Below are 114,411 nucleotides of genomic sequence, written 5' to 3' on the forward strand. Positions count from 1 at the left end.
GACAGGGAATGAGATGAGGGACGTTTGTACAGCCGGTCAGGAGCCACTTGGCTATATCAGTGCTACCACGTGAAGGCATCCCTCTTGAGCTCTGAACGGGTGATTGAACCTTATATCTGACCCCTTCCGTTCAAAAATTCTGTCCAGTGCTGAATAAAATTACCTGGTGGTACAGGTGGTAAAAGCAAAATGGAACAAAATATCATTAGACCAAAGGGGTTAGTTGTTTCAGGCTTTAGGTAAATAGTTTATCACTTCGAGTTTAAATTATACTTCTGCTAGTTATCTAAACGTTGATGTGGCCTTATATTTTTTGTTAAGTAAAATTACATTAACACTTCAATAGAGCATCATACTGTTTTGTTTGTGCATCCATATTCATCATTTTGACATCATTCTCTGGCAACTCATCAACAGGGTTAATGTTTACATTTACATTTGGAGACATTAGCCATGTTATACTCTTTTCACGATACTTGCCCTAAAATTGCCTTCTCTTATCATGAATGCTGACTTCCCCTGTTGTTGCCCCTAATGATTCCTCAAAGCCTGCCCAGACCTTCCCCAAATTGGTTTAAAAGTGCCAAACATTCATGAGGAGACCTAAGTAAATAATGATAAATAGTGGTTGGTGGGGGCACTCACCATCCACTCACTCGACGTAGTGCTGCTCTCAGGTGCTTGCCCTTTCCTCTCTTCCTGTTTTCCATCCTTCTTCTTCTGTCATTCTGTCCTTCATTCTTTCCTCTTCCATCTGTCTGTAAGTGATTTTTCCCTGAGTGACAAGATAAATGGTTTCCTGTACACCAGGAAACCATTTACTGCACAGGGTGGTAACCATAAAACCAAATTATGGCACCTGGTGGTTTAGTGGACGATTAAGGCACTCCAGTCAGATTGAGCCGATGCAGATTTATATCCAAGGGGTGGTTGGGGTTTATTGCTCATGTAATGCCACTCAGAGAGGAGTGAAGCTGGTCCTTCTCATCTTAACCCCTTGGCTGCAATGTTCCTTTTAAAAGATCTGATCAGCAGGCTGCAACATTCCTATTAAAATTCACGAATCAATTTCAAAAGTTGCGCCGATTATTTTGACACGAGTGCTTTGTGTATTCATCCACCCATGCTTGGGGTTGTCAGTTCGTCCTTTTAGCATCCTCCACACTGCATCACACATTACGTAACCACGTGAGCCCAGTTTGCTTCAAGAAGTCATGGCGTCTTCAGGTGGTCTGTTGCGTTTGCCCCAGCTGTAGCTTTGCTTGATGTTACCAAGAAAAGAGGTGCTAGAGGTCATATTCCAGAGAAAAGGAAGTATGCACTTACTAGTGACAGTGATTCTAGTGTGGAATATCCTGCAAAACCTCTGAAAAAAACAAGCCAGCACACCACGCCCCAAGCGATGCCAACCCACCAGTGTTGCACCACCATGACTTTCACACACTCGTCAACTGCTAGCCCCTCTAGAAATGTGACTGAACAAATGTAAAAAAGTGGTAAAGTGTGACTAAAATATAAGGAAAGTGTCTGGTGTATGCTATGTAAATATCTTTTGTTGAGTTTAGCGTTATCTGCTATTGCTGAGTAGTTTTTCACAGTTAAGAATCACACTGTTTTACTTTGTAGTGTTGTAAAATAATGATTTTGAAGTGCTGAGTGAACCATTCAAAATAATGGAAAGAAAGTGATGTGTATAGTGGTGTGTGATTGGAAATCGAAGTGTGGTGAGCAGTGGTGTGGGTGGTGGTGCCTGACGGACAGCTACAGCAAAAAAAAAAAAAAAAGTTGCTTCCACCTTTCTCTGTGGCATCATAGGAGCATCTAAACATTCACTGATGTGCTCATAGGTAAGAAGAAAGGTTTCACTTTCTTGTGCATGTTATTTTTTTTTTATCTTGTTTATTAATATGAAAATTATTGCATTGAAAATGGGTAACTTTTGTGTGGATTGTTGCAACAGGGGTATCGCTCTTGTCACCTTAACCACAGTCAAGGGGTTCAATGTCAGGGCCAACTTGCCTAGCCCAGGGCTCATATGCTTCTCATGGGGCAACACTGGATTTGATGATGCATGAATGAATGACATGTATAGACACAGTGTACTAGGTAAAGTGTGATGTTAGATGGGCTTGCTGTGAGGGAGTTGGGGATGCTCAGTGGTCCTTTATGCAGTCACATACCTCATGCTGTGCTAACAAGGTCACACAGTGGTTCAAAATGCCATGTATGTGTTATTTTGTGCCCATATTTTGCATTATATAGGTTCTCCCCATGTTATATTAATTTTATGAACCTGACCATCAGCTTGTTGCATAATAGGCAAATTGCATGATGGAACACGGGTATTAGGTGAGCAGACGACACATGTAAAGGTAATTGACTAGACATTATAGTGCACCTGTGCATCATTTTAGAAACACATCATCTCTTAGCTTCTCTGTCACCTTTCAACTGGCCTAGACCATTTTAGTAGCATTTTGAGTTGTCCATCTCTGTTGCCATAACCTTTCCTTGTACTCACCATTGCAGATATTCAGAGATGCTTAGTGCATCATCCCCCCTCCCCCCCCACTCTATTCAACTCTGATGATAAGTAAAAAAGTTTGTTTACTAGGGTCCAGGTGTGCAAATCTTGAACATATTCACAGTTAGCTCCCTTTTGTTACTTTATTGACAGTCAGCTTCTTATAACTTTATTTACAGTCAGGTTCATCCCATAGCTCAGATATTTATTTTCAAGAACAACAACACATGGGAAGTTTCTGCACTGTCTCTTCACTGTCCATGTAGCAAAAACAGGAATTGTCTCATATACTTTCCCTCGTAACTACCTAAAAGCTGGATGCTTAAATCTTACATCATGGTGAAATGCAACCTCCCAATTTGATGATAATTCCTGTAGCTTGTGATGTAGATAGAACATGTCACCTTTTTGTGTCATAACTAACTGCTTTCTGTGATGTGGGATGCACACTGATCATACCTGTTAGCCAGAGGCATTCCAAATATGACCATAAAAAATGGGAACTTGCATTCCACCTTATGATTTAACCTCTCAGTATGGTTATGTATTTTTGTTATTCTTACTACTGTATATCCAGATGATTTTATTGAACTTAGGAAAGGCATCTCATATTCAAGTTGGTAAAGGATACTGTAAAGCTTTCCACTTCAGAAAGCCTGTAAAGCTGAATAAAGTCCTCTGATATTGACAAGACTATAGTAGAAAAAGCATGATCAGATTGTAGGGGTTAAGCCTTAAGTATATAGCCCTTAGATTTGTTTTTGAAGGAAGAATAAGAGACTTGATATTATACATGCAGGTGAATCCCTCCCCAATGCTCAGACCATTTAACAACGGATTCTTTGACATCCATAATTTGCCGCATCTTGAAGGTTCAGAGCTTGGACAATAATTTCACCATGTTCACTTCAGCATTCTTTATTTCTTGTTTCCATTTCCTCATCCTTCCAGTAATCTACATTAGTGACAGTTTCCACTCATGTCAGATGGGATGGGATTTTAACATTTCGCTAACATCAGGTTCCTTTATATGATATTTTACAGGGCCTTTATACATAAATATTTTAAAATCTGGCCATTTCTAACATTGCAGCATATAAGTCTGTAGCTACATTTCACAGATCTCATGTCTAGCTCAGTTATTAGAGATGTGATCTACATTCAGCTTTACATTGTAGTCTATAGTCTACTTATCCTAGACTTGCTAAGCTTTTGATCTTAATATTTTATTTCTGTTAACAGAATGTTCCTATTGTGGTTAAGACCATATAAGTAATTCAACTGTATATGCATAAATCCATGTGGAGAAATAGTTATTTAAGGTCATTTATTTTGTCTTTCTCTTTTGTCCATTACATACGATGATGCATTTTTAATTTTATTCTGAATACCAAACAGACTTTTATGAAGCATAGGAGAGGCCTGTTGTAGAGCAGTTGAAAGATAATGTTTAAACCAGAGTGTGAGAGCTCCTTCCATCATCATTATCCTGACCTATTTTTTTTTTTCCTAATAAAGGTAGGTTGAGGTAGATCCAGAGATGTATTGTGGGTAGCACTGGAGATACTGTAACACAGTTTCCCCAGCAGTTTATTCTATACATTACACCACTTTATCTTGGATGTTACTTTTGCAAACTATGTCAGTTTTAAAATGACACATATAATATAAGGAGAATAAGGTCTGTTTCATTTGTTTGTTTCTAAAGGCTCCAGCATGCTGGTGCATTGGCCTTGGCCACCTAATGGTGGCTGCCCACACTGCATGATCCTTAACAGCCTCTCTGTTCATCTGCAGTGCAAAATTTATTTTTAAGGAAGAGGTGTTGCAAAGCCTCATATCCATCTACAGTATAGCCTAGATGATCATTCAGGTCCCTGAAGTCCAGGTAGGACCTCACAAGTCTTGCTTTCCTGTGGTGTATAAAATATGTCTGAGTGCAGTGAGAAAATGGCAGGGTTGGATGGGATGAGTGAATAGTCTGTGGGTATTAAGAATAAGATAGGTAAGTCATCCTGAAAGTGAAGATTTTAATGAGTTCCTGTAGGAAAAGTGCAACAAGAATCCTCCATTTAGTTACTCTTGCTCAATATGTTCATTCCTCACTATGCTGCCATCTTGTAGCTGGCTTACTTGCACCTGACAAACCTGCTACCTCCTATCAAGTGCTGAGCTGTAATAGATGGGTAGTAAAATATATTGGCAGTTAACATGAAATGTTAAGGAAATGATGTATGGATATAGTATTATCTTATTCTGCTGTTGAATAATAGGTAATCAGCTAAAAGATGCAAATCTGTCAGGCTTGATCAGACTGATAATATATACATTATACTCTGCAGTATCACTCCTAACATTTCAGTACTTCTATCTGTGTGTTTTTTGTACTTATGTTGTACTCACAAGACTGTGATAATTAAGCACGGGATAATTTAACAAGATATGTTGGGTAATATTGCGACAATAGCTTTCTCCGAGTATATATTAATGCTTTAGAAATTGATCATTCTAGTTTTATGCTAGAAAATTACAGTAGGTCATGTATAGTACAGCAGGTTCATTGTTATATTATACAGACCTAAATTTTCACCTTAATCAGCTGAAGCATGTTCTTATGTGTTCATAAAATGTTCCTCATTGTTATGTGCTTGTGAATACATGTATACATTATGAAAATATAAGGAAGCTACCTTACTCATGAGAAACAAAATGTAACCCTGCATTAAATATGAGGTTTACAGTAGCAGTTTTTAAGAAGATTGCATGGGTAATTGTAAATTATCATTATTGTATATAAAGATCAATGAAATGTAGCACTCATGTAAGATAAGAACATTTACAATCTCAGTGGTGGAATGTAAATATCAAAATTGTATTTTTATACATTTTGCTAGTTGTATATTTCAGAAATTTTAGTAAAACACTTCAGTTTCTCATAAGTAGTATTTTCAAAATACAGATTAGATGAAGAGGCTTTAGTATTGTTGAAGTCATGTTCTTGATTTTGGTACTTAATGCTCCAGCAGTTCAGTTTGTAATATATATACCATAGTTACGCATTACTGCATTTTTAATATAGTTTAAAATTTTGCTTTTTAAAATTAATAGATTTTTATGGTACTTGCTGGATGGTTCAGGTTGCCTCAATAGAAAAAATAATCACAAAATTTCCTGTTTTTCTTCCCCCCCCACGTCTTTCGTGATTTTTTTTTTTTTTCCGATTCCTTTGTTCCCAGGTGAGATTCAGACATAGACATGTTAACAATTGATCCCTTCCTTGTAACCTTCATTTTTGCAGGAGACAAGAAGCAAGAGTACAGCCTTTTGCAGTGTACTATCTGGTACTGAGTTGAGCAGGCAACAAAGCCACTGAGTTATGTCTGAGCCATCACAGGACTGTCCTTTCCAGCAATAGAATGCAGGCAAAATGCAAGGGTAGTTTACATGCAGCATCCGTATTGAACTAATAGTGACCCCACTGGCCATTACTTGTGGTGCATGCAGCTGTAATGCTGTGGTAAGTTGGTGGTGGTTCTGATAATTATCTTGAATCTTGTGTTGTACTCAATTGTGTAATTCGTTTTTGCAGTCTCTTAATGACTCACTGATTAATTTTCTAACTAGATGGTAAATACATCCTTCTTTCACCCCTTGTGTAAAGTATTTCCGCAAATTAATACTGTCTGGTGACAGCAAGAACAAGCTGGACTAATGCTGATGTAGTTGTGAGGTTATGATGTACAGTATTTTTAAAATACTTACGCTGTGCTTAATCTTTGCCAGGCTGCAGTCCCCATGTGAGGCACAATGAAAGTCATAGGCCAAGCTGCAAGCTTCACATGAGATAAAGTTTACATTGGTTATTATTCACCAAGGCTGTGTTGATCATCAATCTGAAATATATATATATATATATATATAAAACACAAGGATATAAAAACCAACAAGCTCAACTATTCATTTATTCAGGCTTGTTGAAGACAAATGTTAAGTGGCATCGTCCACAGTACTGGCGATCAAACATGTTCGCCATGAACACACCAGCACCACACTCTTCACTGGGGCACTCACGACGCTGACGAGTGATCTTGCCATTGTCATCAACCTGAAAGGTAGATATGACGTGCGTGTGTGACAAAACGAGGTAGAGGTTGATGAGGCTAGAGAACAAACGGGGTCAAGCTGACTGAAATATTTTATAGTTTATACGGGTCTGGCACCTAGTTTTATCAAGTGACGTGAGTCACATGGCTTCAAAATTTTCCCTTACGTGTATAAAACCATCTGCAGGTTATTTTAAAAAGTCATCAGTCCAAGAATGATGCTGTGATATATGGCTTACAAGGTGTGGGATAGAAAGGAAGACACAGTAGTGGAGAATTTTTCATAGCTATCCCCTCTGGGATTACCCCTCCAGCCTGGGGATGTCCTCCTCATTCTATTCAAATGATGTTATTCAGTTTAGGAAAGACTTTTCTAACTGCAGGACTTTAAAAGTGCATTACCACACCCCTCACCTACTAGAAACAAACTCAAAAGGACATCACCCAAACTGAAGTGGGTAACATACAGCTGTACATATAGGACAGAAGGTACTGTAGCTGGTTTATTTTCATTTAGGGGAACTGAACCACTCTTAAAATGTAATACTAAGCCATGGTTGTGTGAAATTCCACGAGTCCTGGTTATGAGGTAGACAAGTCTCCTTGGTTACTAGCCTACTTCATCATCCAGCCTGACATGTGAAAACTATCTATCTACCTACTTCCAGATGCCTCAATCCCATATGGGGTGGCCACAAACAAATCACCTCCATGTCACCCTGTCCCCCACCATTTCACTGCCCTGCTCCCAGCTTGCATCCCCCTCTCTCATATACCTCTCCACTCCATCCCTACATCTCATCCTTGGTCTCCCTCCCACACATACACTCGCTTCATCAGTCTCACATTCTCCATCATCCATCCATGTGAAAACACCTGACCTAAAACTGAGCAGAAACAGGTTAATGCTTTTGGGGGGATGGGGGGCGACGACTGACTAACACAAACCCACTATCATCCTCACCTTGTAATATTTCAGCACAGCCAGCTTCACCTTCTTATGCTTGTGCTTGATCTTCTTTGGGGTGGTGTAGTTCTTCTTCTTGCGCTTCTTGGCACCACCACGGAGGCGCAGCACCAGGTGAAGGGTGGACTCTGAGGGTGGGTAATCACAAATTACTTTGAGGTAAGAGCACACTTTTCACTATGGTTATGGCCCCTTCTTTCACTAATTAAGGAGGTCCTCAACCACCTCTTCCTTATTACTTTATTTCAGAACAAGACTTGTTCATGTTAATGTAATCTATGTCATCTTAAAAAGCTACAAGAGAATAGTAAGATGTGGTGCAGAAAACACAATAGAACACTTAGGCAGAGCTGCAAGAAATCTGGGCCTAAGAGCTTATGCTAGAAACACCAAGGCAGAGTTGCAAGAAATATTAGCCTAAGAAGCTATACTAAACCTGATGAGGGAACAAAGTTCAAAATTACTGTGCTCAGCAGCCTAAACATGTGTTTAAATTCAGACAACAATCCCTTGATGCACATGTCAAAGCTGGAACTTACAACAAAGTAAATTTCAGTCTTTACATTGCCTGGCAAAGCATCTGTTCATGCTACAGTTTGTAAAGTGAAGACCCTCAGTAGTAAACATGCTAACCCCAAACTGAGCTGACAAGAAAACTTTCATAAATAAAAATACTTACCCTTCTGGATATTATAGTCAGAGAGTGTTCGTCCATCTTCCAACTGCTTTCCAGCAAAAATCAAACGCTGCTGGTCAGGAGGGATACCTGTGGATGAGACACTTGCCAGTAAAGATGTGTGTGCAATACAGTATTTTCTGCAGCAAAGTGGGAAACACCACACATATCTATTACCATACATAACAGTACCAGCACTAAAAACATAGTCTAACCTCCATACATGAGGGCATATTCCAAAGGAAACAAGCACCAACGTTTATAATTATACGTTACCTTCCTTATCCTGGATTTTAGCCTTGACATTTTCGATGGTATCAGAGGGTTCGACCTCAAGGGTGATGGTCTTCCCTGTCAATGTTTTCACAAAGATCTGCATGATGATGACCTGTACAGTAAAACAGACTATTAGGTATTTTATCTTAGCTCTGGCCAGATTTCTGTCCTTTCGCAGCATATACTGTATATATATATATATATATCATCTCGGCATCCTAAATGGTGTTATATGTGAAACTTAACAGCAAGACTAAATACAGGCACTATGAAGTTAAACCTTTACATCCCATGGTGTATTAACTAGATTTTATTCATCAATTGCAAGGAAGAATATTGAGTATCTAACCAAACCCTTCACTTACATCTACAAGCAGAACGAATAAAAAAATACATCATAACTACCCTGGGCAACAATACAGAAAACAATGGTACCCAAAGAACAGTAATTTCCCAATGCAGTACTCTTCAAACACCACTTTTAATAGTGGTCAATTTAAATTCTTCTGTTACACATTCAAACTTGCTCAACTTTCCTCAATTGTCACTCGTTCTACCAGCAGAAACTTAACATACAACTGAAACCTATCATTTCCCCTAAACCCTGGTCAGCTGAGCTGAATTAATCTAAGCAGTTGGGGGGGGAATCCGATTTAAGTACCATAATTCTAGTTTAGGCCAAACCCCAATCATTCTCACTTTCAACTCCATGACTTTCCTATCCATGAACAGTACAGTACTACCGTACTATTCCTTCACTTTTCAGAAGCGAAATGAACTATGTACAAAGACAATAGCCAATCATGGTTATCCATACTTCATCACACAGTTCTTGGGTATACTTACCCAAGTGTTGTTGCATGTGCTGCAACTCTTCCCTCTTACTTGATGCTCTTATATATGTAAGCTGAATATTGAGTGGAAGTGCTTAGTCTGAGTAGATTTACTGTATGAACATTATTATTAAGCCGCCTTCCCTCTGAATAGTGAAGGAACAGTAATTTTAAACCAATATGACCTAACGCAATCATTGAGGAAGCAATAACACATAGGTATTACAAAAATATTTATTGATAAAGTCACACTTCATTAAGATACCTTCCTATAGCTATTTTCTCCAAAGAAGAATGCCTCACAATCTATTACACCAACAGCACAGCATTAATACATCCGTCATTCTCTGGGTTGTTGGTGACCTGTGCATATTTGCCCCACACGACCTTACCGCTCTGTGTCACCAAACCAAGCTCACTGATGTTGACCTCTATCACTGTGCCTTTAGTTATAACACCAAGGGAAGTGTACATGGCTGAGCTGGGATTCTTTTTAACTCCAATAATAGGAAGACAAAATGTAGCCTTCAGCTCGGGGTGTGTGACATGCGCCTTTTTGAACCTCAGTGCCATAGGTCGAATGAATCTTTCGAATTTGGGTGGCTTTCGTGTAAAGTTATCTCCAACAAATGTGACTTTGGTGACCATCCGTTTCCAGGCCTTCTTTTTCCGCTTTCCAGTCTTCAAAACCCTGAACACCTCAGCCTCGCTCTGTGCCCGAACTTGGGGTATTGGGACGTCCCATTTCCCAGCCTTTTCCTTCCGCTTCTGCTTGATCATGTTTGACAGGACCTTCGCACGCAGCTGCCCCTCACGATCGAGCAGATATGAGGGCAGGGCTCCTTCTGGCACAGCGGTGTCATCCTTCTGCTTGGTCAGCTTTTCTTCATGCGCCCTGATAGTTTTCTTCATCTGGATCTTCTCATTGCGGCGTTTCTTGTGGTACAGCTTCGCCTTTAGCCCATGTATTGACTTAGCCTTGGCTGCTCGCTTGTGAGGTTCACGTGCTTCTCTCTTCCGCTTCCGCTCTTCATAATCCAACCGTCGGCCATGCCGCTTTCGGTGGAGTTCCATATGCTCGTTCTGCGGCATGATTGGGCTGTGGTCGCTACGTTCTTATGCTCCAGAATCAGCCACACTTGGGACCTGGGGGAGACAAGGCAGCAAATTATAATCCATTCCAAGTTAGAATTACCCTTCACCACAACTAACACCTTTCAACACCTGCCCATACTTTCACAACATAACCCCATCACCTGTAACTATAGTCCATTCCAAATTAGAAATATAGTTACAGGTGATGGTGTTTGACTGAGGGAGTACAGGCAGGTACTGAAGTGTGCAAGTCATGGCCCCGTGTAATTATCATAAGGAATGGACTATAGTCAGCACTCCAAGTCTCTCCCGCACATTTTTGAACTGACTTGGAGCACATAACAAATCTGGAAGCTGTGTTGGCTAAGATAACTATATACATTATCTAGCCTAACTTGTAAAATGTGGCCATGTACACTTCTGGATGTATGGGATCATTATTCTGCCCATAAATCCAAGCATTAGAATCAATCTGCACTCCACTACTGTGCTCGAATAAACCGTATCAGTAACTTGGCCTATAACGTTAGGCTTGAGATGGAAGTATTGCAAGAAAGTACCGTTTGAGTAAACATATACTTATATCCGAGTCAGTAGAAGCATTTTACCAAATCTATTCTTCTTTTTTCTGATAGTTTTTTTCATATTGTTTCTGGGGTGTTAATAAACGTTTCATGTAAAATATATTTCCCGTTGTTTTTAGCAATGTTCCGCTCCGTCAAACTCGTCTGTTTTGTTAAGCCTAATGGCGGATGGGGTGGAAGGGGTTGTCCGTGTTTAATTAAGCCAAACCTAACCTAGCCTTGCTGTAATATTTTAATTTATTTTAATCTAATCTAACCTAACCTAACCTAGCATCCAGTTGGGAAACGGCTTAAGGAATGTGATAAACACAGTAGAAAAATTTTCAGAAGGATAAGGTAATTTAACACCTTGAAAATGATTAAAAAGAAAAATACAAAACAAACAAGGAATATGAACTGAATTAAACTGGTCCTTCTACTGCCTCAAATAAAGATTATGCTTACCACTGCTAAAATTCATGAAATGCAGTCACAGTAACAGTGAATTAGGGGTGGACGGTGAAATTCCCCCACATAAACCACGTCGTGCCTAGCCTGAGCCAGGTGGTGTCATGGACGGACACCAAAACAATCCAACACCACATGGCTAACTATTCATTTTTCACCTTTCACACAGCCATACACAAACATTCCCACACATGTACCAACCAACACGCTTATAAGATCTTTACATTCCAAATTTACAAACAGTTCACCTCGAACGTGGCCTCTAAGAAGGATAAATACAGTAGAAATACACTCACCACGCGCTGTCCATAGACGGCGCTCCCAGTAAAGGATCGTGCAATAAATTGGTTCGAGTTACGTGGGGTTATTATTTATTATTTTTTATAGTCTCCTTTAGAAATTTATGTTACTAGCTTTATTCTAATAATTTGTTTGTTAATCATTGTTTAATATGGGTTACTATTTTATTACAATTATAAAATTGAACCATCGGCCCATCCATCAGCTGAGTTTACAAACAAATATTTGGGGCGGCTGGGTTGTCAACTCAGACGGAAATTATCACTAACCGTGGTGCTTCATGGATAAATCCATTAATTCCAAGGTTTAGATGGTCTTTACTAATAGCAAGAACTAAGAAATATGGATGTAATGGAGTCTTTGATCAACAAGGCTGATGTAAGTTGTTTCCTGACTAATGAGGAATGTTGTCTTCAATTGTTATGTTAGAAAAATAGAAAAATTAAATTGATGTTGGCTCAACTCACCCTCTTTGATTCACTCTTGTTGATGCTGTAATCTTGAGTATTACAAGGCCTAGTGTTATAGTGGTAATAATTTGGAGATAATTGGGGCGCCACCAAAATTAAAGCTCTCTTTGAGGGGATAAAAATACTTTTTGAGTGCATGCACAGATGATGAATGTATGATGTAATTCAGTTATGAAGCCCAAATTTTGCTAAACAGCTAATACAAAACTTGCCATTACATTATGACCATTGAGTAGCCTGTTGCTTTTACAGGAAGTTAGTGTAGCTTTGATCCTGTTAAACTTGGATTGCATGTTAAACTGAAGTTTCATAGCTTGAAAATAATGTACCACCCAAATTTTCAAAACTCTTTACTTTGATATCTATCACTAGGTTATTTACAAAGTACTAGTAAAATACAAAACTATTATACAAGTATCAGCTGTGGTCTTCATTAGGGATTTGGGGCTGTTCAGCCAGACTGCCTAGGGAACAACTACTACTACTACTATTATACAAGTGAGAGCTGTCCTTGATTTTCATGCTTGAAACTAAAAACTTTTATTTCAGTACTTCATCGAGCAGAGCCATGAGGTGCTGATGCAGGGTGGATGTGAAGTGCTGCAGGGACAACTGCTGTTCAGGAAGCTGGCAGCCGTGTATGCTGAGGAGGCAGCCAAGACACCCAGAGTTAAGGTGGGGTGACTTCATTAATGTATCTGGTTATGCAAATGTCACTCAACTCCTTCCTTCTCCCCTGAAAGGAGGGTAGGCTAGTAGACTGTGCAGGAAGGGCAGCCTCAACCAGAAATCCATATTAGGTTCATATTCAGGGGAGCTTGAGACTGTAACAATAGTTGATGATGATGATGATGATGATGAGGAGGAGGAGGAGGGAAAAAAAAAAATCATGAGGCAAAAACGGTGACAAGGTGATGGTGATGATGATGGTGGTCATGAGAAGGAGGAGAAGGATAGCCAGCATTATTATAATTATTATTATTCTGCCTATGGGTCACCTTACACTCCCTCTTCTGTCTTTCTTTCCTTCATTCTTTCCTCTTCCTTCTGCCTGTGGTTGACTCTACACTGAGTGACATGCCAAGTGATTTCCTGTACACCAGGAAACCATTTACTATGCTGGGTGGTAACCATATAACCAAATTTAGACACCTGATGGTTTAGTGGGTAATTATTGTGCTCCAATCGAGTTGAGCTGGTGAGGGTTTATATCCAAGGAATGGTTGGGGTTGATTGTTCATGTAATGCCCCTCAGGGATGAGTGAGGCTGGTCACTGTCATCTTAAATGTCGGTACCAACAGCTTAGTCCTGGGCTCCCACGCTCCTCATGGGGCAGTGTAGGATTGGATGATGGAGGGATGGATGGATTGTTATTATTATTATTATTATTATTATTATTATTATTATTACATTTAGTATCATTAGCATTAATGTTCTTTATTTATTTTCTTTGTAGAGTATCAGCCTGACCCACAAACTGCTTGAGAAACTGGTGAAGCGTGAGAGTCTAAACTGCTTGGTTGTGAACCTGTATCGTGGCAATGAAGGCTACTCCCTCGCCATCAAAATGTCATCTGGACTTGAAACAGAAACAGTCCGGTTGTCGTATGAGGAGGATGTTTTTCTCACGTATATTGGTAAGTAAAATTGTCTAGTGAGAGACAAGCAAGAGTGACCAAACAGTTTCATATATACTGTGTATATGTACATACAGTATATCTATCTGTCTATTATTGCCAGACGCCTCAATCCCGTTTGGGGTGACCGCAAACAAATTGCTTCCATGTCGCCCTGTACCCCACAATTTCACTGCCCTGCTCCCAACTCACACCCCCCTCTCTCATATACCCCTCCACCCCATCCCTCCATCTCATCCTCGGCCTCCCCCTCCCTCTCCACCTCACTCACATACACTCTCTTCATCAGTCTTTCACCCTCCATCCTCTCCACATGGCCAAACCACCTCAGTGTATTCCTCCTAACTCTTCCTATCACATCCACATCCACACCACAACACTCCTTTATATCCTCATTTGTCAGCCTGTCTATATATATATATATATATATATATATATATATACAGTATATATATATACATTTATCTCATCTCATCTCATCAACCGTTTTGTGTGTCCACCGCAGGACCGGTCTATCCTGACCGAAGTGAGGACAATACAGCCAATGTATCTTTACCAAGTGGCTTAGGCTGTCTAGTAGAGATTGTATGTAGGGTGAGAAGTGCTTGTAAGTGTAATTGTAGTGGCTTTGGATGTGTGTGTAGTCTGTGAACCAAGTGTAATCAGCCCGGGCAAGCCGACTGGGTGCAAGCATATTTTATAGTGGTAGGTGGGGTGCATACCATCCACTCCCTCACTGTAGTGTTGCTCTTGGGTGACTGCCCATTCCTCTCTTCCTTCCTTGTTTCCTTCCTTCCTCCTTTGTTTTTCTTTCCTTCATTCTTTTCTCTTCCTTCTGTCAGTGGGTGACTGTACACTGAGTTACAAGCCAAATGGTTTCCTGTACACCAGGAAACCAATTACTTCACTGGGTGGTAACTATATAACCAGATTATGGCACCTGGTGGTTTAGTGGGTATTTGCGGCGCTTCAGTCGGATTGAGCCGGTGAAGGTTTATATCCAAGGGGTGGTTGGGGTTATTGTTCATGTGATGCCACTCAGGGATGAGTGAGGCTGGTCACTCTCATCTTAAATGGCAGGACCAAGTTGCCTGGCCCCGGGCTCCTACACTCGTCATGGGGCAATGTAGGATTGGAAGATGGATGGATAGAATGGATGAAAGAAAAGTATGTTGTAGCTGTGGTGGTGATGGTGGTGGTGGTAGTCATAATGGTGTTTTTCTATACTCACAGACAATGAGAAACTGCCACCAATGCTACTAGATCTTTTGGATGAATCCAACATTGAAATCTATCATTCTGGCTGTGTCATCGCTGAGGTACGAGACTACAGACGAACCCTAGATTCCTCATATGATACAAGATACATCCTCCTCAGACCAACCAGCCAGGTGAGTCATAACTTTGTGTGCTGTGTACAGGGCAGTCCATACATTACACTCTTCAGTTTTGTGTGTTGTGGGGACAGCTTAGTCTGCGTTGGTATGGAGCAGAGGTGTTTGGGCTGCTTCATCTATCTGTCTGTCTATTGCCAGAAACCTTAATCCTGTTAGGGGTGGCCACAGATAAATCACCTCCACCTTGCCTTGTCCTTTGCCAGTTGTTTGCCTTCCCTCCAACTCACACACCCCTCTCTCGTATATCTCTCCACTCCTTCCCTTTGTCTCATCCTTAGTGTTCCCCTCAACCTCACTCATATACACTCTTCTCAGAAGTCTTTCATTTTCCATCCAATCTACATATGTGGCCAAACTATCTCAGAGTATTTCTCTAAACACTTTCAATCACCCACATCAAAACCACATTGTACCTTTACTTTCTCATTTGGCTGATTCCTGAAATTAGTAATCAACCATAGGCAGTGGATGTGTATAAAAGTAGACATTTTAAGTATGAAAAGAAATATGAGAAGCAGAATTTGCACTTAGTAGACAAAGATGACTGTCAAAGCCACTCCTTCAGTGCATGAGGCTTGAAATGCTTAATATATAGGGCATCCTATATATCTGGAGAGCATGGCATTAAACTCTTCCAACTTTACCTTATATACTGGTATTTATGTATACAGTAAACTCCTGATTATCCGGTGTAATAGAGCCAGAGGCCTGAGGTATACTGTCAAAATGCTGGATTATGCAAAAGTCCCCCCCTAGGGGCCCTAAACACCCCAACCCTGTAGCACTTATCCACTGTGTGTAATCCCTACAGAACGCTTTAAAACATCAAAAAGCAGCTAATAGACATTCCTAAAAATAAAATACTGTAATGTACTGTTAAGTGCACAGTAATTTTATGTACAGAAGCAAATTCATGTTGACAATGGGGATAACATCAAAGTGTCCCCAGTTGGAAGACCCATTTTCTTTCACCCGGCAGATCACTAGATATACTGATCACTAGATGACTATTGATAGTTCTTCTTTCATGCTTTAGCTTTGCATGTTGTATGAAATTTACCTTACCCAGTTCTTAGGTAGGAAAAAGAGGTGGTAATGGAAACGATGATGATATCTGTACATGTTATTTTCTTTACAACAGTCTATAGTGGCCGACGTTGCCTCCCTGACCCGTGATCGTGACTGGAGTGCAGAGGAGCGGCTGCAACTTGAAGCGGAGATCGTCAACCGCACTGCACCCCCATTGAATCTCTCCCCATCCCCCATGGTGGCCATCATCAACAACAAACTCCACCAGCGCAAGTACAAGTTCTCCACTGTGCCTATCAAGAGAGCTGCACGAAGGTTTAGCCAGGTGTGTCCAAGTACAGGGGGTGGTTGAGTGGAGAGGGATGAAGGTTGGGAACTGGGACCGTGTGGTTCTGAGTTCAGTCCGAACTGTTCCATGAGGCAGTTTATGGATTTCAATTTAGTTCAGTATCACCATGTTTACTGCTCTCCCATTTTGCCACTGCCATAAGTACATCCCCATTAATACCATGACACCAAATCTAAATTTGTATATCCCAAGTGTACCACAGTAAAGATGGTGGATATTGGTGCCTGAGTGACAGAATGTTGTGTGACGGTGGCCAACAACCAGCCATCTGTTTGATGTGTTGTTGGTTGAGTATGGGGCTTCAGGAATTGGCATCCTACCCTGTGTTCAGAGTTGGGTCAAAAAAAAAAAAATAAAAGAAGCTGCAGTACCATATATGTTGGTAGTTACACCTTATTACTCCTTAGCATCGAGTCAAAATTGTTCCTGTTCCTTGTTAGAAATATTAATAGACCATCTCTCATTGTCATACAAAGTTAATTGGAAAGTAGATTTGTTCCCCCTAAATTCCATGAGCTTAGCTACACAACTGTTCTTTTCATAATTTCATATAATTGTGTTTGAAGAACTTTGGACACAGTGTAGATTTTACTGAGTTATTTGCACCAGGTAGGTGGGGGCGCTCACCATCCACTTACTCAATGTAGTGCTACTCTCGGGTGTCTGCCCTGTCCTCTCCTCCATCCTTCTTTCCTTCCATCTTCTTCTGTCCTTCTTTCCTTCATTCTTTCCATGTCTTTCTGCATGCGGGTTATTTTACACTCCCTCTTCTGTCTTTCATTCCTTCATTCTTTCCTTTTCCTTCTGCCCTTGGGTGACTCTACACTGAGTGACAAGCCAAATGGTTTCCTGTACACCAGGAAACCATTTACTATGCTGGGTGGTAACCATATAACCAAATTTTGGTGCCTGGTGGTTTAGTGGGTAATTATTGTGCTCCAGTCGTATTGAGCCGGTGAAGGTTTATATCCAAGGGGTGGTTGGGGTTTATTGCTCATGTAATGCCACTCAGGGATGAGTGAGGCTGGTCACTCTCATCTTAAATGTCAAGACCAACTGCCTAGCCCCGGGCTCCTATGCTCCTCATGGGGCAACGTAGGATTGGATGATGGATGGATGGAGGGATGGTACTTAATATCAGAGGTAACGGTCGAACTCCCATCCATAGCCGCATCACAACAATGAAATTTTTATTATTATAATCCTCCTGCTGCTGACCATTGTCAGTCACTTTAGAAGGAATTTTTGAACTAAGGAAGTTAAAACACTAACCCTTTTAAAAGGAAGAATCTTTTCTGTATTCAGAAAAATTGCAAGCATGTATTAAGAATAGACCACAAAAAAGGGGGACATCATTATACTGAAAGGAAATGTTGTAGACTACAAGAGCTCAGCCAGGGACAAATAATTGGACCAAGTTAAGGTAAAAGGAGTATATTACCATTGCTAGCCAACTAATAAATTTGACTATCAATGCTTTCCAGATTTCACAAAACCGACAGAAGGTATTTGAAGAGGCAGCAGCTCCTAAATGTCTGAGACTCCACAATTTCCTGCACAGCAAGAAAGATAAAAGACCTGCTGCCAAAAATATCACAAAACCAGTAAGTAATTCAGACTGTGCATGTGAGGTAGATTCAGGGTTCCAGGGGCTTCAATGGTAAGTAAATGAGTGTTTGATCCTTTTCACTAGGCATGCTATTGATAATTTCACCTACTTGTGTTTTTTCTTTCCTTGCTTTCTGGACTGTACGTAATCCAGTCTTTAGATGAGAAAAAGAGGTCATGGTGATGATGATGATGATAATAATGTTCATGATGACAAAAGAGAAGTGCATGATATTAGTATGTTACAGTACATATTTACCTGCTGTGTTATAGATCAATCCTGGAGGCCTGGACGAGGGGCCGGAACTGCAGGTCCCAGATATAATTGAGGTGCCGAAGTTTGCCCGCACGTTCGAGCGTCCGAATTACACCACTGACAACTCCCTGGTGTTCATTGAAGAGTTGGTGCTTGAGACGGAGCGTGGCCAGGGCAGGATCTACCACACCAAGTAGGGCCAATTGATTTATACTGCCTTTTTAACACAGGAAAGGGTGTATCTGAGTGAGTTTGATGGTGGACGGAGGTATGATGGGCAAAGAAGGTGGATAGAATGGCAAATGAGCATGATGGTGAAGTTAGGGAACTGGTAAGGGATCAAGTTGGCTGGGTGAATTTTGTACAGAAGAGTGTATGACAAGGGTTTAGCACCCGTTTTTAACCTGATAGCTGGCTCAGCCTGCCAGGTAGATATGAAGTTACATGTGGACGGGTGTATTTACCAGGTCCATCTAGGATTCCAGGGGCTTGAATGTTGAATGAGTGCATGTGTGGCCAATTTCATTTGACATACTGTTAATTTGTTTTCATCATCATCACCCATTGGCATATTCATTCCTCTTCCAGGTTTTATGTACCCTACCTCACCCTACCTGCAGGTAGAAGAAAAGAGGCTGGATGATGTTAATATTGAATGAATTGTACTTAGAAAAATTGTAAATAAGTATTATTGTTTATTAGTGTTTTCTGTCAGTTTTTAATAACTTTCCTTAATGTGCTTCTATACATTGTGCTGAGCATAAGAGCAGATTTAGGTATGTATGTTGGTAAAACAGCTTCTGAACTCTTCGTTGGTTTTGCATATTTATAGATTCCTATAGAGTTTATACACCATTATATAATAGGTATTTGAAAGTGTGTAACAGTAGATTGTTTTATAATATTGAAAAATAGGTAAAGTTGGTTTTATGTATACAGTACCATGGTTTTATCTCAAACTGTCTATGAATTACCAGTAATAAGTTTCCTGAGGCTTGAATGAGGAGTGAATGTGTGTCCCATTTTATCAGGCTTGGTGTTCTTCTTCTGCCATATACTGTACTATACAACATTTCTCTTTTCTTGCCTTCTGTACCCAGTCTTTCCCAGTTTTTGAGTAGAAGTTGTCAGGATGATGATGATTAACATTAACAGAATAAATGTGCACACTTAAAGACTGTAAATTGCTTTAAATTTTTTTTTTTTTTTTTTGTACCGGGTATGATTATAATTTTTCCAGTGTATGGCAGTAACAAATTTTGTTTTATATTTTGTACAGGTTAACAATATCCCAGAGAAAAACGGATGAAGTATACTTTGGTGAACTGTATGTTGACCGAGACTATCAGGAGGGCAAGCAGAATGGCTCAACGTGCAAGTAAGTATTTACCTACTTCCCCTGGTCTAAGTGCTGAAGAGGAATGCTTTCATACTGTGACATCAGTATAACTAGAATTTGCTGCCCATTTATACAGACATTCTAAGCTCCCTCCCAATCCCCCCAAAGGAGAATGGTGGATTGTAGGAACAGGACAGCTTCATCTTTCAGTCCACTGAGTTCATGTTCAGATGAGCTTGGGATTGCAGCTGCTACTACTACTACTACTACTATTACTACTACTACTACTACTACTACTACTATTAGAAGGTGTAAGAAGGTTTAAGACTTGGGTACTGTAGTCCAGATCTTTGAAGAATAGGAGACCACCATGCAGTACCATATATCCGTGACAGTTTTATACATGATGGAAAACCTTGAGTCACATATAGTGTGTTGGTATAATTCTTGCAAGGAGTACAGTACTTATTCTGTTGTGAAGATGGGGATGTGAATGTCATTGTCTGGCACACAGGTTCCAGCTTGGCACCCAGCAGCAGGTGTGTCGTTACATCCAACAGTTCAAGGAGATCTTCACTGAGGACTGGCGCAAGAGTGTCAAGATCACACACAGAGTATGTCACCAGTCCTCATATTGTAAGGTCTCACACACTCTACATATCATCCAGATTATAGTATGTCATACTTACCACGGTTATAGGTGAGTAATTACTGTTGTTAGTACCAAAGCTGCCAGCCATTTAGCACCAGGGTTTGAATCCTGGTGCAGACATCTGGCACCATTTGACTCACATGTCCATCCACTCTTTGTGGGTTGGTAGGTAAAAATGAGTACAGTACCAAGGCTGGCAGGAGAGGTGCTCGGCAGCTGTTGTACCCTGAGTGATGCATTGGTCTTGTATCATAGGCCATTGGGTGTACAACCTCCAACAAGCTCAAAGCCCTAAGTTTTGGCATGAACACTGTAGCCAAGCACCTCATGGTCTCTTTTGCTTCCAGTTTTATCTTTTATTGTTGCTGCACTGCCTTCTCATTGCCCTTTAGATCAGTGAAAAAAGTCCATTACAGCGGTTAGAGACGGACACTCTCCATACCCTATACCATCCCTCCACTTCCTAAATCTTTCCTCTGCCTCCCTTTCATTCTCTGCAATCAGCATCAAATCATAAGCATACATCATCTCCCACGGGACTCCATTTCTGGAGTCACATGAGAGGGCTTCTAGTACCATGATAAACAACAAGGGGCTCAAAACTGACCCCAGATGTACACCAACATTCACGGAAAACTCATTGCTCAAATCTCCATTCACCCTTGCCTGGATGTGAGCGCCCACATACATGGCCATAACCACCCTAACCAGCCACTCCTTGATCCCAGGCCTTTTCATTGCCCACTTCACCACCTCTCCAGGGACTCTGTCAAAGGGCTTCTCCAAATCAACAGAAACAAAGTACAGTGCCCTTTTCTTTCCTATATATTTTTCCTGAAACTGTTGAACAATGCATATGGCATCAATGGTCCCTTTGCCTGGCATAAACCCAAACCACATCTCATCAAAATTCACTTTTTCTCAAATCATACATTCTAGAACTCTCTGCATTACCTTCATTATCTGGTCTAAAAGCTTCATGCCTCTATAATTCCCTCTTTCCAGGGCATTATCCTCTCCCATGTACACATTTACAGTTATGCACTTCAGTTAGTCATTTGGGACAACACACTCGTATATAATCATATTTATTTTATCAGGTCAGTGACTGAGTGCTGAAAAATATGCTAAACCCTTTGGCTGCAAATTACATACATTGCATTTAATTTTGGCTATGGCAGATGCTTTTACTATCCTAAAATGTACAAAGATTACTGAATTAACCTGTGGGCCAAGAATATAGATATTTTTTGTTTTATATTGGCTTCTGATGAATAATTTTTTTCATCTCGTAGTAACTCACCACAGCTTAATAGTTAAGCTTGTTATTGAAACTTAGAAAGAGCCAGGATTCCGGGGGCTTGAATGGTGAGTGAATGGAAGCGTGACCCATTGGTCTGAGCAAACTTGGGCTGTCTGGATGTTGCTATGCCTCACCCTGGCCTGTGGTGGGAAAGGAGGTCCGGATGCTGATGCTGATGATAATTAGAACTTAGTAAACTAAGTACAGGTATTGTTATTGATGTTCTTATTATCAGTGTAGATTGTGGGTCAAGCGACCTGCTCAACATTCATGCTAGACATTAGAGTAGGGTAGTACAATAAAGCAGTAGACTAATACTGTATACTAGAGTAAGGCAATAGGGTAACATAGTAAAGCAATAGAATAAGGGAGTAGAATAAAACCAGTAGAGTGAAGTATTGGTTATTGTGTTTTTATAGGTTGCGGGTCAGGCTGCATACTCCACATTCATGCCGGGCAGCCGTGACAAGAAGGATGTAGAGGTACTGAAGCAGTCATCAGCAGCAGCACAGCAAACGGGTCCGCAGCAGCCATCATCTGCTCAGCAGACACAGACACAGACTCAGCAGCAACAGCCAACACAGCAGGTCAGTACAGAAAATCCTCACAGGAAGTCCCCATTGCCTCTTGGATTCTGTCTCATGCTCTCCTTGGGTGGTAAAAAGAGGTAGGGATGATAATAGTGATGGTGATGATGAGCACTTGTTATTAACACTGATACAACAGCCATGGACGCACAGCAACAACAAATACAGCAGGTTACTGTTCATACACAGGGATGATTGGAGTTCAGGATGATTCCAAAATATTTGCAAAATGTGTGAAGTGGAAAGTAGAGTGACACAGGGAAGGAAGATGGCTCCTTTTTTTTTTTTTTTTTTTTTTTTTAAGGAAGAAGGAACCAAAAGCCATGAGCCCGCAATAACTGTTCATTCCAAGAGAAAAACAAATACAAGAGAGAGCCAAATTCAAGATCCATCCGAAGGCCTTCATATTAAACAGAGGTCTTCATTTGGAGGTTGCAAAAGGATTGTGTTAGTTCATACATTAACATAGAGATGTGAGAATCTGTTGTGGCATGAGAACCAAAAGCCAGAAGTTGGAGCAATGGTAATGGAATTATTGGGGAATGATTGTAGAGTGTATATGATGGATGAAATAAGAGATAATGTGATTCATTAAAAGTGTGTAGATTGAAGAAAGTGTGTTAAGAGAGTATAGTTGTAGAGAATGAATGTGTATAAGCCAGTGAAAAGGGTATATATGAATTAGTGTTAACCCATTAGCTCCCAGGGTTCCTGTGTGAGGAATTGTGCTGGAAGGGTGCTAAGTGTACAGCCATCCTCCTATCAGCTCACAGTCGCAAAGCTCATGGGTCCCCACCCTCAGGGTCCCCTTCTTTCTTAACACTTGAAAATGCCCAGTTCCGTCCTATACTGAGGACACTGGGAGTGAATGGATTAAAGAAACTAATAGTTTTCCAATGCTTAACCCATTAGCTCCCAGGGTTCCTGTTTGAGGGATTGTGCTGAAAGGGTACTAAGTGTACTGCCCTCCTCCTATCAGTTGATAGTCACGAAGTTCATGGGTCCATACCCCAGGGTTTCCTTCTTTATTAACTATTGAAAATGCCCAGTTCCATCCTGTACTGAGGACACTGGATGCAAATGGGTTAAGTTGATGATGATGTACCATTGCAGACTGTTGCAGTGGCAGCTGGGGCAGGGACAGCTGTGGTGGCACCTGCTTCCGCCTCTACCACAGTTCCACAACACACACCACAGAATGTCATCATTGTATCTAATGTAAGCAACGCTCATCTTATAATCTATAATCTCTGCCTGCCAGCTTGTTTGTAGATTCACACCTTCACTTAATAGTTGCCTCTGATTGGCTGCGATAATTTTCCACTTATTGATAGATTGGTGATCTTTATTATTCAATATATTCATATTAATTGATAAATTTAACACTTACGTTTCATGAGTCTTATATGGTGGATATGAGGTTGTGGTTCTGCTGACAAGTTATTCAGTGTGGTTATGAGGTTGTGATTCTACAAACAAGTTATTTAGTGCAGTATTTAGTACTGGTGGCTGATTGTTGATGATATTATATTTTGTTTGTTATGAGTCTACCAAATCTTTTTATTGAACAGGTGGAAGCTGAGAAATCTAAAGAGTATGGTTAGTCCTCATTTGAAGTCTAGAATGTGTAAAGGCAAAAGGGTGCATCAAGTTACTGATCTTGTTGTGTTTGCTTATGTGCCCCCAAGCTCCTGTGGCCATGAACCCGATGCACTGCCGGCTGAAATTACCCATCAACTGCAGTTCATCTTCATTCTTTCAGGTTATAGGGGGGGGGGGGTATTGATGGACATTTGTTTAATAGTGCAGTGGAGCTCCCCAGGGAAGGCACCCCTTTCCAGCACATTCTGGCCTTACCCATTACCATTACCAGCAACTAAAACAGTATCAAAACCATAGGCAACAGCAACAAGGCTAGAACAATTTATGGTAACATAAAGCTAGCCTGCAGTACTATTTTAGGCAAGTACTGTAGTAAACTAGAGTAGATTATGTTGTGGATATCATGTTGTGTTGTATTGTAGGGCGAGGGAGGAGTGAAGAAGTCAGTCACTGTTGTTACTAAACCTATAGCAGTGACGTCAGCCCCAGCCCTCACCAGCCTTATATCTGCACAGCCTGCACAGCAATCGTCAGGTAAACTCTCTGCCTCTTGTACTTTGCCCCTGCAGTGTGTAGTTGTTTTCACAACCACCACCATCAATGCTTCATCACAATTATCATCAACATAATCTCCACCTCTTTTTCCTACATAAGGATGAGGAGAGGTAGGGTCTAAAAAACATGGAAAGAGAAAAACACAATAGAGGAAGAATGACTCAACAACATGCCCAGTGAAATTGGCTGTACACTCATTCACTGATCATTTGCTTTCATGCTGTAAAAAATGCACACTAGAATACTATAGCAACTGCTTTAATGCTCCTTCTTAATACTGTACTACAGATGTTCACTTTAGGGAAATCTGGACCTATTATTATTATTATTATTATTTTTTTTTTTTTGTATGTTCACTGAGTATGCAAACATTTCAAACTTAAATCCAACACGCATTTTTTTTTTTTTTTTCCTTTTTTTTTAATGAGCTAAACCATTGTGCAGTCAGGAGGGTCTGTATATCTGAATCCTGCAAGCCCTCTGTATTGGCAAGAAATATGATGCTGACAACATTGTTGATGATGTTTATGATAAAGATGATGATGTTTAAGCTGGTGATACCATAGTTATCATGTTTATGTTAATGATGATGATGATGATATTGATGAAGAAGATAACGATGCCGTGTATATTGATACTGATGAAGATGGTAATGTGTATGTTGATGACATTGGTGAAGATGAAGATAATAATGCTTTGTATGTTGACGATGATGATGTTGATGAAGATGAAGATAATGATGCTGTGTGTGTTGATGACAATATTTAGACTGATGATGGTGAAGATTATGATGTTGATACCAATGTTCCATTTATCCTGACCAGGTGCTCATCAAGTGGTTGTAGCGAGGAGTGCAAACATCAACCTGCTAGCGGGTCGTGGGGCAGTGTCAGCAGCAGGCATGGCAGGTGTGGCAGGCGGCATTACGGGGGCAACTAAGCTGGCTGTTGCTGTTACGTCGGGTATGCCATTAAAGTTGGTTTGTTGAATATCTGTACTAAGTTTTGATACAGGTAGTCTCATTTTTTAGTAGGTTCAGTTTACAGAAAACTCAGCTGAACATAATCTCAAAAAAAAAAAAAATAAAAAAAAAAAAATAAATAAATAAATAAATAAATAAAATAAAAGCAAAGTTATAATACCATCTTGTGTTTCTCAGTATTTTATTTACCTCAGGCATGTTTTCTAGTTTTTCTTTTTGTGCTTAAGCATACAAGGGGGATATATATTAGTGTATCTTTTGGTGTACAGTATTAGTATAAATTTTTTTTTTTTTTTTTTTTTTTTTTTTTTTTTTCCTATAAACATGTTTTTCATGGTGTCTTAAACAGTGTTGTAGTGGATGAATACAGGATTAGCTGCTACCATTTTGTAGTAGTTTTTACAGTATTGTATTGTATATACAAGTATATGAATATCACAATTCTTTTAATTGTAAAGGTGCAGATTTGTTTTTTTTAGTGCAAGTGCACTATTATTTTAAATGTCAGCACCAGCTTGCCTAGCCCTGGCCTCCTACGCCCCTCATGGGGCAATGTAGGATTGGATGATGGATGGATGGATGAATTTCATGGAAGAATGGATCCTCTTGAAGAAAAAAATTGTTGTAGTTATTATTATTATTATTATTAGTGGTAGGTGGGGATATTTACCATCCACTCACTTGATGTAGTGCTGCTCTTCGTTGCCTGTCTTTTCCTCTCTTCCTTCCTTCTTTCATTCCTTCCTCTTCTGTCTTTGTTTCCTTTACTCTTTCCTCTTCCTTCTGCCTATGGGTAACTCTACACTGAGTGACAAACCAAATGGTTTCAGTACACTAGGAAGTCATTTACTATGCTGGGTGGTAACCATTTAACCAAATTATGGCACCTGGTGGTTTAGTGGGTAATAAAGATGCTCCAATCGGATTGAGCCTGTGTAGATTTTTATTCAAGGGATGGTTGGGGTTTATTACTTATGTAATGCCACTCAGGGATGAGTGAGGCTGGTCACTCTCATGTTAAATGCCAGGACCAACTTGCCTAGCCTCGGGCTCCTACGCTCCTCAGGGGGTGACATAGGATTGGATGATAGATGGATGAAGGAATAATAATAATAATAATAATTTTAATAATAATAATAATTTTTATTATTAAGAAACTGCCTGTAAATGTATAGTAGTGTCTTCCATGCAGGTATTATCTTCACTGAATTAGGAATATTGCACTGGTTGTTTCCTGTGTGGTATTTCATTACATCTACAGTTATTCCTTGTATCATTACAGGTGTGGGGGGAACGAAGATATCCCTGCCGTCCTTAACCACACAGCTGAGTCGCACCGTCCCTGCTTACTCCCAGGCTGTGCCCCTAACCAAGAGTCAGGTGTGTACAATTTATGGTCTTTCTTACTCTTTGTTGATCTGCGTAGTTGTTACCACTTGCCTCAACCCGCTTAGTCTGAGGGATGTCGTTTTCATTTTATTCTTGCCATCTCCTGATAATTTTATTCAGTCTGTGGTGACTTTTCAGGTTGAAGGTGATAGATACTGTACAGCCTTAATTAACACTTTTAATACAAGAGGCCTCTTGTATGTTTTCATTTATAAAAGCTCCAGTGTGCAAGCATGTATCAGCCTAGGTCAGCTAATGGTGGCTGTCCACACTGCTAGATCTCTAACAGTCTCTCTGTGGTGAGTGCCCCTACCTGCCTAAGCTGAATAAAAACATCTGGTGGTAGCAAGATTAGGCTAATACAGAAAAAGACGTCATTGTGGTGCAGTAGTTGAAATAGGTTTTTTAATGAGTTAGAATTAGGATTCTTGCATTGGTATTAATTATATTCAGATTTTGTCACTAATGGTAGATTTCACTGGGCACACTGTTGATATTTCTCAGCCATTCATGCTTTTCATTCTGTGCTTTCTGAACCCTTTTACATCCCATCTGTACTGTAAGTGGGAAAAGAACTCAGGATGATGATGGTGATGAATATTGTGAATTTAGTGGAAAAAGAGGTAAGGATAATTATGATAACCATAATCATGATCATGATGATAGTGAACTTAGTAGAAAAAGAGGTAGAATGATGGTAGGTGGGGGCACTTGCCATCCACTCACTCGATGTAGTGCTTCTTTGGGTGTCTGCCCTTTTCTCTCTTCCTTCCTTCTTCCTCTGTCTTTCTTTCCTCTTCCTTGTGCCTACAGGTGACTTTACACTCCCTCTTCCGTCTTTCTTTCCATCATTCTTTCCTATTCCTTCTGCCTATGGGTGACTCTACACCAAGTGACAAGCCAAATGGTTTCATGTATGCCAGGAAACCATTTACAGTGCTGTGCTGGGTGGTAACCATATAACCAAATTATGGCACCTGGTGGTTTAGTGGGTAATTAAGGCACTCCAACTGAATTGAACCAGTTCAGGTTTATGTCCAAGTTTTTTTTTTTTTTTTAATGTGTCCGACTCTGGACATAGGCTTCACAGCCTGCTATCGAGGCCCAGCAGTCTTCCTGCATACCATACACCTCCACATGTTACCACGTCGGCACTAACACCCAATGTCCATATTGAATACATGCTAGGGCTGTCTCATACAGGAGTGGTGTATTGGTATTAGCGGGGGTATTTTTACGACATGGCGGCGGGGCTGCTGGTAGATCAGTAAAGCCTGATTTAATGAAATTCAAATCCTTATACTGTTCCCTGCCCCAGCAGGGATTTGAACCTGGGTCCATTAGGACTGCAGGCCACCTCTCTACTGATTGAGCCACATATTGCCACTCAGGGATGAGTGAGGCTGGTCACTCTAATCTTAAATATCAGGACCAACTTGCCTAGCCCCAGGCTCCTGCTCTTCTCACGGGGCAACATAGGATTGGATGTTGAATGGATGGATGGATGATGATGATGATGACAGTGATGACGATAGTAAATTTTATGTTTATATTCAGACGTCTCCGCCATCGCTAACTGCACTGCTAAAGGGCAACGTTCCTGCCAGCACCCAGGCTGTCTCCTCTCCCCGGCCTCAGGTGGGTATTTTTCTCCAAACTCGGAATTTTCAGCCTTATGTTCAAACCCTTGTATGCTGGTGGTAGGTTATCATCCTCTCACTTGATATAGTGCTGCCTACTTTTCCTTCACCTTGATCATTCATTTTCCTGTATCTGCCCTACTTTTTTCTTATTTCTTCCATACTGCCTGTCATCTTTTATTACTGTTCTTTCCACATCAGGTGGCTGCACTTTATGACAAGCCTAGTGGTTTCCTGTAACCCAGGAAATCATTTGTAATGCTGGGTGGTAACCATAAAAGCAATAACAGCGTGGTGTGGAGCTTATTGTGGTGCCTCTGTTAACTGGGTGGAGAAACAGATGCAGCATCCATCCAGAATCCAAACCTGCATGTTCTTCCCTGTGCCTCACTGTTGTGAGGTGCTACCTGCCACATGGGAACATTGTTTCACTGCACAGGATGACCCTGCAGGGGCATTTTCTTGCTTGTGGATGATGGATCTGCTCGAGCAGACAGACTGGGGTTACTACTACTACTGCCACTACTACTACTGCTACTACTACTACTGCCACTACTACTACTATTACTACAACTACTACTATTACTACAACTACTACTACTAGTACCACTACTAATTATTATTACAATTATGTGAAACATTGCATCATTGAATTTGATACAAGGATTTTTCTTTTATGTGCAGGTTGTGAGTCTGGTGGGTGGCGTAACGGACTCAAGTGGACACAGCAAACCAGCATCCAGTGAGTCCACCTCATCCTCCCTCAATGTGTCCGGACTGCAGCAGCTCTTAGCAGGTGAGGCTGTGGTTACATTGTGGCATCATTATAACTTGGTGACTCTACTGCCCAGTTAGCCTACGTGTACAGCGGAAAGAATGTACAGCCATTGTAGTGCCTTTTTCTGCTACTGAGCTCTATGAAATAAGCTGCAAAAGGACAAAAATCTGAACCAAGTTAAGGTACTATGAGTGTAGTACTGTACCACATTCAAGTGTTGCCAGTAATCACTTGTTCAAACTCAAAATTCAAGGTAGGGAGATAGCAGTTTCGGGCCAAGTTACAGTGAACAGAGTATAGATCATTATTGTCGTGAGTACTGTATGAGTAAATCACATAGTATTTTATCCCTGTTTCCAGGTACCCCATCAGCAGACAACCCAGCACCCCAGAGGAATGGACCTTCCCTTTTGGACCGTCTCTCAGCTCAGTCGTCAAGTTCTGTTGCCACCGCTGCTGCTGCAAATAAAGTAACTTAGATGTTATTGTTTTATTTGAAGTTTGTTTTTAATGTATTTCTTTATTATTTATGTATTTTTTTTTTAAATTTAGTTATTTTATTATTTTATACAGGTAATATGAAGTGCTTGTGTGTGGATAGATATCCCTGTGAGGTGGAGTCAGAATTCAAGGGGTTGAATGGTGAGTGAATGAGTGCCTGCACTGCCTGGCCCATTTTGGCATGCTCTTGATTAGTTCTCCTCCTATTGGTTTTCTTCTTTCCTTGCTTTTTGGATCTTGCCTCTCCCAAACCTTAGGTGGAAGGGAGAGATCAGATTGGCGATGATGATGAGTAGGAGGAATTAGCATTATTTTTGAAACAGGCTTTGTCTTATATATATATATTTTCCCCTTCAAACAAGGTGAATGTTCTAGGTATGTGTTGTTGTTGTGGTCTCAGACTCAGTTGGACCTAAATATAGTGGACTGCAGGCTGAAGTTGCCGTTCTTCTGCAATCCACCATCCTCCTTTGGGGGGTTAGAGAGAAAGCTGTGGGATGTTTGCATAGCTGGGTAGCAGTGACACCTGTTTATATCGGTGCCGCTCCGTGAAGACTTCCCTTTCCAGTATTCTAGGTACCAGTATGTGAGAAATAAAGTGTTATGAAACCTTTAGCGCCACATAGAATATAACCCTAAGATTTATGCAGTGTCCCCATTCAACAGGAAGGTGTAGTGAAGGTGGGTGGAGGTGGTGGGACATCAGGTCAGGCCAGTGTGGGAGGGTCGGCAGCTGCAGCAGTCTTACGCAGCGACAGTGGCAGTGGGGGGCCGCCTCCGAATGTTAACATTGCCAGTCTTAACCTCCCAGGTGAGTCAGGTGTTGATGTTGTTGGAGGTGAATCTACAGTACAGAGATAAATAGATACATGATGGTCTAGTAGGCTACGGTGCTCCGTCTGCATGTGACCCTAAAGGGTTTCATTTGAACGAGTGGTTGGGGTTGTTTGCCTTCTTGGTGTCACTTAGGTATGAGCATCTAGCTGCTCTTCCCATTAATGTATAGGCTGTGTTGCCTGATCCCGGGCCCATATATTCTTGAAGGAGTGACATAAGATTGGATAATGGATGAATGAATGAATGGATATATAATACAGTTACTGTATAAAAACTGTAGGATAGATGATTTTATAGACTGTCATTGATCCTAAAAGGTACTACCCTGCGAAATGTGGCTGAAAGCCTGGTAACTACTCACACAACCATTACTTGCAGACAAGAAACATTCAGCCACAATTACATAGAGTCCAAGTCCAAGTTGAAACTCACATATTGGTTCAAATCTTATCACACATCTGAGATTTGTTTTCTTCCCAACAGTTCCATGACCGTTTTGGTAGTAATTAACGAATTTTGGCGCTTTATTTTGCTCCATAGAAAACAACGCTTGCACCATGGCCAACCTCAGTGTGGGGATTTCTTAAGGGAAGTATGGTGTCATTTGATGTTATTTTGTCCAGATAGAGTGGCAGGAGGGTGTTAGTGATGAATTGTGGGGCATATGCATAGAGATATTATAGTTATTATGTCTTTGAGGTAGAGCCAGGATTTTAGGGGCTTGAGTGGTGAGTGAATGAGTGTCTGGCTCATTTCACTAGGGATGGATGGTGTTGATAGTTCTCCCTCTGTTGTGCTTTCTCTTTCCATGCTTTTGGTCAGAAGAGTAATGTTGTTGATGTTGTTCGTACTTCCTGATTGTAATGATGTGACATTTATGATGACGATGATGGTGATTTCCTGTTTCCTGGGTGTTAATGCTCTTGGTGTTGTGTGCAGGTCTGAATGTTGCCGGTCTGCAGAGTCTGACAACAAATCTGAGTGGGCTACAGAACGTGCAGGTGACCATACCAGGCCTGGGAGTGCCCATATCACTCTCCCTGAACGTACCTGTCAGTAGCTCCACCGGTGTCATCCTCTCATCACCTCCACCAGCCAGTGTAAGTTTCGTCACAGATTGTTGTCTTCCACAGTTACTGTTTATTGTGATCTATGGCTCATGTGAGTGTGAACCTAGTGAATTGCGAGCTAAAAAATATCCTTGCATCCTTCCATCCTCCACTGAGAGATAGAGAGAGAGAGTTGAAGGACATTTCAATGACCAGGAAGTGGAGCCTCGTAGTTTTTTTGATGCTACTGCATGGGACATTGCTCTCCAGCACCAAGTTTATAAGTATTGCGTATGTGCAGCACAGGAACATTGCAGACTTGTGCCAGTGTGTGTGTGTTTGTGTGTGTGTGTGTGTGTGTGTGTGTGTGTGTGTGTGTGTGTGCTTGCATGCATGCATGCATGTGTGAATAGGATGAGAAATAATGTGATTTGTGAAAGGTCTGGTGATAATAGGATTGAAGAGAGTATGCTTAGCTGGTATTGTCATATGAAGAGAATGAATGTACAGTTAAAAGAATAGTGGGAAGGGTATATGAGAGTTTGAGAGTGAGAAATAGTTATAATGATGATGATAATAATGGTAATGAGATGACAGTGATGACAGTAGTGGTGCTGTTGATGATAACAATTAGTGATGAAGATGATGGCAAGAGCAGTTATAATGGTGACAGTGATGATGATGATGATTTACACTCTCTTTCTTCAGGTTGCCACAAAGGTCTCAGGATCAACAGCAGTGACATCGGCAGCCACTGTTATGATTGCCAGCCAGCCCACCCTACAACAAGGACAAGTGGTGCAGCTGCCCATCAGTGAGTATTGGCACAGTATTGTTTGTTCATTTTCACAAAACTGTACTTTGCCTACTTTAGCTATGCACTTCTTTGTGACTAGCACCATATTTTAGTGCCATTCTGTTCATACAGCTCAGCATCGAAGATGGACAGGTGGCAATTTTAGGCCAAGTTAACATAAATAGAGTACAGTATAGGCATCAAATTGCTGCCTCACTACTGTGAATTCTGAGCCATAGCTTGAGATTATTGTTAGGATATGGTACCAGTCACAAAGAAGTGCTGTGGAAAGGATGTAGAACTTTAGTAACAGTATTGACTTATTTTGACACTGAGCTAGGGGAAATGAAAATCTTCACCAAGTAGAAGTGAGTGAATTATAGACAGAGATTTTCATCCATTTGCAGTTTATTTCCAATAACTCAGTGGCAGAATATGACAGTATTATACTTCAGCATCCTTTCCCAGGGACTTTCAGGATCATCATCATCATCATCACCACCACCATCCAAACCTGTGTTGCCCCACGAGGAGCATAGGAGCCCGGTGGCTAGGCAAGTTGGCCCTGACATTTAAGGTGAGAGTGACCAGCCTTACTCATCCCAGAGTGGCAGTATGTGAGCAATAAACCCCAACTACCCCATGGATATAAACCTGCACCAGCTCAATCTGACTGGAGCGCCTTAATTACCCACTAAACCACCAGGTGCCATAATTTGGTTATAAGGTTACCGCCCAGTGTAGTAAATAGTTTCCTGGTGTACAGTAAACTACTTGGCTTGTCACTCAGTGTAGAGTCACCCGTATGCATAAGGAAGAGGAAAGAATGAAGGAAAAAAGACAGAAGAGGATGGAAGGAAAGAAGGATGGATAAGAGGAAAGGGCAGTCACCCGAGAGCCCCACTACGTTGAGTGAGTGGATGGTGAGTGCCCCCACCTACCACTAAGGCTTTTAGGATTTTACTGTTAATTAATAGTTAGCTATACCTCAGTGTTCAAGATGAAGAGATGTCAGTTTTGTGTCTGGTTTAAGTGCACAGAGTAAACACTATAGCCATTTCATTTTATCTTTCCCCTGTTGCTTTTTCCATATGATATTATTTTGGGGACTGTTGTTTTTGTTGGTGCCCTAGAATCATCTGAATGTGATCCTGATGGATTACAGCTGAAGTTGCCCTTCTGTAGTCAGCCATCCATCCTTCAGGGGATAGTGGAAGCAGTGTTTGTATAACTGTTGGTGCCACCACATGAAGGCATCTCTTGCCAATGCCATTTTGGACATTGACTTATGAAAGTATTGTATGGTGCAGATTGTGACATTGAATATTTCACACATGAAGTTTTAGTGGAAAATTGGTTTAGGCGTGTGATGATGATGTTGATGACCAGAAAGAAGAGGAAAGGAAGAAAAATGATAATGATGAAGGTAATAATGATCAGTAGGAACAGGAAAAAAACCCAATAAAGTTAACGATGACAAAGTTGGTGATGATGGTGAGTCCCTATTCTCTTGTAGCCATTGCAATCATTCCCAGGTCAGCTGAACTCGTCACAACTAGCAGCCCAACTAGCCAAGTCAACTGGCCAGCAGGGAGCCTCTTCCTCATCCATCCCAGTCCTGCAGGTGAGCCATTGGTGACTCGGGCACCATAAAAGACAATAACTCACTCTTTTTTTATTATCATCATCATCATCATCCAGACCTTTCCAGCCCCATGGTAGGATGAGGTATGGTCCAGAGAGCCAATAGAAAATTGATTGAATGAGATGCTAACTAAGGCTTGCCCAAATGAATGAGCCACACCCCCATTCACCCTCCATTCAAACCTCTGGAATCCTGGCTCCACCTGATAGGACAAAAAACATTAATAATAATAATAATGATAATTATAATCATCGTCGTCATCATCATCATCATCATCATCATCATCCGGACCTCCTTTCCCACCGAAGGTCAGGGTGAGGAGTAACAGTGTCCAGACAGCCTAAAAATTCCCCAATCCAATGGGCCACACTTTCATTCACACTCATCATTCAAGCCCCCGGAATCCTGGCTCTATCGGATACGCCAAAAACATTCACCACGTTCTGTAGCTTCACATATCGTATCCAACAGAGTCAATCCAGACGCTGCCACGTTAAAAAGGGGTGCCAAAAATCCCTGATCATGCACATCTCCTCACAAAATTCATCCAGCCAGCTCGATCTCCTGTCAGTTCCCTAGCCTCACCGACTTCCAAACCTCTCTTCCTCACACATTCATCACCATATCTCTCCACCTTCTCCTTGGCCTACCTCGCCTCCTCCCTCCTTCGAATTCGCTCAGATATACCTTCTTCACCACTCTATTGTTATCCATTCTCTCCACATGACCATACCATCTCAGTACACTCTCTTCAATTCAGGTGTCCACCGACTTCCTCACTCCGCATCTTTCATGAATCACATTATTTTGTATCCTATCCACCCTCTGTACTCCTCATACATTCCTCAGCAGTCCCATCTCCACTGCTCTTACTCTTGACTTTTCATTTTCATGCCACATCATAGTCTCACATCCATATGTTAAAGTTGGCACTAACACTCCTTCATGTAAGCCTCGTGCAGCTGCAACACTCAAGCCTCTGTTTCTTATCAATGCCTTCATTGCACCAGCTACTTTTCTTCCTTGTGTCACTCTACTTTCAACTTCTTTTGCATATTTTCGTCTCTTTTCCATCACTGTACCCAGGTATTTGAACTCTCTCACCAATTCCAGTCTCTCTCCATTCACTGTTACATTGCACTGGGAGTCACCTTTTCTCTCAATAACCATCACTTTACTCTTTTCTACATTTACTTTCATTGCATGACTCTCACATACATCAGCAAAACTCTGCACTAGTCTACCAAGTTCTTGTGCAGTATTTGCAAGTAGCATTGCATCATCAGCATACAACAAATTTGAGATATTCCATCCATCATCATTCATTACGAACGCCATCCCTCTCTGCATTACTACTTTACTTCTCTCATCACCCTGTCCATATATATATATTGAACAAACATGGGGACATAAACAACCTTGTTGCATACCCACATTGATCATGAACTATTCACTTAGATGCCCATTTACCCTTACACAAGCCTCACTACCAACATAAAAACTCTCGATGGCACCTATGATGGTGCCACTCTAAACTGGCGGTTTGGGTGGGGCACGAACCTCTGTACAGTGTTGCCACGTGTTCCATACCCGCGATGTGAACGGCTCTGATAGATGTAAAAGGCATCACAATAAGATAAACACATATGAATACAACAGTAACATGTGTATTATAATATATAAAAGAACAGTAAACTTATTATGCGTAAAATATTTATACGGCAATACAGAAACGTGGCATAAATATTTTACAGTGTTGCTAAAAAGAAAGTATTCACTTTTATTGGCTGTTACTGTATTTATGGGGTTGGTAATAATGTCACAATAATGTGCAGGAAAATAAGTAAAAATATGCCAATTTCTTAGTAAAAAAAAATAATACATTAAACCCTCGTGAGTGGGAACACTCACACACACACCCAGTCCGACCTGGCCAGAGCTTCCTCGTATCACCTGGGTGGTGTGGAAATAAAGTCAAATTTACAATATGTACATTATAACGTAAAAGAAAATAACCAAAATATATCCTAAAATACCACAGACGAGAGAGAGGAGAGAGAGAGAGAGAGAGAGAGAGAGAGAGAGAGGGGGGGGGGGAGGCAGACCAGGGGCAGTGTGAGTGTAGCTGAGTGAGAGATGGAGGAAGGGAGGGAAGGAAGGAGGGAGAGAGTGATTGAATGAAAACAAATCATGGCACCACAACAGTGAGGTCATCTGGCGCCATATGTAAAACAATAATATTTTTAAATATAATTAGATATAATAAAAACAAAATAAAGAAATGAAAGCACAAGTTTATAAGTCACTCATAAAAGAAACAAAATTCCCAAGGGTGATGCACATCTCCCCCCAGGAGAGAGAGAGAGAGAGAGAGAGAGAGAGAGAGGGGCATTGCGGGTATGGAAAATGTGGCAACACTACAGAGGTTCTTGCCCCACCCAAACCGCCAGTTTAGAGTGGTACCACCATAGCAGCGTGCCATCTACACTGTACATGTGCAAAACCTTCCACAATCCTTCTCTGTCTACTTTATCGTATGCTTTTGCCAGATGCTTCAGTGCCATAAACACCTTATAGTCCTTCTCACAAGCCTTCTCCACTATCTGTCTCATTGAAGATATTTGATCCACACATCCTCTGCCACTCCTAAAGCCATCCACTTGTGATATCTCTATACTAATTCTTCCATATATATACATTCCCTGCAACACTCAGTAAACTTATGCCACAATAATTCTTGCACTCACTTCACTCACCTTTATTTTTGTACAGGGGTACAATCACAGCCTTTTTCTACTCTGCTGGCACAGTTTCACTCATCCGTGCCTTCTTACATATCTCCAACAAGCACTTCATTTTGCTTTCTCCACTAGCCATAATCATCTCTTCATAGATTTCATCAGAACCAGCTGCTTTCCCATTTTTCAGTCGCTTCACAATGTTCTTATGCTGTACCTTTCTTCTTTGTTACTCTTGCCACACCACACACCTCTTTTGCATACCTAACTAAGCATTCCCTATATGCATTCCACAGGCTATCCAGATCCATTTCACTTCAGTTTACTGATTCCAGCACCTCTCCTACTTTGGTCCTGCATTTATCTACCATTTCATTGATCCTCAGCTTTTTGACTTTCAGTCTTTCTCCCTGACTGCTCCTCTCTCTCTCCTGGTCCACTTCACTCCTCTCATCTTGATCATGCATACCACAGTCATACGATCTGACAGACCTCCACATCGTCCACTCACGGCCCTCAAATCAGCAACAATTCCCAGCATCAACCTCTCTTTGAGGATGTAATCAATCAGGCTCCTCTCAACACATCCCCATTCCCTCTATACCATGTATATTTATGTGCATCTTGGTGTTTGAAGTATGAGTTACAAATGCACAACCTCCTTTCCAGACAGCTAACAATACTAATACTAATACTAATATTACAACTACTACTACTACTAATAATAATATAAGTATGCAGTATGTGCTTATTGAGGAATTAACCTGCTTCTGCTCTAATATATACTAATAACCTTGTAGTGTGGATATAATGAAGCTTTACTAATTGGAAATATTTTGAATGCATTAGTGAAAATCAGCCTGCCCAACCAACCAAACATAATGAAGCAAATGTACAACCATGAGAAAAAGAATCAATAATACTCAGCCAGCATTGTGTCTCCCCAAACAACCGAAAATACAGTATCCTTCCATTTCTAACTCTTTTGTTTTGGTTCATATTGGTATCAAATAAAAATATTTCATGTAATGCCTTCCAGTGTCACAACCAACCAAGAAATGTTGGCAAATTTTTCCTCATGGCTGTACATTTCATAATCTGATATTTACAATCACCTGATACATATATCATTCGGCCATCAGTATGAAATAAAAATACACACATTTGTTCATTCATTCATCTAATCCAGTGTTGCCCCATGAGGAGTGTAGGGGCCCAGGGCTAGGCAAGTTGGTCCTGACATTTAAGATGAGAGTGACCAGCCTCACTCATCCCTGAGTGGCATTATGTGAACAATTAATCCCAACCACCCCTTGGATATAAACCTGCACTGGCTCAGTCCGATTGGAGCGCCTTAATTACCCACTAAACCACCAGGCACCATAATTTGGTTATATGGCTACCACCCAGCATAGTACCTGTAAATGGTTTCCTGGTGTACAGGAAACCATTTGGCTTGTCACTGCAGTGTAGAGTCATCCGCAGACAGAAGGAGGAAAGAGTAAAGGAAACAAAGACAGAAGAGGAAGGATGGAAAGAAGGAAGAGAGGAAAGGGCAGGTACTCGAGAGCAGCACTGCATCGATTGAGTGGATGGTGAGCGCCCCCACCAACCACTGACACACATTTGTTCTTCAGGAATTTTGTTGCTGGCTGTATGTCTTCAGGGATTGTGGTTGTAGTTGCAACCTTAGGCTCTTCTTAACATGAATCTGGTGGACTGCAAGCCAATGCTGCCCTTCCTCTGCAGTCTGCCATCTTCCTTTGGGAGAATAGGGAGGGGATTAAGGAATATTTGTATACTAGGCAGTTCCAGTACCATTTTATATCAGTGCCACCACATAAAGGCATCCCTCTCCAGCACCATCTTCAGGGATAAATGTTATTATTATATAAAATGATTGATTTCAAGTATGACTTTTTTATCACACACAAAATCTGTTATTCTGTGATGTAGCATGGTATGGTGTGATAAGGTGAGGTGTGGTATGTTGCACTGTGATACGGTGAGATATAGTGTGATATGGTAAGTTGAGGCTTGATGTGGTGTCATAAGGTGGTGTGTGGTATGGATTGTTATGAGCTGGTATGATTGATAAAGTGCAGTATGGTTAAGTGTGGTATGTTATGGTATTTTTTTGTGATGGCATCCCAGGTTCAGGGTGTAGGAGGCCAGTTGTTTACATCAGTACGTGGTGGCACAAGTGGTGGGGGCAGTGGTAGTAGTGGTGGTAGTGGTGGTGGTAGTGGTGGTAGTGGTGGTGGTAGTGGTGGCGGTGGTGGGGCTGCAGCAGCAGCAGCAGCGGTGGCAGCAGCAGCAGCAGCAGCTGCGTCAGGAAGCTCCTCCACCACTGCGGCACTGCCACAGCAGACAGTACAGGTGGCTTTGCAGACAGGCCAGGTATGTTAGGCACTGCATGAAACATTAAATTGCGTAGTACTGTAGATGTTGTCAGTAGATAGGTTTCCGTTATGTATGGTATCATGTCAGTATCAGTTGTCAGTGGGTAGTCATCTCCACAACCACAGTACAACTGCAGCAACAGTTCAGGTGGCTTTGCAGACTGGATAGGTATGGTATGTTAGGGGATGCATGGTATTAGATGGTGTAGTATTATGGATGTTGTCAGTAGTTAATCTTATTTCATGCATCTTGTCAGTATCATATTGTTAGTAGATAATGTTCACCACCGTGGTACTACCACAGCAAATGGTTCAGATGACTTTTCCAACAGGCCAGGTATGTTTGTAAGGGGTGCATAGTATAAGGTGATGTATTAATGTTGATGTTGTTAGTAGATAGTTTATTAAGGATTTTGTTTTTTGTTAACATTTGCATATACAAGACCATCACCAAAGAAAAGGTGCTGTGATGTCTCCTGCACTTCCTGATCCTATTTCAGTGGTGTAGTGCTGTTGATGTTGTCAGTGGATAGTTTTTTTTTATGTACCGTGAGTCCATTTTTTATTTTTTTTTTTTATTTTTTTTTTTATTTTTTTAAAGTCCAAAATAAATTAAGGAAAATTGCCTATTAAAAATCCACTGCCATCTATGAAATTGATTTGCCAGCCCCCCCTACTGTACAGTATTATGTAAAAAGCTGTAATATTTTGCAACTCATATTTCGGTTTTCTTGCAGTGTTATGCTGCTACTGTACTGTGCATTTTACTTTCATCATCATTAGATATACTCCTCCTACTGATTAGTACTGTATGTTCGTGTAGTAACTACATTGGTGGCACCCTACCAGGCCCAGTGAGATATGTGAGTAAAGGATGGACATAAGGGCATTATAGTTCTTTCACCTTAACGTGTCCCAGGTTTTTGTCCCTTTGCAGTTTGTTTCGCGTAGTTCAGTGGCAGAAAAAGACCAGGCTGCTGCTGTACATGCTTTTCATGGTACTCCTTCATGACTAGCATCATATTCTAGTGTTAATCTTTTGGTACAGCTAAGCATTCAAGATAAAGAGCTGACAGTTTTAGGCCAAGTTAGAGTAAGTAGAGCATAGTGAGCCTAGTCATGTTGTCTCACCTACAACCGTTAACTTGTTGTAGGGTTCTTAGTCTCATATACCCAGTCATGCATAATTTTGTAAGAGCATCACATCAGCCTGCAAGAAAGAAATGCTGGAACTCTTGTATAACCTGTCAGTGAAGAGGTGAGTATTGGTATGTGCATGGATGGTGAAGCATGAATTGGGTAAAACTGATGGCATGTTATGAGTATATTGCATGATTGCTTATGTTTGGTTTGCTTCTTAACACTCTGTTATGACTCGCTGAGCTTATTAGAACTGCCCAGCATTAGCTGGAATAAACTAATAGAGTTATCCTGACCATGAGATGGTTAATGTGCCAATATAAGCACTCTCAGGCATAGATGACACACTTAGCAGAATAAAGTGTGGCATCATTTGGAATAGATTACCAGTACTAGAATTGTTCTGACCACGAGACTCTTAATACTTTATAGTTGTTCATTGTCGTCTGATGGTCAGTGAATGTTAGATAGAGTTTGGTGTAGTGATAATTTTCTTTTAATGTCTTATTTAATTATTTTTTAACTCAGGTACAATAGTGTCAGTTTTTACTAAGGCACTTTCTTAAAAGTTAGACCAGTGATTTTGTACAGTACCCTATATGGGAATCTCACTGCTGTGTCCATAAGTATACCCGTGGTTGAGGTAAAAGGGGCAATTCTCCCTCCCCCCCACTTCCCATGAGTTTTTAAATGCATTACAGTATCACAAGACTTTCTCGTTTGAATCTTACATGCTGTATGAACATGAATTATTCTCTCTAACTACTGAGAAGATGAGTACTTAATACAGCAGTGGGATATTTTGGATTACTGTTGTTTTGCTGCAAGGTCATCTGAGCAGATTGCAGGCGGAAATGACCCTTCCCCTGCAGCCTTTCATCCTCCTTTCAGGCGATACAGAGAGAGCTGAAGGACATTTGTATAACCTGTCAGCAGTATCATTCAGTTATAATGGTTCCACTGTCCATGTCCAGCAGCTGGGGTTAAGGAAAAAGTAAATGAAAATAAAGTCTCTGTAAAGATATAACACCTTGTCTTTAATGAATTACTGTGAATATTTGACCTCAGTATCCTCTTGTATGTTGATAATAAAATGGCATAAAAAACATACAAGAGAATGTTGGTTTAATATGTATTTTTTATCGCTGTAGAAAAAGTGCTGCAAAGCCTCTTGTTCCACTTAGAGTATGGGCCAACAAGCCATACCCTAATATAACATGGTGTTACTACAGAGTGCTGGGACAGTGGTGTCGGGTGGGGAGGCAACCATCGGCTCAGCACACACCTCCACATCACAGGCATCTGTGGTCGCCCTCATTGCAAAACAGAAGGTGGGGGACATACCTGTACATCATCATCATCATTATTTTATCCACCCTTACCCATTTGCCTTCACACACTCCATCACAGCACATCATCATCATTGTCTCAGTTTTTAGTCTTCTGTCTTCATACTGTCTTCATAACAATTCATTCTTTGTAATCATCATCATCATCATCATCATCATCATCCAACTACTTTCCACACACTTGCTCTTTCAGTTCACATCTGCCACTTCCAGCATCATTATCATCTGTCTTAATTTTCATAGCGATGATAATTATAATGGTAATAGTAATGATGATAACAGTGATAGCTGAAGTTACTATCAACACCTATTTAAACTAAACCATGATCAGTTTACTCAGATTTTTTTTTCCTTGCGCTCAGGTTTTTCATTTTATATTTGTCTACAGCTACAATTACAGCAGAAATTAGCTGCCATTGCCAAGCGCAGTCAGCAGCAACAGCAGCAGCAGACTCCACAGCAACAGCCTCAACAGCAGCAGACACAGCAGACACAACAGCAGCAGCAGCAGTCTTAGAAATGAGGACCGAGATGGGGTAAATCATTGTCTTTATCATACCAGCTCTCATTTCCCATTAACCACTTTTAATAGGGATGATGATTAATGACGATGATGATGATGATGATGATGATGTTTGTGTATATGTATGTATGTATGTATGTATGTATATATGTAATTTATATTCTGCATTTGTGCTTTATATTAAATTATCTTTGTTTTTGTATCCAACCTCTCTGTATATCTTCGTTGTTGGGATGGTGGTGGTGGTGATGATGATGATTATTATTATTATTTAATTTATTTTCTGTATGTGCAATTTACACTAAGTACAGTTTGTATAAAGAGTATATTAATACAGTATGATATTGATGTTGTGTACAGTAATCATAGTATATCTATGTTTAGTGCAATTTATTTAGCCTGAAAGATACTCATATTTTTTATCATGATTTTTGGTGGATGTTATGGTTAAGAGGTAGGATGGGACTGGTGCGTATTGGTGATGTGGTGAGGAGAGGTGGACTGAGATGGTTTGGGTATGTGGAGAGGCTGGGGAATGACAGTTGGGTACAGAAAGTGAGAAGTGTTAACGTTAAGGGTAGGGTTGCAAGAGGTAGACAGAAAAAGACATGGGACGAGGTCATTGAGTGTGGCATCAGGGATAAGAGACTAAATGGGAGGCTGCCAGAGATCAAGCAGCATGGAGAACCGCCATTAGGTGACCAAGGCTGATGCATGCAAGCATGGTGGAGTCTGTATAAACTAAGTGAAACGAAATGATTATTGTATGATAAACCCACATTATGACTAGATGTGGCCCATAAGGTTGGACATTGGAAAGATGGTTGGATATGTTGCTCATAAAATGCCACTCAGGGTTGAGCAACTGGTTGCTTTTGCCTCAAATGTCAGGACTGAGTATCCTAACTAGACTCCTATGCTCCAGATATGGCAGTAAAGGAGTGAATGATAGTTAAAGAGGTAAAAATTCTCATTGTATCACCTTTTTTGTTCTTTTTCTTCCTGTATTAACCCATTAGCTGGTTTCTAAATGCACACAGTATAATTATGTTTCTCCCAGTCTTGTGCCTGTTCTTCTTATGTGTCTAAGCCCTACTTCACCCCAGATTCAGGTGGGGAAAAGGATGATGATGATGATGATGATGATGATGATGATGATGCCACATAGGCCATCTGTATTGCTCTGAGTAGTATTATTGGTAGTTGTAACCACAGGATCATCTGAGTGTGAACCTAATGGACTATATACTGAAGTTAAGCATCTCCTGCAGTCCATCGTGCCATTTCTGGGAAGGACATTTATATAATTAGGTAACAGAGCATCCTATTGATATAAGCACCACTGTGGGGTGTCCCTCCTGCACCATGTTGATATAAAATTACTATAATTATGAAGTGTAACTCACTAAGAAATATGGAAGGTGGTGTTTTGACCGTGCATTCGTCATAGCAAGTTATATTTCATATTATACGGGGTGGCCCATATATAACACTCCACTTCCAATCCACTGGGTGATTTCTTGTGTGTTGTGGGGATAGCTCGCAGTGTTATCAGTTTCCCCTGCCTCATTTCTTCATTTCCTACCCCCTCTGCCCCAACAACACCCACACTAGCCAACTGAGCTGTCCCCACAACACAAGTTCTTACCATGTAAGTTTCTAGTGGAGCACAATTTGTTGGAGCACAATTTATGGGCCAGCCTGTATACCATGCGTACTTGTGATTTATTCTTCAGTATAAAAAAATAGAGAAGATAACATCAGGGTGTATCATGCATAATAAATGCAAAGGAAGAGGTTCTAGAAAGCCTCCCAAGTTCTTGAGATTATCAGCCTAGGTGACCTTCATATCCCCAGTTACATACAGTATTTATTTTATTTCTTTTGTCTGTTACAGTATATACAAACATACCTAAGCTTCCTACAGTACAGGGTATGTAAAATTTTTAAAATGACTTAATTTAATATATCTTTTATTTTATTTCAGCCATTAGAGTGCATACACAGTATACCTAAACTTAATACAGTTTAAATGTTCATAACTATATACTGTAGATATAGGTATATAAGATCTACGACAGTAAGTGTAATTACAGCACCATGGAAGATGTTTTTATGTTCACTGATGATGTGCCGTGTCCTGTATTTCAGTGTAGCTAAGCCAAATATTAAGGCAGCTAATATGTGACTGCTTTGTCCTGCCAGCCTTAGAACTGCTACACTGGTAAAATCTTCTTTGTGTGTTGCCTTTTTCCACATTATTTTTTGTTATTGGGTCCTTTGTACATTACAGAATGATTGCCTATTAACCCCTTTTTTCTGATAACAGTGGATCAAACTATAATCTTTTCATCATAACTTAGGACAGATTTTTGTCCTTTTATAGCTTATTCAACATAGATCAGTGGCAGAAAAAGACATCAGTATGGTCCTTTCCAGAGCACTTCTTCATGACTAGGACGATAATCTACTGTTAATCTATTATTACAACTCAGCCGTCAAGATGCAGAGATGGCAGTTTTAGGCCAAGTTACAGTGAAGATTATGGTTGGAAGAGTTGTGTATGGAGGAGTGTAAAACAAGGAATTGGCACCTCTGTTCTTTCCTGGTGAAGTGATAGGCTTTGGAGTTACTCAAGCTGATAGGTGGTGTGAAGCTTGTAAGTTTGAAGTGGAGTCAGGGTTTGGGGGCTTGAATGGTGCATGAATGGGAGTGTGACCCAATAAATTTGAAATTTTATTGTTAGTTTCTCCCTCCCCCCCCTTTTTTTTCCCCTGTATTATCCTATCCTTGGAAGGGAAATGAGAAGTCAGGATTCCAGGGCCTTGATTGAAATGTGAATGAGTATCTGGGCCATTTCACTGGTCATGCTGTTGATAGTTTTCCCTCTATTGTACAGTATTTTCTCTTGCCCTGTTTTTTGGACCCTTTTTAACCCTTTTCTTAGGTGGATAAAAAGGTCAAGATTATGGTGATGGTGATGATAATGATTAAATATAAGGTACAGTAGTGATTATAAGATGGGTGAAAACGTGATGTGTTTTTTACTGAACTGAGTTTATCAGTGACCACTCCATCTTGCATGTACTGTATATGGTTCTTAAGCCATCATGAGAGTAAGATTGTGTCCACACCAAATGCTTATACAAATGGCCATACTGGGTGTTGGCGGGTATCAGGCGAGAACTTCTACAGGTTACATTGATACAGACCTACTACTCTCAGTTGCCCATGCCAGCAAGCATTTGGTGTGGATGAAGCCGAAGGATCACATTCTAAGTGACTCCAGAGAATTTGTACCTCATCCTAAGCTGTTATTCTGCACATTACGCCTCAGTATCTTGTGTGTAATTGGTGCAACTAGGGTGTATTAAAAGGGTATAAATAGCATGCAAAAGAATGCCAAAGTGTAATATGCAAAATATATCACTTAGGAAGTGGTGTTATGAAGCCTCTTATGCCATGTACAGTTTTATTGTATATACTGTACCGTAGGTACCAGAGAAGTGATTTTTCTTAAGTTAATATTAAAGAAATATTTATTATTTTAAACTTGTAATGCTGTACGATATATTTGCATTAACAGGTCTCATGTACATAGGCTGAGCTATGAGGCACATCTGTGGATACAAAATACAGAATACAGTACACTAATGTAATTAGTAGCTTTATTTTATAGTACTCCCTCTTTCGTGCTTTCACTCTCCATGTTTCTAGTTCCTACCTCACCTAATCCCTAGGAGGGAATAAAAGTTAGATGATGATGATGATGATGAGGGGGAAGAGGAGGATGACAACAATACCTTTTCACGGACTCAAGAGTACATCAGTTCCATGTATATTATTTTTCCAATAACTGTAAGAATTGACTTCATCTTGAGTTATTCATCTTAGGATATTGTTTTACGCTTGGTACATACATGGGAGAGGTTGTAGCTATAATTGTTGTGTTTTTGCCTGACAGAACTAGGCTCCTCTGGCATCTTTAACACTGGTGTATGAAATTCAGTGAGCCTTAGTTATGAGGTAGGAGTGAGTCTTCTTGGTTACTAGTCAAACCATCCCTCCAGATCACACTTGGTTGTGAACTAATCTGAAAAGGGTTAGGGAACTTTGTAAGTGTAAACAAATGCACTGTAGTAATAGGGGAATGGAGTGACCATCACTTGCTCATGAGTAAATTCATATTTGTTGCATGGAATAGTTTGAGGAAATTGGTATGTTAATATTGTTCTCCATAATGCTGCGTATTCAGTATAGTGACCTAATTTTGTACAGTTCTCTGTTCTCACTGTTGCCAAATGGTTTTTATGTAATTAGTAAGAGATCCTGGGTATTGAAGGGGTTAATAAAGGCCGTATCAAGCCCCTTCAGTTTGATAAGCCACTCCTAAGGTGATTACATCAGTTGGAGGCAAGAAAACACTCCATAAGACATCACACTATTGAAATGGCTAAGATGAAGAATGGGATCATTACCTACAGGGACAAGAACAGCTGGTGTCATCTCCATCCATCATATGTCAGTAGAGGGATAGATAATTGTTGTTGTGGCCCAAGGTCATCCAGTCATAGAACTCATTGAACTGCGGAAATCCACTAGCGCTCAGTTGCTGAAAGTCACAACCCATCCACACGTTTAAGAGCTTGGGGATGAGATTGTGTGCATGTGTGTGTGTGAATGTAAAATGCTCAGGTACAGGTATTACTTAAGGTACAGAATTAAAAGATTTTATTTATTTTTTATATTTTTAAAGAGGGTGGGGATCCTGCAGTTGATATTAAACTGATAAATCTTAGTGTTTAAAAATTATCTTGATTAACCATTTCACTGCAGTGAATGGCATTCCAAAGGGACACTTTATGGTGTTGCTGTTGTGTCCAGGTGTACACATGTTCAACTCCCTCACCTTCCAAAAGGAGAACAGTGGATATCATTAGTTTCCCGCAATCTACTGGGCTCCCATCCATATGAGCATAGGGGAACTATTACTACTGCTGCTGTAGGCTGGCCAAAATAACTATATTAGTTAATCTCAGGCACATGTACTCAGCATGATATTCATAACAATCAAATAATTGAGCAAAGCCTGGATGTTAACAAAGGCATAAGATTATTAACTCTTGGAAAACAGATCTCAGATGAACAGTGGTAGTGGGAGTAGTTGCATTCCCAGGCTCATCTGAATGTGAACTCAGTGAACTGCTGACCAGAGCTGCCCTTCTGCAGTCCGCTGTCCCTCTGGGGGACTGGGACCGAGGAGATGAGGGACCTATGTATAAACAGGCAGCTCTGCCACCACTTCATATTGGTGGCATCATTTGAAGGCATCCCTCTCCAGCACTTCAGTGATGAACACTCACTGATTAAGTTATATTGATAGGTTCTTGATGTGGATAGATCTATGTATGAAAAAGTACTGATTGGATTTAGCACCCATTTTTAAGTTCATAGTTGACTGAATGACTCCTGCAGGCATATGGGAAGCTCATATTAAAAGAAAAGTCCAGAAAAAGGATATAGCCTATGTAGAAATGGTTATGCTTGTGAGGTGGAACGAGGATTCCAAAGGCTTGAATGATTGTGTGCCCTCCATTTACTGGGCATGCCCCTGACACTTCTTCCACTTTTATCCTTTCTCCTTCATTTCTGGCTCCTACCTCACTCCCTCAGTTTAGGTAAGAATAAAGATTTGGATGGTGATGATAGGATATTTAATCCATCACAAGACACTAACATGTATTGAGACATTTCCATCTAATGCCATCACATCAGGCCTGAATGAAACAGATATGCTGTTTCGGAATATACAGTATTGTTGTATTAACATCCAAGATGTGGAATGTGAAGGTGTGTAGGGTCATATGATGCCCATTTCAGGGCAATTTGTTTCAGTGATTTGTAAAAGTATGGGAGTTGTAGTCCTTAACTGATTTTAAATTTTTCATACATATTATAGACCATATCTAGAATGACGTTTTCTCGTACCTAGACGGTAAAAACTATAACAAGGCCTTTAGGCCTTGATTACCAAGGTTTATCCACACCACCGCTCCAGCCAGCTGTTAATGTTTATTGGCATGAAAATTTTCATTCTCGCTACTTTACATTATCAGTCAGTATTATTGAGTTACTGATGATGTGAGTGATGCCGACAAGCTCTGCTAGTTGATTTATCAGATTATTTGAGTCTCAACGGGCAAATGTTGACAGTTTTCGTAGCCTCGTGAAAATGTAAACAAAACTACATGGATACTTCGCGAAATCGGTATATTTTATCCTTTCCCAGTTACAAAATTCTTTATCCAAAGAACCTTGTAACGATTAGCGAAGTCAATAGTATACGTTATGCTTGGTTTAAGCATATGCACACTTAACAAAATGAGATGCATGTAAATCAATTATTACGATGTGTGCCGTGCCAGAGAAGACCCGAAAATCCGATTTCTCGATCATTCACGGAGGCGTGTACGTGTTTGCGACGGTGTGCTGACAAGAGTACCGTGCACTGTAAATAGGAAAATCATAGTGCAAACATATTCAAAAAATGGCGTGGCCGGGCATCAATAGACTTGTCAGCTTCAGCAGTAAATGCAGTGGAAGGCTTTTTAGGGTGTCATTATCGAAAACCAGAGGGACAGTAGGGTGGTGTAGGGCAGGAAGTACCGTGAGATTACACCAGCCTTTGCCCACACCTTCGGGCTTTCGCGTGGCCGACATTGACAAGCCAATTACGGAAGATGTTATATTCCGTGTATCAAATATATGTGAACGAAATCATGATACAAATAGAGAAGAAAGTGAATGGACCAAGCAAAATTTTAGTAGACTGTATCATGTCTCCCTCTGTCTGTGTATTGCTGCTTGTTGGGATATGAATAGAGAACAGAAGATAAATGAAAGAGAGTTTATCCTGGCTGCCATGGTTGGAAATACAGACAGAATGCTGGTAAGATTGCTTTGTAAAGTTTCGGAATTTAGTATAACCATGCTGGATAGATTCCCTTTATGATACGGTACTGAACTACCTAGCCGTGTATCTTTTATTTACTCTGTTTGCTTTATATTTGGCTAAAATTGCCTTTTCTTCATTTTCAATGCTGAGTTTTACCAGTAACAATAGATTAACATAATAGAGTAGCATGTGATGCTGGTCATAAAGAAGTACTCAAAAAAGGGATGTAGAGCCATAGGATTTTCTTAATTTGTAATTGAGCTGTGCGAAATAAGTTGCAGAAGAAAAATATTTGTGTTAAACTAGTGTTGTCATTAGATTCGTGTGGAGTTAAAAGATTCTCTAAAATTAGTTATCTCTTCTATCTATCTATCTATCTATTGCCAGATGCCTCAATCCCGTTTGGGGTGGCCACAAACAAATCGCCTCCAAGTCACCCTGTCCCCCGCCATTTCACTGCCCTGCTTCCAACTCACACCCCCCTCTCTCATATACCTCTCCACCACATCCCTCCATCTCATCCTTGGCCTCCCCCTCCCTCTTTCCCCCTCCACCTCACTCACATACACTCTCTTCGTCAGTCTTTCACCCTCCATCCTCTCCACATGGCCAAACCACCTCAGTGTGTTCCTCATAACGCTTCCTATCACATTCACATCCACACCACAACGCTCCTTTATATCCTCATTCGTCAGCCTGTCTCTCCATGTGACTCCACAGGCTCCTCTTAAATAACCCATTTCCACTGCTCTCACTCTTGACTTGTGTCCTTCCAACAACTTCCAAGCTTCACTTCCATACGTTAGAGTTGGTAACACAATACTGTCATGTAGTAACTTTTTCACTTCCATGCTCACTTCCCTGTTTCTCATCACTGCTTTCAAAGAACCAGTAACCTTTCTTCCCTGCTGTACTCTTGATAGGGAAAATTATACCGGTACCTCTAGAGTACCGTAATATTGTGGTTTCTTTCCAGGAATTCCTCAAGAAAGGTGTTGATGTCAATTGCCGTCATCCGTATGGCTGGACAGCTCTTCACGCAGCTGCTGTTAATGGTCGGTCTCAGGCCATCAAGGTGTTACTGGAGAATGGTGCTGACCCCAACTTGCCAGATAATTTCTCAAACATATTCCAGGTGATCATGTAAAAAAACCAGCTGTACAGAATGTTTTCCAAAATATCATGACTTTTTTCTTGCATCTGGTGCTGTAAAGTAGGATGTAACTGGCAAATTAGCTACATAGATATGATTAAGAAAAAGAGAATAACAGTTACTTAATGATAGATTTCAAAGATCATTATTTTACAGTTTACCATATGGGACAAAGATAATCAATACTAAACTCTTTACCAAGTAAAAAAGTGAACTGTCAGCTCTCCATGTGTCTCAGTTTTAAGACATTTCCATGCTCAGTCAGCAAGCCTAGAAGTTTCTGTACAGGACCTCTCCCCACATGGAGACCTCTGAGTTATGTTTTGACCAGGGAAATGGCTCAGTATAATAATACAGGGAGAGTGGCGTCAGGTGAAAAGAATAGTAATGTTATTCCAATACTTTAGCAATCACATGCTATCTGACATTTACAATTATACCTTGATGTGTCAGGTGGCGCGGGAAAATCGTACCTCGCCCATGAGTGTGGAGGTGATCCGTGAGAGTGAGTTCACCACACTGTTACGGCACGACCAGATGTACCGGGGCTGCACTGCACTCCATTATGCTGTTTTGGCCAATGACCATGAGAGCATACACCTCCTCCTTCAGTCTGGTGCCAACCCTCTTGCCACCAACGAGTATCGCTTCAGGCCTGAGGACTATTCTAGGTGAAGTATTGTATTATTTTCTAGCAGTGGTGGTTCTACCTTAGCAGAAGTTGTTGCTCTTAGGTATGTTCCCCTTTATAGGACAGTGTTGTAATCCACATAGGGAGGTTAAGGGTGGGCCTTCATACTGTATACTAATGTAGTGCATTAGCCCGGTGTCCTCATACATTTTTTTTTTTTTTTTTTTCTTCTAGCGGTCTGTTGAGTTAAGGTGTTCGAGATGGATATATTCCATAAGCATCAATTTCTAAAGGGTGGTTGGGGTTTCTTGTTTGCATAATGTCTCTTGGGGATGAGTAGTTGGTCACTCTTGCCTTGAAGATTGGTACGGTACTGAGTAGTCTAGCACTGGGCATCAACACCCTTGATGGCAGAGTACAGGAATGGATATACTGTATGGTGTGTGAATGAGGCATGTAGTCATAAAATGTCTTGAATCCCTGTCATTCAGTCTGTATACTCAGGTGAAGACTGTTTCTCTCATTTCCCTCTCATTACATAGGGACATTGGGATGAAGACCATGATGCAGAAGTACACAGAAAAGTACCAGGGTGAGCAGAAACAGAGGCAGATTGAAGAGAGGAGAAAGTTCCCCCTGGAGCAGAGAATCAAGCAACGAATAATAGGGCAAGAGGGGGCTATTACAACAGTGTGTGGAGCCATCAGACGCAAGGAGAATGGCTGGTATGATGAAGAACACCCTCTAGTCTTCCTCTTCCTCGGATCTTCTGGTATTGGTAAGACTGAGCTAGCCAAACAGATCGCTGAGTACCTTCACAAGGGCAAGCGGGACTCCTTCATCAGAATAGATATGTCTGAGTACCAGCAGAAACACGAGGTGGCAAAGTTCATAGGGTCACCACCAGGGTATGTAGGGCATGATGAGGGTGGACAGCTGACCAAAAAGCTGCGAGCTTTTCCTAGTGCAGTTGTGCTCTTTGATGAAGTGGAAAAGGCCCACCCGGATGTTCTCACTATCCTGCTGCAGCTCTTTGATGAGGGTCGACTCACAGATGGCAAGGGGAAGACCATTGATTGTAAGGTAGGCTATAGTGGGTTTGTTTTCACCTGGTTGAAGTGGACGACTCCCATATCTTGAATGATTAAAGTTTTGGTTGCATGAAATTTGATGAGCTTTAGTTATGAGGTAGAAAGGAGTCTCACTGGTTACTGTAGTAAATTTATTATAACCTGACAAAGATCCCTAAGCTCATTCAGTTCAGTTGATGGCCAGGTGCATTCAGATTTGAGGGTCATTTTGACTAATATTCATGGAGACTCACTCCTGCCCTATAACTAAAACTTTGATTTCTTGCGACTGTGACTTAGCATTCAAGTTGTGGGAGAGTCCCATTTTTTTTTTTTTTTTTTCTGGTAAAAATAAGTTGACATTACTGCAGAGGGAATATTACTGCATACAGTAACTAGCTACGTTATTTTATATTACGAGGAATACTGTCAGTTGTCACTTAAAATCTGTGCAGCCAATATGTAACTTTTAATTGAAACACCTTTAAGTGAGACATGCTTGTGGTTCATAGGTGAGAGGTTAAACACACAGAAAAGCACTCACTGCAACTTGAAAGCATCATTATAAAGAAACATGAAAAACTCTAAATGAAAAATAGGTGTTATTTTATCAGCTGTACATAGTAACTAATTGAAGACTAGCTGTACTTGGTAACCAGCCACATCATCTCCCTTAGGCCGGAAATATTTGGATGCAAGTAAAGAGTAAAAGTTCAGGCTGAGAGTTTGATATTGTTACAAATCTTATTACACATATGAGAATTCTTTTTTCCCCAATAGCTTCCAGCAACTTTTGGGAAGTAATTGGCTGGTTGAGACATTTGGATTTGCTGTGAGTCCATAGAAAATATCAGCAGTACCATAGCCATCATCAGTATAGAGCTTTCTTAAGAGGAAGCATGGTATAATTTTATATGACTCGTCATGATTAACTGTACTTCCTGTTTACTTCTGAAGGATGCAATATTCATCATGACTTCCAACTTGGCAAGTGATGAGATAGCAGAGTACGGGATGCAGTTGAGGGCTGAGGCTGACAAGATAACCAAGCAGCGATATGAGGGACAGCCTGAAGATCTAGAGATCACAGAGACGATCACTATCTCACGCAGGTACCTGGTGTGTCTGTGTGTATGTTCATGTGTGCATGATTCATATGTTATTTGCTTAGGCTACTGTATATATGGGTAGTGTTGTTTTCATCAGCAGTGCTTAAGTATTTTTTTATTGTCACAGATTTTGTCCTGAAAAGATTTAATTTTCTTTTAAGGTTTATTAAGAAATAATGTTACAGTATCTTTAATTTTCTGAAGAATGTACTTACTGTATTGGATGTAATATGGCTTGCAGTATCCATCCTTAATGATGTGACTGGAAAAGTGAAAACAATACCAGAATCAGTTTGTTTTCATCTGCTGGAACTCCCACAACTTAACCCTCACACGCTGGGCAATATTTAATAAAGTCGTCACCTCACAATGGGCAATTTTTCAGAAACTCTGAAAATTGCTTATTTTCAGACCTTAATATCTTGGAAAGTATAGCGCTTAGGGAAATGAGTTAAAAACCATTTTACTCACCAACTCTTCCTTCGCGAATGAAAGTAACCCCAGGTCTGTAGGTCGTTGCGTTGGTGAGTGATTACTTGAGGAAGAGAACTCATTTTTGTCACAAGAACGACGTGAGAGCAGGACAGGTTCATGTGTCTGCCCTTGGTGCCGACTATGGCATTGCTTACAATGTGATAACTTACTCCACTACTAGATAAACTAGACACTGTTGCATCCACGGCATGTCTTATGCCACTATTACTGAGCCCAACTAGTATTCTTGCAAAGAGGCTTGTCAGGGGCAGATGATGCAAGGGTCCATGTAAGGCGGGAACAGAATCAGACGAGAGATGTAAGAAAGCATCGTCCTACACCTGGCAGAGTCACAGAGATGACTGAGGTATGCTTTCCTTGGGTGCTGGGAGGCTACCTCCACCCTTTGGTAATGAGATCAAGTGGCAGCCACTTCAAACTGTGGCGCGAAAACACTTGAGGTTATAGCCGTCAACTTGGGCCCTAATCCATCAATTTCGGGTTGGATGTAACCCTCAACCAGTGCTTAGGGGTTAAATACCATGTTGTGGTTACATGAAATTCAGTGAGCTTGAGTTATGAAGCAGGAATGAGTGTCCTTGGGTACTGTTCAGATTGACCTTCAAGTCTGACAACACAAGGCCATCAAGGAAACTGAAAGGGATTAGGAATTTTTGTCAAAATAAAATAATGTGCTGTAGATTGCACAACATCTGTCATGATTTCCCTCTTTACAGAAACTCCCACAGGGGGTAGTATAAGCTTGTGCAGTAACCTCTCAACTAACGCGAGTTTAAAAAACGCATTTTTGTTTTAACACATGACAGTATTGTGATACCAACTCTAACGTATGGAAGTGAAGCTTGGACATTGTTGGAAGGACACAAGTCAAGAGTGAGAGCAGTGGAAATGAGTTATTTAAGAGGAGCCTGTGGAGTCACATGGAGAGACAGGCTGACGAATGAGGATATAAAGGAGCGTTGTGGTGTGGATGTGGATGTGATAGGAAGCGTTATGAGGAACACACTGAGGTGGTTTGGCCATGTGGAGAGGATGGAGGGTGAAAGACTGACAAAGAGAGTGTATGTGAGTGAGGTGGAGGGGGGAAGAGGGAGGGGGAGGCCGAGGATGAGATGGAGGGATGTGGTGGAGAGGTATATGAGAGAGGGGGGTGTGAGTTGGGAGCAGGGCAGTGAAATGGCGGGGGACAGGGCGACTTGGAGGCGATTTGTTTGTGGCCACCCCAAACGGGATTGAGGCGTCTGGCAATAGATAGATAGATAGAAATATTTAAGGACATATGTTTAATTAATAAGGGTTTCTTGATTTAACACGACTTTGCACATACGTGATGGTTTCAAATTAGCCGCGCGCGCCTTGGGCAGTCTCGAGCTGATAGACCGTGTGTGGCAGTTTATGCATAAATACAATTTTTTATTTGCCTGTTGCTTAAACTTGTTTTATTCGAACTATAATATTCAAAAATGAAGTTTGGCCCAATTCTGAACAATCTGTCTTGTTTTCGGACAAAATTTGACCAGGAAAGTGTTGGCAGATCTAAATTGTTACAACTTGATGCTGCGAAACAGAAAGAAGAAAACCACTCAGACCAAGATAGAGCAGTTCTTTATGAAGAAGACAGAAAACTTAAGGGAGTTATCTTCATCACCAGTAGCACGGGAGTCAGAGGAAGAGGAAGGACAGCAGAGCGAGGAGGGACAACAAATTTAGGGTGGGAAGCGGCGGGAGGTGGGGGAGCGGGGTGGGGAGGGACAGCAGCAGACGATGAGTGATGCATAGATGAAGTGAGGCGGTGTGTCGTTATTGTTTGTGACCTTCTTACTGTAATGAAAATGTTGCTTTTACTGTAGTGTTTTTATGACCTACTAATGCATTAATAATGTTGAGGAACTAATGCATTAATAATGTTGAGGAACTAATGCATTAATAATGTTGAGGAACTTTCACAATGCCGTGAATGAACCAGGATTGAAAGAAAATCCACTTAAAAAACGAAAACTGTATTTGGGGAGAAGTAAACAAAGCTTCGGCCCAACTAGGGCCCAAATGTCGTTTATTTCTCCCCAGATATACTGTTTTTTGTTTTTTACGTGGATTTTCTTTCAAATTAATAATGTTGCTTTTAAGTTTAGAGTAGCATAACCCCTCAAATTGGTAGACTTTCCCAGAGTCCAGGAACGTAACCCCCAATATTACCATTGTTTCTTATAGGAAAATTATGTTTAAATAACGCGTTTTTAACTAACGCGACCTCTCCAGGAACCTAACCCTCGCGTTATTTGAGAGGTTACTGTACTTATTAATTTCACTATGCAGTATTTTCATTTACTTCTAAATTCATATTACAGTGCTGATAACAGCCTGGAAAATTGTTCACATTTCTGTTTTGCCCTTTTCATGCTTTACTCATTCCCATTTTCCTTTGGCAGATTCAAGGAGAAAATTGTTCGACCAATATTGAAGAATCACTTTCAGAGGGATGAGTTTCTTGGACGAATTAATGAGATTGTGTATTTTGTGCCATTCTCAAGAGCAGAATTGTTAAAGCTTGTGCGGATGGAGCTGGATCGCTGGGCAAAACAGGTAGGTTGACGTTACAGAGGAAGTACAGAACTCTATTTACCTGTCTGTATGTCTGTTTTTTTATGTCTCTCATTTTATTTTAAAATATAGCCTACAGGGAATGAATATGAATTCGGTGGTGAAAATGGTGTACTGTATGTATGTGACTTTAAGGGAGAGAGGAGGAGCTATGAATTATCTATCTATCTACCTATCTGTCTGTTTATCTGATTATTTGTCTGTCTGCCTATCTGTCTGTCTATCTAGATAAATCATATTCCATATTTCCAGTTCACAGGCTATGCCATTCATTGTATCTCAGTTTTCTCAAACTGTTATCCTCCATCTCTTCCTCCTCATTCTCATCATCGTCCCCCAACATCTTTTTTTCCTGCATGATGGTGGGGTGAGGCAGAGACCCTCCCCCCAGAAAGCAATGAAAGAGAAATTCATGGTACAGGAAAACTTATTAACAGCATGCCCAGTGAAATAGGCCACACATTCACTCATCATTCAAGTCCCCAGAATCCTGACACCACCCGACAGACATGACTGTCCAAACATTTTATTTTACGTTATTTATTCATTTTTGGTATTTTTCTCTAACATTCAGTATTCTTTTTTTCTAAGGCAAGGGAGAAGCACAGCATTGAACTCAAATGGGACCCCATGGTGCTGGATGTGCTGGCAGACGGATACAACGTTTATTATGGTGCTCGCTCCATCAAACATGAGGTAGCTAAGTGAAATCAGTCTCACTTAACCCTTTCACTTTGGCTTCAGTGTTTATTTTGGTGCTTATTCCATCAGATACGAGGTAAATACAATACAGTATATCTTCTAACTCCCTAGTCTGGATGACATTCTTTTAGTTTATTCTTGCTGTTAACAGACAATTATTCAACATCACTCCCTTACATGCTTAAAAAAAAAAAAAAAGGAGTTAAAAAGAGTATAGAGGAACATAAAGAAGACTCTGTTGAAATGCAAAAAGTTTCTTTTTATATGTAATTTTTAATAGATTATATATTGTGAAGATCATAGCTATGTGGAGGGAATGGCAAATGAGTGACTAGTAGAATGTATGTAAGTGAGGTGGTAGGGGAGAGGGGTGGGTGAGACTGTGGATGAAATAAAGTGATGGGATGGAGAGGTATTTGAATGAGAGTAAGTTGGACAGAGGACAGCCTGATGGTGGAGAATGGAGTGACCTGGAGGCATTTTGTTTGGTGCCACTCCTTCTGGGATAAAGGTGCATCAATGTAGATAGATAAATAGGTAGGTAGACAGATAAAGTAAAAGGGAGATCACAAGTACCACAGTATATTTTGTTAGAGAGGTAAGTAGACATGGAGTAAAAAGGAGACTACATGTACCTAGATATACTGTAATGTAGCTAGTTAGGCAAGTACTGTAGACAGATAGAGTAGCAAGCTGACAGCAAGTAACTCAGTATTGCAAGATAGATAGGTAGGAAGACAGAGTAAACAGGAGACTGCAAGTATCTCAGTATAGTTAGATAGATAGGTAAGCAGGTAGACAGTAAAAATGAGACTACCAACACAGTTAGTCAGTCAGTATTCCTCAGGTTGAACGACGACTAGTGAATCAACTGGCCATGGCATATGAGAGCGGCCTCATCACACCCGGCTGCACCGTTTTTGTCCACACTGATGTCCCCAACTCAGAGGTAGAGAAGTCAAAGCTCCAGGATTCACCTCCACCCATCAAAATTCGTGTCAAGACCAAGGGCACCGATTCTTTCACAGATATTGATCCAAGCGCACATTTAAAATCACATTCAAAAGATACAGGTCACAGTAAATAAGTTAAAAAAAGTTTTGCACTTTATCTTCATTGAGATGTAGGAGTCCAAGGCAAGACATTTGTGTGTTGTTATTGTTGCCAGCCACATGGGGGTTTGGTGGTTAGAATGTTCCAGTTGAAGTGACAGGCTTGCTTAACCCGCCGCGTCCCGTTGACGTATATATACGTCCACACGTTTTGTCACTGTCAGTCCTGTTGACGTATATAAACGCGCATCAATTGCAAGGTCCCTAATTTGCACAATTTTCAATTTTCGCGTGTGATTTTTGGTACTTATACACGGGACACCTTCCTCTACAAGATGCCAGGCAGGGACAATGCCTTACCCTGCATAACCTCCCCTCCCCCCCTGCATGCCATTGTCTCACCAATTCACCTGTTACCAGTGACCTGGCCAGTAAAGACATGTCGTGCCACGGTACGAAATTCAGGGCCAGAGTGATTCCCCAATCGATGACAATGTGGAGGACAAAGTTTATGTAGCATTAGAGGAAGAAACAGTCAGAAATGATGATCATGTAATGTCACCAAAAAAGGTCAGGTATGTAGTAGTCGTAGTTGTTCCCTAGGCAGTCTGGCCGAACAGCCCCGAGTCCCTTAGGAAGGCCATGGCCGAGACCGGACTTTCCCACAGAGCTCTCAAAGAGTGTATGTTGTGTTGTTGGTGTAGGTGATTGTGTGCAATGCAGTCTTCCATAATGAGCTTAATAGTATGGGGTGCTGTGTTGCATCCTGGACAGGCATCAGCGACGGAGTCATCCAGCCTCTTTTGGTAGCTTAAGAGGGCTGGATGGTGCCCACATCTCAGCCTGGCCAGGTGGACCCTGTCCTCACGAGGGAGATAGGATTCAGAAGGGTGGATGTCAGGAGGCCGTGCATGCAGCTGTGTGTTGTCTTTAAGTGACTGAATGGAGTGGCGAGTGATCTGAGTGTGGATATGCTTCTGGAAGCTGGTCTGAGGTGGGCGAGAGGGGAGAATGACAGTATTTGTGTATGGTATATGTGCTGGGTGTTGTTTTGATGTTTCTTGGTGTGGGTGGATGTGCTGCCATGTAATATAGTGGATGTTGTGGGTTTGTGGAGGCTGCAGCAAGAAACTGGGTGTCTCTCATGTCTAGGTGATCCTTGACTTTGAGGACTTTGGTTTCTTGATGTAGGTGGTCTGTGGGTGTAGTAGCTGTGCAGCCTGTGATTATTTTTAGGGCCTTGTTCTGTATGGTCTGTAGAGTGTTGTAGTGTGCTTTGGTGAGGTTAGAAGACCAGGAAGGGCTTGCATAATTCGTCACTGAACGTATGTATTGTTTGTATACAGTGGTGGTGGTTTCTTTGTTGTGTCCGAATGTTGTATGGGCAAGTGACCTCAAAAGGTATGTTGATGTGTTTGGTGAGTGAAGCAGTGCTTATATTGCCTATATTACTGTGTGAAGAGAGCGCTGGATGCGAGAGGGATGTCTGTTGAGCAAGGAAGAGTGGCTGTGCGTGACAGAAATAAATGGAGAGAAATTGTGAATGAATAAGTGATGACGCAGCCCTGAGGGGATATTCTCCCGCATTTGGTCTGATCAGCTAGTCAGGTCAGGTGCGGGTAAGGGGATGGGTGTATTATGATGTGGCAGGGGTAAACCAGTTCTGCTGTCGGGCCCTGCTGCGGATGTCACTGATTGCATTGTGCAGTTGACCCTTGTGCGGTGTGGTGCGGTGAGGATCTGTCCGTTCTCCCCTTTGGGGCTAAGATGCGAATAAATGTGTTTGATTGGATGAGTAAATGGAGAGTGAGTCGTCCTGTCTCGGCTACCTCCCTTTCCTTGGGGGAAACAGCCTAGGTATATAGATAGATAGATTACTGTGTGAAAACCAGTATGCTCTCGTACTACATATTAATTCGTATTAAGTAAATAAATGAATACCGTTTATGAGTAGTGTGGAATAGTTACCCTCCCATAGAGTTCGTTTTCTTTGGAGCCAGCCTGATAGAAAACCCAGTAAGGTAAGGGATACTGAGCGATTTGTCTGAATTTTCGATGTTTCGCCAAAAGCGGAGATTTGAGCCTTTTTTTTTTTTTTTTTTTTTTTTTTTTTTTTTTTTCTCTCCAAAATTGGTCGGGATTGGAGGGAGTCAGTGGTGGAAAATCGGTCGGGACGGGGCAGGTTAAGTACCAGAGAGGTGACTAAACTTTTGATCATGCAGTGTCCTCAAGTAGGCCAGTCATATACCCTTAAATGTTCTGCACTATGGTAGCCCCGCCTTGTAGCCTCTACACCTCAAAGAGGGTATTATGCAGTTGGCTGTGACAGTTTTTATTCTTGCTACCTCCGGATGATTTTTTTAAAGATTAAAGGGGAAGACCTCTCTTTGTGGAATTATAGTCAGTTTGTTTTCACTTGATAGAACTGGGCCATCACAATTTCAATACTGTACTAAGTCATGGTTATATGAAACTTGATAAGCCCTAGTTCCCAAGTATGAGGCAGAGATGATTCTCCTTCACTAGTAGTCATATCAGCCCTTCAGTTTGTACACTTGGTTATCATCTGTAACCGGGTGGTTCCCTCCCTCTTCCTAGAATGAACAGTAGTAGATTGCAGAAGGGAAACTTCAGCCTACAGTCCACTGGATTCACATTTCTGAAGAGCCAAGGGCCACCACGACAGCAGCTTGCTTGTATAGGTTAGCATTGACACCGGGGATGCCCTTTGCATTTTATCCTTGAATTCTCCTGACAATTATGTTCAGCTTAGGAGTGGCTTTGCAAAGTGGAGAGGTTAGATATAGCTGTAATAAATCTCATCAGCACAAAAGGCTTTTCTTAACCTCTTCAGCCGAGCGACATCTTTTTTTTAGGTTATTTTAGCCACACTCAAGTCCTTGTCACACACCTGTTCTTTTACTGCCAGAAAACTGGTTTTGGAGGATATTTTGAGGTAAAACTACCACTCAACTTTTTCTACAGCACCAGTTTTCACAGGGTCTGCTTTCGATTCCAGCCCCATTGCCCAGGGAATTTTCATCCCATCCCAGCCATTCTTTTGCTCACCATTATTTTCTTTTAACTCCACCCTCTGACAATTTCATGGCACGACGCACGTTACCCGTTTGACGAGTGTTTGTTCAATTTTATTCTTACTACCTCCAAATAATCTCAACTTTAGAAACATTACCCCTTAAAACTACAGTTTCTACATTTACCGGTACCAAGTATCTGGTACATCACAGTCAAGAGATTTTGACAAGTGGATAATCTGCAAATGAGAAAACTACTGGGGAGTCTGTAAGAACGACCGGCGTAAGGGTGTGGGAGTCAGTATAAGAACGACCGGCGTAAGGGTGGGTATGCCGGACCCTCCTGCAGTTGCTTCATTTCTTGCTCTTCCTCCGCTTCTCCTCTTCTCTTCATGACTCTTACTGTTTTCTCATTCTTGTTCTTTATTTTACTTATCCTTTTCATATTATCCTCCATATATACTCTGTATTTATGTGTTCTCAGAATTAAATATAATCCACTGCCACCAGCAAAAATAAATAGGACGTCCCTAACCTGAAAATAAATAAATAAATAAATAAATAAAAAGGAGGAGGAGCGGAGGAAGGGCAAGTAACGAACCGACTGCGGGAGAATCCATCGTACGCACCATACCCCGGCCGTACTCATACTGACTCCCCGAGTCCCCTAGCACAACATTCTCGCCCCCCCATTGACCAATGGAAGTTACGAAATAGCGAAAGATGATTAAATTTCGATGGGTATTTTTGTTTTATTTCCCAATTCTGGCGACAGCTTACCCATGCTGCGATATATGTTACTAAATTTCTACAGACTCTTGTGGCAAACAACAGTCAGTCACCCTCTTAAAGGTAGTTTTATTGGATTAAAAAAAAAACTTTGCCATTTCCCAGTGACACCTGTGAGCTATATGTTATGTTGGGAAAACTTGTGACGTCACACATCACCCTCGTAAATTAACTTACTCAAGTCCCTATAGTGGTAAATTAGTTTGAATTACGTGCTTCAGCTTAATTCAATATGGATATCGAGTAAGTCTGTAGAAAAAAGGAAAGGTAGAATGTGGCTGTATGAGTAGTAGGAGTGTGCGTTCAGTACTTCGGGGGTACTTATGACGTCACTTCCGCTACTCGATTTGACGATTTTTTATTCATCTTTTCAAAACTACACAGTTATTTAGTATTATTTTTAAAATTTCTAGATACAGATGTGTTTCTTGAATGAAGCTGTGTTGAATGAGTACCAAATTGAGTGGAAAATGATGAAGATTGATGTTGTCGTAAGATTAAAACGCTATCCAATTCTGGTCTTCTTGTGACAGGGTGGGGGGTAAGTTTGAGGGAGAATCCCTGACGTCATGATGACGCAAAAATGACGTCACAACCGTCGATCCTAACTCAGGACCGCGTTTTATGTTTTCCTGTTGAGCAAAAAATCTAACTCAGGACCGCGTTTTATGTTTTCCTGTTGATAAAAAAAAAAAAAAGAGAAAAAAAAAAAAAAATCTAACTCAGGACCGCGTTTTATGTTTTCCTGTTGAGCAAAAAATCTAACTCAGGACCGCGTTTTATGTTTTCCTGTTGAGCAAAAAAAATCGCCCCTCAAAACGGTTTCAGAGAGGATGAGAGGATGCGCGCATCCCGCGCCAGTGAAAATATACGAGTATATAATATCTATCTATCTATCTATACAGTATATATATATATATATATATATATATATATATATATATATATATATATATATATATATATATATATATTGAAAATGTCACATTTCAGGTGATATCAACCCAGACGAGTGAGTTAGCGTTGCTTTATTATCTCCATTATGTGTGTTATTATGGTCTTTTATAACAGATCACCCTAAATCAATTAATAGCTTAGAGATAGTTGATTTTTATATAAATAGTTAAATGTGTTAGTGATTATTTTGAGTGAGGATTCGCTGTCTTTACTGATGATATTCAGTTAAAAAACGCAGGGTAGGTAGGCGGATAGGCAGGCAAGCAGGAGAGCAGGTATGTAGTTACAGTAGTAAAAGGTAAGCAGGCAGGCACAGCCAGCAGGTAGGCAAGTAGGCAACAGACAGCCAAGCAGGTAAGCAAGGAGGCAGGCAGGAAGCCAGGCAGACTGTCTACCTTACTACCTGCCTTCCTGCTTGTCTGCCTACCTGACTGCTGGCCTCCTGCCTGCCCACCTACCTACCTGCTGCATACCACTCTCCCTGTTTGTCCGTCTGCCTTCCCGTCTGACTACCATCCTATCTGACTACCTGCTGCCTACCTACCTACCTGCCTTCCTACATGCCTTCTTGTTACCTTGGCTACCTGACTACCTGCCAACCTCCCTGGCTACCTACTTGCCTATCTGTTTGCCTGCGTATCAGTCTACCTGCCTACTTGTCTACCTGACTGCCTCTTACCTCCCTGTCTGGCTACCAGATCGCTTGCCTGCTTACCTGCTTAGCTTCTTACTCGCCTACGTGCCTGCCTGCCAACCTGTTAACTACCTGCCTGCCTACCTCTCTTGGTGGGTAATTAGACAGGCAAGCTAGCAGGTGGGCTGGAATGAAGAGCTAGGCACGCAGGCAAGTAGGGTGGTAGGCTGGCGGGAAGGCAGGCAGGGAGGTAGGCTGCCGGGAAGGCAGACAGACAGGCAAGCAAGTAGGGGAGGTAGGTAGGCTGGCAGGAAAGCAAGTAGGCAGGTAGGCTGGGAGGAAGACAAGTAAGCAGGTAGGCTGGCGTGAAGGCAAGTAGGTAAGGAGGCAGGTAGGCTGGCAGGAAGGCAGACAGGCAGGCTGGCAGGTAGACAGCAGGCTGGTAGGTGGCAAACACACAAGCAGGCAGGCAAGCAAGTATGCAAGTAGGCTTGGCAGCAGGCTGGACGGCAGGCTGACATTTTCTATTCTTACTACTGCTGCTACTACTAGTAGTTACTACTACGTCTGCTACAGTAGTACTTAACTACTACCACTACCACTCATCCTACTACTTCTACTAATACCACTCCTGGTCCTTCTCCTACTACTACTACTACCATCACTACACTACTACTACTACCACTACTACTACCACCACTACACTAGTACTGCTACTACTACTACTGCTGCTACTACAACTACCACCACCACTACACTACTACTACTACTACTGTTACAACTACTACTAAATCTTTTGTCCTTGTTATGCAGTTTAGGTATGATGGAAAAAAAAAAATAGTACTGGTGCAATACTGTTATTAAGATGTTGGTACTAATATTTATTGTTGAATTATACAACTTATGCATTTATTACTATCATTTTTTTTTTCTTCAGGTCGGGGACGTCACATTAAATTTATTTTTGCTGGTGGCAGAGGATTATATTCAATTTTGAGGGCACATGAATGGAATTACCGAGTATATATGGGAGATAATATGAAAAGGATAAGTAAAATAAAGAATACAAAAATGAGAAACCACGAGAAACGAATCATGAAGAGAGAGGAGGAGGGGGAGCGGAAGAGGAAGAAGCGAAGGGATTGCGAGAGCATCCGCATAACCTACGCTACCAACGGTCGTTCTCACACTGACTCGAGATGCCCCAGGCCCAGCTCAACAACCCCCCGCGTTGACAAGTAAAAGTTACGAAATAGCGATAGATGATTAAATTGCGATGGGTATTTTTGTAATTAATTCCCAATTCTAGCGACTCCTTACCCATGCTGCGATATCTATTACTAAATTTCTACAGACTCTTATGGTAAACAACAGTCAGTCTCCCTCTTAAAGGTAGCTTTATTGGATTAAAAAAAAACTCTTTGAAATCTTCCCAGTGATACCTGTGAGCTGTGTGTGATGGTGGCGGGAAAACTTGTGACGTCACACATCACCCTCGTAAATTTGCTACCTCAAGTCCCTATAATGGTAAATTAGTTTGAATTACGTGCTTCAGTTTAATTCAATATGGATTTCGAGTAAGTCTGTAGAAAAAAAGGAAGGTAGAATATGGCTGTATGAGTAGTAGGGATATGTGTTCAGTACTTCGGGGGTACTTATGACGTCACTTCCGCTACCCGATTTGACGTTTTTTTATTAATCTTTTCAAAACTACACAGTTATTTAGTATTATTTTTAAGATTTCTACATACAGGTGTGTTCCTTGAATGTAGCTGTGTTGGGTGAGTACCATATTGAATGGAAAACAATAAAGTTTGATGTTGTCGTAAGATTAAAACGCTATCCAATTCTGGTCTTCTTGTGACAGGGTGGGGGGGAGTATGAGGGTGAATCCCTGACGTCATGATGACAGAAAAATGACGTCACAACCGTCGATCCTAACTCAGGACCGCGTTTTATGTTGTCCTGTTTAGAAAAAATCTAACTCAGGACCGCGTTTTATGTTTTCCTGTTGAGTAAAAAAATCTAACTCAGGACCGCGTTTTATGTTTTCCTGTTGAGTAAAAAATCTAACTCAGGACCGCGTTTTATGTTTTCCTGTTGAGTAAAAAAATCCAACTCAGGGCCGCGTTTTATGTTTTCCTGTTGAGCAAAAAGAAAAAAAAGAAAAAAAAAAAAAAAAAAAAATCTAACTCAGGACCGCGTTTTATGTTTTCCTGTTGAGCAAAAAAATCCAACTCAGGACCGCGTTTTATGTTTTCCTGTTGAGCAAAAAAATCCAACTCAGGACCGCGTTTTATGTTTTCCTGTTGAGCAAAAAAAATCGCCCCTGAAAACGCTTTCCAGAGAGGATGGGAGGATGCGCGCATCCCGCGCCAGTGAAAATATACGAGTATATAGCGCGAGTAATATCTATCTATCTATCTATACAGTATATATATATATATATATATATATATATATATATATATATATATATATATATATATATATATTGAAAATGTCACATTTCAGGTGATATCAACCCAGACGAGTGAGTTGGCGTTACTTTATTATCTCCATTATGTGTGTTATTATGGTCTTTTATAACAGATCACCCTAAATCAATTAATAGCTTAGAGATAGTTGATTTTTATAAAAATAGTTAAATGTGTTAGTGATTATTTTGAGTGAGGATTCGCTGTCTTTACTGATGATATTCAGTTAAAAAACGCAGGGTAGGTAGGCGGATAGGCAGGCAAGCAGGAGAGCAGGTATGTAGTTACAGTAGTAAAAGGTAAGCAGGCAGGCATAGCCAGCAGGTAGGCAAGTAGGCAACAGACAGCCAAGCAGGTAAGCAAGGAGGCAGGCAGGAAGCCAGGCAGACTGTCTACCTTACTACCTGCCTTCCTGCTTGTCTGCCTACCTGACTGCTGGCCTCCTGCCTGCCCACCTACCTACCTGCTGCATACCACTCTCCCTGTTTGTCCGTCTGCCTTCCCGTCTGACTACCATCCTGTCTGACTACCTGCTGCCTACCTACCTACCTGCCTTCCTACATGCCTTCTTGTTACCTTGGCTACCTGCCAACCTCCCTGGCTACCTACTTGCCTATCTGTTTGCCTGCGTATCAGTCTACCTGCCTACTTGTCTACCTGACTGCCTCTTACCTCCCTGTCTGGCTACCAGATCGCTTGCCTGCTTACCTGCTTAGCTTCTTACTCGCCTACGTGCCTGCCTGCCAACCTGTCCTGCCTACCTCTCTTGGTGGGTAATTAGACAGGCAAGCTAGCAGGTGGGCTGGAATGAAGAGCTAGGCACGCAGGCAAGTAGGGTGGTAGGCTGGCGGGAAGGCAGGCCGGGAGGTAGGCTGCCGGGAAGGCAGACAGACAGGCAAGCAAGTAGGGGAGGTAGGTAGGCTGGCAGGAAAGCAAGTAGGCAGGTAGGCTGGGAGGAAGACAAGTAAGCAGGTAGGCTGGCGTGAAGGCAAGTAGGTAAGGAGGCAGGTAGGCAGGCAGGAAAGCAGACAGGCAGGCTGGCAGGTAGACAGCAGGCTGGTAGGTGGCAAACACACAAGCAGGCAGGCAAGCAAGTATGCAAGTAGGCTTGGCAGCAGGCTGGACAAATAGGCTGGACGGCAGGCTGACATTTTCTATTCTTACTACTGCTGCTACTACTAGTAGTTACTACTACGTCTGCTACAGTAATACTTAACTACTACCACTACCACTCATCCTACTACTTCTACTAATACCACTCCTGGTCCTTCTCCTACTACTACTACTACCATCACTACACTACTACTACTACCACTACTACTACCACCACTACACTAGTACTGCTACTACTACTACTGCTGCTACTACAACTACCACCACCACTACACTACTACTACTACTACTGTTACAACTACCACTAAATCTTTTGTCCTTGTTATGCAGTTTAGGTATGATGGAAAAAAAAAAAATAGTACTGGTGCAATACTGTTATTAAGATGTTGGTACTAATATTTATTGTTGAATTATACAACTTTTGCATTTATTACTATCATTTTTTTTTTCTTCAGGTCGGGGACGTCACATTAAATTTATTTTTGCTGGTGGCAGAGGATTATATTCAATTTTGAGGGCACATGAATGGAATTACCGAGTATATATGGGAGATAATATGAAAAGGATAAGTAAAATAAAGAATACAAAAATGAGAAACCACGAGAAACGAATCATGAAGAGAGGAGGAGGAGGGGTAGCGGAAGAGGAAGAAGCGAAGGGATTGCGAGAGCATCCGCATAACCTACGCTACCAACGGTCGTTCTCACACTGACTCGAGATTCCCCAGGCCCAGCTCAACAACCCCCCGCGTTGACAAGTAAAAGTTACGAAATAGCGATAGATGATTAAATTGCGATGGGTATTTTTGTAATTAATTCCCAATTCTAGCGACTCCTTACCCATGCTGCGATATCTGTTACTAAATTTCTACAGACTCTTATGGTAAAAAACAGTCAGTCACTCTCTTAAAGGTAGCTTTATTGGATTAAATAAAAACTATTTGGAATCTTCCCAGTGACACCTGTGAGCTGTGTGTGATGGTGGCGGGAAAACTTGTGACGTCACGCATCACCCTCTTAAATTTCCTTCCTCAAGTCCCTATAATGGTAAATTAGTTTGAATTACGTGCTTCAGTTTAATTCAATATGGATTTCGAGTAAGTCTGTAGAAAAAAAGGAAGGTAGAATATGGCTGTATGAGTAGTAGGGGTGTGTGTTCAGTACTTCGGGGGTACTTATGACGTCATTTCCGCTACTCGATTTGACGTTTTTGTATTCAACTTTTCAAAACTACACAGTTATTTAGTATTATTTTTAAGATTTCTACATACAGGTGTGTTCCTTGAATGTAGCTGTGTTGGATGAGTACCATATTGAATGGAGAACTATAAAGTTTGATGTTGTCGTAAGATTAAAACGCTATCCAATTCTGGTCTTCTTGTGACAGGGTGGGGGGGGGTATGTTGAGGGAGAATCCCTGACGTCATGATGACGCAAAAATGACGTCACAACCGTCGATCCTAACTCAGGACCGCGTTTTATGTTTTCCTGTTGAGCAAAAAAATTGTCCCTCAAAACGCTCTCCAGAGAGTCCAGGGCGGGGATGCGCGCATGCCGTGCCAGTGAAATATACGAGTATAGCGCCAGTAATATCTATCTATTTATCTATCTACCTATCTATCTATCTATCTATCTATCTATCTATATTGAAAATGTCGCATTTCAGGGAAACTTCAGCCTGCAGTCCACTGGATTCACGACAGCAGCTTGCTTGTATAGGTTAGCATTGACACCGGGGATGCCCTTTGCATTTTATCCTTGAATTCTCCTGACAGTTATGTTCAGCTAAGGAGTGGGTTTGCAAAGTGGGGAGGTTAGATGTAGGCCTAGCTGTAATAAATCTCATCAGCACAAAAGGCTTTTCTTAACCTCTTCAGCCGAGCGACATCTTTTTACAGGATATTTTAGCCACACTCAGTTCCTTGTCACACACCTGTTCTTTTACTGCCAGAAAACTAGTTCTGGAGGATATTTTGAGGTAAAACTACCACTCAACTTTTTCTACAGCACCAGTTTTCACAGGGTCTGCTTTCGATTCCAGTCCCATTGCCCAGGGAATTTTCATCCCATCCCAGCCATTCTTTTGCTCACCATTATTTTCTTTTAACTCCACCCTCTGACAATTTCATGGTACGACGCACGTTACCCGTTTGACGAGTGTGTTCAATTTTATTCTTACTACCTCCAAATAATCTCAACTTTAGAAATATTACCAATTATGTCAGGAACCCCTTAAAACTACAGTTTCTACATTTACCGGTACCAAGTATCTGGTACATCACAGTCAAGAGATTTTGACAAGTGGATAATCTGCAGATGAGAATATTAGTCTTATTTTAAGTGGCTTTGGAGGTTTCGTAAATCTCTTGGTGGTTTATTCAGTACATAACATTTCGATATTCTCTTCGAAATGGCAGACATTGAGGTGATTTGTTTGTGGCCACCCCTTATGAGATTAAGATGTCTGGCAATAAACTGATAGATAGGTGTTACTTGTGCAACCTGTGTTGCTGCTGAAATGTTATCATCATCTAATCCTGTGTTGCTCCATGAGGAGCGTAGGAGTCTCGGTCTAGGCAAGTTGGTCCTGACATTTAAGATAAGAGTGACTAGCCTCACTCATCCTTGAGTGGAGTGCGTAAGCAGTAAAGCCTCAACCAACCTGCACAGGCTCAGTCTTACTGGAATGCCAACATACAAGAAAATGTCAGAGTGAAATATTGAATGTGAAAGAGATGCTGCAAGGATCTGTAAGTCTGCCACATGGTTTATTCAGTGTGATAATTATAATATCAGTCTCTGTAGTCGGATACCCTAATCCTGGAAGGGATGACTACAAGGAAAGCGTATCTATGTCACTGTCCTCTGCCAGTGGGATGCCCTACCCCCAACTCACCACTTTCACTCTTAGACAAAATCTTCCCTCAACCTTGGCCCCTCCCCCCTCTCCTCATTTACACGCTCTCCTATACCCCTTTGATTTTCTTTTTAAAACCTTAGCGGCCCATATTTTCTTCCTTTGCAGCTGATTTCACCTGGTGGCAGAAAAAGACAGTGCTATAGCTCTGCGCCCTTCCCATTGCAATTCATTTTGGCTAGCATAAGTCTATTGGAAGATGGAGAGATGGCAATTTTAAGTTAAAATGAGTAGTTAATATTCCCCTATCTTTGCTTGGCCCTTGCCCTCTCTCCCCCTCTAACTCATCGTCGAACTCCCCCTCCCGCTCTCTCCCCCTCCACCTCACTCCTGTACACAATCTCCTACTCAGTCTCAACATTGTCCATTCTCTCCACATTTCCACCCCACCTTTTTAACACATCACATCCAAGCACATCACCACCAACACCACAAAGGTCCCAGACTTCCTCATTTGTATCTCTCCACGTAATTCCACACACTCCTTTCACACAACTCCCACTCCTTTCAACTAATCATCCAGCATATTCCCAAGCTTCACTTCTATACGTTAGAGGGAGGATCACAATACTCTCATGCAACGATTTCTTTACTTTCCGTGCTCATTTCCCTATGCCTTTACTTTTCATGCTAACCTTCCTATTCTTTCCCACCACCTCAGTGTGCCTGCAACCTTCCTTCCCTATTGTGCCCGTAATGTGTACACGGGGAAGGGTGATACCCTGGAAAATTCTCCTGATTAGTGTAACATCATCTGGAGATAAGAGTAAGCAAGAGAAGAAATCATGGCAGTGAAGCAGTTAATATCTGCTGTCCTAACGCTCCCTTGATGAGTTACCATCCTGATTTGAATAAGCTATGAGAGGGTTATTGGTGACTGTAATAATAATCAAGGGCTCCTGAAGGCTCATTCTAGGCTTAATTAAATCTTCTGGTGTTAGCTGAGATCAAGCAATAGAGAGAACTACCAGGGGAGAGTTAATATCGCCTGTTCGAATCTGTTCTAGGTGAGTTCACCATCCAGATACTAACCTTTTAATTTTTGAAAGTCCCCTCGTGTTGTTGGGGTTAACGAAGACCATATTTAACGTCTCTAGTTCAGAATATCTCCCCTGATTTGTATAAAAATAATTTGGAGTTAACAAGAACAATAGAAAATGAATAAATACCAGCTGTTCGAACCGTGCATTGCAAAGTTCACCTCCAGATTCGAATCCTCTGAACCTCTAACCCCGCTCTGTCCTCCTCATTTGCCCAGCGGACCTGACGGGAGAAGGATACGTGGATGGACGGCAGAGGTGAGATCATTCTAGATTTACTAATGCCACGCTTTTCTTACTATTGTTTGTGGTAATTCGAGTTGTTTTGTGCTGGGACATAATTTAGTTAAAGGAGACTGTTTTTGAAATAAGGTATGTATGTCCGTGGGTAAATGTGCCGGCTTTCTTGGCATCATTACGAGTTTATTTAGGATGATGTTCCCTTTATTACTATGACGCTTATTCTACTATTATTTGTGGTATTTCATGATGGTTTCTGCTGGGATATAATCAAGTTAGAGGTGCCTGATTGAATAAGGTGTCTATATACTCACTGGACTGCAGGCTGAAGTTGCCCTCATCCTGCAGTTGCCCTCATCCTGCAGTTCGCTTCCTCCTTTCGAGGGATAGGGAGTGAATTGAGAGACAGATTACTGGGCAGATTTTCACTCAGCATAAATACCTGGAGTGAAAAGCCTAGCCCCGCACCCCTACGCTCCTGATAGACCAAGAAAGGATATGCTGAAGGATGAATTTATTATTATCCTCCTCCTCCTCCTCCTCATCCTCATCATCATCCTCATCATCATCATCCTCATCCTCCTCATCATCATCCTCCTCCTCCTCATCATCATCATCCTCATCCTCATCATCATTATTATTATTATTATTATTATTATTATTAATATTGTTATTATTATTGTTATTATTATTATTATTATAATTATTATTATTTCACAGGTGGTGCGAGGGCGACTTATTTCCCTTGAGTACGAGAGATCCGTAAAATGAAGACAATCGCCTGGTGGCAGGAAGAGTCAAGCCATTAGCATCCACAGTCACAAGCCTGAAACTGCATCCACATCGCCGTGTCCTCTGTCATCAGGCTGCCATCCCTCTAGTTCACACCGTTCTCGTTTATTTACCTCTTCACCCTGTACCTCCACCTCACCCTCGATCTCCCTTCCCTCTCTCTTCCCCTCACCTCATCCTCCATCTCCCCTTCCACCTCATCCTTGATCTCCCCCTCCACGGTCTCACTCACATACACTCTCCTACTCAGTCTCGCCATTGTCCATGCTTTCCACCTGTCCACCCCATTTTTTTAAAGCATCACATCCCAGTATATCACCACCACCACCACCACCACAACGCACCCAGTCTTCCTCATTTGCCTGTCTCCACGTTAACGCCACACACTCGTCTCGCAAACCTCGTTTCCACTCCTCTCGACTTTCCCTCTAGCAGATTCCCAAGCTTCACTTCCATACGTTAGAGTTGGGATCATGCAACGACTTCTTTACTTTCCATGGTCGCCTCCCTAATCCTTTACTTTCCATGCTCACTTCCCTATTCCTTTACTTTCCATGCACACCTCCGTATTCTTTGTCACCTCCCTCACTGTACCTGCAGCTCTCCATCCCTCCTATGCCCGTTCAACGACCACAGACATTACAGATCCATGGTTAATTCAATATTCAAATTAAAGATCTCCCTCAGTTCAGAGTCCACACGCACTGTTGCTTTTTCGCCCTCACACACACTTCTTAACTGCATCCATCAACTTCCTTTCTACTCTAATTCTCAGCATCTTCCACGTTGCTTAACTGCACCATTGTATGCCTCCTCCAGAACCACGAAGGCAGCATTTTCTTCTCTAGATATTTTTCCAGTACACATTGTTGAGAGAATATCTGGTCTACACACTTGTCCCTCTTCCTAAGAACCTCATATTCCTCTCCAAACAGTCCCTTGTTTCTTCCTAACACTGCTGACAACTACCCTACCATTTGTCTTTCCCACTGCACTAAGAATACATACAGTACGCTATATCCCCATAACTGCCATATACTCCTTTTCCTCTTTCCTTCTTTAGAATGGAACTATTAATCCTTACTTCCAGTCCCCAGGCCAATCTACACTTTCTCCATCTTTCCAGTCACTATGTCTCACCTATACATCACCAAACACTCCATCTTTCCCGGGTACTTTCCCCATTTTGACTGTCAGTAGAGGCTCACACACTCCTCTGCTACTGATCTCTTCCTTCCTCCTTGCCCCTTCTGTTATTGCAGTGCCAGTTTATTATTTAATACATCATTTCTTGCCCCTTCTTTCAGCCATTCCCCAGTCACTTAGCTTTCTGGCCCAACCGACCCCAAAGTCAATCCGTCCCCAGTCATATCGTTCCAACAAATTTAGTCTAACCCAGCATAACCTAATTTAATCTAACCTTATTTAGTCTAACTGAACCTAACCTAACTTAGTCTAACTGAACCTAACCTAACTTAGTCTAACTGAACCTAACCTAACTTAGTCTAACTGAACCTAATCTAACTTTTTCTAACCTAGCCTAATCCATTCCATCCTAACCACTAACATAAGGACGGATGGATTTTGGAGCTGAATCATAATTATTGCTCCCACTACTTAATATTAGCACAGCTTTCGTTCTCAGCACTGCAGCAGCTCGTTGAGATTTCCCTTCATTTGATCACTTTCGCTTATCTTCACTGGCAGTCTTCAATTTTTACTTTTCATCTCTCTGCTACCTACCCCGTCACCCTCTCTCTCAGCCTCTCTCCAAAGCAGTCTTACATTCCCTTCACTTGACAGTCGGGGTTCACCGTTCTTCCAAATTCTTTATCCATTCTTTTTTTCTTTTCTTCTATTTTCTCACCATTCTCACTCAAAAACAATTATCATTCGTCTCTCCACTCCCTCCATCTCTCTACTCCCCATCCTGCCACTGTACGAGTATATGCTTCTCTTCCACAATTCGTTTCACCTCATCACTCCACCATGCTGTTCCTTTTCTTCCCTTACCTCACCTTCTAACCCCAAACACAACTCCACAAGCTGCACATATTTCTGTTGTAAACCACCCTGCTCATGCCTCGCACCTCCTCAGTCTGCTTCAAATTATATGTACCCAGTCACTTCTCCACGTCTCTCACCTTTTCCCTATCCGTCCACTTTTTCAGGTCTCTATGTAACTTCTGCTTCCTTGCGTCTACCTCTACCTCTGTTCAACCATCACTGTTGCACCTTTCCCCTCTCCCCTTCCCTCCCCTCCCCTCTCTCTCCCCTCCACCTCTCCTCCCACCTCAGTGACACACTCTTTGTCAGTCTGCCATTCTCAGTTCCCTACCCTTGGCTAACCCTTCCAGCACATGCACATCAACACCCGAACGCTCTTAAGCTTCCTCATCTGCTTGTCTCCACATAACTCCTCATGCTCCTCTCGGATGATTCGTTTTTACATCTCAGACTCTTAGTATTATTCAAGGAAAGTTCAATTTTCGCTTCCGAACTACAGTATAGTGTGGAGATTACATTATCGTCATGCAACGATTTGTATACTTTCATGATCATCTTACCCCCCTCTTCTTCATCACTCTTTACTAAGCAGTACAGCATCATCAGCAAACAACAGGACAGGCTATTTCCTCACCCAACCCTCTCTCTTGGGTCAATACAAGAATTAGAAGAAATATTTTAGGATGGATACTTTTCCCTGTGGGATGGAGGAGTGAATTTTGACGACTACACGCTTGATTTCATAATTTTGTTTACCATAATAATAATAATAATAATAACAATAATATTAATTATTATTATTATTATTATTATTATTATTATTACTACTCGTATTATTTATTTTATTATTATTATTATTATTATTATTATTATTATTGCCATTATCTCTGCTCAAATAAAGTCTATTTTTCAGACATCCTGTACACAAGCCTAAAGCCCGTTCCCAAGATCCTATCAACGTTCAAGCATCCTCATTTGACTGACCCTGGCTTGTCTACTAGCACCTGGCAACCCCCTGGACACCCCCAACCACTTCACTACCAGGCGTCTCTCTTGAACTGAGGCAAATCGTCTGTGACATCGAGAATGGGATAAGTATGGGGCTGATGCAGTGGACGGTGAGAAAGGGTATTTGTTGGTAGCCAAGGTAACTGTTACTAGACTTCATATTTGTCACACCAGGCATTGCAACACCACACACTGCCACACCACACACTGCCACACCACACACTGCCACACCACACCCTGCCACACCACACACTGCCACACCACACACTGCCACACAACACACTGCCACACAACACACTGCCACACCACACACTGCTACACCACACACTGCCACACCACACACTGCCACACCACACACTGCCACACCACACACTGCCACACCACACCCTGCTACACCACACCCTGCTACACCACACCCTGCTACACTACACACTGCCACACCACACACTGCCACACCACACACTGCTACACCACACCCTGCTACACCACACCCTGCTACACCACACCCTGCTACACCACACCCTGCTACACCACACATTGCCACACAACACACCGCCACACCACACACCGCCACACCACACATTGCCACACCACAGTGCCACACCACACACTGCCACACCACACACTGCCACACCACACACTGCCACATCACACACTGCCACACCACACACTGCCACGCCACACCCTGCTACACACCACACTGCCAAACCACGCACTGCCACACCACGCACTGCCACACCATACACTGCCACACCACACACTCCCACACCACACACTGCCACACCACACACTGCCACACCACACACTGCCACACCACACACTCCCACACCACACACTCCCACACCACACACTGTCACATCACACACTGCCACACCACACACTGCCACACCACACACTGCCATACCACACACTTATACACCACACACTGCTACACCACACACACCATAGTGCCACACCACACACTGCCACACCACACCCTGCTACACCACACCCTGCTACACCACACCCTGCCACACCACACCCTGCCACACCACACCCTGCCACACCACACCCTGCCACACCACACACTGCCACACCACAGTGCCACACCACAGTGCCACATCACACCCTGCTACACCACACCCTGCTACACCACACCCTGCTGCACTACACACTGCCACACCACAGTGCCACACCACACCCTGCTACACCACACCCTGCTACACCACACACTGCCACACCACACACTGCCACACCACACACTGTTACACCACACATTGCTACACCACACCCTGCTACACCACACACTGCTACACCACACACTGCCACACCACACTGCTACACCACACACTGCTACACCACACACTGCCACACCACATACTGCCACACCACAGTGCCACACCACACACTGCCACACCACACACTGCCACACCACACACTGCCACACCACACACTGCCACATCACAGTGCCAAACCACACACTGCCACACCACACACTGCCACACCACACACTGCCATACCACACACTGCCACACCACACACTGCCACACCACACACTGCCACACTGCCATACCACACAGTGCCACACCACACCCTGCTTCACCACACCCTGCTTCACCACACCCTGCTACACCACACCCTGCTACACCACATCCTGCTACACCACACCCTGCTACACTACACACTGCCACACCACACACTGCTACACCACACATTGCCACACCACACACTGCCGCACCACACACTGCCACACCACACACTGCCATACCACACACTTATACACCACACACTGCTACACCACACACACCACAATGCCAAACCACACACTGCCACACCACACACTGCCACACCGCACACTGCCACACCGCACACTGCTACACCACACACTGCCACACCACAGTGCCACACCACACACTGCCACACCACACACTGCCACACCACACACTGCCACACCACAGTGCCACACCACAGTGCCACACCACACCCTGCTACACCACACCCTGCTACACCACACCCTGCTACACCACACCCTGCTACACTACACCCTGCTACACTACACCCTGCTACACCACACCCTGCTACACCACACCCTGCTACACCACACCCTGCTACACCACACCCTGCTACACTACACCCTGCTACACTACACACTGCCACACCACACACTGCCACACCACAGTCCCACACTTCACCCTGCTACACCACACCCTGCTACACCACACCCTGCTACACCACACACTGCCACACCAACCACTGCCACACCACACATTGCTACCCCACACTCTGCTACACCACACACTGCTACACCACACACTGCCATACCACACACTGCCACACCACACACTGCCACACCACACCCTGCTACACCACACCCTGCTACACCACACCCTGCTACACTACACACTGCCACACTACACACTGCCACAATACACACTGCCACACCACAGTGTCACACCACACACTGCCACACCACACACTGCCACACCACACACTGCCACACCACACATTGCTATACCACACACTGCAACACCACACACTGCTACACCACACACTGCTACACCACACCCTGCCACACCACACCTGCCACACCACAGTGCCACACCACACACTGCTACACCACACCCTGCCACACCACACCCTGCCACACCACAGTGCCACACCACACCACACACTGCCACACCACACGACACCACACTACAAAACACCCCCCCCCCAACATACACACTTCACTCTCCCCCCACAGCTTAAAATCCTATCTGCATAATCTTTTAATATCAAGACTTTATAGATATGTAGATGGGTGGACACACAGATATAGGCAGATAGATATATAGATGGGTGGACAGATAGACAGATAGATATATAGATGAGTGGACAGATAGACAGATAGATATATAGATGGGTGGACAGATAGACATATAGATGGGTGGACACAGAAATAGACAGATAGATGTGGATCTGTAGGTGGGAGGACACACAGATATAGATATGAATAGATTTCATTGTTGTTATGTTTTTCAGGACAGGATGTATGCAAGGACGACGACAGAGAGGAGGAGGAAGAGAGGAGAGTGAAGAGAGAAGAGAGAAGAGGGAAGAGAGAAGAGGGAAGAAGGAAGAGAGGAGAGAAGAAAGAAGAGAGAAGAAAGAAGAGAGAAGAAAGAAGAGGGACGAGAGAAGAAAGAAGAGAGAAGAAGAAAGAAGAGAGAAGAGAGAAGAAAGGAGAGAAGAAAGAAGAGAGAAGAAAGAAGAGAGAAGAAAGAAGAGAGAAGAAAGAAGAGAGAAGAAAGGAGAGAAGAGAGAAGAGAGAAGAGGGAAGATAGGAGGAGGGAGAGACGACGGGGAGGACGAGGAGCAGCAACAAAGAGAGATGGGGGTAAGTTTCTCCTACACATACATATACATTACACACACACACACACACACACACACACACACACACACACACACACATACATACATACATTCATACATTCTTCTTGTGTGATCAGACCATAATATTCAGTCTTTCTCTCCTACTTTTTCAGGGGGTGCCGCGTCATCTGCCGTCTTGGGACCCACACTGCATCCTGTGACCATCCGCCTCTCCTGCTTCGTGATCTGTATAAGCTGAGTATTTTTATTTGTTGTCGCTGTTGTTGTGAGAATGGCGTGTGTGTGTACTCCTTTTTAATTTAACTTGGCCAAATTCTGCTATCTTCATCTTGAGCGCAAAGCATTAATATTAGATGAACTAGATTATATTTGTCACGATTAATTGTTCTATGAAGGATTAAGACTTTGTCACTGAGCTACGTAAAGTAAGTTGTTAATTATGCTGGCCAGGTTAATGCGAAAAGAGTATAATGTAGCGTTGTATGAGGCTTGCTTCATACAATCCCTAGTGTCAGTGTTAGTACCATGGACCCTGTGGCCTGATGATCTTTACTTCCATAGCTCTGATCGGTGGCTGAAGGTCCTCGATTGACAACTGTAGGGTAGTGTTAGTTTGTGGAGTGTGTGTGTATGTATGTGTATATATGTGTAGGCTTTTTGTATATTTACCATGTACTAATTCCTTCCTTTGCCTTACAGGTTCTTTTCTTAAACTTTGTCTAATCTCTGCTCTTGTATCTTCACTCAGATAACTAAACCGTGTGGGGGTTGCGGGATAGACTCCTAGAGTTGTCCCTACCGTGAGAGGGTATATGCTCTTCCCCACTGCTCGCAATTGGACTTCAGCTTTAACTTTGATATTTTTTGACTTAGTAACGTAACTGAATAAATTACTGGACATAAAACGTCTTTGTTACGCGGTGATATAGTTTGAAATACTTTGAATATATATCACAAGATTGTCTGAAATACTTTGTATTTGTGACATTTGAAGTGATTGTAATAAAATACATAAGTTTACAAAACCTTTCATTTGCCGAAACGTATCATTGTTGATGGATATTATTGAAAACGGTTCAAAGAAATGATAAAGGGTACTTAAATTATGACTGGGTGAACACGATTGAAAGACTTTAAAAGATCCATACTACAGACTTGAAATGGAGAGATCACATGAATGAAAAAAAAACGACAAACAAAATACTTTGCATTTGAGAATTAACTTAAAAAACTAGAACACAAGATTTAGATACTTGGCAGGTGTCTTTTGACATTGAAATCTTCGTATCCTATATAGATACGAAGATTCCAAAGGTCAAAAGAAACAAAGACCATGTTCGAAATCTTTGTATCTACAGTACATAAGATACGAAGATTAAAGCATGAGAGAAGGCAAACACCACACTCGTAATCTTCGTCTCTATTGTACATGGGATACAGAGAGTAGGTGTAGTAGGCTTGTGATGATAGAGGAGTGTTGAGGGTGTGTAAGGGAGGGAGAGAGGGGAGGAAGAGGAGGTACGGAGAGAGAGAGAGGGGGTACAGAGAGAGAATGATGAAGTAAGGGAAGGAGAGGAGGTGCGGACGGAGAGAGACTGAAGGAAGTGAGGAGGGGAGAAGAGTGGGGAAGGGAGGAGGAGTCATGCCTTTGAAAAACTAAGTCGATGATGACGGACTTGGTGATACTTAGTGGTACAGAGGGGGAAGGAAGAAGTGAGGAAGGGAGAGGAGGTACGGAAGGAAGAAGTAAAGGAAGTGTGGAGGGAAGAGGAGTGGAAAGTGAGGGAAGAGGAGACATGCCTTTGGAAAACTGAGGAGGGGAGGAGAGTGGGGAAGAAAGGAGTGAGGGAGGAGGAGGAGAAGAGGGGGGGGGGAAGGAGTGAGGGAGGAGGAGGAGGAGGAGGAGGAGGAGGAGGAGGAGGAGACATGCCTTTGGAAAACTAAGTCAATAACTTAGACTTGGTGACACTTGAGCACTTATTTTTTCTCTTCTAAATACTTAAGTCAATTGGAAACAGTAAAGGGGAAGGAAATATGTAAGTCCTTTATCAGTTTTATTTTTCTTAAACCTTACACTTTGGTACATGATACAAATTAGACGGTACTCATACACAGGATACATGAAGCTGCAGTATATGAACATTAGTGCAGTACATTTCTTAATAGGTAGTTCATATATTTTTACATAGTCATAGTCTCCCCTCTCGAGACTAGGCATTTCATTTTTATCTCTTGTACACTCCATCTTAAATCATGTCAACAAATGGGTGGTAGTTTCAAGTATTACAATAGGTCTGATAGGTTGGAGGCTGGTGGTGGTGGACGTCTCTAAGTTACTCATGTTGTACAGAGGCAGTGTTACACCTTGTAGCAAGATGTCTGTGTATGATTGTTCTGTATATTCTAACTCATGTGTTGAACTTACATACTGTACTTAATATTGGAAAGAAACTGTTTAGTTGTGCTGTACTCTCTCCACTCTTGTATGTAATTTATGTACAAAGCATGACAATGACCAATAAACTCTAACCATCACTCTTGTATAAAATTTATACATGATGCAAAGGTCGTAGTCTGGGTGGGACTTCATAACCCAAATTTTTCTATCATCCTATGTCACACCAGCAGCTGCATCCACATTTATTTCAATCTCAGTCCACTATAACCCAGTGTACTGCATTAAATTGTGTGGCCATGATCCAGAAACAGGAAATCGCCAAAACTTTTTTTTTTTTTCAAAGCCTTTCCAGTGATAGGCCATACATTCATTCAGTAACCAGTTAAGTCTTAAGATTATCACCAACAGGCTGTTACATTAAGTACAGCAGTCAGTGTACCCAGACATCTTATGTATGAAGACTGAACCCATGACAAGCTTCTCAGAAAATTGCAAAGGATTTATATTTCATGGCAGTTGCATTAACAGTAGTACAGGGAATATCTATGGATGAAGGCCACTACAAAAACTCTCTCTAGATGCATCTGTCCAAGTAATCTCAAGTTTCCTTTGACTGTTCTTGAGGCTTGCTTTCATAAACTTATTTTCCAACCTTTTGAGAACCGTAGAGCACAAAGCTGAATATAATCGCTTGGTGATAGCCATGGCAGTTAAGTTACATTGCAAATGGATTATTATAGATGTTATAATATTTTATTCTGATTAGCAGTAATCTTTTGTACTCAAAAGGCTGAATATATGTTTAAGAAAGTTTATGTTGGGTAAAAAGATTTAAAGAAAGTGGATCAGTACTCTCAATACGAAACTGAAATCTTGAGTCGATGTAGGTATATGGATAAACATTCTACTATTTACGTTTTATTTCAGAAGTATTGACAGTAGCCACTGGAGATTCCACGGATGGAGAACCACTACCATCATTTCTGGAAACATCTTTCTCTAGGGATACAGTCCTGGAATCTGCCCCACTGGAACAGACCCCCTCCTCCTCCTGGAACTGGCCCTTCACTATCTCCTCTCCACATCACCTGCAGGAGAAATACAACCACCAGGATCACTGAGGAAGGTAAAAGATTTGATGTTTTGTTATGACAGGATAATTTTAATATCCTACAATAAACTATTAATGTTAGCATGAATTACGATAGCCCACTACGAATTACGGAAACCCACTACATATGGAAACCCACTTCATATTATGGAAACTCACTACGAATTACAGTAACCCACTACGAATTACAGTAACCCACTACGAATTACAGTATCCCACTACGAATTACAGTATCCCACTACGAATTACAGTATCCCACTACTAAATACAGTGACCATTGACAAAATTTCCTGATCCCTCTTCATAATGTCTTGATCCCACTACAGGCACAAATCCTTTTAGGTAACTCCCCAATCCCCCTAGGAAGCACCCAGGTCCCCCTACAGAGCACCCCTACGAGGCACCCGATTCCCCTACGAGGCACCCGATTCCCCTACGAGGCACCCGATTCCCCTACGAGGCACCCGATTCCCCTACGAGGCACCCGATTCCCCTACGAGGCACCCGATTCCCCTACGAGGCACCCAGAGCCCTCAAAGTCACAGAACCCTCCACGAAAATACCAAATCCCTCCACGAAGGTACCAAATCCCTCCACGAAAATACCAAATCCCTCCACGAAGGTACCAAATCCCTCCACGAAGGTACCAAATCCCTCCACGAAGGTACCAAATCCCTCCACGAAGGTACCAAATCCCTCCACGAAGGTACCAAATCCCTCCACGAAGGTACCAAATCCCTCCACGAAGGTACCAAATCCCTCCACGAAGGTACCAAATCCCTCCACGAAAATACCAAATCCCTCCACGAAGGTACCAAATCCCTCCACGAAAGTACCAAATCCCTCCACGAAAGTCCCATAATTTTCTACAGAGTTTATGCCCATCTGCAAAACTTCACAACCTTTAGGAAATTGAAACACTGGTCCTTAAAAAAAAAAAAAAATCCATGTTAGTTCACCCTATATTAGTCGTATCAAACTTCTCCCATATAAATGCAGCCTTTTGAGTTTCATGTTTCGTCCTTTCATAATTCTTGCATTTATACGTATGCAGTTATTTCCCAATGCAACGACTATAGTAGTAATAGTAGCAGTAAAGAGAAACGGCAGGTATACTGTATGTTGTCCCTGCTCAGCAACGACCTCCCCTAGCCATTTCCCTCATCAGAACCTCCACCTTCCCTCCACACCTCACCAACCACACGCCACCATCCCACCTCAAGGGAAACAACGAACAGTACCGAGAGATTTTATTTAGGAAAGCTTTGCACAAGTGTTGTTGCCTGGTGTTATATAGGCAGGCAGGCAAGCCAGTAGGCAGGCAGGCAAGTTTGTAGGCAGGCAGGCAAGCCAGTAGGCAGGCAGGCAAGCCAGTAGGCAGGCAGGCAGGCAAGCCAGTAGGCAGGTAGGCAGGCAGGCAGGCAGGCAAGTTTGTAGGCAGGCAGGCAAGCCAGTAGGCAGGCAGGCAGGCAAGCCAGTAGGCAGGCAGGCAGGCAAGCCAGTAGGCAGGCAGGCAGGCAAGCCAGTAGGCAGGCAGGCAGGCAAGCCAGTAGGCAGGCAGGCAGGCAAGCCAGTAGGCAGGCAGGCAGGCAAGCCAGTAGGCAGGCAGGCAGGCAAGCCAGTAGGCAGGCAGGCAGGCAAGTTTGTAGGCAGGCAGGCAAGCTAGTAGGCAGGCACGTTTGTAGGCATGCAGGCACGTTTGTAGGCAGGCAGGCAAGCTAGTAGGCAGGCAAGTTTGTAGGCAGGCAGATATGCAGTTTGGTGTACAGGTGGGTGGACAAGCAGACAGGCGACTAGGCGGACAGGCGACTAGGCGGACAGGCGACTAGGCGGACAGGCGACTAGGCGGACAGGCGACTAGGCGGACAGGCGACTAGGCGGACAGGCGACTAGGCGGACAGGCGACTAGGCGGACAGGAGACTAGGCGGACAGGAGACTAGGCGGACAGGAGACTAGGCGGACAGGAGACTAGGCGGACAGGCAGGCAGAGAAGCAGGCTACTTAACCCCAAATGGAACCGATCCGTAACTAATGTAACCCCCAATACAAGTTAACCACAACAATGCAATCTCTAATCCCAAGCATCATTTTTATCATTGTCCAGGTATATGCCATCAAAGTCTTCATTCCTCAAAGCATTAAAGCAAAAATATGTTCTAGTGACAATTAATCCGTTTCAAAGGCAAATTCGTCGCTGGCAGTATATTCAGTGTCAGTTCATTAAGGAAATTTTATGGGCTAATTGAAGTCAGTCGAAGTCAAGAAATCAGTCCATTTTCCTAGTTACACCAAGTTAATTATCAGTCAGCTTGGTGATTATGAAGGTTAATATTGTCATACCAGTTAAAATTAGTTATCTCAGTCAGTTCAGTCCACACCACAAAGTTCGACAGTTCAGTTCACCACACCAGTCAGGCAAGTAAATTCACCACACCACAAAGCCAGTCAGTCAGACCACCACACCTCAAAGCCAGTCAGTCAGTCAGTCAGCTCCGTTCACCACCACACCACAAAGCCAGTCAGTCAGACCACCACACCTCAAAGCCAGTCAGTCAGTCAGTCAGCTCCGTTCACCACCACACCACAAAGCCAGTCAGTCAGTCAGCTCCGTTCACCACCACACCACAAAGCCAGTCAGTCAGTCAGTCAGTCAGCTCCGTTCACCACCACACCACAAAGCCAGTCAGTCAGTCAGTCCAGTCAGTCCAGTCCACCACACCACAAAGCCAGTCAGTCAGTTCAGTTCACCACACATCAAAATCAGCCAGTCCAGTTCACCACACCACATCAAAATCAGCCAGTCCAGTTCACCACATCAGTCAGTCAATTTAGTTCTTCAAAGGTAATTCAGTTCAGTTCAAAAAAGCTATTCAGTTCCATCAGTCAGTTTTTTCGTCAATTATCAGTCGGTCAAGTTAATTATCTTTTTAATTATCAGTCACTTGTGGTCATTAAAATCTTAATTATAGGCACCTTTCTCAGTCAATTATCAGTAAAATTACTCAGTCGCTATCAAAATCTTATAGTCATTCTCAGCCTCAATTATACCCATCAGCCAAGCCTCAATTATACCCATCAGCCAAGCCTCAATTATACCCATCAGCCAAGCCTCAATTATACCCATCAGCCAAGCCTCAATTATACCCATCAGCCAAGCCTCAATTATACCCATCAGCCAAGCCTCAATTATACCCATCAGCCAAGCCTCAATTATACCCATCAGCCAAGCCTCAATTATACCCATCAGCCAAGCCTCAATTATACCCATCAGCCAAGCCTCAATTATACCCATCAGCCAAGCCTCAATTATACCCATCAGCCAAGCCTCAATTATACCCATCAGCCAAGCCTCAATTATACCCATCAGCCAAGCCTCAATTATACCCATCACCCAAGCCTCAATTATACCCATCACCCAAGCCTCAATTATACCCATCACCCAAGCCTCAATTATACCCATCACCCAAGCCTCAATTATACCCATCACCCAAGCCTCAATTATACCCATCACCCAAGCCTCAATTATACCCATCACCCAAGCCTCAATTATACCCATCACCCAAGCCTCAATTATACCCATCACCCAAGCCTCAATTATACCCATCACCCAAGCCTCAATTATACCCATCACCCAAGCCTCAATTATACCCATCACCCAAGCCTCAATTATACCCATCACCCAAGCCTCAATTATACCCATCACCCAAGCCTCAATTATACCCATCACCCAAGCCTCAATTATACCCATCACCCAAGCCTCAATTATACCCATCACCCAAGCCTCAATTATACCCATCACCCAAGCCTCAATTATACCCATCATCCAAGCCTCAATTATACCCATCATCCAAGCCTTACAGCCATTATAGCCTTAGTCATTATCAAAGCCTTAATTATAGTTATTATCAACGCTAATAGACGCAGTTCATCCATCAAGGTCTCTGTCAGTCCCATCATACTCATAATCCTAGTCACCATTCAGAGGCAGGTCATTTATCAAAGCAAATTTTAGTCATATTTAACATTTGTTCAGTTTTGTAATCATAGTTAAGACTTCCCTTCAAACCTTGCTTCAACTGATCCAATAATTTTAATAGAGTAAGATTATAACGAGAACCTGAACACTGAAGAATATGAACATTTCAGCAGGAATTCTAGGCATGGTGATACAGGGTTATTACTTTGAGGCCCGTGAATAATGCCAATATATCAGTAATGCCCACACACCGGCAGTGCCAATACACCGGCAGTGCCAATACACCGGCAGTGCCAATACACCGGCAGTGCCAATACACCGGCAGTGCCAATACACCGGCAGTGCCAATACACCGGCAGTGCCAATACACCGGCAGTGCCAATACACCGGCAGTGCCAATACACCGGCAGTGCCAATACACCGGCAGTGCCAATACACCGGCAGTGCCAATACACCGGCAGTGCCAATACACCGGCAGTGCCAATACACCGGCAGTGCCAATACACCGGCAGTGCCAATTTATCAGTAATGGCAATAACCGATTTTAATGAAACTCCTTTACAATACTTGGAAACTTCACATGCTAATCCTATACTGCACTTAAGCTCCAACATTTGAATTTATGAAGCCAAAAGCAGGGAAGGCAATGCTGGTTTCCAGTTTGTAATTTTGAACCCAGACTATTAGGCCACTTTAAGGACAAAGCTCATAATAAGCCCGTCACAACTGATTAACTGAAGCAAAACATCGGGAGCAATACAGCCATCCCACCTGATAAGCTGAACAGAAAATTGATTAGTTTGGAGCCATTGGTTTGAAGTAGGATTGAACACTGAGGATTTGCATAAATTATAACAAGAAAACTGCCAAATTCACAAATCTGTTCGTCAGTAATATTAAAATTATACTGGGGCCTCAAAAGTGAATCACCCTGTAACACTTAGAAAATCAACTTGACGTAAAATTGCCATCGCAGCATCTTAAGCGACTAAAAACCTTAATATGATGCAAGTCACGAGGAAGTGCTATGGAAACTCTGCCACTTAGGACAGACTTCAAGCACAGATTTCGTAGCATCTGTGTTTTACCGATCTGTTATGTACACTACAGCCTGATACTCTTATGCTATTTATATACAGGATGGCTCGTAAATAACACTCCACTAGAAACTTATCTTGTGGTATTTTGTGTGTTGCGGGGACGGCTTTGTGTGGGCGTGGGTGTGGCAGTGGGCGTGAGGGTGGCAGTGGGCGTGAGGGTGGCAGTGGGAGTAGGAAATTAATGAATGATGCAGGAAGAACGTAAAGGAAGGTAAAATACGGAATAAATCTGTCCGAATAAGTTGCTAGGATATCCAACAAGGGCACTTACAATCCTCCCCATAAATGACTAGAAAACCCGGTGAATAAAATCGTCTTGTGCCAGTTTGAATGAAGTAGTGTTCCTCCATCGCCAAGCATCCTCAGTTTTATAAAATCGTCTGTTAGGAGGGCAATACTAAAGCTGTCAAACTGAGGGAGTGGTGATTAAGTTTGTGGGAGGGATTAGATACAGTCTTCATTTAAACTCATGGAAGAGCCTTTTTGTAAGCTTTAAAATAATGTAGTGGTGGCGAGTTCACAGAAAAGACTCACCAGTCTTGTAGGGGTTAATGAGAGGGTGTGGGGGAAATTTAAATGCGTACCTGGGAGGGGGTTGAGCTATGCGAGTGGTGGTGGTTGTGTGGGAGGTGTATGGGAGGGGGTATGTGCTATATGTGCGCATGGGGTGGGTGGGGAGATGTGTGTGGATCTCCCTGGGCAGGAAGGGGGGGGGGAGAATACTTCCTCAATATCCTTGCTGGTCATAAGAAGAGACTAAAAGGGGTCTTTCTGTCTCCAGTCTCTCCTTACTGTCCACTTTTGCTCTTCTGTCCTAACTCAACTCTCCTCGATATTTCCATGTTTCTTCCGGCCTTTATATTCCCTCTTCTACAGTGTCATACAGCCATATTATATCCTCTCCATAGCACTTCGAAACTATATTGCATTCTATCATCAAATTAGCATCCATGAATATATCTGCAATTTAGACTGTTACAAATGTCTGCATAGTGGAGGGGGCAAGACGAGCACAAGAGTGAGCTCTTAAGGGTGGGGAGAGTTATATGAGAGGAAAGTATATATGGGTGGGCGGGTCGCTGATATGGAGTGGTTTATGATTTCTATATTGTATTCTAAATTTTGTTCTCGTTGTCTCCAGAATTTTCAGTAATTTGTGCTTTAGGGTTTAACATTTCTATTATATGAGAGATACTGCAGTGTGTGGGTGTGGGAGGGTGGGGCGTGTGGGTGTGGGAGGGTGGGGCGTGTGGGTGTGGGAGGGTGGGGCGTGTGGGTGTGGGAGGGTGGGGCGTGTGGGTGTGGGAGGGTGGGGCGTGTGGGTGTGGGAGGGTGGGGCGTGTGGGTGAGGGAGGGTGGGGCGTGTGGGTGCGGGAGGGTGGGGCGTGTGGGTGCGGGAGGGTGGGGCGTGTGGGTGCGGGAGGGTGGGGCGTGTGGGTGCGGGAGGGTGGGGCGTGTGGGTGCGGGAGGGTGGGGCGTGTGGGTGCGGGAGGGTGGGGCGTGTGGGTGCGGGAGGGTGGGGCGTGTGGGTGCGGGAGGGTGGGGCGTGGGGGTGCGGGAGGGTGGGGCGTGTGGGTGCGGGAGGGTGGGGCGTGTGGGTGCGGGAGGGTGGGGCGTGTGGGTGCGGGAGGGTGGGGCGTGTGGGTGCGGGAGGGTGGGGCGTGTGGGAGAGCGAGGGAGGGGCGTGAGGGTGAGGGAGGGGGGCGCGGGTGGGAGAGGGAGGGAGGGGCGTGTGGGTGGGGGCGGTTGGGGCGTGTGGGTGCGGGAGGGTGGGGCGTGTGGGTGAGGGAGGGTGGGGCTGGTGGGTGCGGGAGGGTGGGGCGTGTGGGTGCGGGAGGGTGGGGCGTGTGGGTGCGGGAGGGTGGGGCGTGTGGGTGCGGGAGGGTGGGGCGTGTGGGTGCGGGAGGGTGGGGCGTGTGGGTGCGGGAGGGTGGGGCGTGTGGGTGCGGGAGGGTGGGGCGGGGGGGTGCGGGAGGGTGGGGCGTGTGGGTGCGGGAGGGTGGGGCGTGTGGGTGCGGGAGGGTGGGGCGTGTGGGTGCGGGAGGGTGGGGCGTGTGGGTGCGGGAGGGTGGGGCGTGTGGGTGCGGGAGGGTGGGGCGTGTGGGTGCGGGAGGGTGGGGCGTGTGGGTGCGGGAGGGTGGGGCGTGTGGGTGCGGGAGGGTGGGGCGTGTGGGTGCGGGAGGGTGGGGCGTGTGGGTGCGGGAGGGTGGGGCGTGTGGGTGCGGGAGGGTGGGGCGTGTGGGTGCGGGAGGGTGGGGCGTGTGGGTGCGGGAGGGTGGGGCGTGTGGGTGCGGGAGGGTGGGGCGTGTGGGTGCGGGGGGTGGGGCGTGTGGGTGCGGGAGGGTGGGGCGTGTGGGTGCGGGAGGGTGGGGCGTGTGGGTGCGGGAGGGTGGGGCGTGTGGGTGCGGGAGGGTGGGGCGTGTGGGTGCGGGAGGGTGGGGCGTGTGGGTGCGGGAGGGTGGGGCGTGTGGGTGCGGGAGGGTGGGGCGTGTGGGTGCGGGAGGGTGGGGCGTGTGGGTGCGCGAGGTTGGGGCGTGTGGGTGCAGGGAGGGTGGGGCGTGTGGGTGCGGGAGGGTGGGGCGTGTGGGTGGGGCGTGTGGGTGCGGGAGGGTGGGGCGTGTGGGTGCGGGAGGATGGGGCGTGTGGGTGCGGGAGGATGGGGCGTGTGGGTGCGGGAGGATGGGGCGTGTGGGTGCGGGAGGATGGGGCGTGTGGGTGCGGGAGGATGGGGCGTGTGGGTGCGGGAGGATGGGGCGTGTGGGTGCGGGAGGATGGGGCGTGTGGGTGCGGGAGGATGGGGCGTGTGGGTGCGGGAGGATGGGGCGTGTGGGTGCGGGAGGATGGGGCGTGTGGGTGCGGGAGGATGGGGCGTGTGGGTGCGGGAGGATGGGGCGTGTGGGTGCGGGAGGATGGGGCGTGTGGGTGCGGGAGGATGGGGCGTGTGGGTGCGGGAGGATGGGGCGTGTGGGTGCGGGAGGATGGGGCGTGTGGGTGCGGGAGGATGGGGCGTGTGGGTGCGGGAGGATGGGGCGTGTGGGTGCGGGAGGATGGGGCGTGTGGGTGCGGGAGGATGGGGCGTGTGGGTGCGGGAGGATGGGGCGTGTGGGTGCGGGAGGATGGGGCGTGTGGGTGCGGGAGGATGGGGCGTGAGGGTGCCGGGAGGCTGGGGCGTGTGGGTGCGGGTGGTTGGGGCGTGTGGGTGCGGGAGGATGGGGCGTGTGGGTGCGGGAGGATGGGGCGTGTGGGTGCGGGAGGATGGGGCGTGTGGGTGCGGGAGGATGGGGCGTGTGGGTGCGGGAGGATGGGGCGTGTGGGTGCGGGAGGATGGGGCGTGTGGGTGTGGGAGGATGGGGCGTGTGGGTGTGGGAGGATGGGGCGTGTGGGTGAGGGAGGATGGGGCGTGTGGGTGCGGGAGGATGGGGCGTGTGGGTGCGGGAGGATGGGGCGTGTGGGTGCGGGAGGATGGGGCGTGTGGGTGCGGGAGGATGGGGCGTGTGGGTGCGGGAGGATGGGGCGTGTGGGTGCGGGAGGATGGGGCGTGTGGGTGCGGGAGGATGGGGCGTGTGGGTGCGGGAGGATGGGGCGTGTGGGTGCGGGAGGATGGGGCGTGTGGGTGAGGGAGGATGGGGCGTGTGGGTGCGGGAGGATGGGGCGTGTGGGTGTGGGAGGATGGGGCGTGTGGGTGTGGGAGGATGGGGCGTGTGGGTGTGGGAGGATGGGGCGTGTGGGTGTGGGAGGATGGGGCGTGTGGGTGTGGGAGGATGGGGCGTGTGGGTGTGGGAGGGTGGGGCGTGTGGGTGTGGGAGGGTGGGGCGTGTGGGTGTGGGAGGGTGGGGTGTGGGGCGTGTGGGTGTGGGAGAACGGAAAGTTAAGTAGTTTAAGACTGTAGTTACTTTTCTTCATTCCCTCAAACTTCGTGACCTGCATCATATCCTTGATTTTATTTTTTTGTATATCTCAGCATTCACGACAGATGGCAATTTTACACCTAGTCAAAGTGAACTAAGAGCATGTACAGTGTAACGGGTAGTACATAATTTGCATTACCTTACTTCAGAGCATAGCAGAGCTGAACCAGGGCAAGACAGGATGAGGCAGGGTAGGGCAGGGCAGGACAGGACAAACTGCACCCTGAAAAGTTAAAGTGAGTTTTAGAGATCCTGCCTTACACTTTTTTGGTATACTATTTCAATGTCATTACCACCACCATCATAATCATATCACAACCAACAGTCTTTCTCCCTTCTAGGAACTTCCCTAAGGCGTGGCCAAAACAGAACCACATCCAGGTTACTTTCTCATCCCAATCTTCTTTACCTTAAACCTCTCAATCACCACCTCATAACTTATTCCTTTTCCCTAACCTCATCTTAAACTTTTTCGTCTTAACCTTCCTACTAGTTATCATCCTCGTGTCTACTTCCTTATCTACCTATCCCTCTTCCTTAACTTCTCTACCATCTTCCTCTTCCTTAACCTCAACCTCACCAACAAACTCATCCTCAATTTCTTAACCTCTTATCCAAGTCTTCACTCACTTCATTCTACTCTAGCACTGAAGGAGTCCACGTTAAATCTGACCCCTCCTGTCAGAACTCTCCCCTAACCTGAATCTTGCATAACAGAACTGATATAGTTTGACCATAAAATCTGGTTTTTACCCTAACTTTCCCTAGATTTTTGCCCTTTTGCATCTTATTTCACATAACTTAGATGCTGAAAAATTATACAACGGCTCTACATCCATTGCGTTTATCTATTACAACGGCATTTAAGATGAACATGACAAATCTAGAAAAAGTTAGAATCTAGCTTACCTCTGGCGTAGATTATTGCCATGGTGCCCTCTTCTCACAACACCCAGCATCCCTCCTCAGTAACGTTCAAGCATCAGTGTGGGGGATTTCTGTGCTTAGAAAATTCATGTTAATTTTCCTGCATCATAGTTAATAGATCGTGTACAGACAGACAAGTATCTTCCCAAAATTTGAATATTTAGCCGAAAAATCGAACCTTTTGAAACACACACTGGTAGACATAGGGTCTTCATTTTATTTCGTCAGTTGTTAATTTTCTTCATATGGAACTGGGAAGATAGCCGTTTGACTACTGTGAAATTTTGTATCCTCAAGTGTTCATTAGGCATATCAGAGTTCTTCAGACTTCAAGTGGTTTTTTTTTTTTATCTTCAACAGCTGAGAGTAAGGGATGCTTCGGCTATGCATTCTTTCCATGGCACTTCTTCGTGACTACTGCTGTTCTTTCGTAAATCCCATACATTTCAGCATTCATGTTGAGAGGAGGCTATTTTAGACCAAGTTAAAGTAAGCAGAGTATGGCTTATTTAGATACTGTCGCTGTTAACCAGAGTAAGATGTGACCATGAAATACTTAAATTTTAATGAATTAATTCCATCTAGTGAATAAGAAAGTAGTATGAATAAAAACAAGAGTAAATAAATTAATATAAAGTTACATAAATGCCTAATGAACCTTACAGATACTAAAAAACTCTGCATTGTCTCAAACTCACGTATTTCCATATTTTCAGGAACAAAATGGACGATACTTCACCCAACCAGTGCCATCCCGCGAAGGCTGCCGCATCGCCACGCCTGTCCATTTATCTTTGGCACTTATTTGGGCACTTTGGACGATTCTTGACCACTTCTGCTCGACATCTTGGCCACTTGGTAAGATTTTTCTGATGGGTCCTCTTCTCTACACTTTTATTCTTTCCTTGTGCCCATCTTTTGATTCTGTTACTCTATTTCTTGTCTTCCTCTTTATTCTGTTACTCTTATTTTTTCTATTCCTCTTGATTCTGTTATTCTCGTTATTTTTTCTCTTCCTCTTGATTCTGTTACTCTTCTCATTGTCTTTTTCTCTGTTCTGATTTTTCTGTTCTCTCCTTTTCTTCCTTTTTTCTGCCCGGACTTCTGACTGACTTTCTTCTCTATTCTTTCTCAATTCTGACTTTTCTGCCGAGATTTATTTTGCTTTTTCTAGACTTTTCTCTGCTTTTTTCTATTGCTTTCCTCCTCTTGACTTTTCTGTTCTCTCCATGAAGCTTCTCCTGGTTCCCTTTTTGGGCCCCTCTCCGTCCGTCCACCCTGGGGCCCGGCCTCGCTCCCTCCGTCCTTTCACGCTCGGGCCCGGCCTCGCTCCCTCCGTCCTTTCACGCTCGGGCCCGGCCTCGCTCCCTCCGTCCTTTCACGCTCGGGCCCGGCCTCGCTCCCTCCGTCCTTTCACGCTCGGGCCCGGCCTCGCTCCCTCCGTCCTTTCACGCTCGGGCCCGGCCTCGCTCCCTCCGTCCTTTCACGCTCGGGCCCGGCCTCGCTCCCTCCGTCCTTTCACGCTCGGGCCCGGCCTCGCTCCCTCCGTCCTCTCACCCTCGGGCCCGGCCTCGCTCCCTCCGTCCACCGTCGGGCCCGGCCTCGCTCCTCCCTCCTCTGCGGCCAACCAACCTGCTGGATAATCACATCTGTATCACTGGTCACACAAATTTCACAACACAATCTCTCACCCTCCACTCCGATGACTGCTGACGTCTGCTCACTCCTGCTTCCTCTGCTTCCAGGCACAGCTCCCGGGTCAACCTGCTGCCAAACAACGACCAGAAAAGAGAGCGATACCGGCCGGATTTCCACCAACAAATCAACTATGCAAGAAACCTTCCAGCCACTCAGCCTTCCTACCTCTCTACCAGTCAGCCACTTACAGGCAAGCTAAAATAGACCTCACACTAAGAACTATACTGCCTAATGTACCTTTCTACCTCACTCATCCCTGCCCCACTCATCCCTGCCCCACTCATCCCTGCCCCACTCATCCCTGCCCCACCCATACCTGCCTCACCCAACCCTACCCCACCCATACCTGCCTCACCCAACCCTATCTCATCCTACCTCACTGTTTACCAAGACTTTACAACCCGAAGTTGGGGGAAAAAAAAAAGGGTTAGTGCACATAAATCATTGGCATTAGTATGTAATGAATTTTAGTTCTGACATTACAGCAATCTGATTTAATATTAATAGCAAGTTGATCCTTGATAATTTTGTCAGCAATTAAGAGAATAAAGATGAGTCGTGAATTAAAGATAAGTCGGCAATTAAAAAAGTGTTAAGTAATTGGCAATCGTCAAAAATAAAACAGCAATTTTGGCAGCAAAAATTAAAAATAATTTGAGCTTAATTAGGAAGTCAAAAAAGCACAGGATAGTAAAAAAAAAAAAAAATAATAACTTTATACTTGTACCTTGACTTGCAGTGTTCCCTCCCCACTTGTATTTTTCAGACTCTCTGGAACGAATACATACCCTGGAAAAGGAAGGGGAGGGGTCAGATTATAAACAGGTTGCACACTTGTGGTTATTAACATTACTTAACGCTATACGCATTTCACCTTAACCTGGCCTAGATTTTCGTCCTTTTACTTATTTCACGAAGGTTAAATGGAAGAATGTTATGGCTCTAAATGGCTTCTATACCACTTCTTCGTGACTATCATCATCTAGCGTTATATTGTTGCTACAATTCTGCATTCAAGATGAGATGGCAAATTTAGGCAAAGTAATCAGTCAAACAATAGCGAAACATGGCAAAGAAAAAGTGCTCACATTCCGCGCAAAAAATCTAGCGCCATACGCAATTTTTTATATATATTCATTACTTTGACCCCATGTTAGTATCTTTGCTCTTAGGGGACTTCATATTGCTTGCTATAGTTCTTTCACTATAACTTGATCCATAATATTAGTCTTCAGCTAATTTCACGTACCCCAGTGGTTAAATAAATGCTACAGCTCTGCATCTTTCCACAGCATTTAGTTACTAGCATTATATTGTAGTTTAGGTTTATTGTTAGAACTCCGCATTATAAAATGGTGAGATGGCAATTTTACGCCAAGTTAAGAGTAAAAAGAGTTATCATTCTTGTTTTAATGTTACAAATGTAAGATGGAGAGATTGTAGTTTTAGGTCAAAGCTAGAAGACTATAGCATATTCAAGAGGGAGAGGCCAGAATTTTAAGCAAAGTTGAAGTGAAAGGAGTATAGTATTCTGGATTTAGCCCTATTTTACAACTTTGCATTTAAGACACGGAGATGACAATTTTAGGTCGTTAGAATAAAAAGAGTATAGTGACAGTTTTTATCTTACTAAGTCCTAACATTATATCTGTCTATAGCCCGACGCCCTAATCCCGCAAAAGGTGGCCGCAGACAAAACGCCTCCAAATCGCTCTGTCACCCACCATCGGACTGCCCTCTCCCCAACTCACTCCCCCCTCCCTCATTATATGCACATTATAAAAATTCCTTAAGACATTGCAAGCTATATCAATCAGTTACTATATCAGATCCATTTGGGGTTTGTTCCTATCCCAGATTTTACAGAGCAGAGATGCGTGACTAAATTTAACGCAAGAATAGGGTGCTAGTCACGAATAAGTGCCATGGAAATTATATAGAGCCATAGTATTGTCTGTCACAGCTATGGGAAATAAGTTGCAAAAGTACGAAATTCTCAGTCAAGTTGAACAGACTGTAGTTATGTAAAGGGGAAAATGCAGTATATACATTACCTATGAAGTGATGAGAATGGTGGTTGATGTGGCGATGGTGGTAGGTGCTGGCGATGGTGGTTACTGAGATGGTGGTACGAACGGCGAAGGTGGTAGGACTTGGCGATGGTGGTTATTGGGATGGTGGTACGAACGGCGATGATGGTAAATGTTGGCGATGGTGGTTGTAGGGACGGTGGTAGGCTTTTGCGATGGTGGTAGGTGGTGGTTGATAGTCACGATTTAGCGAACAGTACCCTTGCTCTCTCGCCTCTGGGTTCTGGAAAAAAACAATCGAATTAGAACATAAGAACGTATATAGGAAGCAGACTTACTCCTATCAGTTCTGTCGTTTATGGCTACTTTGCATAAATTCTTGAAAATAGAAGTTGAAGGAGCTTGCCAAGCATCTCTATCTACTGCATATATCTATGTACTTTTATCAGACTTTAACCGACGTCTTAAACCATGTCTCCAGCCTTCAGTCTTCCTTCCTTCACCGAAATTCTTGACTCATCTTAAAATAATCTTGGGTAGAAGGAATAAAACTCTTAAGGGCTTTAAAACAATAGAAAGAACTCCAAAACAGCCTATTTAATTTTCGATTTTTTCTCACTACCTTACGATTTTTCTTCACTTGGGTAGACTACTAAATTATTAAAATATATAGCCTATAAATTGGTCCCCTCACTACTACAGATCTTTCTCAGGTTTAAGAAAATCGAAAGTACTTAGTAATAATACTTGGTCATCGGAATGGTGTTAATTAGTAGAAGGATTTTATAGCAATTAAACATCACTAGCAATATAAAGCTATCAATTTGATTTCTCCAGGTCTAGTAATTCACTTTTCATTCATAATAGATTAGAACCGAAATTCATAGATATGCTGTGGTGGCTAAGTGAACGATCTATTTCAAAATTCATCAAAAGCACCTTATTTAAATCTCTTATTTCACACATTAATATGATAGGTTCAGCGAATAACCATGAATATTGGTGAGACTGACCAAAAAAAGCCGGTTTATGCCCCTAACAACCCAGCCGGCTTCCAGCTGTTGCAAAACCTGCCGGCTTTTCAGGAATTTCCCTCCAATATTTAACAAAAACCCACTTAAAATTACGAAAAAGGTAGGTACAAGCCTTCCACAATCTTCCGAACTTGGAAAATATGTCACTCATTAAATTTAGTCTTTTTTCAGGTAACTTAGGAATTCCAGGAAGCCAGAACGACCAGAACTCTCCACTTACCTCCTGTTTCCACGGCTGCTCGCTGCTATATGACGGGTGGGTTTAAATTTACCCTTCCTCTTCACCTCCGCCATTGGGGGGTTGCCGCTTCTGCAATAAGTGCCGATTTCGTCCGTGCAAAATTCGCTTTATTCTTCGCAATAAGGCGTTTTGGGGGGTCGCACCTTATTCTATAGTATTAATTAAGGCGTATTGTTGATCTTAGGTGCTTATTTTACAGGTATTTTTGCCGTAAATACGTTAATTAGGTATTCTCGGAACGCTCACTTCCTACGTGCTTTTTTCGACGTTTTTGAAGCGCAGAGGCATTCCTGATGGGTAAAATGATTGAAATAGGTTATAAATAAGCCTTTTAGTGAGGTAAATAGGCAAAAATAAAGGCGAAATTGGAGAAAAACGGGTATGCATTCCTGGGACCTTTAACCGCTTTTTTATCGCTCCTGGGGCCTTCCTTCACCCATTTCTTGACTATATCGTTGTTTATACGTGTCTTTTTACCCATTTTCCCCCTATTTTCCCCCTATTTTTGCTTAAAAATCAGATTTCAGGTAGCGATGGAGGCAGGTTAGTTCACATTTTTCCCGCTAGATGGCGCTGGTGAGGCCTTAAAAAGCAAAAAAAAAAAAAAAAAAAAGGAAAATGCTGGCTTCTGATTGGTCGAGAGCACGAGTCCTTTATGACGTCATCACTCCTTCAGGGGAAACTATTTTATTTTGGTTTTCCTTCGTAATCGCTGCTCCACCATACACCTACAGTACGTATATATTTTTGCTTTTTGCTCATATTCCTTCCTTCCTTCATTGTGCTACCCCTTTCAGCCTGCCTGTTTTTTCGTTCGTTTTCTCTTTGTATTTCGTCTCTCTCCTTCCTATAGCCTCACAAACGCCATCTGCAGGGAGACTTTTGCACCCCCCTGTGTTTCATAGTGTTTCATCTCATATCGTTGTTTTTCTTTTTGTTTTGTCTGTTCGTTCTGTTCCATTTTTAGTCTGTCAGTTTTGATTTATTCATTTTGGTTTGAGAGAGAGAGAGAGAGAGAGAGAGAGAGAGAGAGAGAGAGAGAGAGATTTACACTTGCAACCCCCAATGATAGACAGATAGATACACAGATAGATAGAAAGTTCAGTCAATTGTCATAATATTACAAAGGATATAATTTCAACACATATAATTATTCTTTTATTTTTTACTTCAATGCGGGAGACATCAAAACACATGAAGAAACCCCTATATCTCCACCTATCACTCCACGACGGACACACCAAGCCATCCAGTGTTCCAGCCAGGTCCCTAAAGGTGCTCCAGGATCAAGGGGGACGAGGGGTTGACAGGCTGAGTCCACTTTACCGATCGGCGCCAGAGTGGACCCCGAGTTCTGCCACTTGCATGTTGGATGAGCTAACCACTACAGCATCGCCCCCAGACATATCACTAAGACTGACTGAAAATGCTAAGATCAGAACTATACTACTACTGCTGCTACTACTGCTACTACTACTACAACTACAGCAACAACAAAAACAACAATACTACTACTACTACTACCACTACTACGATAATCACCACTACTTCAACTGCTACTACTAATATTACTACTACTAGTACTACTACTACTACTACTCCTACTATTACCACCACCATCATCACCACCACCACCACCACCACCATCATCACTACTACTACTATCACCATCACGACTTCCATTGCTACTACTAATACTACTGCTACCACCACCGCCATCATCACCACCACCACCACCACCACCACCACCACCACCATAGTCACCACCACCACCACCATTACTGCTACTACTACTACTACTACTGATACTACTACTACTACTACTACTACAACAACTACTACTATAGTGTAAGGTTTAATACTGCAGGTTGTGGGATTCAAATTTTAGTTTATTGGAAAACATATCGTACATGCATAATATCTTCTTTCGTTTTACCTGGACTGGCAAACTATCACATGAGCCAAATATACCTTAACATACTCTAGAAATACATAGAAAAATACATAGAATCATTATATACTCAAAAAATACATAAAAATACAGAGAAATCATGAAAATATACATCTATAGAATATTATAGTATACCTCAACAAAATATAAGCATTCTCAACCCCTTCCTATACTGTGATTTATTTTTCCTTATATGCTAGCTAACTTTTATGTGGCTATATTGAAGTTAGGAATGAGATCTAGGAGTGAGGGTGTTAGGTATGGCTGTATCTAATCCCTCTAGTTAGGAAAATCACTCCTAACCAGAATAAAATCGTCTGGGGATAACAAGAGTGAATAGAAAATGTATGAAAAGATTGACAAGGAAAAAAATGCAAAGTATAAGGATAAAATTCAAGAAATATATCCGTAACAATCAATATAATAACCAATACAAAATTAAAATACATAAAACTATCTCTATATCTACCTATCTGTCTGTCTATCTATCTATCCGTCTATTTATCTATCTGCAGTCAGACGCCTAATCCAGTAAGGGGTGGCAACAGACGCATCGCCTCCACGTCTCCTTGTCCCCTGTCATTTGGGTGTCCTTCCTTCAGCTCAACCCCCCTTCTCATGCATCTCTTGAACCCGTCTCTCCGCCTCATCCTTGATCTCCGCTTCCCCCTCTCCCCCTTCACTGCACTCGCACACTCTCTCCTAGTCAGTCTCTCATTCTCCATCTTCTCCGCATGTCCGGACCATCTCAGATTATTTCTCATTATGCTTTCCTCCACATCCACATCAACACCACAACACTACTTCCTCATTTATCTGTCTGTCTCTCATTCCACATCCACACCAACACACAAAACGCTCCTTCATTTCCTCATTTGTCAGTCTATCTCTCCACATAACACCACATCCACACTAACGCCACAACGCGCCTTTACTTCCTCATTTGTCCGTCTGTCACTCCACGCAACTTCACATCCACATCATAACCTCTGTAACTCCACATCCACACCACCATCACAACGCTCCTTTACGTCCTCATTTGTCTATCTGTCTCTCACTCCACATCCACACCACCACCACAACGCTCCTTTACGTCCTCATTTGTCTGTCTGTCTCTCACTCCACATCCACACCAGCACCACAACACTCCATTACGTCCTCAGTTGTCTGTCTGTCCCTCGCTTCACATCCACATCAGCACCACAACACTCCTTTACATCCTCATTTGTCTGTCTGTCTCTCACTCCACATCCACACCAACACCACAACGATCCTTTACGTCCTCAGGTCTGTCTCTCGCTTCACATCCACATCAGCACCACAACACTCCTTTACATCGTCATTTGTCTGTCTGTCTCACTCCTCATCCATACCAGCACCACAACACTCCTTCTCTTTCCCCTTAGTCTGTCTGCACAACAAAGGTAAACATCCTAACGCCAGTAGGGTTGACGTAGAAGGTGAGGGTTTGGTCGGAGGTCACGATACTGCTCTCACTGCTATAGAGGTCGGTAGTATTGTAGCCACGAGAGGAAGATAGACCGATAGAAGATGGTGTTAGTTGTACCTGTAGGCCGATAGAAGGTTAGAGAAGGTACCACTGCAGTTTGTCAATCGTCTAGGTGTCTATATATCTGTCTGTGTCTGTCTGTCTATCTGTCTATCTAATTCACATCATCATCATTCACATATCCCTCCTCCTTCACATACCACTACTACTACTACTACTACTACTACTACTATTTCTACTACTACTACTACTACTACTACTACTACTACTACTACTACGTGCTCACCTTTGCTGGCGTACCATCCTCACGTGTGTTGAGAATTGCAACTGCATAAGAATAATCCGATTGCACTACAGGGTTGATTGGCTTTATCCAGTACTCCACCCCATTATCCTGTGGGTGTAATACTGTATCAGTGTGGGTAATATCAGTGTGGGTAATATCTATCTATATCTATCTCTCTATAGCCGGACGCTCTAATCCCGCAAAGGGTGGCCGCAGACAAAACGCCTCCAAGTCGCTCTGTCACCCACCATTTGACTGCCCTCCCCCCAACTCACTCCCCCCCTCCCTCATATACCTCTCAACTCCATCCCTCCACCTCATCCTCGGTCTTCCCCTCCCTCTCCCTCCCCCCACTTCACGTACATACACCTTCTTAGTCAGTCTTTCATTCTCCATTCTCTCGACATGTCCAAACCACCTCAGTGTATTTCTCCTTATCCACATCCACATCAATGTGGGTAATATCAGTGTGGGTAATACCAGTGTGGGTAGTATGAGGGTAGATAGTAGACGAGTGAATAACCTAGCACAAGGGTAGACGCAATGAAAAGTGAGATTGAACCTAGCAATTATACAATACCCTAAAACTGACGGGGTAGATTATAGGCTTTAACGACGGTAAAATAAAGTTAATATAATTCCCAAGTTTGTGATTTTCTGTCCTGCTTATTACGTCTCTTAACTATACTCTTCTCACCTTAACTTGGCCCAGATTTTCGTGTGTTTACAGATTATTTCACGTAGCTCAGTGGCAGGAAGAGACGATACTGAGGTAATGCATATTTTTCACAGCACTTCTTCGTGACTTGCATCATATTCTAGTGTTAAGTTACTGTATTTCACGTAGCTCAGTTGCAGAAAAAAAAACAGTACTTCTACACACTTTCCACAGCACTTCTTCGTGACTAGCACCATATTCTAATGTTAATCTACTGTTACAAGTCAAAATTCAAAATGGAGAGATTGAAATTTTGGGCCAAGTTAGAATAAAAATCATAATAGTAACCAAGGAGACTTATTTCCCCATCAAAATTAAGGTTAATTGAATTTTTGGAGTCACAACCTTGGCCTATATCCTTTTCGGATAAGGAGGCTCCCCAACACCTCTTCCTTAGCGATTTAGTTTTGGATATGGGTGGTTAATTTTTGTATGCTATTTATGCAGATTGGGACGATGTCAAAATGATTTATATATCACAGAATAGGACAGTATGGTGTAATAGGCAAAATAAATAGCTTGGGAAAAGGTGTTAGGGACCTTCCTTAACAGAAGGGAATAGGGACCCTCGTGTTTAAGCTGACAGTTGCCCAGTTCCCTCAGATGAAAATTGGACGCCTGTAAAATGGAGTATGGACTTTGTGAAATTAATTTGTCTTCGTTCCTCTGTTCATCTTGTTAAAAAAATGAGTATCGTTACACACACCTGCTTGACTCTCCTTCCCTGTCTGCCAGTGGGGTCCTGATTAACAGCGATAATGGCCTCGTTAAGCAGAATGGCCTTGTACTCCGGCTGTATCGTTCGTAGATCCACGGACATCAACAGAGGGGCAGCCAAGATCGCCCACAATGCCATCTGCGACTTGGACTGGTCGTAACTCAGGCCGAAATTCCCGATGATTAACTGGAAGAGAGAGGAATTTGAACTGCTTAGGATGTGATTTATTTTTTTGTATGCAGGGAGGAAGGAAACAATGGCTTAGAAATATAATGTTATAGTAAAGATTTTGGTTGTTGTTTGAGAGTAAGATGGTCCTTGTTCTCGTGCGCGGATTCTGAGATGGAATGTAGTGTTGACGGTCTTAGTTATAATCATTCGGCTTTAATTTTCTATCTCTCTCTCTCCATCTACCTGACTGTCTATCTATCTGTCTATCTTGAAGACTGTACCGATCACTAACCATATCGGGGTCGTTCCAGTGGCCGGGTCCTGCGATGGGTTGTAGCGTGTCCTGTTCGTCGCCGTAGTGGTTGATGATCTGGGAGACGGACACCCACGAGTCGTCGATGTCGTTATAATTCCTCCACAGGTTACACGTAGGCACGATGGCGGTGTAGTTGGGCTGCAGGAAGAAGGAAAAAAGAAAAGGAAAAGAAAACAGTTAGCCTACATCGTCAACACTCTCACGAAAAATAATAAAAACAAAACAAGAAAAAGTTAGCCTACATGTCCAATACTCTCCCCGGATTCACTACCAGACTCAACGATCGATTCCCATAGTCCTTTTACCTTAGCTTGGCCCAGATTTTCGTCCTTTGGCAGCTTATTTCACGTAGTTCATTGGCAGAAGATAATCCTCCTGCTCTACATCCTTTCCTTGGCATGTCTCCGTGTCTAACATCATATTCTTGTGTTTATTATTACAACTCAGTATTCAAGGTGGAGAGATGGCAAATATGGGCCAAGTTAGAGTGAAAGGAGTATAGGAATTATGTCACAGTTTCTTTAGAGGTTACGGGAGGGCACAGTTGTAAAATATATGTGGGGTAGATAGCCTAGCCCCCGGACCCTACGCTCCTGATTGGACGATAAAAGATTGGTCGGTATGTGGATGGAACAGTTCTATACCAAAGGAGGGTTAGGCTGGGTGTACATAAGGTGTTCTGGTGATTGTGATGATGAATGTGTGGTTAGTGTGTGGTGAGTTTGAGGTTGTGGTGAGTGTGATGCGTATGATGTATGTGTTGTGATTGTGTGGTGAGTGTGGTGCGTGTGATGAATGTGTTGTGAGTGTGTGGTGGGTGTGTGATGAGTATGGTGTGTGTGTGGTGGGTATGTGGTGTGTGTGTGTGGTCTGTAATGAGTATGAGTGTGTGGTGAGTGTGGTGTGTGTGATGAGTGTGTAGTGAGTGTGTGATGGGTGTGTGGTGAGTGTGTGGTGAGTATGTGATGAGTGTGTGATCAGGGAAGGTACTTACGTTGTTCTGATAGGCTGGCCAGGAACAAGAGTAAACCATAGGTCGACCTGTCTTATTCAGAAGACGCCCAAACTCCGGGTACCCTGAAGACATGAATAGATAGATGAATAAATAGATAAATAGATAGATGGAGGATAGATACAGAGGCAGATAAATACAAAAATTGATATTCTGTTTCTCCAAAACAAATTCAGTGCCTCTCAAAACCTCAGAATAACGAATGTGTATGCTGGGGGGAGGGAGGGGTAGACCAGTAAGTGTGTCTGTATAAGGAAAGTATTGTGTGGTTTTACAATAGCACGAAAAAAAATCAGTAATAGGTCTTAGGCTTCCATATCTACCATCATCATCATCATCATCATCATTACCATCATCAGTAGTCCCTTACCTGAGTCCATGTCGTCGGGTTTGGAGTAGCAGCCATCCAGCTTCACGTAGTCCACACCCCAGTCCGCAAAGGTCTGTGCGTCGGTCTCCAGGTGGCCCAGAATGCCAGGGTAGCCCGCGCAAGTGTAGTTCCCGTAGTCCTCGTAGATGCCGAATTTCAGGCCCTTATCGTGGATCTGGCAACGACGGGGAGAAAGGTAAACATTGTGGACCCGCGCTCTCTGTCCGTCTCTGATTTTGTCCCCGACATCTCTATCTCTGTCTGTCTGTCAGCCCCCCTCCTCTCTCTCCCTCCCTCCCTCTCTCTCTCTCTTCCCCACCTACTCACATAATCTTATTGTGCATCTGCCAACGACGGGGAGAAGGTAAACATTGTGGACCCGCGCCCTCTGTCCGTCTCTGAATATGTCCCCTACTTCTCTATCTCTGTCTGTCTGTCTACCCTCCCCCCCCTCTCTCTCTCTCTCTCTCTCTCTCTCTCTCTCTACTCACATAATCAGCCAGCGCCCTGATGCCAGAAGGGAAGCGCGTGGAATCAGCCTGCAGTCTACCCTGTTCATCCCTCTCGTGTGCCGGCCAACAGTCATCTAGGGACACAATATCATATCCAGCGGCTTTGTATCCTTCGCTTACCATCAGATCCGCCATAGTCATGAAGAGGCGCTCGCTGGAAGGGGTGTTGGTGTAATTGTTAGTGTTATTGATGGTATTGGTGTTACTGTTAGTGTTACTGATGTTCATGTTGTTGTTATCATCATCATCCTCATCGTCTTCATCCTCCTCCACCTCATCATCATCAGCATCTTCATCTTCATTATTACTATCATCATCACCACCACCATCATCATCATTATTTTATTACAATTATTACTCTTACTACTGCTGCTACTATTTTACTATTATTCTTTCATTTCTGCCATATAACTCACCAAATTTCAGTGTACTCAGAGAAAAACAAAAATTCCAAACTACCTTATGCAGTTGTCCGGATCGGCGTCACAGTCAATATTGCACCTGAACCTCTCCCACGCCAACCATCCCATAGGCGGGGTGCGGGCGAGGCCATTCTCCAGGGCACCCACTCCCACCCCCGCCGCCCACACCAGCAGGATGATCGAGAGAGTCACTTCCAGTGGCTTCGAGTGTGCTGGAAAGAAGAGGTGGTGATAACTTTAATAATAATAATAATAATAATAATAATAATAATAATAATAATAATGATAATGATGATAATAATAATAATAATAATAAAGGTAATAACATAAATTCAGTGCTTCCTACATACATACTTGAAAATCTGGCTACAAACTCACATATCCATCTCTCACGTCAGGATGGAAATGATGATGATGATGATGATGATGATGATGATGATGATGATGATGGTGATGATGATGGTGGTGCTGATGATGGTAATGGTGGTGGTGATGATGATAATGATGATGACAGTGGTGGTGATGATGATGATGATGATGTTGACCTTGCACACACTACCTTCAGGCACACGTTATCAGTCGTGAGAGAATGAGGCAGTGTTTGTGGTTCCTATCTAACACTTGACTGATACGTGCTCTCTCTCTCTCTCTCTCTCTCTCTCTCTCTGTATACAAAAGGGTCCGTAAATAGAGCTCCACTAAAAACTGAGCTGGTGGTACCTTATGTGTATGAGGGATGGCTCAGTCTGCCGGTGTGGGCTAGGGTGTGGCAGTGGAGTAGGAAATGTAAAAAAAGTAGTACAAAATAAATGGAAGGTAAGCGTTATATAAAGATCACCCTTAATTGTATGGTAAAAAGCTTATACAAATTTGGACACCTATTTTGGCTCTTAAAAACTCAAAAAAACTATTGCCATGAGACCTGTACACTTGAATCCTGAGCTGTAACAATAGATTAACGTTTGGATATGGTGCTAGTCACGAAGAAGTGCTATGGAAAGGACGAAAATCTAGGCCAAGTTAGGGTGAAAAGACACTAACCTTTTTCGCGGCCCTGGGTGGAATGTGTGTGGTGACGAAAAGACGATTTATATAGCAGGTGATATAGGCCACAAATCCCCACTTCAACCCCCCTACCACCACCACCACAACCCCCATCCCCACCACCACTCCCTCACCACCACCATGACAAGCGGTGTAGAGGAAAAATGAGGGCGCTGTTCCCCCCTCCTCACCTCATCTCACCTTCGTCACTACACCTGGCGGTCTCTCACCTCACCTGTCCTCTTTCCCAGCATCTCTCACCTTATCTTGTTTGTCAGGCACTGGGTTATCTTGAGGTTTAAATACGGTACGTCTTGATGATTCCTTCTACTTCTTCCTAGTCGTCCTTGCTTTCTTCTGCTTTCTTCTTTCTTGCTTCCCTTTCTTTCTTTCTTTCTTTTCTTATGTCTGTTTTTCTTTATTCTTTCTTTTGTTAACATTTTCACTCTTTCTTTCTTTCCTACCATCTTTCTTTCAGTCTATCTCCTTTTCTTCTTATTATTTCTTTGTTTATATCTTTTCTTTTTTCTTAGGTGATACTGTGCATATTTTTCTCACTACACCTGAAGAGTAAGAGTTTGATAAGATTTCCCATTGATTTCTGTCACTCGGTCTATCACTTGCTGCCATACTTTCTATCAGTGTCAGTCCGTTTCTATCACACCTGTTCGTTTCTGTCACCCCTTCTCTCCCTTTCAGTCTCTCTCTGCCCCCCCTATCAGTTTCTTCACCTCCTATCCTCCATCACACACAGACCACAACACACTGACTTAAGAGGTTTCGTGGCAAATCCTAGTAGCCGAATTATTCCTCACATAACATCATCATATTCATTAATTTTCTAGTTATATCTCATCGACCTAGTTTTCATCAGTAACATACAAAAGGATACTGAGGTGTAATGTGGAGAATAATTCGCTTGTGAAAAGGGGTTGCGAATTCTCCAGACTTTGATTCATCTGTTTCGGTTTCATTTGAGAGTTTCAAAGCATAAGATGAGGCTTAGAGAGAGAGAGAGAGAGAGAGAGAGAGAGAGAGAGAGAGGGAGGACGGGAGTATTTTTATCTGCCTTATACATACTTATTATAAGTACTAAAATACACACACACACACACACACACACACACACACACACACACACACACATACACACTTCTCCTGTCACAGCTTCACCCCCACCCCTACACAAACACATACATTTACACCCCCACTCTCCACCCTCCCACTCACACAACCCCCTCACACACACACACACACACACACACACACCAACCCCCTCCCCACATCCACCAACCCCCTCCCCACCCCCTCTCCCACCACACACACATCCCCCCCCCAAAAAAAAACAGGATGAAAATAAAACACATCAAAATTGTGAAAAAGATTTATTTTGAAACACAAGGGTAAAAAAACACAGAAAAAAACACAAGTGCGGGTAGCGAGCACATAAGAGCACCTGAACACGCTGGGTAAGCCGAGATGGCGTTATTGAAGCACGGTGGTGGGCCTGTGTGTGTGTGTGTGTGTGTGTGTGTGTGTGTGTGTGTGTGTGTGTGTGTGTGTGTGTGTGTGTGTGTGTGGAGAGGGGGTAGGGTGTATGTGTGTGGGGGGCTAAGGTTTGTGTGGAGGTGGTGTGTGTGTGTGTGTGTGTGTGTGTGTGTGTGTGTGTGTGTGTGTGTGTACTGTAAGTTTAAGTGTGTGTGTGAGATGGATATGGATTCTCTTTCTCTCTCTCTCTCTCTCTCTCTCTCTCTCTCTCTTCTTATCACCCAGCCCACCGTAAGTCTCCCCTCTATTAATTTCTATACATCTTTGCGTCTCGTTAATCTATGGTATTTAAGAAGACCCATTTCCCTTGGCATAGGAGGCTCGTGTGTGTGTGTGTGTGTGTGTGTGTGTGTGTGTGTGTGTGTGTGTGTGTGTGTGTGTGTGTGTGTGTGTGTGTATGTTTTGATATCAACACAATTTTTACAATTAACATGATATTAAATTTGAAAAAGGCAAAAAAATAAATCGCCAAAGAATGAATGTTGCGAAATCCACCATAGCCAAGGAGAACAGAGCCCCATATATTCTCTGTTAGTTCATTATAAACACAAAAAACATGACACTTAAAAATTTGGCAGAAAAATCGCTCCCAAGAAATTCCCTCGAAAAAAGGAACACAGAGGGGGCGAGTGACCCCCCAGAACGATGACGTCACTGTTACGTCATTCTTGCTACCCCAGGCTTTATTATTGACCTATCTATCTATCTATCTATCTATCTATAAGGGCTCCTTTACTGAATGGGTTGCCTGGTCCTTATTAACCTCATTCCTATTACATTTCCTTCAGTAAATAAGAAATAAAAATGACTAAACTAATATAAAGATGAAAAAAAAAAATGATAGATAAACAGAATAATGAAGATGAATATAATTAACCACATTACAAAGCCGAATAAAATGATAAATATGAATAAAGGGGTAAAATAAATAAAATCGTCCTCTGCAGCAAGAATAAAGGACCAATGGCGTAGTCGTACTGAAGGGGTTAACACTTTATCATAGCAGGTTGTATGCTCGTGGACTTAGGAGGCTCCCTAGCACCTCTTCCTCAGCGATTTAGTCTCCCCGTCACACCTGTTTGTATGTATGTATGTATGTATGTATGTACTGAGGCTGAATAGATTAACGTGTATGTATGTATATATGTATGTATGTATGTATGTGCGTGTGTATGTTCTGTATGTATGCATGTACGTACTGACAGGATGAAAAGGTTAATGGTCCAGGTAAAACTAATAATGCTAGTCACGAAGAAGTGTTGGGAGCCTCTAACACCACTGAGAATAAAGCCTACTATTCCATACTCGATCAACCTCTTCATACTGGACGTGATTTTTTATTTATTATTATTTCCAGACGATTTTTTTCAGCTCACGGGACGCTTTTTGAAGGGTGAGGGGGTAAGATGCAGCCTCCATCGCCCCCCTGGTGCTGGAAATGCCTTCGTGTGGTGTCACTGATATAAGGAAGGGGGCGCGTCTGCCTGGCTATACAAACGTCGCTCTTTTACTTCCCTATCCCCCGAAATGAGGATGTGGACAGCAGGGGAAGAGGAACTGAAGCCTGCAGTCCACTGGGTTCACGTTGAGATAATCCTGGGGTTGCAGCTCCTACTACTACTAATACTACAACTACTGCTACTACTATTACTGCTGCTACCACTACTACTACTACCACTACTACTACTCCTACTACTACTATTACTGCTGCTTCTACTACTACTACTACTGTTACTACTACTGCTACTATTACTACTACTAATCCTCCATTACTACTAAAACTACAACCACTACTAATTCTTCTTCTTCTACTACTACTACTACTACCTTTACTACCACTATTAACCCCCTCACAAATCTGGTCCTCTCAAGCTGAATAAAATCGCCAGGGAACAACACGAATTACGTAAAAACTACATCCTCGTCCTGAAGGGGTCCAACCTGGCAATATGACAAAGGTACGTTACAGTAGAAATAATAATAATAATATATATGCATCATTACACCTTATCAGCAACATTACGCCTTATTAGCTACAGTTAATTACAAACAATATACAGGAATAAGCTTGACGTCAAAGGGCCAAGTGTTGAGTGACGTAAAATCTATCTATATATATATTTAAATGGAGCTATGACTGGGTAGGCCGCCGCATCTTGCCTAAACTGTACACTATTTATCAATCTTTTTTTCCCTTTTTTTTATCATTTCTGGACTCATAAAATTTTCAGTGATGCAAATTCTCCCCCACTGCTCGTACTTTAATCTGTTAGCCTCCTCCATACAGTCTTACACTTTCTTTAATACAAATTTCACAGTTCCCTTCACGAATCATCATTATCTCACTTTTACAACCTGAGTTTCAAAGAATATTAATTTTTCTAACCAACTGTCAATTTCTCAGCTCTTGCTTCTGAAACTATAGACTTAATTTATACCAGTCCACTCGCAAATAATTTTAACTTTGTCTTCACCCTAACATTCCACGTTTCACAAGGCATTTTAAATCAGGAATCACATCTGCAAAGTATCAAGTAATTTTTCACCCGCCTCTCACTTCTAGGCTATAGTTCGTCCAAAAATATATCACTCTGCAGTTTCTTTTGTTTTTCCTTTCATCCAATAACTACCCCAGACCACACCCACACTTTTTGTAATTTGGTGTACGAATCACAACTACCCTGCACTCATTTCTACAACTTTTCAAAGTACTTATAATCCTGTACTCACTTCTCTAACTCTTCGAAATAATTTTTACCCTGCATTTTGTTTCTTAATCTTACGTTTTACAGTCTCCCCTACGAACAAACACGGCAAGTTTATTTTAGCAGAAACGGGGTGGCGACAGACCTAAAAGGGACCACGAATGCATGTTTCCCCCTTTCACTACAATGACTTTTTTAACATTTCATTCTGGCCTCCCTCAAACAACTTTTTCAGCATAAGAAGGACGTGTCGGAGGGAACAGGCAGAAAAAAAAAAGGAAGAAAGAAAAGAAAAGAAAAAAAAAAGTCTCCATTAGCCAACGTTATTTTTCTTCTACATTAAGAACTGTATTTTCCAACCGATTTTTATTTTCTCAGCATGACATAGTGGTGATGGCTTCAGAAAGTCCTTGTTAGTTTGCCTCGCTACACTGATCGATTTTTCTACTCTGCCCTGGCCATTATCAGACGTCCTTCACTAATTTCATTTTTTTTCTTTGGCAAACTGTTCACTGTCATTATTTTATCTATTTTTATTTTTCTAATTGAGGATGTATCTCTCGTATCTTGCTTTGCTGTGGTGATATATTTTTCTATTCTGTTTTGGTCACCCCTTGTAGTGAAGGGGTTAAAGCTCATCTGGTCTCAGTAGGTCTGCGTAACACTCACCCCGTCGTTTATGGCACAAACACCCCACATGGCGGCCACCTCCTGACCCAAGCTCAACCTCAGCTCACACAGGCGAGACTGGGAGAGCTTTACGGATAATAATGTATTTGTATTTATCTCCACGCAATGGAATTCTAGTTGGAATTCTACTTAACGTGACTGAATATGGCTGGGACTTTTTCTGAAACTGGTTGTATGTCAAGCTGAATGTGATTCGATCCAGATGACTATTATTATTACGCCTTAAGAGTAATAATCTTTTTAGTAGATGAAAATCAATATAATTTTGTTTTATAGCGGACTTTCTGTAATACATGACTTATATACAGTAGTAACCTTAGCTGGCATATATTATAAACGCTTATGGTTGTTAGTTGAAGCGTGGGCGGTGCAGCCTCAGCGGCTATTCCAGTCCCGGACGGGTATGAGAACAGAGCCGTCTCGCGTGATGTTGGACGTCATGTTGCCGGGGTGTTTCTCTCCCACAATGTCATGGTGGTCCCGAGGGTCTGAGCCTCGGCGGCCCCACGGAGCAGGGGATGGGTCGGAGCGGTTGCGGAACGACGTGGAAACCGAACCCCCAGAAGACTTCAGGTTGAATTTGGGCCGGTTGAGGGAGTTGTTTCCGTAGGTGTTGTTGAGCTGGGCGTTGCGGTGGTACTGTGAGGTGAGGCTGTTGCGTTGATTGCTGCTGGCGTGATGCTCCCTGCTGGAGTCCAAGTGGTTGCTGGTGAGGCTTTCTCGCGGTCGACTTACGCTACTACCCAGCCGAGTGGTGTCCTGAGAGAGGGCAGATGGTGTACGTTTTAGTGACCCCATCTCACCTCGCCCAAAGGTGAATATGCGGGGGGCGGTGGTGTCGGAGGGTGAGGTGGCTTTGGGTGAGGCCACTGGGGAACTGGGAGGCCGAATGAGCTGTGGCGGTGACTCAGGGGGTGACTGTCGAGCCTTGTTAGTGCCACTGTCATGTTTGTCATCCTCACCGTGTATAAAATGAAAGAGCTCTGGTGCAGTATTCAACAGGCCTTTCATAAACCTGTTACGCTTCTCTTCATCATTGCCATCACCGTTGACTGTGGGTGAACTTTTGTTATTGTGAGATGCTGTGCTCAGTCTGTGTGAGGTGTTATGAGAGGTGTTGTACGAGTTGTTGTGTGAGGTGCTGTGTGAGGTTTTGTAAGATGAACGGTACCGCTCTGCAGGAGGCGGGGACGCATCTCGTTCATGATCATCATTCCCATCTTCATCAGTTCGACGAGTTGAGTTGGAGCGAGCAATGGTGGCAATTAGGTTTGGACTTCTGAGGTTGAGGTACGGGGATGACCTGTAGACCGTGGATGTGCGATGGTGGCTGGTGAGGCCAGAGCCAACTGAGGGTGCTGTTGGTGAGCTGATGGTGAGTGGTCCAGGCTTCACATTGAGGCTGTGGCTTCTTAAGACTGGTCTGTTGGTTTTGGGGGAAGGTTGTTTATCCTTCACCTCCTCAGTGAAAGTACTCTTTGGTGAAGACATCCCTGCTAGGGACACATTAATGAGAGAACCACCATGGCTCCTTCTGAGGTGACTTGAAGACTCTGTGTCCCTCCTGTCTGAGGATTTCTGGTTGCCAAATATGTAAGTTTTACTTGGAGACGGAGATGATAACGAAGTGCCATTAACTAGCTTCTTTGGGAGTGTCTGCGTCTCTGGTTCTTTGGAATAGTTACGAGGTCGCCGTCGTGGGTCGACAGTGTTGGTCCAGGAGGCTCGTGGGGAAGCGTCCACCCCAGTGCTGAGTTCGTCCATACTGCGGTAGTGCCACGATCTGTTCTTCAGTCTGGAGCTGCTGTCTGTGTTGGTGTTGCTGGGAGTCGCCACCACCACTGGGGTGATTGTCTTGGTGGTCTTGAACCGTCGCTCAACTTTGGGAGATGATTGGTTGTGTCTGCTCGTGCTTGTGTATGACGTTGTTGCTGAAGCTGTGACAGGAGCTCTTGTGATTCTGCTGGAAGGAATATCTGTGTATGATGAATCTTGGCCAAAGTAGTAAGTTTTTGGTTTGTTCTTTCTCTTGGTACGGGGAGGAGGGACAGGCGAGGAGCCAGTCTGTGTTGCTGAGTCCCGTGCCAGGGTTTGGGTGGCGATCTCGGTGGTCCTGGACGACTTGTGGGAGCGGGCTGGGGTCGTTTTGTAGTGAGTGTAGTTGGTGGTGGTGTGGGGGTAGTAGGAGCTGCGGTGGCGGGGTGGTGGGGGAGGGGAAGTGGTGTCACGGGAGGGTTCAGGGGAAGAGTCTCTCCTAGGGGGTGGCCAGCGGCGAGACGTCTTCTCTCCAACAGAATCCAGCTGCTCCTCACTCCGGTACTCCTTCATCCGAGACTGGTAGGGCCGGGAAGATGAGGTTTTGGTTCCACCGTTCATCCAGGTCTTGTTGGTGACGTTGAAGGACTGTGATCTGCCCACATTGCTGGTCTGGGTGGGAGGGGGGGTCGAGGGGAGGGGAGGTGGTGGGCTGTCAGGTGGGGACTGAGTACCAATCCTAGAGTTTCTGGCAGGGGTGGAGAAGAGTCGTGTTGGAGTAAAACCACTGGGGCTGCCTGTCCTGAACCTGCTGCCGTATACGGGGTCCTCAAGTTGCTTACTACCTGTGGGCGACATGGGAGGAGAAGAATAGGTCCCTGCGTTGACTGACATGGATGAGTAAGTGTTGTATCTGGGTTTTATGGTGGCTGGTGGACTTGTTGGTGGTGGACTCTGCTCGCCATCATCCAAAATGCGTCCTGTTGACCGCAGTCTGGCCCGAGCAGCAGCAATCATTGAATCTGTAATTTCTTCACTACCACTAGGTTGACCTGACTGCCGAGGGGAGGACGAGGGAGGTGTCCAAACTGGCGTTGGTTTAGGAGGAGGTGGTGGTGGTGGGGCCTTGGAACTCTGCAAGTGACTGGAAGTGGCTGGGGACTCCCACCTACGTCGTGGCGGGGCAGCATCAGGCACATCCTCTGGTGTGGCGGGTCTTGGACTCATGGTGATGTGGATGACGTTCCCACCAGTGGTCTGCACGCCACTCTCCTCCTCTAGGTCGTTGTGGGAGCTGCCAGACCGACCAGACTCACTCCCAAAATGGTTCTCCAGCCACCGATTGGTCTCGGATTTGCGGGTCTCCTCTTCCTGGTGGTAGTCAAGGGGACGGCGTGTGAGTGCGTCGGTCCGCTCGGGTGTTTCTCTAGGCTTGGGCTTAGAGGCACCCAGGCGACGTGCGCGGCGGCACCTCTCACTGAGTGAATCGAGGTCCTCACCCTCCCGATCCTCGTGGAAGTCCTCACTCACCACGTGCATCCCCTCTCCGAGCTGCAAGGGGGACATCACAGAGTTAGACCTCAATTGCAAATGAAAGTGAGAGAGCAGATAGAAAAGGTAAGATCAAGAAAACAGGATAATATTAGTGCCGTTGGGTAAAACATCACGGCAAAAGAGAACAAGGCAACCAAAAACACATGAAAGTTAGACACACCCTGTCACAACTTTGTTCTAAGTTCCTAACATCCCATGTATGTACACACACACACG

At 43.1% G+C, this 114,411-nt stretch overlaps 4 protein-coding genes across 4 annotated transcripts in view; 2 read left to right on the plus strand and 2 right to left on the minus strand.

Annotated features, from left to right (window-relative positions):
* Window positions 1-6,473: 6,473 nt before the first annotated feature.
* Ip259 (NSA2 ribosome biogenesis factor-like IP259) lies at window positions 6,474-10,517 on the minus strand. Its single transcript, XM_080271545.1, has 5 exons — window positions 9,695-10,517; window positions 8,547-8,643; window positions 8,274-8,360; window positions 7,592-7,722; window positions 6,474-6,629 (listed from the first exon to the last, which is right to left on the minus strand). Exons 1-5 carry the CDS (start codon window positions 10,469-10,471, stop codon window positions 6,486-6,488), a joined length of 1,236 nt encoding a protein of 411 aa, XP_080127671.1. The 5' UTR covers window positions 10,472-10,517; the 3' UTR covers window positions 6,474-6,485.
* Window positions 10,518-12,120: 1,603 nt separating this feature from the next.
* Spt20 (transcription factor Spt20 homolog) lies at window positions 12,121-42,353 on the plus strand. Its single transcript, XM_080271601.1, has 27 exons — window positions 12,121-12,183; window positions 12,825-12,950; window positions 13,733-13,913; window positions 15,147-15,304; window positions 16,452-16,664; window positions 18,173-18,292; window positions 18,570-18,745; window positions 19,832-19,930; window positions 20,406-20,505; window positions 22,266-22,503; window positions 23,563-23,651; window positions 24,458-24,569; window positions 25,415-25,552; window positions 26,855-26,952; window positions 28,519-28,599; window positions 29,286-29,397; window positions 29,740-29,849; window positions 30,547-30,691; window positions 31,657-31,817; window positions 32,475-32,580; window positions 34,098-34,186; window positions 37,833-37,861; window positions 38,863-38,884; window positions 39,100-39,163; window positions 39,281-39,345; window positions 41,720-41,818; window positions 42,177-42,353. Exons 1-27 carry the CDS (start codon window positions 12,148-12,150, stop codon window positions 42,351-42,353), a joined length of 3,144 nt encoding a protein of 1,047 aa, XP_080127727.1. The 5' UTR covers window positions 12,121-12,147.
* Window positions 42,354-48,872: 6,519 nt separating this feature from the next.
* On the plus strand, window positions 48,873-82,008 carry LOC145398794 (mitochondrial disaggregase-like). The gene is made up of 9 exons (XM_080271603.1): window positions 48,873-49,308; window positions 50,291-50,449; window positions 50,921-51,138; window positions 51,641-52,181; window positions 53,126-53,280; window positions 56,202-56,355; window positions 56,965-57,069; window positions 57,923-58,148; window positions 81,815-82,008. Exons 1-9 carry the CDS (start codon window positions 48,907-48,909, stop codon window positions 82,006-82,008), a joined length of 2,154 nt encoding a protein of 717 aa, XP_080127729.1. The 5' UTR covers window positions 48,873-48,906.
* A 29,158-nt stretch (window positions 82,009-111,166) lies between these two features.
* LOC145398795 (uncharacterized) overlaps window positions 111,167-114,411 on the minus strand; it is a 55,693-nt gene continuing 52,448 nt past the window's right edge. Inside the window, exon 8 of the mRNA XM_080271604.1 lies at window positions 111,167-114,192. Coding sequence (XP_080127730.1) covers window positions 111,262-114,192 — 2,931 coding nt within the window. The 3' untranslated portion in view covers window positions 111,167-111,261. The remainder of the gene's footprint in view (window positions 114,193-114,411) is intronic.

This window comes from Coenobita brevimanus, chromosome 46 (genome assembly GCF_032717465.1).
Source record: "Coenobita brevimanus isolate Jiangsu-jjx chromosome 46, ASM3271746v2, whole genome shotgun sequence".
Classification (NCBI taxonomy): domain Eukaryota; kingdom Metazoa; phylum Arthropoda; class Malacostraca; order Decapoda; family Coenobitidae; genus Coenobita; species Coenobita brevimanus.

What these genes read in the sequence shown, in the direction of transcription:
- Spt20 (XM_080271601.1), top strand. Translation starts at nt 12,148, where the DNA reads ATGGATGTAATGGAGTCTTTGATCAACAAGGCTGAT. An exon ending in TCTCATGCTCTCCTTGGGTG is followed by an intron (nt 22,504 to 23,562) that starts GTAAAAAGAGGT and finishes TTGCAGTGGCAG; the next exon opens with CTGGGGCAGGGACAGCTGTG. An exon ending in ATGTCATCATTGTATCTAAT is followed by an intron (nt 23,652 to 24,457) that starts GTAAGCAACGCT and finishes GTTGTATTGTAG; the next exon opens with GGCGAGGGAGGAGTGAAGAA.
- Ip259 (XM_080271545.1), bottom strand. Translation starts at nt 10,471, where the DNA reads ATGCCGCAGAACGAGCATATGGAACTCCACCGAAAGCGGCATGGCCGA. An exon ending in GTATTAATGCTGTGCTGTTG is followed by an intron (nt 8,644 to 9,694) that starts GTGTAATAGATT and finishes ATCATCATGCAG; the next exon opens with ATCTTTGTGAAAACATTGAC. An exon ending in TAAAATCCAGGATAAGGAAG is followed by an intron (nt 8,361 to 8,546) that starts GTAACGTATAAT and finishes TCTCATCCACAG; the next exon opens with GTATCCCTCCTGACCAGCAG.
- LOC145398794 (XM_080271603.1), top strand. Translation starts at nt 48,907, where the DNA reads ATGGCGTGGCCGGGCATCAATAGACTTGTCAGCTTCAGCAGTAAATGC. An exon ending in ACGATCACTATCTCACGCAG is followed by an intron (nt 53,281 to 56,201) that starts GTACCTGGTGTG and finishes TTCCTTTGGCAG; the next exon opens with ATTCAAGGAGAAAATTGTTC. An exon ending in TGGATCGCTGGGCAAAACAG is followed by an intron (nt 56,356 to 56,964) that starts GTAGGTTGACGT and finishes TTTTTTTCTAAG; the next exon opens with GCAAGGGAGAAGCACAGCAT.